General features: G+C 42.5%; 2 protein-coding genes across 3 annotated transcripts; both read right to left on the bottom strand.

Annotated features, from left to right (window-relative positions):
• Positions 1–18347: 18347 nt before the first annotated feature.
• Positions 18348–93041, bottom strand: LOC108935254 (ephrin type-B receptor 1-B-like). Its single transcript, XM_018753720.2, has 16 exons — positions 92910–93041; positions 67963–68027; positions 56969–57650; positions 46025–46180; positions 40746–41081; positions 37286–37410; positions 33222–33384; positions 30824–30932; positions 30349–30413; positions 28067–28189; positions 27730–27977; positions 25901–26116; positions 20436–20585; positions 19963–20156; positions 19651–19806; positions 18348–18965 (listed from the first exon to the last, which is right to left on the bottom strand). The coding sequence occupies exons 1-16, from the start codon at positions 92965–92967 to the stop codon at positions 18872–18874; spliced, it is 2940 nt and encodes a 979-aa protein (XP_018609236.1). The 5' UTR covers positions 92968–93041; the 3' UTR covers positions 18348–18871.
• An 8817-nt stretch (positions 93042–101858) lies between these two features.
• On the bottom strand, positions 101859–134565 carry LOC108934976 (glypican-1-like). Of its 2 annotated transcripts, none has more exons than XM_029250650.1 (9): positions 133904–134565; positions 113396–113554; positions 107685–108076; positions 105971–106136; positions 104981–105111; positions 104359–104484; positions 103849–103976; positions 103365–103540; positions 101859–102174 (listed from the first exon to the last, which is right to left on the bottom strand). In XM_029250650.1, exons 1-9 carry the CDS (start codon positions 134058–134060, stop codon positions 101969–101971), a joined length of 1641 nt encoding a protein of 546 aa, XP_029106483.1. In that variant the 5' UTR covers positions 134061–134565; the 3' UTR covers positions 101859–101968. The 2 variants fall into 2 exon arrangements, with proteins under 2 accessions (XP_029106483.1, XP_029106484.1); XM_029250651.1 differs by lacking the exon at positions 133904–134565 and adding an exon at positions 114133–114192.
• Positions 134566–138583: the final 4018 nt, after the last annotated feature.

Below are 138583 nucleotides of genomic sequence, written 5' to 3'. Positions count from 1 at the left end.
ATCCTACAACAAGTGGCCTTACGGAGAGGTTTGTGCTAAGCCTGAAATGATCCTTGTTAGGATAGGAGGTATGTTGAATGATTACTGTCGTACCAACTGACAGTGTACCCAGTTCCACAGTGGAGCCTCCACCAGAGACCAGTTCTGAGTCCAACTAATCACAAGAAGTACATAAACACCACAATCACAGCCCACCTCTGCAGAATCTCCTGAGAAGTTGCTTGTGTCAACGTTCAAGTTTATGTCTGCATCCACATCGAAGTCCAAGTTCATCATTATCATTGTGTTCACTTTTGGCACCTGCATCCGATCTATGTTTTTCTCACAAAAAGCACTGTACACCTTAACAAACTCTGCACTTGGGCTCCTCACTGCAACACAATTCTACATCCTTATCACATTTACTTTATGACAATTGCCATGTTATAAAGTGTTAAAATAATGATAATAATAAATCTTTCTTTCATATATCACATTTAAAAGCAGCTTCTCAAGGTGTTTTACAATAAAAAAGAAAAGTGTTTGGGTTATGACTCTAAATCACAGAAAGCTGACACTTAAAAACCAGAGGAATCCATTCCAAAGATTGTGTCTTGTGTCAGAGCCATGGCACGTGTCCCCTGTTGAACGATAACAGCTAGTCGATGCAGCAAGGGGGAAGCATCAGTGTTTGGCACATTGCACCTGGCAACTGTGATCCCACTCGTCGAGGCTGGAAAGTATAAATTCTTCAAGTCAGTCCTGTCATCTGCGATCTGAGGAGTTTTGGCAGAAGTATCTGTGCAAGGAGGCTGTCTGCTAGACCCATTCCTCTTAGAATAGGAGCAGTTAATTGATGAGGAAAGGAGTTCATTAAAGATAGAGGTGGTTTTAGCTTGCTTGAATTGCAAGGTGTATTGCGTAAGCCTTGTTCGTGTTTTCCCCTGAGCCATAGACAATGGATTTCTCTGTAGCTTGAATTTGGTCCAGCTCTTATGCAAGGAAAACAACTTCCTGGGAATGTAGCTGAAATGATGGTATTGTAACAATTAAAGTCTCATTAAGAGACATGGGAAAGAGCACCACTTTCTCTTTCTTAGTGTCTCTGTGGCAATGTACAAACACACCATCACATAAATATATGAAGGAATGAAATAGATATTACTTTATGCCATACACCACACAGTTTGGTGTAGCCAAAGCTGATATAGACATATAATTATCGAAGGAGCTTATATACAATAAGCTTATATAGGTGGATGAATGGTAGTGTGGTGTTAGAGCTGCTGCATTTGGATCCCAAGGCTGCAGGTTCAAATCCAAGCTGTAGTACTCTTGAGCAAGGTACTAACTATCAATTGCTCCAGATATACCTGTCTAAATGGGTAAATAATTGTAATGGCTCAGCCTACTATTTTTGAAAAATTAGACCTGGCACCTGCATTAGGTAAAATAGTGGCAAGATTGTTATTACAGGATCATGCCCTTGTGTTAAGTGAGGAACTGCACCAGTTTATATTCAGGATGGATGAAGAAATGGTCTTATAGTAAAAACTGGCAAATCTTCTAAACAAATCACAGGGTTTTAGGGCTGATGCTTGGTTTAAACGGCAGACTGATTTCTCAAACTGATCACAGTTATTCATATATTGTGCTTTGCTGATGGAAGTCCATTTTTAACACTCTGCTTTGTGTGTGTGTGTGTGTGAGGGAGACGGCTTGCAGACAGCTGAATGTGACATGCTTTCAGACTGGCCTAGCATTTGGATTTAAAGGTCTTTAATTGTTCTTGGTACCGAATGCCAGGCCTGCTGAGGTCTCAGTCACATAGACGTGTCTCTGTTTTACTCCTTTGGGTCTGACCTTCCTTTCACCACGTTCTTACTGAGAGGAAACCGCATATTAATAATTCAGGAGATACTTCTCACCCATTCATTTTACATTTATATTTACATTTATTCATTTAGCAGATGCTTTTGTCCAAAGCGACATACATCTAAGCAAAAGTACAATTTATGCATTACATTAAGAGAAAGAGACATAGCTGCAGACATGAGTCTCAAGTAAACCTAGTTTGTTCCCTACCGCTTGCTGCACCGAGGTTCATCGTTCGAGTAGGTGCATAAGACACAGAATAGACAAATCCCTGAACCCTCCCACCATTTTTTTAAAAATATTATAAGATGCACAAATGAGCAAGTACAATGCCAGAGTAGTGGCTGGATAAAGGTTGTATCTGGGCAGTACGTAAGCAGCAATGCAAAGCTATGTCAATTTGAAGTAATGTGATTCATTTAGCTTGCTTTTCCATTCTCGTTTTAAACTTTGGGAATAGCACTGTATCTTTCAGGTATTTGCATTTTGTTTGTCTGGTGTGTGTGTATATTGTAACAACCCGTGTTACTGAGTTTTAGCGGGAAATGTGTTAATTGTTTATTGGTTAGCGTTCGGTGACGCATGGGGAATATAAGGGGGTGTTTGCGTCTGCCTGAGGCGAAAGAGGAAAGAGCCTGGGGGTGCTAAGCAGGCTGGGAAGGCTGGCTGTAGGTGCAGGTCCTGGAGGAAACGTGGTCCTCGGACCGAGAGCGTTATTTCCCTGGTGCCGGTGTTCTAATAAACCGTTTATCATGAACGCTGCCTCTGCGTCCTTCTTCGCCCCATCCAAACCCACGGCACTGCACGCCACAGTGGTGTCAGAAGTGTGATGGGGCAGGACCATGAGAGGCTGCGTCAGAGAGCAACTGAACACCGAGCGCGAAGAAAGAGGAGAAAGCCTGGGGGCGCTAAGCAGGCTGGGAAGGCTGGCTGTAGGTGCAGGTCCTGGAGGAAACGGGGTCCTCGGACCGAGAGCATTATTTCCCTGGTGCCGGTGTTCAAATAAATCATTCATCATGAACGTTGCCTCTGCATCCTTCTTCGCCCCATCCAAATCCACTATGCTGCGCGCCACAATATGAAAATAAGCTAGGACACAGTGTGCATGTGTGTCCTGTCACTCCCTCCATTAATGTGTGTGTGTGTGTTTGCAAATGGGAAGAGGCATCTAGGACACTGTTTTCATATGAGAAGGTGAGACCATTTGTGTGTGTTTGAATATGTAGAGGGGTGATAGGACTGTGTATGTTTGTGACAAAAGGATAGTAAGATACTGGCTGTGCATGATACAGGAGATGTATGTAACTCTGTGTGAGGAGCCTGAGTTGAGGTAGTGGAAACCCTCCCCCACCGATTTATAGTTATGATTCGGTAAATATCTTGGATATAATATCAGAAATGAAAATACTTGGGCTTTTCATTTAAATATTTTTACTGTCTCGGAGCTACATTAAAATGAAAAGTAATTTACGTATAATGACCAAATATAAAAACATATACTCCAACTGAACAGCAGTTGTTGACTTATTAATTTCATAAACACGTGCAATATTTTATTTTCACCCCTGACACTGTGGAACACCAGGCACAAACTGCAAACATTGTAATGATCCCAAATGTGTTTCCATCCTATCTTTGTGTGCTTTGCTGCCAGCCTATGGCACAAAACAGAAATGCAGGTTATGTGCTTTGCAACTTAGAAATTTTAGAAATCAAAACAGTGAAGAATGCACAATATTAATTTATTGATATATTATTAATTTAAAGTAATTAACAGGGAAATTTTTACTTCTTGGTTATTTTGTAACTCAAATGTTCATAATGCAGGACACCTGTTTTTAGTTGTATTTGTAGTTGTATAGTTATAGTTCCAGACATGTCCCCATCGTCTGCCACCCATATTTGCATATAGCCGTATATTGATATATTATTTCCCAGTGCATAGAGGTTAATCTGTATTTATGTACAACAATCTTTTGGGTCTTAAATATTTAACTGCAGTCGGTTTTATTTCTGTCATTGTTACAGTTCATTAATGTTTTCAAGGCCAAGGTAATTCACAAGATCTGCACTGGTCATGTGCATAGTAATATCATTTGTATTTAACTTAAGTCTTTTAAAGTCCAATTAAATTTGAAACTGAATAAGGTATGAGGGCACAATATCCTCACAATCCATCAAGGGGTTGTTAGCTGTGACCTGCCAGCCCCTTGTAGTTGTATGGCATATTATATATTCAATTGTTTTTATTTTTGTTGTTTGAGCTATTGTTTTATTAAATACATATTTGAGTTTTCTTTCATTTCAGCTTAGTATATTTCTGTTCAGACAGCATTCCAACAAGCATTTCAACGCATAAAAAATATGGAACATTTGTTTGCTAATTATACTGATATGGAACAAACAGCGAACAGAAAAATCTTTGGTTTTCAAGTATTCAGTAAATAATGATGGAGCATTATTTTTGGAAAATTATTTTTCACTAATCTGAAAAAAATTCATAAATGAACAATGGCAGATAATGGTTCCTTATGAGAATTTTTGCTAAATTTTGTGTTATTTTTTCAAAACAATAAGGCAGTTAACAGTGTGCCAAGTAAGGGATAATGAACATAATTCCTGGAGCAGGCAAGGACAGCCTCCACATAGGCAAGAGTGTTTGGGCTTTGAAGACCACCTGAGCCATGAAAAGCATTGCCTTTCTCCAGGATTCTCTGCATACACAGCCTGGGGATTTATACTTGGTAAAGGCAGATAATGACAGTCTGGATTTGAAGATGGAGAATTGTTATATCCCAGCTGCTTTACTAGAGTGCACAGCCCACAGTGGAACAGAAACTGGAACTCCACTAGTACAGTAGTACAGAGCTTGTAGCTCCTGATCCCATTCTCCTGGGAACCTCTCAGTCCTGTCTCATGTTAAACACTCATCGGGCCAAAGTACACGACAGTTTGCAGTGTCTCAGTGGATTAGACAAACTTTTGAAAAGCTTTCATGTTAAATGCTAATTCACAGTACGGAGGGATGTGTCACAAGTGTTAGGCCCTTAGCGATAACATAACGGAAAACCTTTTAAATGATTAAAGGGTTTCTCCTCAGAAGACAACCCAACAAGATCACTTCAGAAATTAGTGGATAGCTTTTAAAAGGAAAACCTTTTAATGTTTTTGGTTCTGTGCATGCATCTGTGTTTCATAAAATTTCTCGGTTAGGTGTTCATTTCTAATCTTGTGCTTCAGACATTACAACACAAGTGGCGGATTTGAAACAGTTGCCATGACAACACGTAGTTCGCTTAGTGATGCTGCTTGTGGTGAATTGCGTGATTCGTTTTTGAATGCACAAATGCGCCTTATTTGGCACATGCGTTGCACTAGCTCCACTCCCTCCTGAACATCCACCCTTCAGCTTCAGCACATCCACCTCTTCTTCACTTTACAGTTGCAAGTAAACATGGATGCAGCAACAATGTCATCAACTGCAGTCTGCTGTGTCGAACAGTCTTCACAGTGTTCATCCCCTTTTGAACAGACCCTTGACACAGAGCAGACAAAGTGATTGAGCTTCAGCGATGTTGATGCAAAGAGGCGGCGTTCAGTGCGCACTCAGTCATTCAATGCCCACACTGATTCACAGGCCTGTCTGCCGAGAACCTCTATTCTCAGTAGGAATCAAAACAGCAGAAGCATGGAGTTAGTTCCTGTGTAAGTTAGTACAGAATGACCCATGCTGTAAACATGCACATCAGTCATAGACACTGATTCCACCACATGAAAATTGTATTCGGAAAGCCGTATGATTAATCAACGTACATGTCGAGTGCGGTACAAAACCGGGTAGCAAATGTACACGTTGCAAAACGGTGTGAAATGAACTGTGGGCATAAAAAGGTATAGTCAAAGGCACAAAACACGTGATAGTGTTTCTGTATTTGATGAGATAGTTGTGATTTCGAGATCGCAGTATGCACGTAGCTACACTGCCCTATTAGTAACCTGCTGCCTTGTTTTCCACGTGGAGATTGTTCACTTTTCTACTGCTACTTCCAGCGATTAGCCATAACATTAAAACCACCTGCCTAATATTGTGTAGGTACCCCTCGTGCCACCAAAACAGCTCTGACCCGTCGAGGGATGGACTCCACAATACCGCTGAAGGTATCCAGTGGAATCTGGCACTAAGATGTTAGCAGCAGATCCTTTAAGTCCTGTAAGTTGCGAGGTGGGGTCTCCATGGATCAGACTTGTTTTTCCAGCACAGATGCGCGATCGGATTGAGATCTGGAGAATTTGGAGGCCAAGACAACAGCTTGAACTTTTTAACAATTTTTGTAGTGTGGCAGGCCACACTGTCCTGCTGAAAGAGGCCACTGCCATCAGGGAATACCGTTGCCACGAAGGGGTGTATGTGGTCTGCAGCAATCTTTAGGTAGGTGGTACATATCAAAGTAACATCCACATAAATGCCAGGACGCAAGGTTTCCCAGCAGAACGTTGCCCAGAGCATCACACTGCCTCCACCGGCTTGTCTTCTTCCCATAGTGCATCCTACTGCCATCTCTTCCCCAGGTAAATGACCCAAACACACTCAGCCATCCACATGTTCTAAAAGAAAACGTGATTCGTCAGACCAGGCCACCTTCTTCCATTGCTCCATGGTCCAGTTCTGATGCTCACGTGCCCCTTGTAGGTGCTTTCGATGGTGGACAGGGGTCAGCATGGGCACTCTGACTGGCCTGCGGCTACGCAGCTCCATACGCAGCAAGCTGTGATGCATTGTGTGTTCTGACACCTTTCTATCATGGCCAGCATTAAGGTTTTCAGCAATTTGTACTACAGTAGCTCTTCTGTGGGATCGGACTAGACAGGCTAACCTTTGCTCCCCACACGCATCAGTGAGCCTGTCGCCGGTTCACCGGTTGTCCTTCCTTGGACACTTTTAGTAGGTACTAACTACCGCATACCAGAAACACCCCACAAGACCTGCTGTTTTGGAGATGCTCTGACCTAGTTGTCTTGCCATCACAATTTGGCCTTTGTCAAAGTCACTCAGATCCTTATGCTTGCCTATTTCTCCTGCTTCCAACACATCAAATTCAAGGACTGACTGTTCACTTTCTGCCTAATATATCCCACCCCTTCACAAGTGCCACTGTAACGAGATAATAAATGTTATTCATTTCTCCTGTCAGTGGTTTAAATTTTGTGCTGATCAGTGTATACCAGAACAGCAATGTGCTATGAGTTTTCATAATTATAAGTTAATAGCATCTGACGTGTTTGTTTGTAGGTTCGTGTGGGAAATAGTGTTGTGGATTTGCCAGAATGGGTCCAGATCTGTCACTGATAGCTCTGACAGACAGAAGTGGTATTTCTGGGTTTTCCTTAAGTAGACACATTTTAATTACTGCAGGCTTTTCATGGCATTTGAGCCTCATTGTTGAAGGGAACTGCTGAGAAGTATTAATAATGTAATTACAGTGGTATCCACAGACTTTCCACAGTATATGAGTGAGCTGAAATCACAGTTTGTGTTCTAGGGCCACCTTACCTCATTCATCCTTTTGAAACCTGGTGCTGGAAGGGGAAACTCCAAATGACAAAGTAATATGTTCTTCAGTAATATGCCCTGGCATCTTCTGATCTCAGAAAATCTGAGCCAAATGGCTGTGGAACTTCACACCCTGCACAGGAAAAAAGAGGTGTTCATTCCACATCAGTAATACATATCTCCTCAGGGCAACAGACAAGCATCATTTGTATTTTTTCACTAACAGTCTAGTGCTGTGCTATAAAGTAATACAGAAAGTGTAAGTGTTTTCATGGCCACATAGCTGTGTTGGAAACCACCTATTTTAACAGCATGTTGATTGCAGGGAAATAGAGCAGCAAAATGCAAATTGAGTAATAATTATATGGTGGAAAATCAAAATATTAGATTGCAGGAAACTGACATAGGAAGGTAGACCCCCCATTGCTGGGAAATGATCGGTTTGGTTTGTTGCAGTGGTCCCTGCATGCTGACACAGTCAAACAAAACAATCAAGAACAGAGAAAAGAGTATGTGGATCTCCCTGTCAACCCCAGGGAAAGAGTTGGGGAATGAGCCCTGCTTGGCAGTTTGGGCTTAGAAGTGGTTTTCTTGACACGAAAGCACCCGATATGATATAGACTGGACTGCAGAAAACAAGTGCATCCTTATCTATTATAAAATTATTTCAGTCCTGGCTCAAAAGCCTGCACCCTGAATCTGTATGTACAAATGTAGTGTAGACACTATGAAAATACTGATCAAATACGATCACGATCCAAATATAATGTCATTATTCTTAGCCCGAACAGCTATGGTGGTACTTGTAGTAGACTAAATGAAGAGACTGAGGTTCGTTGGAGGTTAGGTTTTAACAGCTGTTTATCTGATGTGATTATTCTTAACTCTTAATGGTTTTTCTACAAATATTGTTTCTCCCGCAGGGGGTGCAGTGGCGCAGTGGCGCAGTGGGTTGGACCACAGTCCTGCTCTCCAGTGGGTCTGGGGTTCGAGTCCCGCTTGGGGTGCCTTGCGACGGACCGGCGTCCCGTCCTGGGTGTGTCCCCTCCCCCTCCGGCCTTACGCCCTGTGTTACCGGGTTGGCTCCGGTTCCCCGCAACCCCGTATGGGTCAAGCGGTTATGAAAATGTGTGTGTGTGTGTGTGTGTGTGTGTGTGTGTGTGTGTGTGTGTGTGTGTGTATTGTTTCTCCCCATTTTGCCTGGTGCTCCCAGGAGTGTAATGCTGCTGTCAGACTGCTGTGTGTGCTCAAAACTGGTCTCACACTTAATGAATGTGAACTGTCTCCGAACAAGCTGTTACTGGTGTGCTTCACTGTGTTTCATAGCCTTATGTGTTTCAGCCCGGACTGGCCAAGTCTCCGAGCTCAAACAGCATATAAATAATTAATTTGACAGAGGCCATAATCAGACCACTGGTGGCTTGGAAGTGGATTTTTACAGCTTGAATGCAGAAGGTGTGAATCTCTTACTGGCTGATGTATTAAAGCAAATTAAAGAAGAAACCATTCATTAGGTGTCCTCACATTTCTTTTCCACAGCAGAAGTAACACCAATGAAGGGCCTTATGAAAGCAGGTCGCAGTGCAGGCTAGATTGAATCCTGTATACCTCAAGAACCAGGAGTTTCAGAAAATGTCACTAACCAGTTGCAGTACAAATATTTACATCTGTAGATCATTCATTTGTAAATAGAAAACAGCTGTTGTTCATATGGAAATAATACAGTTCTTGGTAATGACTTATTTTATCTCAAATCTCAGACTAAGTTCAAAACTTGTACATGCTGTACAGATTGGACTTTGGAGTGGAGTAGCAAAACAAAGGTACAGTATAAGAGTCAGCTTTACTTTCTGAGGAGGCTCAGGCCCTCTAGAAAATGCAGGTCTCTGTTGTAGATGTTTTACCAATCTAATAGAAGGTGCAGTTTTCTATGCAGCTTTATGTTGAGGCAAGGGCATTGCTACAGGTGATGCCAGCAGACTGAATAAATAAATCAGGAAGGTTACTCAGTCAAGGGAGTTAGGTTGGGCTCTCTGAGAAAACAGTACACAGTGGGACACTCTATCATAAGCAATGGTACTCACCCTTTGTCTGCCACCCTGGCTAAAAAAGAAGAGTACCTTCAGCAAAAGACTGTTCCATTTGCACTTTTCCAAGCGTTGCCTGAGGTCTTTCCTGCAAGTGTCCTTTAGGTTAATGAATTCTCAGTCTGTCAGTGTTGAACTGACCCCTTATTACCCATGTGGTATTGAGTCATCAATACTCCTTATTTAGTTCCATACTGTTGTTCCACTGTTTTTGTTTGTATGCTGTTGTAGCCTTGGGCAATTTTCTTTAAGATCAATAAGGTTTTTCTTTTTTTTTTTTAAATCTATCAATAGCTGATACTTTCAAGAAAATAATGAAGGGTATCAAGTCATACAGAGGAGGATAGAACAACCTAGCAAGAATTAGAAAACTCATAAATGTCAACAGGCAACAGAGACTGACAAGTTTAGGAGACGAGTTTCCTCTCATACAGTTTAGCTGTGTAGGAGGAAATGATAAGTATAAAAAGGAAGTCCTTAATTTTTGATAATTAACTCTATGACATGAACAAATATACATGCAGCCTCCTGGATTCCAGGCAATAATTAAGCTTTTTTTTAGATATTAGATAGATCAAAATAATTTCTTAGATGGTTGAAACTTACATCCATTTGATCCGTTCCTAAATATGATATATCCATCACCTCTGTTGCCAACCATTTCCAGTACCCAAAGTACCTAATAAATCTGGGTTGAGGACAATACGATACCATAATGATAATCCAGTGGAGATCCTTAGGTATTTCCAAACTAGTAATCACTTTATAAACAACAGGTAGAGAACTTAATCTGGGATAACATGAAACTGACTCTGTAACAACCCACATGGAGGCCCTGTCTCTTTCTTTTGGTAATTCCTATAAAGTTTTATTCTGGGACTTTTGGGGTAACAAATGAACCTTGAAAACAAGACAGCTACCTTTAAAATAAATCAGTTGACAAGTGACACAAAAAATTTTGGAATACATATTGCCGATGAGGTAAATATTCACCCTAAGAATATTTTTATTTTTCTGAATATTGAAATAGGTAGAGAGGCCCATGCAGCCAGGTCCTTCTGATGGGTCATTGGCATCTAGCAGGTGATTAAAATCAGGACAAAAATTCCCAGATACCTAAAACCAGAACTGATCAGTTGAACAGAATAGTACCATGTAAAATTTTGAGTATTCATTTGCATTGCTAAGTATTCAGAGATATTAACTATATAAACTGAAGTTTACTGTAAAAGGATATCACATTTACAATTGTTGGAGCTGATATATCTGGGGTTTTCAGACACATACAACATTACAACAGTACAGCATCAGCATACCAGGAAATACAATGCTCTTCTGCTCTTGTAATGGACATGTCCTTATTGCTTCTAATAGCTTCTGCTAAAGGTTCAGCCATAAGTGTGAATAATAATGGGTAAAGGGTCTTGCCAGCAACCTACAATCAATAAGTTCTAAGGATAAAGTATGACTGAGAGAAAGCCATTAGCTTAGCTTGTGGCCAGAGGGTTCGAATATAGAAACTTAATTAGGCACCTTGCTAACCACTTGTCCAGCCAGGATTGCAGTGGTCCAGAGAAATTCCTGGAATCACAGAGGTGCAAGGCTAGTCAGGGTACACTTTGGATGGGATACCAGTTCATTTCAGTGTAGTAATGCACTTGTTTACACACCAAAGGTAAATCTGAGTCATCCATCTGTCTGATACAGACATCTTTGGACTGGGATAGGAAAACGAGCACCAGGAGGAAATCCATGCAAATTCACAGAGAACAGGCAAACACCAAGCAGACTGAGCTGGATTTGAACTTACCTTTGCACTGCCTAGGTGCAGTGGGGTGGCAGCAGTAGTTGCTGAGACAGCAGTGTAAATCAGCCTAAGAAGTTATTACCCCTCTAAAACATTTCCAAAACTGGGAATAAAAAACACTACTCTACATTGTCATTTTGCACAAAGAGAAATAACCAGATCAGGCTCCTGCTTCCCAGTAATGAAGTCTATAATATTTAAAAGCAGAACATATGTCATAAGAGTCTTGCCTAGCTTTAACCAAACCACTATGTTCAGGTTTGTCCCTCAGGGCTAAACCCATTAGAAATCATGCTCTAGTTAACTTGGGGGGAATTTTTCACCCCAAAAAGTTTGAGCTCCAGATAGAAGTTACTTTGCTAAAATTATTTTTTTCTATCCATTCTGTAATTAATTTTTCAGCTTCTGCACCACAAAACCCTCAAAACCACGTTGACCTTTTAAAATCCATTTCTGAAGAACCTAATTTAAGAGATTTAAACTATAAAACTGCACATGCATATTTAGATATAAATGTTTTGGGGAAAAAATATTGTTAAGTTAAATTTAGTTTTTTTTGTCAGCCTTGGAGCAAGCTGATGGGTGACTTGCATTCACAAAGATTTCCTCTGCCTATACTTGGCTGTTGCTGGCTAACAGAGACTCTGCCTCCGCAACACCCACTTTGCTAGATTGGTAGAATTCCATCTTTTTTAACATATCAAGAATGGTAGTTAATAAGCCATATTCTGTTAAGCAACAGAGTAGTTTCCAAACTGCTGTCATTGCGCTTTTGCTGTGTTGTGAATCTACAGTTCCCATAGATGTTGCTTTACTCTTTAACTAGTAACAAAACAAACCTACCTATGGATTGCATAGGTACCAGAGAATACTTATAATCTTAGTTTAGAGGTCTTTATTTCCGTTAAAAAAGAAAGATTATGCGATTGACTCTAATACTTCTGCCTAGTTGTACTTTTGATTTCAGTGGGAAAGATTTAGATTTAGATTTTGCAGAGATGTAGAAGGCAGCATCAGAATAAATGTCTGAGTGGTGGGGTGAGATCAATCAGGGCAGGGCAATCAATTAGGGCCTTCATCCTGGAGCAGCCAAAACTCTTGGGTACCATCCTTTATTTGATTACATCCTCTCTAATCTCCGAATAAGAATTTTCATCTTTCAAAGACACTATGTGGTGACCCCCTGCACTGAACAAGAATAACTATTTCTCTCTGTCTATTATGATTTATAAAAATGCGCCCATTTAGAGGTATGAATTTAATTTCATACCTGATCACTTGCTACCACCCAACTAGACAATTACACTCCTCCATGTCAGCCTGCTTGCTGGTCCCACGCATGAAAGGTCCAAAATCAAAAGCAGAAAGGTTTTCGGTTCTGGCTCTGATTTGGTGGAATGACCTCCACCTTTCACCCAGAACTGCTGAATCTCGCTGTACATTTTTTAAGGGTCTCAAAACTCATCTTTATGGACTCACTTCTTCCCCGATCTCTTAAGTACAATAAACGTATAATGTTTATGTTTAATAATTTTGTGATTAGAAATAGTTGAATAATAGGTAAACGTTTATGCAGCTACTCATGTGTTGTATACTGGTTTATATGGTGGAATGTGATGAATTGACTGTACTCAGGAATCACATCTTAATCCAGATCTCTACTTCTGCTGATGTAATGAACTCATTGTATTTTTCTCTGAGATGTACTTTGCCTTGGAGCAAAGTGTCTGGTAAATGAACAAATCCAAATGTAAAATGTAATTTTTATACAGAATCCAGAAACACGCTTTAAATTTAAATCCAAGACATCTGTCTTTTTAAAGGAGCACAGTTACCACAAACTCTAAGGGGGTATTCCAGAAACAGCTGGAGTTAAACAAGATCTGCTATACTGAAACAGTCTGGATAATGCTAATGCTCTTCTGGATCGTGTTCCCTCTTGCCATTTGAAATTCATCGATCTATTCTGAAGACATCCCATTGAGCTAACCACTGATCTAATACTGCAGTGGACCACATCAGTTCTCACAGAGAAATTGCAGTAGTGTTGCAGAGGCACTTATCTATGTGTGGGTAACTACGTAAGTTTATGTTGACTGCAAATACATTGTTCTTGCGGATGCCAAAGTTCCAACTGAAAACAATAATCTATGCAGTCACAGAAGGTCGCATCAGGTAAATGTAGGACTGTCATCTATCCCTCTCTACAGTGTACCCGCTACTTTAGGTGGCAGAGCTCTTGTTTCAATTGTTTTTTATGTTGTTCAGCTTGCCAGAAGATTTTTTGGGTATTTGAGTAAGATCCCTAATTCACATCTTAAGTTTAGAAGGCCTTTTGGTTAGACTGGGGATCTTAGCGTTACTTCAGGTTATTATCCTCATACAAGTTAGCTTATAGAATAGTTGAACCAGGTGATGTCGCTATTTGAGGAGTTATAACCAGGATTGGAGAAGGGAAAAAACATTCCCTGAACCAAATATGCCAAAAATACTTCTACTTACACAAACTGATCCCTTTTCAGTGCATCCTAGGCTATCAATCTCTTGTCGGTGGTGCATGGTGGGAGCAGTTCATGTGGGGAATTGTCAGGTTCCCCAGAGAGCACACTTACAAGACAGCCAACCCTCCTTGCACACCTCTCTCGAATCACCAGGGTTCTGATAAAGCACAGAGGGACCCTACGGAATATAAGTCACTGCTTGGCTTATCTGAGAGAGTCCTGAATTCTGTTTTCTGTGTCCTTGATCATTTTCCTAGTTCCGTTTGTCCATCACAGAGGTTTCAGTTTATCAGATCTTACCACGTTTGTATACTCTTCATCCTTTTGATTTCACAGTTTCCTGTTACCATGTCTTTGTTTGGAATAAATTCTGCAGCAGAGTTCACCACATTATACATCTCCAAGTCTTTGTTTGTGAAATACACAAGTCATTTCTCTTTCAAAGCACAATGTGAAACAATACCAAATCTTACCAGGTTGTCTGAATACTGGAAGAATTTTTATGTCTACGATACAACATCTTTAACTGCCCTTACAAAAATGTTTGCAGGAAAAACTAACAAGAATGAAAATTCCCAAGATAAGGATGAAGAACACAATCTGAATGTTGCTGAAAACTGAATTTAGAGAAGAGGGTTAAATCAAAATGCAAATTACATACATTTAGCTAATGCTTTTCTCCAAAGCAACTTACAGTGTTAATGTACTTACCAATTTTTACAGCTACATAATTCTACTGGAGCAATTTAGGGTACTACTTGCTCAAGAGTACAACAGCAGTAGGTGGGATTTGAACCACCAATTTTAAGACCCAAAACCAGCAGTGCTAACAGGTGTCCAATTTAACATAGTGAAATACTTCTCTGTCATAGGCTGTCAGTTGTTAAATAACAACAGAACAATTGCTTTGATTAGATTCTTTTCTGGCCAAACACAATATACAATGCTTTTTAGTGCAGTTGCAAAATGGAAAACAAGCCAAACATTGCCAAATGTTTGCCACAAACTTTTAATTGGCATAACTGGAAAAATATAGAAAAAGTGGATTAGTGCAGTTATCAATAGTGCAGGGAAATCAGTGTAGACTCAGAAATAAACAAACTGTACTATGTCAGTGAAAACAAATACACTATGATCAACACAGTATATAACAATCATTAAAGTGAAGAGGTATTATTATTACACCACTAATGTTAATGTAATCCTTTTAATAACAAAATCAAAATATAAAAACAAGCAACGTACCTGGCTAGCACAATGTTATTTACCCTGTGGGCAAAAAAACTGCAAAGACAAAGTCTCCAGTCTTCCAGACCATTTCTGTTTTGGTATTAGTCATAACTCTTCTTGGTCTGTCATAACTGCAGGTCTCTCAATTACATTTTATTTTATTCAGATCATGGAATATATTGACTCTATGAAAGTGCAGACATTATAAATGAGTGCAATGTCCTCAGGTGACAAGTAGTCAAAGAGTTCTTGTTTCAGTAACTTTTTCTAACAGGAAAGAAGAATGTTTTTCACGTAATTGGACCCTGTTACAACCACAGTACTATAGTATTTGGTCACTTTCCCAAAGAAAAGTCAAAAGCATGTGGTTAGGTGATAAAAATCTCTACGTATAGCTTGTAATAACATATTTTGAATTCCATATATGTATTTCTTGATCAGCACCCTGATCAAGACTAAAAGAAATTTTCTGCAGTGGAGACTATAGAATTGAAACTCTAATATTCTACAACATAACAAACATATTTGCACTAGAATTTATACATTTGACAGAAACTCTTTAAAGTACATGATATGAATGTGAACAGCCTTCTCAAATGTATTCTGGATCTCACATGACACCAGTCTGCCCCAACACTGGTGAGGGTATTTTGATGGATGGGTAAGAAGTAACTTCAAGGAGAAAAGACACTGGGTTATGCATCTAAGTACCAGCTATAACATGTTCAAGCTGGATGACTACGAACCTTTTCTACCTTTGCTTAATATTCACACAATAACAAGGCCCCTTTTTATTCGTGCATCTTCCTAACTGTTGGCCCCACTTCACATTGAACTACTATGACACAACATGTAAAGTTTTGTGCTATTCATTAAGTTTATTCATTTGCAATTGTTTTAGTACAATATCTCTCACTGTTACAAACTGGAACAAACTCAACACAATAAATAAACGAATCATTGTACAACTGCACAAAGGAAAATGTCCAGTCCAAGCACCCCTATGTACAATACAATACATTTTCACCCTGCAGTACTGAAGGTTGTGTTTCCCAGAGGAGTGTTGATTTTAATGGGCTGTCCTGAGCTGTATTTGTTCATTGGAGCAGCATCCTGATTTTCATTGGTCATCCTCAGTACACTTTTTCAGAGTAACGCCTGCATCCCCATTGCTTTTTTATTTCCCAGTGTCCACTGTGATTCAGAATCAAAGAAATATATGGAATTTTTTTTGTTGGTTGAAAGTTTTGTCTTGTTCTTCGGAATAATGTTTGGATTTTTATTGACTACTCTGAACTGTGCTTGTTTTTCAGTAACATGAGTGGATTCCCACTGGCTGTCCTGAGCTCTGTTTTTGCATCTTCCACAGTCCTCTGGAAAACAACAAAAACAAACAGCATTATCATGAATTGTGAGCGAACTGTACAGTCATAGCTGAAATAACATTTTTACCAAGCTCTGATGAGTACGGAAGCTTTTTGAATACTTTAGTTTGCATTGCCCAAAACAGACAAACCTGCTTAAAAAAGACAGGCTTCACATCTCTCAGTTCTCTGAGAGTCCTCTGACAGGTAAAGAACAAAGTAGAAACTACACTTTGGTGGAAAGGTGGTGCCTTGCTGCCTCACAATACCTGGGTATTTCAGGCTTAGATTCAAACCCTGTTAATGTCTGGGTGGAGTTCGCATGTTTTCCCTGTGTGTGCCTGGGTATTCTCCAGATACTCTGGTTTCCTCCCACAGTCCAACAACTTCTTTCAGGTTAAATGGTGATGATAACTGAAATATTTACTTGCTTGGTGTGAAGTATTTTGAATGTGTTTTTGGTAAAATGTGTTATTTGGCTAATCCAATTAAGTATTTTGTGGGTGGCATTCGTTATTTTGAAAATGTGAACTTTGTTTAAGGAATTACATTTAAGCAGTTGAGAAAAACCATAATATAGAGCATGCCTCAATATTAAGAACTGAGATAAGCATTACCTGTTTTTAACACCACAACTCTAACAGGGCAGTCAGAATTGGGAATACTTTTTCCTCTTTTTGCTGGTCAATGACGCTTGTAGTGGTGGCATGTAAATTAAGTTCAGATCATTAAATACAACAGCATGTAGTCAGATCTCCATCAGTTATGACTCGCCATGTAAGAGCACCTCTCCTAACATGAGAATTCTGTGCTTATGTGTCTATCATTAGTATGCCCAGTAAATATGAAAAAAATCTTTGGCTGATGAGAAACTGAGCAATTTGTCCAATGACAAGAAATTGAGAGGCATGATTATCAATACTTTCCATGGACACTGTCAACTAAATCGCTACGCATTGGAGGAGATCATTGGAGGTAATTAAAATGGGTTCAGCCACAGTTAATTCAATTACGACTCACAGATGCATAATAGGAATGTTCAATCCCTTCAGAAGTTCTGGAAATTTTTTTGTCCTTCAACTGGCTTCTGCTAAAATATGATCTGCATTTCTCTTCAGTTCTCATTTATTTGCCTTACCAATTACTTTAGTTCTGCTTTATTGGAAAACTGCTGAAGATAAAATTTGAATTATTTATAAAATCACTTGAACTCAGTCTAATAGGCTGTAAGAACAATTTTTGCACAAGATGTATGAGGGCTAACTTTACAGTTTGGCTAATCTCTTTCAGGGTTACACTGTGAATTTTTGCAATACAACACTGCTAATTTCAGCTTTTCACACACCTAGAGTGGAGGAGAAGCAGACTCAGAGCATATTGACAATGATCTCCTACATACATATTCTTTAAAACACATAGGAAGATGTAATGGTACCTAGATACACATTTTTGCCAAGTTCTTATTTCTTTCATTATAGAATGAAGTATCATTCATCCTGTTTTTAACATCAAGTGTAGAAACAATGAAAAAACATGTTTATAACACACACTAGCAGAAGTGAGAGCTATTTACATACCTTGAAGCCATATTGCAGGGAAGATTTCTTAGAATTATGCAGACAGGATTCAACACAGAAAGCAGATGAGGCAATGAGGACTTCTCTACAGACATGATGGTTAAGCATTCACCAAGGAGCTGCAGCATGAAGAAGCCACATGATGCTGCCTGAAGAGCTTTAGTTCGTCTCTCTTCAGTACTGTTACCTGCATTAAAAAATCTTTGCACTGCGCTGTCCATGAAGCTTGTTCTCATTGGTATCTGTGGTTTCCTTGCATTACAGTCCAAAAAACATGTTAGCCATTACTGCCATCTGCAACATCTCCTATACACAGCACATCTAGAAGCTACATAAAAAAAAAAAAAAAAAAATCACATTTCAAACCACACACACTGAATTGCCAAAATGCAAGCAGGGAACACATACATAATTACATAACACCTTCAATGTGAAGATATATAGATATTTATATCTTTGATTCCATTCACTTGGGCTCCATCAGGTTGCACTATCACCAGGAAGAAGCAACTACTGATAAGAATACAGACACACAGAAAAAAGTTTCATCCTGATGGAAGAAGTCCATCAAAAAGAGGACCAAACCCAAAATGATGGGTTACTCTATAGCCTTGGTATCAGTAGTACTTCATACCATCACCAAAATATTTACAAATTCTTGTATCTTTTGCGTCTGTGTTTCTGTTGTTGAACAGAAGAATATTTTATTTCCTTTGTGTGTTTGCCTGCATTGTTCCATTCTGTTGATCAGTCCCCCCTGGGAGAGGAAGGGGTGGAAGCCATCCATATGGGTTAGAGCGGCAGTCAGACCAGGACGATATGCTCAACCCTGCTGTACTGCCTTCTTTTAGAAGTCCTCAGGGGGCTCCTGCAACCCACAGGGCAGAACACCCCCTCTAGTCATGCTGTCGAAGTGGGAAGTCTCAAGGCCTGGATGCTGTGGAGGATCTTTTGCTGGTGCCCTGACAGAGTCACACCTAACCCCCGAAGGTCCCTGTTGGAAAAACACACAGACACACTGATGAAAATATAATATGAGCCAGGCACTGAATACCATCATCTCTTAAACAATAATCAGCACGGTAACCGTGACCTCACATCAGCTACTTTCAGCAAAACCCTATTGGCAGGCAAGTCAACAGTTCTGCCTTGAGCTCAACCTCACTGATCCGCAACATCTACAGCTGCAGCAGCATGGAGAGTAGATGGCAATTAACCAAGGCTAGGAGAATTTACTATTCGCTGCTGCCGTTCATAGACTTGCGCCATTTTGTTTTTCTGAAATTGCTACGCCCAACATGTACTGGAGCATAACATGTTTCAGATATCCTTCTCTTTATTCAGTGATTTTACTGAAGCGCAAAACAGAAACAGCTCTCTCCATCTCTTTCCATACAAGTCCCTCAATGCCGTTGACATCTTCAGGAATTACACTGACACTCATTGGTCAGTGACCATCATATGGTGTCTCTCTCTTTCTCTCTCTCTCTCTCTCTCACACTCTATTCTCTATCACCTTCTCTTCTCTTTCCATGTTACTTCTTCTTCACCCTAGGAGTCACATATCTGTTTTATGTGTTGATCAGAGAATAAAGATGGGATGTCAGAGGACAGGAAGCTGGAGAGTGACAGGAGAGGAAGCTGGGCAGAGACAGAACAATTTATGATGGCACACTCACTCAGAGGTCATCTGAGCCACCAGTTGTAGGGAACTAAAGCTGCTACCCAAGAAGTTTTCTCTGTATTGGTTCATCTTTATGGCACTCAACCAGTCCTCTACTGACATAAAACCATTGACGTCAGGCACAGAGTGGTCCAGCAGGGGCTTTGAAGGCCTGGATGTGGTACAGCAAGGTGGGACAAGTGGAAAATATTACAAGAGGCAGACATATCCAAGAGAAAAGACAATAGCAAAGCTGCTTCTTCAATGTGCTCATATGTGTTGTGTGTATGTATGAGCATGTGTACATGGTATTCTGTAGGACCCTCACACCGGTGGGACGGTGGACAGAGTCTTCAAACTGCTGGGGTTGCGGATGAGTTTGTCCAATATGTTGACAATGTCAGTAAAGCGGGGCCGTGTGCTGCGCTCTTTCTGCCAGCAGTCCAGCATGAGCTGGTGCAAGGTGGTGGGGCATTCCATGGGTGGTGGAAGTCGGTAGTCCTGTTCTATAGCATTGATCACCTAGGAGTAGCAAAGTAAGACAAAAAGACAGAATGAAACCAGGTCAAGACTAGGTAAAACATCTTTGCAGGACACAAGAGGAATTTTCTGGAATTGTCTGGGAAGGACAGCATGGGAGCAATACTTATATGACTCTCAAATGCTACAAGCCCCTGAAGGGTGGACTACTAAAATAGACAGATATACTTTCTTTTGCAGAATTTTCATTTTGCTGAGCCCAAGTATGTGAGGCAAACAGACAAAAACCCCGATTAGAGAAATAAACCCATGGAAACTTACATCCTGGTTGCTCATGTCCCAGTACGGTCGCTCGCCAAATGACATCACCTCCCAGATGACAATGCCATAACTCCATACATCGCTGGCGGATGTGAACTTCCTGTAGGTAATGGCTTCTGGAGCAGTCCACCGCACTGGGATTTTCCCCCCCTTGTGACGTTAAAGACAGACAGATATAGAAAGATAGGAGTGTGTGGCTGGTTAGATGTAGGGTATGCCTACTTCCTCATGAATTTGACTCTCCCAGTCCCAAAGCTATGAGTCACTGGCTTTCAACATTCAGCTGAAATGATGCCTTCATTTTGTACGTATAATAAATTATTATGTATCAGGCTCAATGCACAGGTCTGCAGGGACAAACTCAAAAAAGCTTTGCATGTCTCCCGGTCTGCATACATTTCACACCACTATCCTTGGATAAGAACAGGAGGATCCATTGACAGTTGGACAATAACACCCTGTGTTAATTGGCTAGATCCCTTGAGGTATGAGAATGACCAGATGGGAACTTCTATGTAACACTTCATTGCGGTCAAACCATGCATCACCACTTATCCATACACACCCACAATCCAGCCACCTCAAATACTGACATATTTAGATCCATCACAGAAGGATCCTTCTCCAGAACAGTACCTCTCTTCTTTTGGACTTTGTTGGAAGCAGGGGCAATACAGGATGCTACATCTGAATGTCCCTCTATAGCAGGTGCAAACACTGTAAGATGCCTGGCATATTGGTTTGATTAAAATCCAACTAATTCAGCTAATCTAGTTCAACTTGTATGCTTTTAGAAAAGCCTGGCTTCAGTACAGAGCAAGCATTCAACAGGACTTTCTCTCACAATTAGCTTTTGGCTACATAGCAGAGGGTTACTGTTATAGAGTGAACTTGCCCTTCACACAGCTATAGCATTTCATACATGTTTTTGCCCCCAAGATCTGTGCCATCACCTGGAATTCCAATGACCGGATGAGAGATTAGTCCAGTGGTCTCAAAAATGGAGGTCAAACACTCATTACTGAATATGAAAGCTGATTTCTGTTCTTCAGACTTTCCTCTGACCCTACCCTTGCTGGCAATGATACTTGTTTGTAGAATTAAAAAAACCCAAAAATCACCAAAAAAACTGATCAATGGACATTTCATAATATTACTGATACAAACCAGGTTTCATTTTCCAAGAAAAGTGTTCAGGAGGCTTTGACAGTGACAGTAGAGCTACAATGATGTAGTGCAAGCAGAGTGTCCGGGCTGTTCACACAGGTTTCCCAATGCTTTGTACCTGCTTCCTCTGCCTACCTGCCTGCTGAAGACAGCAGTGGGTGCCGCTCCTCTTCTGGCAGCATCAACACAGTTGAGGTCATAGCAAATGCAGGTGTAATTAATGCTGTGGGGGATGAAGTGCTGCCAAACTTTACTTTAATAAAGTTCATCATTAACACGCCAAGGCAAACACAGACTGGGAAAATACATAAGTGTTTTTTTTTGTGTATTTACTCAGAAAAAATGAGAATACATCAGGGAATAGAGCTTTGAATAGTATTTACAGAATTTAAAACCAGCCCACTCTCAAGAAAGGCTTAAGGCATGTTGCAAAAGCAAGAACCCTGTTGGACTAAAAGAGACATGGCACATAGCACAGCTTGTTTACAGGACCATAACAGGTGACCAGTCTGTTTGCAGGAACCCTGGGAGTGACACTTATGTATCACTTCTGTGCAGGCCAGAGTATGATGCATCTGATCAGGGTAGCAAGACTAGCACATTCTGTAAGCAATATTTTCCTTACAGTGTCCAATATGCTCCTACCCCTTTTATAACTCCAAAACTTGCTTAAAAGATATATACAAAAATGTAAGGAAAAGCACTCAAAAATGAGTGATTAAAAATTCTAGTATTTTAACTTTTTAAAGGATCAACTCCACAAAATTTTCTTGTTGTTGTTGTTGTTGTTCTTCTTCTTCTTCTTATTATTATAATATCTTTATATAATAATAATAATAATAATAATAATAATAATAATAATAGCAAGAAGAAGGAGAAGAAGAAGAAAGCTCATGCTTTACCAACACAGAGCCAAAAAGTAGTCTTCTTAGTTAAAATTAGAATTTAAGTTTTTTTTTAACCTTTCATTAATTTAATATGTGTCAATGCCAACTGCATGATTGCCACAGAGCCACATCTAATCCTCCTTACACAAACAGTCACAGATGGGTATTCAGTAGCAAGAATTAACACATGAGACGCAAGGCATAAACCAAATAATGAAGCAAAGAAAAACAAGGGAGTTTACAGATATACACAGCTTTCCTTCAGGCTCAGCCAGCCACTGGTAACATCTCAGGATCTCTCAAAAAATACCAGATAGATCTCTTCAACTAGAAATGCTTGCTGGAGATTCTCTGACTCTGTGTCATCACTTTACTGCTCTCTGCACAGACTTAACAATTTTGTCTTGTTCTTTAGAGACATAATTGTTTCCATAAGAACAAATTCTTGACAGCCACCCCCCCATAAATGCTAGTCTTGTTCCCTGCATTTCAAACTCTTTCAGAAAGTGAAATCTGACCTTCTGCTCTCATATACAGCCACAGCCTGCTCCCTTGATCCCATCCCTTCACCTTTCTCACAAATCCATTTCCTCACAACTTGTTCATTTTGTTTTGTGAATCTCCAATTCCTCACTTCTCTGGTTGCTTCTGATCTGCTTTTAAAATAGCATCTCAATTTTATATAGAACCCAAACTCAGTCCAGAATTACAGTCCTGTCTGTTTTCTACATTTTCTCTCAAAAAATCTTTGATGTGCAGCTTACAACCAATTTTCTATATTCTTGGCCCAGAATAACCTCCTTGATGGATTCAGTGTGGATTCAACATCATTATGATACTGCCTTCCTTGCAGTGTCAGAAGCTCTCCAGTTGGCTAGAGCTGACTTCTTTTTCTTGGCCCTCATTCAACCACCAGACCCCACTTTCCAAGACTGAGATCCTCCATCTCCTTGCATGTCGATCCACCTGTAAGGAATTTTGTCAAACTAGACAAATCAGTAATTTCATCTTCTTCATTAGTTAAGAACTTCTGGCCCAGGTCATAATGATATAGTTCCTGTAGCTTCCTGTAGCTGCTCAACTCATTTCAAGATTCTGCTTAGAGCTTAAGAGAAAGTCAAAGAATCTACACCATGATAACTACAATATCTCATCACTCCCTATACCCCCCGCATTAGACTTACACTCTTCTGCATTGTGGTCCAAAATCAAAAGTCTGTAGGTTCTTGGTTTTGCCACTGATGTGATGGAATGAACTTCCTCTCTCTATTACAACTGGTGAGTTTCTTTCAGCACTCAAGAAAATTCTCAAAACACTTCTCTCCTGATTGCCAAAAAAGCTCTATACATTTTCAGCATACCATTTGTCATGATCACCATTGCATTTGAGATACATTTGAATTCTATAGGCAGCTACTTATATACTGCATGCTGAAAAAAATGGTTTTACTGGACAAAATAACTGTGATTTAACAATCACATGTGTGCATCTAAAGCTCTTTGCCTGTTCCAAAATGCAGTTATTTGAAGAAAAGTATTAACTGAATAAATGTAAATGTGTGTAGTCAGTTGACCTTGTATTTGTGTTTCTTCTTTTACTGGTTCATATTATGCGTTTGTTAAAAATTGTGTTGTAATGGTTATAGATTTGTTAACTGTGGTATGATTGTGCTATTTGCATTTGCATTGCTGAACATCCTGAGGCAACAAATTGGGAAGGGAGTGATACACACATAAACATTTCCCTATATTTAGGTAGTCAACAAAATAAACTGTATTGTATTTTTCAGCATTAAAATAAACAGAAAATGAATCCTTCTCACTGTACTCTGATGTCTGGCTGTTGTTACACTTCACCATAATTACATCCTACATACAGTGTTCTGTACTTTCAAGCTTGTGTAGTGGTATTTGTCCTGTGCGGTTTCAGAATACTTTCACCAACAAGCTACAACAAAATAGCCATGTCTCAGCTTGCAGCTGACACAGCACCTATGTTCAGCACAATGGCAGCCCTGCTTTGCCGACCCTGTTTAAGTTCTTCCTGTTGTCACCTCAACTTTCTGTCCCCAGCATCCAAACTAAAGATATTTAGCTGTTGGGTCAAATAGGTTTGTGGTGTCCTTGTTATGTCCAGTCAAACACAGCCCCAATGATTCTTTTTGAACTGCTTTTGAAACTACCTACCTTAGTTCTCTGTTCCCATGGGGAATTATCAGCTCAAGAATACAATTACTAGTGTCAAGGATTACTCTTTAGAAACAGGTAAAAAAAAAAAAAAGGATTAACCAAAGAAATCATTTTCAGGCAGCCTCGCTAATTAAGAACGCAGCTGCAATGTCACAACCTGCCCCTACCGTATCAATCCAGAAAAAAAAACATGCTAAAACGTTATAGAGCTCTGTAGAAGTTCATTACAGTCATTCAGAAGAGTGTTTACAAATTGTTTAAATTAAAAGTTCACAGGTTGTTAGATGTGGTTGGGATCACTCTTCCAGCAGCCATAAAAGCTTGGCCTTTGGTTCTTTGGCTTGTTCTATGCTTTTAATGCTACACTCTTCTATCATCGGGCTTGTTACCCTCTTAGACTAGTATCTTCATATTGGAGTTATTCCAGAATTGGACATACTACTCCTACATACTTTTTTATCATGTATCACCAGCAATCAAATGTGAATTATGTTATACAGACACCCTCAACTTATGCAAATAGACCGTTCTTCAACACCTTACGTAAGTCAAAAAGTTATGTATGTCAGATTCCCCCTCCTCCCCCACCATTCAACCTAATAACATTAATAATTTTTCCATCTCAGTTATTGCACCTTGATGTTTCTTCGTTATTAGTGTTGTTTTCATGATAGCTGTTCCTTTCACATGTTCCTTTGTAAGTGCAGCATCCTTCACTATCGTATTCACAGTCGATATGGCTAAACCTAGTTCCCGTGCTATAGACAATAATCTTTGTCCACCTTCATACTTCCTTATTATTTTCAATTTCATCTCCAAATTGATTGCTGTACACTTGCGAGACGGTTCTCGTTTTCCTTCAAGTGCACGTTTTCCACCAGGCAATCTGAATAATGAAATGAGTAAAAAATAGGGGAAAAAAGCACTACACTAATGAGAGGAGACACATTCATGGCTCAAAATATGCAAGAACTGGGAAGATGCAGCTTCCTGTCTTGTCTGGCTACGCAGACTAGAGCTTAACGTATTTCACATGTTTTGCGTAAAATAAAAACGCGATGCGTAAATAATGTGCATGCTGGGTTTTTTTTTTTTTTTTTTACATAAATCCGGATTTACATAAGTGAAATTTCCGTAAGTAGAGGGGTGTCTGTATTACAAAAGAGAAGCGGGAGATATCCCCCCCCGGCTTGTGCAGAAGATCTAGCTAAAAGGACTTACCAAAGAACTGGTGTAGGTTGGGTCAGATGTATCATCCTGCAGGTACCGTGACAAGCCAAAGTCGGACACCTTGCACACCAAATTGCTGTTCACTAAGATGTTTCTGGCGGCAAGGTCACGGTGCACATAATTCATCTCTGACAGGTACTTCATACCTGAGGCAATGCCACGCAGCAAGCCAACCAGCTGGATGACAGTGAACTGTCCATCATTTTGCTGCATGGGGTAGAAAGCAGAAATGGACCCCCATTTAGGCATTATGGAGCTATGCAATGCTATCCGCTTTACCTAATTTTCCTAATGCCATTTCAAAACACACACACACTTTCAGAACTGCTTGTCCTATACAGGGTCACGGGGAACCGGAGCCTACCCGGCAACACAGGGCGTAAGGCCAGAGGGGGAGGGGACACACCCAGGACGGGACGCCAGTCCGTCGCAAGGCACCCCAAGCGGGACTCGAACCCCAGACCTACCAGAGAGCAGGACCTGGTCCAACCTACTGCGCCACCGCGCCCCCCATTTCAAAACATTTTACATAAAAGATCGGACACACACCGTGCAGTACTAATCTAGCAGGAAGGATGTAGCACTCATTGCGTACTTTGCAGCAAGGATTTCATGCTTCATAACACATTAAATAGGGGCCTCACATTCACTATAAACCTGACAGCAGGGACCTCACAGTCACTACAATATTCTGCAAGGTGCATGAAATCTCTCAGTACGCTCTTGCACTCTCGGAAGTCTAATCTGCAATGGAAGGCTAGACAGGTTGTTACAATTTTGACAAGACATTGTAAGCATTACCTGTTATTTTGGCTAAATTGACATGAATCCCACCTTTCTGATGTCCCTGAATGCCATTTTTATGACATCCAGAGATAACAAAGAGCTCCAGGCTCTGGTTCAAGGTTGTCATGACCCCATTTCTGAGTACCATTCTCAGCCTTTTAGTATTTCTTTTTACCAAAACTCCTGAAGCTGTTCCAAAACATCCTTTGTCCTATGGACATACATTGTCCAAAAATAGGTTTGCTGCTGGCTAAGATGTTTGTCTGTAGTTATTGTTGCAGCACAGCCACAACTTCAGATTCTAGCAGGAGTGCCCACAGGCTTTGAGCATGCAGCCCTCAACCACATGCTTTGTCTGCATGAAAGAATCCCCGGAAGCCCACTTTAATTGGAATTCAAGCTAAGAACAGGGCAGAAAGATTGATGGGAGCAGTAGTAGAATTCGGCAATAAGCAAAAGCAGCTTCAAAGTTTTTTCACACTCGCAGTAGATCAAAGCGGAAGGAAAACAAATCCATGCGATTAGAAGAAAGTAGGACAATATTGACAAAAGCACATGTTTCAAGGAAGCAGGAGACTTGAGCATGCTGATGAGATGACTAGTTGTTGAAGAAGCTTTACGCATCACTGTCAAGAAACAAAGCAAACATCAAAACATTAATCAAAAAGAATAAGCCTGGAGTAAACCAAAAGTCAAACTTGAATCAGCACCAAAAAGCCTCAAATCATCAAACATAGCAACAGAAATAAACCCATTTATACGTGTATACATTAATGTACAGTGCTGCGAGAAAGGTATTTGCTCTTTCCAATTTTCCCTTTTTGACATTATAGCTTTTTTGACATTGAGTTTGATCTGATTTTTTGTCAGTTTTAGCAGCATATGAATGAAGCTTGAGACAGAAAAACTGACAAAGCTAATGTTTTATGTCATTTCATTCATGCGAAAGAATGAAATGTCCAGTGAAATTCTTCTGCACATTTCTGTAGCTTTTGTTATCACAGGAAAGCAGAGCATGAACCCACATCACTCACCCTAAGAAAGGAGTCCAGAGCACCGTTCTCCATGAACTCTGTGACAATCATGACAGGACGGCTCTTTGTGACCACGCCCTCTAGGTGAATAATGTTAGGGTGGTCAAACTGGCCCATGATGCTAGCTTCACTGAGAAAGTCCTGTCTCTGCTTGTCAGTGTAGCCTGCCTTCAGAGTCTTGATGGCTACACAGACCTCACGCTTCCCAGGAAGCTTTAGATGGCCCTTGTACACCTCTCCAAACTCTCCTGGAGGAGTAAGGCACATTTTAGATGCTCTGAAAGACAGTGACATGTCAATCAAGATACAGATGTAGTTGATCATACAACAGATATACCTGCCCCAATGACCTCCTCAATCTTTACAGAGGAGACATCAATCTCCTTGGCAAATTCACGGACTGCCTCATTGGGGTCCTCATAGGTGAAGGGGTCAATGTAGATCTTCATCCCAGGAGAGGCTTAAAAATGTGTGGGGCACACAGTGGAGCAATGGAAGTTAGGCATATTTACATATATATTTATTTATCTAGCAGATGCTTTTCTCCAAAGTGACTTCCAATGAACTCTATGTAGTGTTACCAGCCCACACACCTTATTCACCGTGGTTACTTACACTGCTAGATACACTACTTACAATGGGTCACTCATCCATACATCAGTGTAACACACTCTCTCTGTCACTCACACACTATGGGGGAACCTGTACAGCACATCTTTGGACTGCAGGAGGAAACCAGAGCACCTAGAGGAAACCCACACAGACACAGAGAGAACATGCAAACTCCCCACAGACCAATCAGGGATTGAACCCCTGTCCTCTCACACCACCCAGGCACTATCAGACAGCAGCACTATTCACTGTGCCACCATGCCACTCAGACATATGGCCTCAAGAAGAGCTGTAGGACAGTGACAGGTGTGTGACACACAAATACACTTTCAGAAAGCTTGCTCTAGGACAGTATAGCCAGCTATGGTCAACCGTACAACAAGCAGAACTTCACAGCAGAGCAAGATATAAACTTTGGGGGTATCGCTCTACCTAGAGATTATGCAGTATAAAACAATAGTTTAGTTTATAATGTGCAACAACAGGCTCTACCCAGGCAACAAGTGATTAATCAGACCAGACTCCTCTAGACCGGCAGGGTATCTTCCTCTTTTAGAGCTTGGGTCCTCTGTGGCAAAGCTCTCCCCCTGCTTTTTCAGAGCAACCTCACAGCAGGACCATAAATAAAGAAAACCCACGCAGTGTGAAGCACTGCTTCATGCCAGCTAAGGTGAGTCACTGCTTCCAGCAGGTTGAAAAAGACATAACCAAGTGTGTGTCTGTGTGTGTGATGCTTCTGGTGAGGAGGGTAGAATGGGCAGAAGAGAATATTTCTTCATCCCATCTTCTATTTTAATCATGAGGATAATAACTTTCCATTAGCAGAAATGGAAGACCTTTAGTCTAGCAAAAAATCAGAAATGTATATTATAGATGAAAAATTTAAAAATGAAGTACAGACGGTCCCTGAGTTACGATGGTCCAACTTACGATTTTTTCACTTGCGATAGTGTGATCGCGATACGCATCCAGCAGAAACTGTACTTTGAATTTTGATTTTTTTCCCAGGCAAGCGATATGTGGTATGATATTCTCTTATGATGTTGGGCAGCGGCAGCAATTCGCATCTCCCAGTCTGCCACGTGGTCACTAGTGTATACAACCAATGCTCCACAGTGTTCTTTGTTGCCAGTATTTTTTTGGATACCCCCTTGTATCTATATTGTGTTTTGTGCATCTAACATCTCTACAAAATGCCCATTTGTGTCTCCTGTTACTAGTGAGAAGAAGAAGAGGAAGGCAATTTGTAATGTAGCATGCCGAGGTCTGCACATTGAAAGTGATTATCACTTGACTCAAAGAGGTAAATAAGGTCTTACTATATACAAATGAAGATCTGAATGCCTGTCATCACTCTTGAACATTAATGCTGTAGGTGTTTACTGTCATAGTTAGTGAGTCTGTCATTACTGAGCATTTGCGTCTCATCACAGTTACGCGTCGCATAGCAGCATGAATTCAGTAATGAAACAATTAATTATTTGCATTTTACATTGTTTTTTTCTAATTTCCTCCTTTGGTTGTTTCTGTTGTTGTTTTGCCTCTGCTTTATTTTTCATACTTTGATAATTATATTTTGATTCCCTTCTCATACCAGTGGTCAGAACTTGACCTCTCAGGATGTGGGCAGAAAGAATGTTTTTTTTTTTGTCAGAAGACTTTAAGGAAATTTCTGTAAATACACTCTGACACAGCAGAAGCCTGGAGACATGCTGCTCAGAAAGTAGCATAATCCAGACTAATCACAGCCCAGCCAGTGACTGTGATGGGCCTCTTACTTGTCCTGCAGCTTCTACTTTGCTCCAGCACCATGTTTACTCCTCCCTGTCAGCCAGTCTACTGGTTAGGAAAATCCCTTATCATTATCATTATCATTATAACTGACAGATTGAAATGAATCTCACAGACTATAGTAATCGCATGCAATGATCTCAGCCTGGAAAAGACAAACGCAGTGAAATTAATTTGTGTATGTACAGTATATATGAAAGAAAAGAGGTGCCTTACCACGACCAGTGCTGTAGTGCTGCAGCTTGTCAGTGTAAATGGCCTCCTTGGTGTACACTCGCTTCCTAAAAGTCGGTGACAAAGAAGGCTGCCTTAATGAAATGAGGGAACCCAGCTCAAATCAATGACCACTGAATATGAATCATGGTCCGCCTGATGCAAAGAAATTGTGAGAAGCACATAATGAGAATGATACAAATATTAATCTATTAGTCATAACAACAATGTCTGGATGTTTTTATTTCGGAGGAGTATGATACGATCGATTGGCATGAATGTTGTAGTCCATCTGAGACTGCACCTGTTATATAGTAAATAGGAAGTTCTGGTGCAAGAATGCCAGTAGCACTATAATATTTCATTGAGCACAGGGCATGTTATATTCTCTTAATACATTATGTAGAACAGGAGACAGTAGAGACAATAGAATGTAGGAGCATCTACTATGGTGCTCCAACTAAAGAAGGAACAATACCTGCTGCACACAATGCAAATGGCCACCAGGGAGACAATGCAGACTACGCCGGCCACGGCAGAACCAATGACGAGAGGCAGCTTCTCTCTGAATTCAGACTTGTAGTCTTCTACAAACCAGGAAGACAAGGGGGTGGGTGGAGAAAAACAGGGAGCTTTAGGAGCAAAAAACAAAACCAATTATTCAGGGGTTTCTCTTTAATAAGAGACACTAAGTCATGAGTCCATCGTCCACATGTTATCCTGATATAAGAATTGTTCAGATGTTCATTATTCCTCCATTTAAATCCTTTTAAATACACTGAACATGAATGAAATTGTCATTCTTCCCAAAAGTAAAACTAGATTAAACTGATATTTATGTTTTCAGAAATGTCTAGTTGCAAGACATTTTTTTTGTTGATTTTAACTTTATATTTTACATTGTAAACATATATAATAATCCAAATGTCTGGATATCAGTGCAGCTCTGGCAATGACGTGGCAATAAGGCAAAGGCCCTGTAAAATAAAGGACACTGTCAAACCAAAGCATGAACTACAGATTTTCATGAAGTACTTCAAGGGTATGATGATAACTTTTTAAAATTATTTCACAGAAAAAATTATGATCATCATCATTATCACTTTGTTCTTCATCACTTAACCTAGTCTGAACAGTTGAAATAGTCCCCGAGAGGATTAGAAGTCCAAGGACTAACCTCCCAGCTCTCCTTCACCAACAGTGCTACATTCATTAAAACAAACATTATAACAAAATGCAATTTCATCTGATCACTCCATTCACTAATCCTTGCTGTGAAATGCAGCATTTCACATTTTAAGAATTTAATCAATCAAATTTGTTGCTGAAAAAAGCACACACCCTCATGCGTTCAGTATACAGTAATTCAAAGTGGATATGGAGAACAAAAATGAGTTAGGAAATCACTATAGACCCATGCAGTGTACACCATAATAATGGCCAACAGTGTACACATAGCATGAAGTACAGTAGAGGGAGGCTGGGCAGAATTGCTGATTGTATTTTGCAGGGCAGGCTAGATGAGTGCAAGAGACCTGGTAGTAACATCTGTCCAAGCCTGGTCCCATTATCCTGACTGCCATGTTCTGCCATCAGCAGTTCAACTCTTTTTGCTAAGTGTTGTAACAGTTATTAGGGTTATTACAATTTTTGCGGCTATTCTTGTGTTGTTATCAATTTTTCACTGCAGAGAAAAAAGCTAATGATCATTGAAAATTGGATGTGCAGACCAGTCAGTTTGGCTTTCCTGATCAAAATTACCCTGTTGACTTGTTTCTGAAAAATGCAATTTACATAAGGAAGTAACAGAGTACTCTCAGGGAACTCTCAGGGCAAGGAGAAACGTGAAAATCTATCCACCAAGTGATGAGTACAGTATCGTCTCCTTCAGATCCGCTGAGTCCCTTACACATATGAAAATTTTAGAGTAACTCAGTTTTGGAGTGCTGGGACAGAGGTGATGTGTACAGAGCAGGATCTTCCTGGAGGAATGTTTTTTAATATCATAATCTGATCAAGTGCTTGGACACATCATAAATGATGTAAGTCACCGGGTATTTCAGGTCCCAAAATCAAAGACCCTCACCCAGGCAACCTGATGGGATATGAGATGTAAACCTGCATCCAGGTAGGGCTACCTTGAATCCACAATTCATACCTCCTCATCCATAACTCAGCCTCAGTAATAGTGTTGATGACCTTCCTTCTCTCACTGTCTCCGATACCCAGTATACTACGGACCATACAGAGTGACTTTCCCAGCAACTTGCACACCCCTTGCCCACTAGCCTTTTGAGTCCTCCACCAGTTCTTCATATCTCACCCTCTTTCTCTCTCTAGTTACTTCTACCTGTTCCACCCAAACAACTGTAAGTTCGAGCAAGATGCTTGCTGAGAGGTTTCAGATGGCGGTACAATGCGAGGCCTCGGAGATGCTTGTTTAATGATGGCTGGAAACCAAACTCAACCATCAACTGTCAGTTTCGCACAGTCAACATAAACCCTTTCAACCACCTCACTGACCAAGGGCATTAGAATAGCAATGAACTCTAACTCTAACAATAAAAGTCTCTGCTTATTTAACGCATCAACACACCTGCATGATACACCCTTATACCACAACACACTCCACTCAGTTTCTATAGTATCAGACTGACTGTACATGAACTGCATCTGTATCTGTTTGATGGTGAAATACATTTTTGTAAGTTGCACTGGAGAAAAGCATCTGCTAAATGAATAAATGTAAATGTAAGTGTCCATGGTCGGATACATTTTTCCAGTGTTCACTTTCCTTGTGGGAATATTTTAGTGAAAAAATTTAAGTAGACAGTTATTAAAATAAGGTGCTGAACCACACACATACTCCCACTTACCATAGGTGAGGGTCTGGAAGAAGAGCTTGCCACTGTATTTGCCGAAGCCAGCCACGGTGCGGGCTCTCACCTGCACCACATACACAGTACCTGGACGAAGATTCTCAAGGTATGCTGTGTTGGTTTGGGTCTTTACCACCGATGCGTTGGACTCGCTGTGGTCCTGTGATGAGTGGGGAGATGTAAGCCATATAGAACTGAGCTCCCAGCGGGGGAACATAACTAAAACAGGCCAGAGTAGATGACAAAATAGTAACCCTGTTCCAAGCTGCTCTTACATTGTTGCTGAACTGTTATAGAAGGCATACTGAACCAAAACAACAAGGGAGGGCTTTGACCTAAGGTCTGACATTATTTGTTCGCAACATCCGACATTATCTGTTTTTTTTTTTTTCCCCACCCATTCCCACCGCAGATCTATCTGGAAGTGGACACAGTGGAATTGAATGAAATTAAATTAATTAATAAAACTTTATCCAGGTGGAAAAGGCAGTTGGTTACAGTAGCATTCAATATACAACACATGTTCACACAAACATACAGACAGATATACGTCTACCACATTGGGTAAATAAGTACATAAATAAATAGGAAATGGTTGGTGTGCTTGCTCAGAGGTCAGGCAGGTATATATCTACTGTAAAACACATGTACATATGGTATATGTGAACAGTTGTCAAAGGTGTCCACAAATAATGTGTGTGGAGAGGTGACAAATGCTTGTTACAGTGGGTATTACATTCCTTCCAATGTAAATCACTAAAACATAAAATGACTCTAATACCTTGGACCTTAGTGTACCTGGAATGTTAATTACACATAGGCAACAGGCCTAAAGGTTCCATGTAATGTTCACTTAATGTGTTGAGACCCCACCTGATGGATCTTGCCGTACTGGTATCTGGTTGGAACAGCGGGTGCGAAAAGCTTTGCCCCATATGGGCTATAAGAAAGTGTGAACGCCTGATATTAGAAAACTTTGCTCGGACTTTGCTCGTGTATTGCTGGATTTTTGGAACGCAGTATTAAAAAGAGTTCTACTATCAAAAAATTTTAATATTCACATTCTAAATTTTATACATTATAAAAAAATGAGGTTATATACAGTATGCACCATATGGTTCAGATTAAACCATCTAAACAGTATATTTCTCCATATGTCTGTATTGTATATTACCACGGTAATCACAAAAGAAGTGTGAATGCAAAGAATTAACTTGGAAACAGACAGCAGAGCACTCAGCTTCTGTCCTTTACCAGCAGTCAGTGTGTTTGTGTGCTGCCATGAAGCCTTCAAAGAGGGCACTTTGGTTGTGTGTCTATAAGCTGACATTGGTGGCAAAGACTGCCCTGTAGAACTGCTCCCAGTTCCCACTCTCTGCCCCTACGTCGCCCAGAGAGCTTAGTAAGCCAAGCAGGAGGTGGATGCTCCATAGCAACATTTTGCAAAATCTTCATATGCATCCAGATCAAAGTCATGCTTTCGAGAACAGGGCCCTGTAGCACATGAAAGCTACACATGTCCCACTGTTAAATGCTTTCTCTGAACAATACAAGCTTGTTATAAATCAGGCCTGGAGTGGGAACAATATTTTATCCTCTCACTGAAAGGCCTGGACATACCATCTTGTCTTTGAGATGCTGTAATTATGGAGTGTCTCTAAGAGGAAAAATAAATTAATGTCTTAATGTTTTATGCATGTTTTCTCCTTAAAATAAGGAATCACCTATGTATATGGACAGAGGTTAGCAAAGTGAAGACTGCCATCACTACCACTGGGGAAGAGGTAGACAGGGATGGGGGGAGGGGCCTTGGAAACAACTGCCTATGTTGGTTTCCGCTATCACAAAGAGGGACAAAAGAAAGATGGCGTCAAAAGCAATTTGCTTGTGGTCTCCTGTGCTTAGTGCTCTTCCCTAGTGGCCACAGTGGCAAGTGTATGAGCCACAGGTAAAAGGGCAGTAAGTTCATACTATTCTCCTGCTGGATCACAGTTTCTCTACAGGAGGCATGTGCACTATTGCCACAAAAATAGCAAAATTCATTGACAATGTCTGTCTTCATACTCTAAGATATGGCCTGGTTGCAGCAAGCTGGAGCCTAACCCAGCAACACAGGGCACAGTGCTAGAGGGGACACACCCAGGACAGGATGCCACTCCACTGCAAGGCAGTCCCAGCAGGACTCAAACCCCAGACCTGCCACACAGCTGACCCAGTCAAGCCCCACGTGCCACTACACCCCCCTAACGTAATGCAATGCAATGTCTACAACCACTTGTCCCAAGCAGGGTCATGGCAAGCCAGAGCCTTCCTGGCAACACTGGGCACAAGGCCAAGTGGGGAGGGGACACACCCTGGACAGAATGCCAGTTTACCGCAAGGTACCCCAAGGGGGGCTTGAGCCCCAAACCTGCTACACAGGGGGCACGGGTCTAACCCTTTGCACCACCACACTCCCCATGACAAAGACAGACATTAAATATGCTGTACCAGTTAAAAGTCTGAGTACACCAGGGCAAGACTTGCATGATAAACTGGACAGAGTCAAAGAGTTAAAGTGATGCAACACACACATCCTACAACTGTGGACATTGCTATAGAAGAGACCTTGTAAAAGTTAGTTTTGGACATGTGTACTCAAAATTTGACTGGCACTTTTTTCAAAAGCTCTAAGACTTGCTTCAAAAACAACACAACTATAACCCGAACCTATACATCCAATAGAACCTTAAACCAATGTTTTCTCAGCAGATCTAGAAGTATCAGTCCACTGGAGCCAGTATCAGTCCACCAGAGTACACCTCTTTTCCATTAACTTCAGGAAATATATTCAATTTTATGTATAACTAGTTAACTACTTGTTATACTAGTTAGCAAAATGTGAACTAATTTAATTGGATACTTGTATGTATTTCTTGCTCTATACTATTAACTATAGCAATGATCAAGAGCTGTACACAAATATAACAAGTTCTAAAGGGTGCACTTATCTAGTTTACCTGGTAAACATCAGAAGCTTAAGTGACTTGTACACTTTCTCCATATGGCAGCAGCTGCATAACTGAACACAACAGTGGACTCAACAATACACATTCCAGTAACCAAGAGTCCTGTTACTGAATTCTGGAGGCATGAATGTATATTATATACAGCATATTATGTATAGAAATGACATATAACGTACACAATATGTATGTTATTTTTCAAGAACAAATTTCAGCCTTAAAAAACTTTCTTGCTTGCAGTGATTACTATTGTGAATATTGTGAACTTAACAGAATAAAGAAAGCCAAGAAAAGCCAGTATTAAAATGGAAATGTATTCCCATAGGTGTGAAGACTGTTATTTTTAAGTATGTAGAAAATGCTATGAAAAACAAAGACATTTGTCTAGAAATGCAGAGATCAAGTTTTGGAATGCACACAATTTGGCGAACCAAATTAAAAAATTAAACAATGTACTGCAAGCACTCTTTGTGGTTTCAAATAAACAGGCTCAGCAGAATACAACTCAAACCTTGTAGAACACAAGTCCAGCTTGTGACCTCAGCAACAACACAGTAGCTGCCTCCTCAGCTCTCCACTTCACACCACCTCACTAAGCACTGTAACTGAGTTACTTGTTAAATTGTTTTATTTTCTAAGCATTTTAAATGAAAAAAAAATCATTAATAATGAAAATGAGGATGATTATTATTACACAGTGACGTGTATTATTGTTTTCTTTATTTTTTCCATTTGGGGTGAAATATGGGTGATTTGTTGGTGGTCTTGGAATGAATTACAATTTTCCCTGTTAAATGCACATAAATAGAGTCTCTTCAACTGAGGTTCACTGAATGAACAACTTTTACAGCACATCATGAGTTTACTCTTATTTTCTTCAGCTGCCATATATGTCACACAGTCTTTAAAATGCATAGTATAGTATTATGAGGCTTATAGTCTAATATTGCAATATAGAAATTGGTGTTTGGGTTTACAGAGTTTAAATGCGATGGAATTAAGGAGAGATATTGCCCCAAGTATTTAAGTTATGGTGCCATAGACCTCCAACCTTACCTTCTCATGGTAGCGCAGCTCATAGTCCAAGATGATACCGTTAGGTTGCTCAGGCTGTGGCCACGAAAGCGTAATGCTCTTCATGGTGGAAGTAACCTGATGCATGGTGTGAATCATGGAAGGAGCTGAACACCAAGAAGAGAACAGGCAGTGTCAGCTTCTCAAAATGTCCACAAATTATTTAACAGGAACCATAAGAATTTTGCTACTTCACTTGACCTACAGGATGACCTATTGCCATCCAATCATCACACTAAATCTGTATATGGGTAATACTAGCCTATTACCTCAAAGGATCACCATCATTGGACCATTCTACAAAAACTATTATTTTCTCTTTGTATTTTGCACAGCAGGCACCTAACAAATCTTCCCTTGATGGTGATTTTGAATGAGTTTGAACCAGTTTCTTTACATTTGTAACCCACATATCTTCTTTATTGTAAAGCACTTTGAGAAGCTTCTTTCACCTGGGCAACATTAAAAATACAAATTCTTATTATTTTTACAGAAATAATCAGAATACCACCTAATGAGTCAATTCTTGTAATTACCATAATTACTCATGATGCTCACAACCCCTCTGTGTAAGCTATTGGTAAAGTGTCATTTGTATTAGAAGAATCATTAAACAAGTCACACAGTCATTTTGATTACATCTTTCAAGAGAATTCTGTGCATTTAATCACTTCAAGTTTTAATATACTGTAAATAAGGCTTTCATTGAAACTGATGTGTGCAGGAGAAGCCATGCTCTATGTGTGGGATCCTGCTCTTCTTGTTGGGTGCAACATCACCAAGGCACAAAACTGAACCGAAACATTTGCTCTCATAAAGCGTTTCTTGTGAAAACTGATAGCTTGTAATCGGAATTTCACCAAACAAATTTGTTTGTTAAGTATGAATTCTTGTAAAAGGTGACATCTTTATTTCAGGGAATCCCAAGCTGCATCCCAAGTGTTAGTTAAAGACTCATCATAATTTTTTAATTTTGTAAACAAAATGTGTATTTATACCCTGTGATGGATTAATGTTACAACTATCTAAATTAGGCATTGCTTACATTTTAGCAATGGAAATGCCACATGGAGCTGAAGTCGACTCATACCAACTACGTATTAAGCAATGGAGGGAACAGAAGTGATTGGCCATGGCCTTCTTCTGTTGATATTTGCTGTGCTCAGAAACAGGGTGAACACGCAAACTTCACACATTCTCAGCTGGATTCAAATTGCACACCTGCCGATCAGCTCAGAAGCTGACATTTTAGGAATGATCGAATAAAGGAAGCAAATTTTACTGGAACAGTTTTCTTAGATTTACAAAAGTTTGGTTTCACACAGTTGAACATCCTTTGAATCCTGTAGTGCATTCAGTCATCTAAGGCACCAACTCCTTTAGTTAAATAAATCAAGGCAAATTAAGAGCTCAAGTGTACGAAAAAGTATGCATTTTTAGAACAAGGGTTAAAGCTGTTCACATGAAGTTCTTACAGCACTGCTGTGCTCAACAGCTTAATTTAAGCCTTTCCCAACCATTGGGTGTGCGGTCACCCCCTCTGCTGTGGGCTAGGCTCCAAATGCCTCAGGAAGTTTACTGAAGAGTAAAAAGTCTGCTGCTGCCTGTGCTGGGCTGCCAGAAAAGGTCTCCTTTCACCACAGGACAAAGGATCATCATTATATTGTAGTGTTTAAAAAGTCATTTATAGACTCTCTAATTTTTTTCTTCCACATGATTAATCACATTTTCATTAGAAGGCATTTGATAGAGCACTCTGTATCTAATATACTGATCTCCCATTACAAGAGGTATCAGATCCCCATTTTCATAGAGAATGTGCATAGCCAGATTTGCACAAACTGGAACTGGCACTCATAACCCTATAATTTGGGACTCCAGAATCTGAAAAAGTGTAATATTATGAACAAACAATAAATGACAGATGTGGTGATTTCAGTTATTCAGCCTTAAAGATTTAAAAATACATATTATCACTTGCTTTACTGTCGCATTATCATAACGTATTAGATTAAAAATATCTATAAATTAAATGCATAGTTTTTAATGACAACTCAAATTAAAATTGTGTTATTAATGTGAAATAATGCATAAATATTGTTAAAAATCTTAATCCACAATAAGAAATACAAATGTCTTGATAGGTTATTCATATCAATTACCTTTGTTCAAGTGTTTATTGTAGTTACAGACAAGATTTCAAAAATGTTTGATTGTTCCATGATCTCTCATCAAGAAATTAACATTAAAGATCTTTTTTAAACCTTAACACTTGTTTTTTCTGTAACCCTTGTAACACCATGAGTTCTCATTATTGTAATAAGATCTTGCTGAAAATTTTAAAGAAGTACAAATAAAATGATTAATCATTTTGAAAGACACTAAAGGGCCTAAGATTATGTTATCAAAATGTTTGCTGGGTCATTAACGCTCCCATCATTGTGAGCAAAAAATGCTGAGGAGTCATTACCATAACAGACAACTTTCTCATCTGGTTTAGTTTAAAGTTCACGAGACTGACCCAGATACACAAAACTGGTTATTTGGTGAGGATAATGCCACCATGATGCTAGTTCTCCTGCTGTTTAAGCAAGAATCCAGTTTAACACACAGAGAGGAAAGCGCAGGGAGATAATTTCCGTAAGCTTCGCATTCTGCAAAAATAACACATTTGTGTTTTATACATACAACTTCTAGTCATAGAGCTCCGCATCTATACAACTATGAACACATATTAAGATGCCTTATTGATCGCTAGGAGAGATACATCATCTCCAGGCCTGTATTTGTTGCTCATACTGAGGTAATTATTGATGCTCTGTGCTTAGGGTAGTTAGTCAATGCGGTAAAGTTAGAAGGGTGATGAAGAGTACACACAGTGAAAAAATATTCCACTTACTAAGGAAATCATGAACAGTGAGGTAGTTTGACAAGCCATGAAGTCATTTTTCATTATCAGATCACAGACTTATATAAAAAGTGGGGAAAAAATTTTACTGATCTTGAAATGACACCTTTTGTAGGGCAGAAATTGCAAGAAAGCAAACTTTTTTTTTTTATCTTTTAGGGTTATGTCAACTTTTTAATAGCCCGTAATATTAGATAATAAGAACTCGCTGATGAAAACAAAAATGATTAGCGTGGCATGTTATTTAATTTGTTCTATACTTTTCCTGCCCTAAATTATCATTCATCTTACTTTAATTAAAAGAGAAGATATCTTGGGAGATGCATTTCCACAGACAACTCTGGAAGTACGGACACCAAAGCAATAGAAAAACATGAAACACAGATGTCTAACTTCTTTGTGAATTACAGTAAATGCTATAAAACAGAATACCAGTTCAAAGATAAACGCATGGCAACTGTGCAAAAAATACAGTTGATGGCAAATAAAACTCGTTCTATCATTGTAGGAAGGAAGAAGAATCTGTGAACATACCAGCCTGGTTGGTCGTGATGTCAATGGAAACATGTTGAGGAGGGTAGGGGCTCTTGCTGGTGACACCATTAACTGCTTGAATCTCAAAGGTGTAGAGCGTGTGTGCTAATAGGTTGCTGATAAACACATGCGTCTCCGTGAAACCCAGCTGCCGAGGGACGAACTCCACATTGTCATCACAAGGTGAGCACACTCTTTGGGTGGAGTGGCACTTCCTGCACATTATATTATACATCACATCTTCCCGGCCACCTGTTTCCCGCGGTGGTTGCCACTCCAGTGTCACTGACGTCTTATTGACAACGGAGATGACGTTGAGTGGGCTGGACGGGACACCTGCATGCACAACATGAGAGACTGGGGTAAATTTCAAAAGTGTTTACCATGTGTTTAATGTTAGGTGTGCCCCCTGAAGCTATACTAAATTTCTCATAATTTTAAAATCAAGGCCTGGATTTAGTTTGTCCTTACTATGCAATAATATCTTTGAATCAGATCTAAAAATTGATTTGTGAAACTTCAAGATTTGTGAGATTTGCCTCTTCCCAATGACAGTTCAAGAGACCATAATGGCATTTTAAGTAAACGTACTTTTTCAGTCCACTGATGATACTTTATTAGATATGTACTTGATCGTTTCACATTATGCAGTATCCTTCTGCCACAATCTACCAGTTTTGGGTTCTAAACTAGACACACAACTTCTGCTCTAGATAATTTATGCCTCTAAATTAAAGACAGAGAAATAAAGTCACAATTTCCAGTTACCAAGCGGTAAGATCTAAATTCAGCAAGAAAGATAGTTGGAGGGTCACTCCATTTGGTCCTGTACTATAATGGGCCATCCTGCAAAACTACTTCAAGTGGTTGAAAACCAAAACTAAAACTAAACTAAAAAAAAAAAAAAAAAAACTGTAGGAAGGTGATCAGGATTCGTCTATTCTGAGTTTTCTGCAGCTACTTGTGTGATGAAAATCGGTGCATATAGTGAGATATACATTGTTTTGGAGAAAAGCATCTGATAAATGAATAAATGCAAATGGAAGTGCAAAGAAACCATTTTTTTTAATTATAGCCACTACAGAGTTCTGCCAACTACAAATAACTAATGTTATTCAACCCTAGCCTAGTGTAGCCCACTAGTGTAAAACCTTTTGCTTCCTAGATCATAATAGTCTACTGGAGTTCAACATCCTACAGGTCTGTCAATAAACTGCAAAACAGAAATCCCATATGAACTTCAAAAACAAGTAAAAGAGACAGCTAGGAGTCCTGTTTTTATAATAAGTCTTATTTACTTTACACTTTATATGTATGTTACTTTGGTCTAGAAGTGCATTTTATGTGTGTGATCCAGTATATGCAAATCTATAACAGCGTGTGCCTGTAAATATGAAAGTGCACATGAGCAGAGGTGGGTATAAATGAGTTACTTACTTGTACTCAGGTAAAATTTTTGAAGGAATTGTACTTTTCAGAGTACATTTTGACATGGACACTTTTTACTCTTACTGAAGAACTTTTGTAAGAAAAAAAATTTGTTTTACATAGTTACACGTCTGGCACTCTCTTTTTTGTTACTTTTGATTTTGTTCACGTTTAATGTTTTAATTTTTTCTTATTAAAATTATCAAGACAGTATCATGGTGACATTTACAAGTCATATTTATTGTGAGCCTTAATTTTACTTGCACAACAAATTTTATTTACTGAAAAGATTAAAAATGCATATTGTAGAAGTCAACATTACTACTTGTTCATAACATTAAAAAGCTTATTTTGAGTCAAAGTAACTTCTGCACTTGAGTAGTTTTTGAACCTGAGAGTTTCACTTGAGTAATTGTTTTTTCAAAGTTATTGTACTTTTATTTCAATACTGTGTCTGACTACTCTGCAATAAGTTAAAAAAAAAAAAGCAGCATCTGAACACAACCAGCATTTACATTTACATTATTCATTTAGCAGATGCTTTTCTCCAAAGTGAAATACATCTCATAGAAAATACAATGTGTGCATTTTATTAGAAGGAAGAGAGACTTAGATGCAGACGTGTGATTCTAAAGTACAGTTAGTTTGTTTCTTTCCACCATTTGAACCAATGTTCATCACACAAGTAGCTATATAAAAGTTTATCAGAATATCACGATTTCTGATCACCTTCCTAGAATTTTTTTTTTTTTTTTTTTGTCATCTGTCAGCAAACCTCTGCCTCCCATGTAGGAAGCAACGATGCACCAGCAAACAGAGAAGCCAATTAATAAGTGAACTGCTGTCTGCTTCGACTCCTTTTGGCTGCTTTAATCCACTTTGGGATTTACTTAATTATTCCTCCGCATGGCTTAACGCCTTTTAACCAGGCTGTGCTGGCAGAAAGAACAGATCCGGCTGTGTTTACGTATTGCCTGCACCACCTACCTGCCCATCTCATTATCAGCCCTATATATAAAATATTTCTTCACATTTTACATTTATTCATTTAGCCGACACTTTTGTCCAAAGTGACGTACATCTCAGCAAAAGCACAATTTATGCATTACATTAAGAGAAAAATTTTCTTTTATTTGCACCAGCATCTGGTACAGTACAGAAGAGGTGATGGTCTGGCTGCTTTGTCAGCTCAGCCAGTACTGTTACCACCTCTTCTGTCAACAGTCACAGCTGCCTGAACAGCTGTGTCATCTGCTGAGTCAGCGATCTACATGTTCCTGGAATCCAGAATCTCGCAATCACCTTGGCTTGCTACTTTTTGCCTGCACATGCAATGGGATATTCGCCATACATCATTACTCTACGTCTTTCGTATATTACATGTCTTTTTTGTATATTACAGATACCACAGCAGTTTTGCAGACATATACCGAGCCATGTTCTTAGATCTGAAATGTCGCTTCCCAGTGTCACCTGGTGCCACATACTGGAGCAAACTACAGTTGGAAAGTCTAGACTTTATTTTAACTGAACTGGGCTGCTACCAGTTTTCCAAGTGAGCACACAGACGTCTCATAAGCACACAAAATTTTAATGAGTGCCTCCAGGCCTAATGAACGTGCCCACTTTCAGAGAGAGTGTCCAACTCTCCAATTTTCCATCAAATGTAACACAGTACCAATAAAATAACTGGAACACAAGAACTGATGATTCAAAAGCATTTTGGTCAATGTTTGTTAGTTTCCAGGAAAGGGTGGCAGTGGCAGAACAGATGAACTGCAACAATTAAAATGCTCAGAGCAATAGCTGGTGGAAATATTGGCTGGCATGGTGTTTTCAGGAGGTTGACCTGAGCTGTGGGGACACACAGGAGGAGGAGTGGCAGCTGCTCGAAATGGGGAAGGACCCGTGGAAAAGGGCAAGAAAGAGACAAGTTATCATTTAACTTCCTGCTGTCAGCATCTGAAACTCGCCAATCCATCACCCTCTTGATCAGAGGAGTGTTTTAGCCTTAGCAAGCTCATTGTACTCGATTCACAGCACAGCGTAGGGTGAGGCAATGGTGGAATAAAGGATGTAAATAAAGCAAAGAGGGTTTGCCCATTGTGAGAGAAGAATAAGAAAATTGAGCAGAAATGATGACATGCATTAAATGTCCAGCTGACATGTTCTGTAACTGTTGCAGAAAGCCCATTGTGTGAGAAGCAGGAATGTACTGAACCTGCACCCCCAACTCAGACCCTAACCAGACACTGGTACTGAAAAAACAAGAAAATAAATAATGCTGACAGGTTTAGAGATAAATTGAAGGGGTGTTGGGTGCCTGCTTTATGATGCGCATACCTTACTTTAGCCTATAGGAAGCGCAGTAGATACGTAAGTAACAAATTAGGAAACACAAGATGAACACGTGTTGATCATGCAGAATGAAAGTCAATGAGAAATGTTGCCATATATGTATCCTGCGTTTCTAGAGCTATATAATATATGTGTATTGGATGCTCGGGGAGACTACCTAGACTCTGACACAGGGGACAGCGGACTCTCCCTCCCACTGGGGTGAAATAAAGTAAGATACTCTCTCCCATCTTGGGTCCTTTGTTTGAGTTATGTCAAACTTCTTCCACAGCATCATTAATGAAGAACAAGGAAAGACAAACTTTTGCAGTGGACTCCTGATTTCATGAATTTTATTGGGGAAACTAGTAAATATTTACTCTGTGACATGTATCAAAGTAAATTTCTTACAGTACAATATAAAACTAATTGTATCATATTTTATTGCACTGATGTTCTGGTTAAAAACCACGCAGAGCTTGCTACCTGGCTAGTGAAGAGTTACCAAGCTAGTTACACAACAGGAGAGGAGCAACACCTTACTGTAACCTTTCGTGGATGTGACGTTAATGTCTACTGAGGATGACATCCTCTGGCAGAAAAAAAGGATAGCACATGTGTGAAGTGCATGTGGATGTGTAGCTAGTGCTCCTTTCAGGGTGAATAACCACATAACCAGACACTGGTTTCAATGAGAGGTAATGATGTTCAACAAGACTAAAGTGGGGAAAAACTGTCCATCTTAACTATAAAATATGTTCAGAATTCAGAAGTTACACACAAGATTAAACTAACATAAATGTCAAAAAACTCACTGACTTGGTATTCAAAGATATGTTACTTTAACATAATAGTGAACACTAATCACAACGTTACAGTTGCAGCATTTCTAGTAAAGGAAAGTATATGCCACCAAAATGGAATAAACTGTATAATAATTAACATATTAATTAACATACTTCTGGAACTTTCTAGAGCTGAATTCTAAAATTAGTGTTCAATTCCAACCCTCACGTGGCTTATATTTTTTTTTCATTTAGCAATGATTATATATTTTCAAAAACAGATGACTCTCTCCAAAGTGACTTACAATATTAAGCTACCTACAACTATATATATATATATATACCATTTTTTACAGCTGGAATGGGAAATTTTATTGGATTAGAGGATTATAGAAACGTAACAAATTAAAATTTTGTTTTCTTTACATAGGTACTTGAGTAAAAATAAAAAGGTATGTATGCCAAAAATTACTGAAATCGTAGAATTTTTAAAGAACTTTTATTGAGTACTAGAAACTTACATTTACACCATTACTATCCACCTCTGGATATTACACAATTAAACTTAAGAAAGTTTACACATGAAAGAAAGCTTATAAAATACTCGGACTGAGAAAATGATCCACCAATTAATTTGCGATTCAAGTTCTAAGTTGCTTGGACTTGAACGGTAAGAATTGAAATACACTTGTGCGGTACACGGAAGGAAGGGTTGAGCAGCTGACTCACTGGTACAGGGTGCGTCTGGCTGGTCTGAGTCCCCACGGTAGTAGCCATTGCGGCAGGCACAGGTGATGGCGGCCTCCGTGGTGGAGCGGCTGTGGAGTGGGCATCGTACACACAGTCCCCTGCCTTGGCTCGACTTGTATGTCCCAGGTGGACAAGCTACAGAGGATCAAAAAACAAGAGCAGCCGCTTTTCAATATTATTATTTAAACTTGTAAAATTGCTGAGATGACTGCAGACAATAAGCTATGTCATGATATGCTGCACACACACCACCCGGCACTTCACAGAGAAAAGGTACAAGGAGCAATCGGTGAGATGTAGAGGTCCACAGAGTAGCTTCATTGATATATAAGGTATCGTGTCAATCCCAAAATGTCAGATTCATCTCATTCTGTTTGTTGTGATAAAGCAAAGAATGACCCATTAAAAGTTGTCACATTTTTGACAGTAACTAAACTAAACATCTTGTCTGCTCATCATGATGAAATTTACAATCGGCATGAATACGATATACTGTATGCTTCATATTCAGTAAGGTACAATAGAGACAATTTAAAAGCTCTTAGTTCTAGTGCCATAAAGCCCAAACACGATGTCTTCCCAATCAACAAACGAAAGCAGCAAATATCACTGGCCGTTTCATCCTCAGCCAACCAGCAATGGTCATGAAAATGCAACGAATGAGGCAGCGCAACCAGGTGCATTTCTGTGTTCATACATATACTTGTGAGAAATGGACAATCCAGATCTCCGTGTTAGCATCACCATCGAGAACTGGGGGATGCAAATGATAGTTTAAAACCGAATTAATCTGTTTTAATTACATTCTACAGTAGCATGGCCTGTTGCTCTCTGCATGCCTTCACCGGTTCATGGCCAGAGTCATGCTGAACTGCCTTCAGACTGCGGAGAGCCTACAACCAGTGATGAAAAGACCAGGCCTAGAGGAACTAGACACACCTCCTCACCTCACCACAACGATTACAATACATACTTCATGAACTCCTTTCTATATCACAGTGAATATCACTGTACATCTGCATTTAAGGACTTCAGTCCTGTTCCACCCAGTGGGGCTACCTCAGTTTTTGGCATGCAAAGTGTCTAGTGTTGCCAACTGTCCCGTATAATACGGAATCGTTCCGTATTTAAGGGATAAGAGTTGCGTTCCGTAGTAAAACCATATGGAATGCGGTTTGTCTCGTATTTTAACCTTTCACAGCCAGAGACATTTAAAAGTATTTATTATATATATTTATTACATACATAAACTTCACAGTTCGCATAAAAGTGTTTAAAGATTAGGAAAACAAATTGCAAAAACGGATGTGAAACAGCTGTGTTGGGTGTCTTGAGTCCGACTGTCATTGGGCATTGGGCTTACGTTAGTCAATCACTCGCCTCAAGTCCTTTTGATAAGTCTTGTGAGAAGTGAGAAGACGTACTCATGGAAAAAATAAAGAGGAAAGAGAAGGGGCTTTTTTTTGTTTGCACTTTAACCAGTCAGAATATTGCACTTTTCTTTGTGCTGTTCATAAAAATTTGTGAAATGCAGTCTACTTTCAGTCAGTTGCTGTGCTTCAAGATAAGTTAAGCTTCTTTCATTCATGCAAATTTCACTTCTTTTGAATTTGTGTCTGTTCATTAAAATAAAATAATAAAAAAAAAAAATCACTCAAAAGGGCTGTGAGTCTGTTCCTCATCAGTTGTGTAACAAGTGTTATAAATCGCCTAGGCAGACGCTATAGTGATATGCGTGTAATGGTGTGCGAGACTTTAGCACGACATTAAAATTAATTTATTTTTTACAACTGACATGTATGTCAGTGAGCTAAAAGCAAATTAATCGTGTCTCAGATTCATTTTAGCATTTAATTCAGTCAAGCAGAGACTTCTTTTGTACACGTATACGTTGGCTACAACGAAATCCCGAGTGTCCCTTATATTATGCGTCTCTTATTTTCTTCTGCAGGAGTTGGCAACCCTAATAGTGCCATTTCTGTCACTAAATGTATCAAAAGATAAGCTCTGTGTCTGTGAGCACCGGATGCCAACAGCGACATCATTGTGCAGAAGCAACCCCCTGTGGCTTAGCGTGGGCTTGCCGGATAAGGCTGTGGCACCCCATGCATCCGTGCCGAAGGGGCCAGGCTCCTGACATTTTGTGAATGCTGTCTGTCACTTCTGAATTAAAAGAAATACAATGTCCTTGAGAGTTTCCAGCAGACTAGACCTTCCATAGAAATGCGCCTGTGCTGTATTAGTCAGCTGCACCGTTAGCATTGTCGGGCACACGTCCGCACTTAGCAGCTAGCCCAACACTACCGCCTGGCAGACAGCAGCTACAGTAGCAGCAGTGAACACCACACTCCACACACTGCGTGTGGCTGGTCAGCCTGGAATAGACCTTAAAACCTCCTTAGTCCAGCGGAACCCCAGAACCACAAGAGATTCTAATGTATAATGTATATAACCTGTACTTAGCACTTAGCTTTAAATAATGAAGGTAGGATTTCCTTTCAAAACCATCACTGAAGTTCCAAGAGCTCCCCAGAAATCAGTCTCTTCCCTTCCTCCTGCAAGTGACCCAAAATCACCCAGAAATTGCCCCCTGTCTGAAAAACCATCTGGAAATTACAGAGCTGTGATTTCTTTGAAAGGGAACCCCCAGTGAGGAAGTTTAGTACTTTTATGCTTTCTGTTATTCAGAGAGGGCAGAAAGCCTACCTATACCCCTGTCAATGTGTGAGTTACAGATACTCATTTAGCTGACACTTTTCTCCAAAGCAGCTTACAATTATTATAGGCTTATAGTTATTTACCCATTTAGACAGATGAGTAATTTTAGGGTAAATACCTTGCTCAAAGGTAGAGATGGGACTTGAACCTGCGGAGCCAAAGGAAGTAGCTCTAACCACTCCACAAATGGCTGTATATTGCCATTTCCAAACTGTTTAACTAAAAGAGTACCATTCATAGGACCTCGCAGTACAGGGCATGTCCAGCAACTGCATAGTTAGTGGACAAGAGCTGTTACATTCTGGACTTCATTAAAAATCTGTGAGTCAAAATTAGTTAACTGCCAGTGTGTGTCTCTAAGTCTGAGGACAAAAAAATGCTTTGTTTCTTTGATTTAGCCAGAAATGCCTGACCTTATTGCACAACTAGTAAATTAATTATTCTTCATATGGCCAAATTGTTATGGGTAGTATCATACAGTGACAAATCGAGACGGCTGCAGCTAAAAGAAGCTTATGGTGAGAACATCCAATCACTGCAGGCCAGATGGCAACCACCTGCCCGTACAACACACAGCACTCCACCTCCCCACACATTAATAAGAGGGACTTCTCAGGTTCTAAATTCCTGAGGGCTTTCATTTAATGATGTTAACAAAGGGTGTTCCTGTTCGTCCGACAGGGAAGCGCTCCAGCTCTATTCCCAACAGTCATGTGAGCCTTGGCAGGCAGATGTGCTGGAAACCGCTGGAATATCAGCAAGATCATCATCGCAATACGAGCACTGTGCAAGTGCAAAGCCAGGCAATGCCAAGACCACTATGCTGCAGCTGCATAGAGTTCATTTATTTGCTGCTCAGCTTACACACACTGCATATTAATGTGAGATGCATGTGAGAGAGAAGCAAGAGGAGGAGGACAGAAGAGAAAGGAAGAGAGAAACCAGAAAAAGGGGAGTTTGTAAACAATTATTTTTCACTAATCTCTTTTTCAGTGCTGCTCCTCCTGGTGTGTAACAGGGAATACAAGTAAATGCAAAATGCTGCTAAAGTAAAATTTATCATATGTGACTGTTTTACTCGTACTTAAAGAAGAAAGACATTGGTGCATGATGCATTGCATGTATACATGAGATGAAGTAATATTTACCAGTAATGTTTGTTGGGTAATTGTTTCCCTCCAAGGGACATTAGTAGTTCATAAGTGGAAAGATCACAGCACAACCAACATGCCCACCCTGATCCTAACTATAGTTGTGAGCACTGCATTTGTAACTGGGCAGGTTCCATATCAGATGTCGTTCTATTTTTTTTTTTTATTTATAGCCTCGCCTAAACAAGTCATTTTCTAACAACATAAAAGGAACTTCATCTAATTTTTTTGTTTCAGTTATGAAAGCAATAGATGTTAGCTGATTCTGCCTTGAGTAAGGTCAAACATAGTCCTTGCCAGGTTATATATTGAGTCATAAAGCCATTGCTTTCACATTTTATTAAAGGTGTTATTGGACACTGTGTACCATTTACAGGGTTTCTTCACTGTAGCTCATGGAAAAATCATTTCTGATCACGTTAAGGTCACTGGTGCTGAGACAGAAGTGAGGGGACAATCTTACTGACCAGCTAACTGCACTTTGGATATGTGTTGTTTGTATAAGAATGAGAAAGTAAGTAACAAAGATAGATAGACAGACAGAACTTGCTGAATTTCTCTTCAGTTGTATCTTTCCACACTTTTTGTTCACTACAGGGAACATGTACCTCATCGATATTGTTTCCAGGTATATCTGAGTTTGTTTCCTGGGTGCTTTTCTTTTCTTTTTTCTTTGGATGCAGATATCTTGCAAACCACTTGGGAAGAAACCACTTGCTAAATAAATGGAAATATTATGCTTACAGGCTTCTCTCCTACATTAATGGTTCCTTTTATGAGAATTTTGACTTCTGGGCAAATGTAATTTGTACTTAATGAGCTACATAATCAACTTACCAGCATATCACAAAAAAAGCATACACTTTAAAATTAAAACAATAAAAGAACAACTGAATCTATCCACTATTTATGACAAAACAGGACACTAGCCCATTACAATCACACACAAACAAAGGGTAAATGAGAGTCACAAATTCTTCTTAAACACAATTCTGGCCTCTTGGATATTTACTATGTTCACCGTTCCTGCCCGTATCAAGACTAAAACATTGTTTTCGGTCTACAAGACCGGCAACATATATGCTCTCTGATACCTAAAGGACCTCCAGTGCAGTGGAAAGATTCTCCTCTTTCCCTCAGAGCTGCTGAATCCCTCTCAATGTTCAAAAAGGGTCTCAGAAAATGTCTCTTTCAGGCTCACTTCTCTCTGGATCTCCTATTTTCTCCACAAATTTACATTATACTGTATAATTTGTCACAGATTCCTTTGTATGTCTGTCATGCCCTCCACATCATCGCAACTAGAAACACCTGTGGTGGCTCACGAGGCGGGTGCATAAAACAAGAGCTCAGAGCACAGACAGATGCGGAACCTTGTTCAGCCTTAGTATTTGCTCGCATTTATTACCTCTGCTCTCCTGCCTTTCCTGATCACCCTGTCCTAGTCCTCGTTTTCCTGCTCCCTCTCTCGTACCTCTACGTCTTCCTGGTTTCCGTCTACTTCTTGCTTGTGTTTTGGGTTAGGACTCTCGGATTCTCCCTTCGGACTATGTTTGCTCATCGGTGACCATTTGCTTGTTTCTTGACCACGTCTTTCGGATTCCCCTTAAGGAAACCAACCTGTGTACCGCACTTGGGTCCGGCGCCTCCGCCCCGGGTGGAAACTATGACGAAGTCATCATTTCTGTATACTGTTACTCATTTAATGCTATTGTCAGTGTTATCTGTCTTAAAATTTTGTGCTCTCTACCAGTTCTATGTACAGTTACCCATTTAATGTGAGCTGGTTTAAACAGCAACATCAAACAAACTGACGGTTCTTTGAGAGTCACATTTCTCCATCTATGTCTCCATCTGTTGATATGTTTTCAGTGAGTTGTACTTTGGAGAAAAGCATCTGCTAAATGAATCAATGTAAATGTATTATAATGAGCAGATTTACTCTTATTTATAGACATTGGGAAGCAGGGGACACTGGACCCTCAAACATGAGACCTGAAGAAAAGAAAAAACATCTGTGGAATACCCCTTACGCTACATCTACTCACAACTAAAGTGAGCATAGGGTCTTAAAATTAACATTTTGTTTGGAATCTTTACATAATCACTTAATTTCTGCTTCATTAACATTTCCCCCATATTCTGCATTCTTCAAATGTTTTGCCAATTCATGTTCTAGCGAGATGTGCTACGCAAGACTTGTCTAAATGAGAAAAGATACGAGAAAAAGAGATGGATGGAGAAGAGTAAGGAAAGTATTCTATTATATGCCCTGCTGTCCATTGTGGCCATGCTGAGATGAGGAGAAGTGTTGTGCTCCTCATTAGAGACTACTGCTGCCTCATTAGAGCATGAAACACCTATGTGCTCAGGTCACATGGAGAGGGGAATAATGTTGCTACTGAGTCTCTCTGCTTTCTTCACTCAGCCTATTCACACTCTTGGAAATACATCCAACCAAGTCGGTGTCAGAACTTTCACAACAAGTGTTTTGTTGTTTCAGTCAGGAGAGAGGATCCAGCATAAAAGGACAGACCCTTTTAACTGGGTTCAAAAGCAAACAGTTTAAAAGCCTGACAGTCACCTGTGTTTTAGTGAATGTGTGTTTGTGTGTGCATAATAAAAAAGGATATGCGGTTCTGCATATCAGAGAAATGCTGAAAAATAAACGCTTTGAATGGGTCCAACAATAGCTTTGTCATAGATGCCACAAATATTATTTTCCTTTCAGGGCCTCAGAAAAGTCATGCTTTGGTCTGCAGGAGCCGTCATTCTCTGGACACAGAAACTGAAATGTCACACAGGTTCAGAGCCCAGCATGATCACCCCCTGGTCTTCAGCCTGCCTTGTGACCCTAGTAGGAGTCAAACTCAAGGGTTCTCATCTGTTTATGGAGATTACCATTAGTATATTCAAATAACAAATGTGTGTGCCTGATTGTGTGTGTCCACAGGGGTATGCAAAGCTCTCAGAGATGAAAAACAGGAAAGCAAGGTCAGAGCCTGCTTTTTACTACATGTACAAATAGCACCACATGGAAGGTAAGGGGAATGGTACTGCTACAATATTAGGCACTTGCATCTATAAAGGCCATGCATGAAAACTCCTCTGACACTTTAAAATCCGGATTTGTGGTATCAAGCCATAAAAGTAGCAATGTGCTGAGTAACAAATAAATCAGAACATAACAGCAACACGAGCCTTTTTGCCACAGCACCTTTGTTGCATTGCATTAATTTATCTAAATATCTACACAACAGTTCCTTCTGTTATGAATGTTTGAGTTATGAATTTTCAAAGACAGGAACATTTTTCAGTTACAGTACTTTATATAAAGTTGTTTTTTTGTTGTCCGTTTTCAAAAATTTGTTTGTGGCAGAGCGCAACCTCTGCAGCCGGAAATTTGCTGACAGCACAACACAGTCAGTTTTGGCCCACTTGTTACAACATTGCTTCAGTTAATTGATTTTTGAGAGTATTTGTTCATGCACAGCTCTCGTAAGATTCTGTCACAACATCTCAATTGGGAATTAAGGTCTGGACCTTGACTCTCTGACTTGGCCATTCCAGCACCTTGCTTGTTTTCTTTTTCAGCCTTTCACTTACAGATTTGATGGTGTGTCTGGGATCATTGTTCTGTTGCACAATCCAGTGTTGGCCAAATTTTAGCTGTTGGACAGATGGCCTCACATTTGTCTGTAGAATATTTTGGTATAAAGAGGAGTTCATGGTCGACTCAACAACTGGAAGGTGCCCAAGTCCTGTGGCTTTAAAACACGCAGAAATCGTGAATCTTGTATCACTACGGATTACGGTTGGCATGGGGTAATTGTGGTGAGTTAAATTTTCCCCAAAAATTGCACTGTGCATAATGACCAAACATCTCCATTTTATTCTTGTTTGTCTAAAGTACAGTATTTCAGATATCCTGTGGTTCGTTCTGATGCAACTTTTCCAACCTAAGCCATGTTGCCATATTCTTTTTGGAGAGAAGGGGCTTTCTCCTGGGTACCCTTCTATGAAAGCTATACTTGTTCAGTCTTTTTCTGACCTTTTTCTACAGTTATGGAATTGAACATGTTAATTAAGACCTGGAGATTCCTAGCTGTAGCTCTTGGGTTTTTTGTGATCTCTCTAAGCATCATATGGCCTGATCTTGGGGTGGATTTACTGGGATACCCATTCCTAGTAAATTCCCTTTCTGTGTTCACTGCTGGTATCTTTTCTCCTTGTCATGGTGTTAACACACACCTGGATGCTCCAGACCACAAAACTACGTAGAGTTCCAATTTTCACACTTTCTGATGGTCATTGCTGATTTCTTTAGGAGCATGGCTGCTAATCACCTTTTTAATTCCTATGGAAAAAGTAAGGGTATACTTAATTTTTCCCACAAGGTTTCTCATTTTGGCTTACTTTTGTGGAATAAATAATGACACGGTGAAATATTTCAGGTGTCTGTAATCTGAGGCTTGACTAGTCTAATTTGATGAGGACAAAATGATTATTTATGCCCTGATATGTAAAACGAATGAATTGAGAGAAGGTGTACTTTTTTTCCACATGACTACCTTTATTTTAGGTTTTTTTTGGAACCTAACCTGTGAATAAATGGTGGGACATCTCTATTATTAATCAATGAGAAGAAATCGAGACAAAGGAAAAAGGGGAGGAAAAGACACAAATAACATTTCATGGTGATAAAGGAACACTTTATGCTGACATTCACTGCCAAGTCCAATGATTAATTCTTCCAAAAGCCTGTCTGATCTGTGAAATTCCTACTGCATATGTGACAGACACTAGTGGGGTGTATGGTCCATGTCAGATGTGAGACTTTGTGAAATCCCAGGCTCTCTCTCGCAATACTGTCAGGGGGTGTTTTATCGCCTCTTCAGCCGTGGTGTCTGTCATTCTTGACAGGTGACTGACAGAACAGAGTATTGGAAGCAGTGCTGGAGTGCATGTGTGGGTCGCTGTGATTTATTTTAGCTGGGAAGCCTGCACTTCTGGTGTTGGAGAGAATGCAAAGAGTGTCACCACAGCTGACAAAGAACCACTGTCACTTATTTAGTGTATATATCGCTTGGTCAACAAATGCAACCTGGCTTCTGGTGCTAATTCTTGCATTTTAAGATTTATTTTTATATACACTGGCTCCTAATGTTACAAATATTCAAGCTACAAATTTTCAAAGAAAAAAAATCCAGTTTTTGTATATTTTAAATTGTATCTAACATCTAAGGTCCTACATGGTGTCAGACATGAAAAAAATATGAGGACAGGTCAGTGGACTCAGATGCAAAGTTTAACGAAAACACTTGAATTTCAAAACTAGGCAAGGTGCTGAACAAGGCATGGATGAAACTAAGATCATCTAAGAAAACATTCTGACAGTGGAGGGGGGGAGAGGTCAGTGATACATGGCTTGGCTCCTTACTACTTCCACTCTGTTATTTCTTCATAACTGTGCTTTGTGGAATCTCAGTTGCATGGACCTGCCTTCTTTCATTAACTCATTCCATGCGCACAGGGAATAATCACTCATTCCCTCCTCTTTCTCCCAAAGTGAGCTGCCACTTGACATCAGGTATGCTACCGGTCTTTTGACCTTAGATCTATGTAGCTTGAATACACGAGTATGCATGCTTCTACTGTAGAATGCATAGATTTAACTTAAGTTCACGTACGACACCACTGTAGACAAGCTCTGTGCCGTTTGTCCTCCTGTCCTGTCATTATACAATTAAACGAATAATTTTTCAGCTTAGAAATTTAAGTGTCACTATGTCATTTACTGTGATTCTTAACGCATATGGCCCTCGACCCACTCCACTGTAAGGATTTTAAGGATTTTGACCAAAAAGGCAGACACCCCTAGTGAATAATATGCAGAGTGGGGCCAGCAAGACATTGAGCAGCCAAAAAGTATCCAGAAGAACAATATTTGTATTGCATAATAGAACTGGGAAGAAAAGTTATGGATTTCTAGCTGAAACATTTTATCCAAATGCCTGGTGAAAAATCCCAATTTCTACAAGTGTACTCAAAGGTACTGTATTGCACCAGGGACTAAAAATAAGTACACAATAGGAAAAACTAGAAGACTGACCACTGCTGGCTAGCAGTGACCAGATACCATTTACTTTATTGCCCATTTATTAGACAGAGTCCCCAAACAGGCTTATTCAGCCTTGAGTCCTACTACTGAGATATAGAACTCAGTTGAAATATTTAATGGGATAAATAATTGGGCAGATAGCAGAGAAACAAGCCCCAGTCTGGCAGCCAGTAACACGCTCTAGCTTGTAAATAATAGCCTCCAACATGAAAGAAGCTGCAGCGGTGTGGTAGCTGTCTCACTTCAGAACTGAGAGCTAAAAGTAGCTCTGACAGAAAAAAGGCTCTTGACAAAGCAGCGGAACTGAAAACAACTTTGGATTGTTTCTGTTGAGAAAATACTGTAAATGTGGTTATCTTCCTTTAATTTAATTACAACTGATAAAAGACAACAGATGATCATCCCTCGTTCCCTGCAGATATCAGCAAGGAGCACTCAAATACCCACTGCATCTTATGGCCCTGCCAACAGAACCCAGTCACAAAGTACTGGTGCACTCTTCTGCAATGATCCCTCCCCTGAGTCCTTTCCTCTACCACATTACTTCTTTCCCACTACTGTACACCCTCCTCATTTTCTTTATAAGCACTCACTAGCAAGGTCTGAACATGTGTACCTCAGCCTCTCTATAACATTCGTTGTTAGAAGATATTATGTTGCTCTCACTGTTACAAGACTGCTATAAAATCTAGGTTCAGTGAGCCCTAAAAAGTCTATTTTTGTGCAATCTTACCTTTCACAAACACAGAAAATGACAAGTCGACCACATCAGGAACATGCTACAGACACATACAGTCCATATTTTATGTCACTGTCTCACTTTGAAAATGTGAAATGACACACACAAGTAGATGAGCAGGTGAGACACACACAAAGGGGTTGTCAACTGGACAACATCTCCTCCTTGGAGAAGGTGGAGGAGCCCATCCTCACCTTGACACATGTTCCCGTTGTCTGCTTCATATCCAGCCTTGCAAGAGCAGCTGCCAATGGGCACCATCCACTCGCCATCACCATTGCAGTACAACTTGATGGGCACGTCTACCTCCTCTGAATTGGGAATGCAGATGCCACGGGCAATGACCAACGACGTGCTCTCAGCACCTGTCATAGTCTCGGAGAAGATGGCAAAGTTTTGCACCACACTGGGGCAGCGTTTGTAGAAGACACGGACAGAGAGTAATGACATGCAGGCACCATAGTCCTGAAAGGCCAGGTAGAACCCAGAGCGGGAGAGTGGCCCAAAGCTGCGCACCTCTGTGTTCACCTTCATTAGGCGCCCACCAAAGTCCACCTGTGAAAAGCTCTCATCGGCAGCGATGGTGTCCACCTTCAGGAAAGGGGCTTCCATCCAGAAGGCTGAGCCCTTGATGGTGATGGCTGAGTCTGTCTCATAGTAGTAAAGGTTGAAGGTCTCCTTGCAGGAGCCTGGCACACTGGGGATGCTGCTGCAGTCACGTACAGTGAAGCGTATCTCTATGTAGATACGCTGGGCACCACGGCGCTCAATAAAGGTGGTCAGCAGCCAGTTGTTCTGACTGGGTTCGAAGACATTGCACACCTGGTAGGTACGGATGGTGTTCAGGTTCTCATCATACCCACTAACTTCCTCCCACTGAAAAGGAAAAAAAAACAGACTGGTTAAGAGAGGAACTAGATACTCATGTGACACTACCTAGCTAGCTTTAATATGGCCTAGTAGTGCAAGGAAATAGACCTATATTTAAAGCCAGTATGAAAAGCTTCCAGTGGCTGCCCATCTTAAGTTCAAGATGCTGTTACAACCTAGAAAATGGTAAAAGGATATGCAGCCCACTACCTACAAGACCTGATTGCACCCTAAACCCTAGCAAGAGTGTTATGTTCCTCCACCTCTGACCGCATGAAGGCCCCACTCAGTTCCAAAATGTGAGAACATACTTTGAGTTTAAAGTTCTTTGCCTGTTGTGAAATGCACTTTTATTTACTTTGACTTGTAAGTCTCTAAAGAGAAACGTTTCTGCTAAATGAATTTATGTAAATGTCCTGCAGCCCAAACAATAAAAGCCTGAGGGTGCCATACCCATTACACACTAATTAACAATGTAGTAGATATTCTTCGGAAAAATTAATAAATTCCATGAAAATCCTTGAAATTTACAGGGCTTTGTTTCCATCAGAATCCCTCTTGGCTAAGCGTTGCTGCTCACTGTCTCAGTGTATAATAAAAAGTGGTGTATTTAAATTCAGGATTATGTGCTATTGAATTAGAAATACAAAAGCTGCAAGAGCTGCTCTCATAACATGGCCAATTGCCAACAACTAGGCATTCATTTCCAGTCTGTACCAACAAAGAAACGCAAAAAAGATTCTACCTAGATTATTCCTTACACTGTATTGCTTTTTCTGCAAGGGACAACTATTGCAGTCAGACATTTGCTTGTGAGTTCCTACCTTACATACAGGGTTATAGCCAGTAGCCCTTGACACCAGTGAAAACCATGTGTCTAATGGATACAAGCTGGGGCACTGACCAGTCACACCCTATGCAGAGACCTTAGATATGATGACGCACAACAAAAATCTCACTTGTCTATGGAGTACTGACATATAAATGTTGATTGTATATTTATCTGACACTTTTGCCCAAAGTGACTTACAATAATTTACTAAGCTAGGAGTAATTAACTAACTGGAGTAATTTAAGGGTAAGTATCTTGCTCAAGGGTATCACACCTGGAGGTGGGAATTGAACCAGCACCCTTTGGGTCCAAAGGCAGCAACACTGACTACCATACTGTTTGCTGTGCTCAGGTTTAGATGCATGACTCCAAAAAAAAAAAAAAAAAAAAAGATGAGAACAGGTCCTCAAAGTTATATATTCAAAACAGGATCTGTTGGTATCCACTACACCCCCCCCCCCCAAAATGTAAGGGCATGTAATATATACAGTGTCCTTTTACCAAAATGTCTATATATTATACCCTGAGAGGACAGGACACAATTTCACTGAAGGCTGCCAGGACACTTGGATAACACCTGAGGACATCACTACACAACAAAAGCACAACCAAGAGGTTTAAAAGGGAAAGTACTGGGAAAAGAGAATGTGAGAAGACTGCTAACATGGTTAATGAGTTTACAGAAATACAAGGGACAAATTAAACCTTTTCTTTCCCTTAATTCCTTCCTGATTTTTGCCACTGCTTGGTAATGACCATTTATCAGCATTACAGGAACCTGTCCTTTTTACTGCCAGGCAACGATTAATACATTCCCCTAGAGGCTCGAACCACTACTATACATCTATTAATAAAGAGAGGATATGCACAGCTAAATATCAGTTAGAAATCTTCCTGCGAGCCCCACCCAACATCAAATATCAAATACAGCCCCACAGAATCACTGTGCATTGTTTGATATTAACACCATGCCCAATAAGTCCCTGCCCACCAAGACTTTTTTTAGTGAATCCAATGACACTCTTGTATCTTCCTGCTCAAAAGACTCTTGAGTCAATCTTCCTGGAACATAATCAATAAGCCTCAAGTTAATTTTGGGACAAGCTTGCAAACAGGAACTGAAAATACACACAAATTCCTTGCTAGCGTCACATTGGAGTAATAACATCATCATCGTCATCTGTAGTCCAACCCATAGGCTTAAAGAGGTCTCTGTGACAAAGGAGGCTCTATATACATTTATTCATTTATCAGATGCTTTTTTCAAAGTGATGTACATCTCACAGAAATTACAATGTGTGTATTACATTGGCAGGAAGAAAAACTTAGATGCAGATGTGTGATTCTTAAGTGCAGTTAGTTTGTTTCTTTCCACTATTTCAACCCATGTTCATCACACAAGTAGCTGCATAAAACTTTATCAGAATATCGATGATTTCTGATCACCTTCCTAGTAATTTTTTAAATGTGGACAGAGAATCAACAGTTCTGAATGAGAGGGGGAGGTTGGTCCACCACAATGGAGCCAGAACCGAGAACCTTCGTGCTTTACCTGTCGTGTGTGGGACCACCAAGTGAGCAGATGTGGAAGAGTATTTCTGTGCTGCAGGTATGTTACCAAGGTCGTGGTATCATTTAAGCAGCATCACAGCCCATTTATTGTAATGTGTGCACTATCCAGTCTTTTTTCAAGTAAAGGTGGCTTATTTGGACCAGCAGTAAAGATGATCCCATGCGCTAAGTCAAGCTCAATGCTAAAAAGTGAAAGAAAATGTCTCCTTTACCAGATATTTTAATCACTGTTATTTTAACATATTTCATTGGAAACACAAATGATGAGACTGAAGTCACTATGCTTTGAAGAAGTCACTGAAGGTGAGATTCTCCTCAGAGCATAAATTCTTTACAAAGCTGGGGGGAAAAAAAAACAGAAGAGGAGAACAACCAAAAACCACAGGGATGTATTCATTAGCAGTGACAATGGATGCCCACCTTTCAAGCCTAAGGACAGAAGGGAGGCTCTCCTTATATGGGGTCACTAAGAGTTGATATCAGCTTTACAGCACTTAATTTTGATATGAGGAATTGCTCAAGAGGTTTAAAAAAAAAAAAAAAAAAAAAAAAAAAACATTTCAACCTACGAGACTTTTCAGCTGACAAAGTTCGAATTTATCTTGCTATTCAGAAATCAACCAGAGGTGAAGGTCAATCCTCGATCATCAATGTCTGTTAAATGTGATCTGATATTAATGATAATAAATAGCATCTTATTTAATAAACACACAGCATTTACATTTCCATATTTTATTGAACAAATGATTTGAACAATCAAGGCCATTAACAGGAAAAATTATGTGTATATACTATATGTAAAAGCATACGTATATACGTTTGAGTAATAGTATACAGTATGTATATACTGCTATACATGTACTTAGTAAATATTGGAACCTCCACTCTTGGCCCAAGTTCACTCAAATGACCCAAAATGTTCACAACAATAAAAACAACATTCTAATCTTTATAAAGAATCTTTTCCTTACAAACTGCTATATTTTGTTAGCAAATTGCAATTATTCTATGATAATTTTCAGTTATACAGTAACAGCAGTAAGACTATTTTTTAGCCCTTTGTTTGCTGTTTAAGCAAAGTGTGCAACAGAAATAATTTAATTACAATTTCAAAGTGAAAACAAAGAGAGAAAAAAAACCCCACTGTGAGCGCAGTCCATCAATGGAAGAAGTAAGGACTTTAGTTATGAGCCAACATGTTACATGTCCTATTTGCTTGCAGTGTCGAGATTGTCTGTGGTTTTCCAGGTAGAATTTTTTTGCACATAAGGTGTTTCTTGTAACTATGGGCAGCTGCTCCTAAACCGAGAGTTTGTTGCGAAGGTAAATTCTCTGGGTCTTTTAAACAAGGGTATACATGTACAGCTCGGCATTAGGAAATAACTGAATAATTTAACTGTCTGGTGCTCTGAATTGTTATTAACAGATTTAGCCTAAATTAATTTCTGAGAACTACTTTAAGCAAAAAATGTTAACAATAATGGTCCTGAGGTCCAGGGAATTCTGCAGCTGTTTTTGAGGCCACTTGATCAGCAATTTGCATTGAAAGCTATAACTCATGACAGCACACTGCAGCACCTGGGCTGTTTGGGTGTAGGTTCAAACCTAGCTTAGTATGTGTAGAGTTTGCATGTTCTCCCCGTGTCGGTGTGGATTTCCTCCGGGTACTCCTTTTTCCACCCATACTTCAAAGACATGTAGATCAGGTATGTGCCAAGTGATTCAGAAAGGGGGGAAGAAGAGAGAAGAGGAGAGGGAAACAAAAAAAAATAAAGAAAAATTTGGCACATTGCTCAGGAATACCGCAAACAGGGTCATCCCTAGAACATAAAGAATATATTTCTCTTCGATCACCCTTTCCTTACCATAAAACGCACATTTGTGCTGCACTGGACTAAACTGGAAGGTCAGAGGGAGTGCCTAAAAGGTAGGAAAGGATACCCATTTGTATACAACATAAATTCAAATTCTTCAGACTGGATTGCAGATTATGCTGGAGTTTACTTAAATTTAACATACATTCTTCCGAAGCACGTTCGGAAGGCTTCATAGGATAAGTCCTAAAGTGTGCCGTTCCTTCCAGATGGAAGGAATTTTTAAAGTTTAAACTGTGCCCTCTCAACCAGATGGGGAAGGATCACAGAACTTTAAACTGTGCCCTTGTCCAGATGGAGAGAATCAGAGAAGTTTAAACTGTCCTCTCAACCAGATGGTGAAATATCTGTGATATTTACGTCCTGCCCTTGCATAAATCTCAGAAAACTACGGCTCTACTACGGTTTGCTTTTCCAGATCTGATCCACTCAAGAGCTGCATGAGAACAAAATGCTTTTCACAAAAGGCCAGTGAAACCAAGAGCAAGTTTAAGAGGCCATGTTTAACAAGTAAATGTTCCTTACAAATTTCCGTCAAACACGGAAATAAAACTGATTTTTTTTTTTTTTTTGATGTGACAAATTCATCCACTACCCTTTCTCTTATATAATACAAGACATCGGTGTACAGAGATTTACAACAGATTTAAGGAAGGTTCTCTTCCTTGCTCAATGCTGATTGCTATCTATTGTATATCCATATGGAAAACCCACTATGGAAGCTGTTCCAGGTGACCAGGACAGAAAGAAAAGGTAGAGGAAGCAGTTGAGCAAAGTGCTTTCAGAAGCAATTCCAGTACTGAAACAGAAAATGAACATGCTATTAATGCCTACCAGACTCCATCCATCCATCCATCCATCTTCCTCCGCTTTTATCCGGGGCCGGGTCGCGGGGGCAGCAGTCCGAGCAGAGTACTCCAGACCTCCCTCTCCCCGCACACCTCCTCCAGTTCCTCTGGGGGAACCCCAAGGCGTTCCCAGGCCAGCCGGGAGACATAGTCTCTCCAACGTGTCCTGGGTCTGCCCCGAGGCCTCCTCCCAGTGGGACAAGCCCGGAGCACCTCCCCAGGGAGGCGTCCAGGAGGCATCCGAAACAGATGCCCGAGCCACCTCAACTGGCTCCTCTCGATGCGGAGGAGCAGCGGCTCTACTCCGAGCTCCTCCCGGGTGACTGAGCTCCTCACCCTATCCCTAAGGGTGCGCCCAGCCACTCTGCGGAGGAAACTCATTTCTGCCGCTTGTATCCGCGATCTCATTCTTTCGGTCATGATCCAGAGTTCATGACCATAGGTGAGGGTAGGAACGTAGATCGACCGGTAAATTGAGAGCTTCGCCTTACGACTCAGCTCCCTCTTCACCACAACAGACCGGTACAATGACCGCATTACTGCAGACGCCGCACCGATCCGTCTGTCGACCTGCCGCTCCATTTTTCCCTCACTCGTGAACAAGACCCCAAGATACTTAAACTCCTCCACTTGAGGGAGCAACTCCCCCCTAACCCGGAGGGAGCAATCCACCTTTTTCCGACTGAGAACCATGGCCTCGGATTTGGAGGTGCTGATTCTCATCCCCGCCGCTTCGCACTCGGCTGCAAACCTCCCCAGTGCACGCTGCAACTCTTGACTTGATGAAGCCAACAGGACCACATCGTCCGCAAAAAGCAGAGACGAGATCTCGCGGCCACCAAAACAGACACCCTCCGTTCCCTGACTGCGCCTAGAAATTCTGTCCATAAAAATAATGAACAGAATCGGTGACAAAGGGCAGCCCTGGCGGAGTCCAACATGCACCGGGAACAGGTCTGACTTACTGCCGGCAATGCGAACCAAGCTCCTGCTCCGGTCATACAGGGAACGAACAGCCCGTAGCAACGAGCCCCGAACCCCATAATCCCGAAGCACCCCCCACAGGATGCCACGAGGGACACGGTCGAATGCCTTCTCCAGGTCCACAAAACACATATGGACTGGTTGGGCAAACTCCCACGAACCCTCCAACACCCTAGTGAGGGTATAGAGCTGGTCCAGTGTTCCACGGCCAGGGCGAAAACCGCATTGCTCCTCCTGAATCCGAGGTTCGACTATCGGTCGGATTCTCCTTTCCAGTACCCTGGCATAGACTTTCCCAGGGAGGCTAAGGAGTGTGATCCCCCTGTAGTTGGAACACAATCTCCGGTCCCCCTTCTTAAAAAGAGGGACCACCACCCCGGTCTGCCAGTCCAGAGGCACCGTTCCCGAACTCCACGCGATGCTGCAGAGGCGTGTCAGCCAAGACAGCCCCACAACATCCAGAGACTTGAGAAACTCGGGGCGGATCTCATCCACCCCCGGAGCCTTGCCACCGAGGAGTTTTTTGACTACCTCAGCAACTTCAGCCAGGGTAATGGACGAGTCCCCCTCCGAGTCCCCAGCCTCAGCTTCCTCTACGGAAGGCGTGTCGGAGGGATTGAGGAGATCCTCAAAGTACTCCTTCCACCGCCCGAGAACATCCTCAGCTGAGGTCAGCAGCGCACCACTTCCACTGTAAACAGTGTTCGTGGAACACCGCTTCCCCCCTCTGAGTCGCCGGACGGTTTGCCAGAATCTCTTTGAGGCCGACCGAAAGTCTTCCTCCATGGCCTCACCGAACTCCTCCCAAGCCCGAGTTTTTGCCGCGGCGACTGCCAGAGCCGCGCTCCGTTTGGCCCGTCGGTACCCGTCAGCTGCTTCAGGAGTCCCATGAGCCAGCCAGGCCCGATAGAACTCCTTCTTCAGCTTGACGGCATCCCTTACTTCCGGTGTCCACCACCGTGTTCGGGGATTGCCGCCGCGACAGGCACCGGAGACCTTATGGCCGCAGCTCCGAACAGCCGCACCGACAATGGAGGAGCGGAACATAGTCCATTCAGACTCAATGTCCCCCACCTCCCTCGGGACCTGGTTGAAGCTCTGTCGGAGGTGGGAGTTGAAGACCTCTCTGACAGGGGCCTCCGCCAAACGTTCCCAACAGACCCTCACTATGCGTTTGGGCCTGCCAGGTCTGTCCAGCTTTTTCCCCCGCCATCGAATCCAACTCACCACCAGGTGGTGATCAGTTGACAGCTCAGCCCCTCTCTTCACCCGAGTGTCCAAGACATATGGCCGAAGGTCAGAAGAAACGACTACAAAGTCGATCATCGACCTCCGACCTAGGGTGTCCTGGTGCCAAGTGCACTGGTGGACACCCTTATGCATGAACATGGTGTTCGTTATGGATAAACCGCGACTAGCACAGAAATCCAATAACAACTCACCGCTCGGGTTCAGATCAGGGAGGCCGTTCCTCCCAATCACGCCCCTCCAGGTATCACTGTCGCTGCCCACGTGGGCGTTAAAGTCCCCCAGTAGAACGACAGAGTCCCCAGTGGGAGCGCTTTCCAGCACGCCCCCCAGGGACTCTAAAAAGGCCGGGTACTCTACACTGCCGCTAGGCGCATAAGCACAAACGACAGTGAGAGACCGTTCCCTGACCCGAAGGCGTAGGGAGATGACCCTCTCATTCACCGGGGTAGACTCCAACACATGGCGGCTGAACTGGGGGGCTATTAATAAGCCCACACCAGCCCGCCGCCTCTCACCTTGGGCAACGCCAGAATAGTGGAGAGTCCACCCTCGGTCGAGTAGAGTGGTTCCAGAACCCAAGCTGTGAGTGGAAGTGAGCCCGACTATATCTAGACGGTATCTCTCAACTTCCCGCACCAGCTCAGGCTCCTTCCCCGCCAGTGAGGTGACATTCCAAGTCCCAAAAACCAGAGTTGGCGCCCGAGGTTTGGGTCGGCCGGGCACTCGGCCCCGACCACCGCCCAAATCACAACGCACCGGCCCCTTATGGTTTCTCCGGCAGGTGGTGAGCCCACCGAAGAGCGGCTCCACGTTGTGGCTTCGGGCTGAGCCCGGCCAGGCCCCGTGGGCATAGACCTGGCCACCAGGCGCTCGCATGCGAGCCCCCCCCCCCAGGCCTGGCTCCAGGGTGGGGCCCCGGTGACCCCATACCGGGCGGGGTAAACGGACGCCTTGATTTTTTTGTCATAAGGGGTTTTTGAACCGCGCTTTGTCTCGTCTGTCATCCAGGACCTGTCTGCCATGGGAGACCCTACCAGGGGCATGTAGCCCCAGACAACATAGCTCCTGGACTCATTCAGGCACTCAAACCCCTCCACCACGATAAGGTGGCGGTTCACGGAGGAGGCCTACCAGACTCACCATGGTGAAAGCCAGTCAAACCCTGTATTGTGCACTCTACGGTATTATCCAACAAGTAAAATGACTGCTAAGGTGAGAAGAACAGAAGACAGAACCTGAGACAGATCCTAGAAAAACCACATGTCAAAATGTTGACATGTACGCTGCGCTGGGGAAAAGCATGTGATAAATTAATAAAATGTAATGTAAATGTGTAAAGACCTTTGTTCTCCCGCAACCTCATTCCTTTACCTGAAGTTTTCTGTAACCACAAAACAAAGGCAAACCCAAGGCAGCAAGAACTTGTAGAGGTACAAATTCTAAAACCACAACCACCACAAAAAAAAAAAAAAAAAAAAAAAAAAAAAAAACACGTAATATTCATGGAGCAAAAAGATGGCGCTAAATGCAGGAGACTGCCAGTCTTACCTGCAGTTTCAATATGTTTATTCACATTGACTTTACTGCATCCTTTTTATCTTTTCTGATGTGCTCGGCCCTTGCAACAATACATGGGCTTTGGACTGACTCCATCCACTGCTTCCTCACCACTGGTCACTGTTAAAGCCACCGAACCCTGAATCCAACAATTTATAACTCTTTAAAATTAATCACTGTCTGGTGAGCAGATAATCATTTTAGTTTTTTCCCCAAAATGCAGGTGATGTTTGCTTCACAAAAAAAAAAAAAAAGAGATAATTTTTCAATTTTTTTTTTCCAGCTACTGAGAACATTGGTAGTAATGAGGCCATGTAGATAAAGCTCCAAAACAACAGAATTATTACAAATGTTAAATGCCTGAAAAAGAAATATGAAATGTGAATAGATCTACACTTTACGACAAAAAAACGGTAAAAAAAACCAATAAAATGACTGCTAATTTCATAAACATAAAGATGCAGAAACCATGTAAGATTCTAAGCAATTCCCACTCTCTGGTCTAATTTTAACCAGAAAGTGCTGGTTTAAGTTCCTTTATACACATCATGTTGGGTATGTTCTTGATGGACTGGGTCTGATTACTCTACTGATAAAACTGACACTGATACCAGGGTGGCAATGATGGTGCAACAGGTAGTTCGGGTGCCTCACAGCGCACAGGCTGTGTGACTGGATGCAGGTTTGATTCCTGTTAAGTCTGTGTGGAGTTTGCATGATCTCCCAATGTTCGCTTGGGTTTCCTCTAGGTGCCCTGTCTCCTCCCACGGTCCAAAAGCACTGTGTTTCACGTGAAACGGGGACGTTAAAATTGCCCAGATTTGTGTGTCGCAATGCTGTTGTGCGGATGGACAGAGACAGGGTAGGTTAGTGCACCATTTCTAGCTGTACAAGATGCCTTGGACATAATTGTCAGCTAAATGCAAATTAAGAATAATAAAAGTGTCAGCCAGCAGCATGCTTCATAGCTGCGATTCTCAGTGCAGCCTACAGCCATTGCATGAATCCTCTTTCTGTCCGAAGCAAGGAGATAATTCGAGTGCACAGTGTTTCATATAAATACATCCAACCGCACCACTTAATGTTTATTTTATGCAGTATGAAGCACTTGAATATCTGAAGCATTTAGTATAGTGCAACTGGAGGCAGCATGAGCTCCCTGGATAGAAACACGGTGCAGCACTCTTCATACGAGCGTTTACTGAACCCGACAGCAGAAAACATTAGCGGTGTGCCGCACAAATAGATAATGTTATTTTATGTTCTGTAAATGCCATTCATCGCGAGGCCAACATCGCAAACACATTTACATCAAAAAGAAGCATATCATTTGTTATCTAATGCTTAGTGTGTTGGGAGGGCGTGGAGGAGAGCTTGTGCTTGTGCAGCACCGTACTTACCCCTGAAGATGGGTAGGCTGTCCAGCCCAGCTCTGCCGTGGCTGTGCGGGTGTCCATTAATGTCTCTGCAGGAGACAGAGACAGAAATTAGACACAAAGAGCACCTTTTACCCTGGCAAATCTTTACATGAACACAGGCGCTACAGAAAAATTCACTGAAATGGTCAGTGTTCGAGCGAAGGCAACGTTGTACCGACCCGTCAGTAACGTATATATTTCTAAGGCCAAAATCATTCCCACGGTTCCTGGAAAGGTCCGGTAACACTCATCGCACACAAGAATTCTACAAAAACCGTGATAATAAGGATTCTTTTCTTTTCTCCTCGTCATGCAGTCGAATAAGTATACAGTTCATTAGGTAAGCTGTACCTGAAGTGCAATACAAACAGCACACCCTCCAGTGCTGAGTGCTTATGCATGTACTTTCTGCCTCACTTCAGCCACTAAAAGTGCAGGGAAAAAACAAAGAAAAAAAAAGCTGTCAGTGAAGTACTGTTTTAACTTGCACTCTTGTGCAGGCAATGAAAGAATGGAAAGCTCAGGAACAAACTAACTAACTAACACAAAGACTTGGGTTTAGAGAGAGATGAGGAAATAAAATGGGATGCTGCTTGAAGAAGCTGCTCGCTGTCAAACAAGTTAACAACATATAGGACTAAGATATACCTAGGGCTGTGCGTTTTACAGGTACTCCACCGTTTCTTCCACAGGGCACGACTGCCCCGTAACAATAAGCTCTCCAGGGAGTCATCAAGCAATTATCCCTCTCTTGGTACTCATCTGACTGATTCTAGCTAATTATATACCCTAAATTATTCCGTATGCATAACATGTGGCAGCAATGACCACAGTATTTCTGAAGATATACAGCAATTGTGCCTTTCTTTGAGTTTACAAGCATCGGTGGCCTACAGTTCCCTTCCATTCCTTTTACGCCATCTGTGTTGGCCTTTCATGCAATACAGGTGATCGGAATTGCAGGAGACGTACCATGCTGAGCTGGGGATTCAAGATACCATATAGCAACAATATCATTATTACTTGTTAACTGGCTTAGAATTGTTACTAATCTAAAATGCCCAGGAGGGGTGGGCAGCCACTGGTCCTTGGACCTCCCTCGATTTTCAGTTGGGAGTTTTTGTTCCTTTCCTCCGTGGCCAGTAGGCATACTTATAGTGCTATAAAAGTACTATATTATGATAGTCTGTAGTCAATTGTCTTCTTTGTTTCTCTATCTGATGTATTTGTTTTTTTTTGCCTTATGCCTGTGTTAAAGCGCTCTGTGTCACTGCGTGAGAAAAGCACTCTATAAAAATAAACTGAATTGAACTGAATGTGAAGTACCTCGGTGAAGAAGATGGCATGGCGACATGGTGGCACAGTGAGTAGCGCTGCTGTCTCACAATGCCAGGGTGGTGCGAGAGATCATGGGTTTGAGCCCCACTCAGTCTGTGTGGAGTTTTGCATGTTCTCCCCATGTTTGCGTGGGTTTCCTCCCACCGTCCAAAGACATGCTGTTCAGGTTCCCCATAGTGTGTGAGTTACAGAGCGAGTGTGTTCCACTGATGTATGGATCAGGGACCCATTGTAAGTAGTGTCTCTAGCAGTGTAAATCACCGTGGTGAATAAGGTGTGTGGGCTAGTAACACTACGTAGTATCCCACTGGAAGTCGCTTTGGAAAAAAGCATCTGCCAAATAAATAAATGTATAGTACTGATATTGTAGCTATGACAGTGTACATAATCAACCACCCTAAAAAGAGGCTGACTTACCAATAATGCATAAGCCCTCATTATTAAACTAACTATTACAGCACTTATAGTTGACAGATGGTACAACTGAACTTGCTGCACCACTGTGGCACCCAGGTAAATATTAAGAAAAGCACATTTTCATTATCACAGTCCTTTGCTAAATTTCACTAGACTGTGCCACAAGTGAAAGGAGGCAGATTTGAACATGTGAGATGCTTCTATCATCTCCACAACCTCTTCCCAGGTTCAAACGTGTCAGGAGTATCCATCTAGGTTGAGGCAAACAAGCATGGGACAGGATGACAATACATTTAAATGTACTTACAGTGTATTTGGAAAAATTAAAGAGAGCAATCAAAAGAGTTCTGGAATTGTCTGGATACCCTTATGGAACCTGTTAGTACTAAATGATTATACCAGTGAATATTTTAAGCATTTCCTCATCAGCCCTTGCTCTCTATGTATGAATGTATTTGCAATTTCAGATAGTGTACTGTCTGGGTGCATGTTGCAGTGACCTTGCCCTGTTCATGCATTTAAAAACCAGTCCAAGTCTATAAATCTCAGCTCTCATCATCTCCGACGTGTTTAAAAATCATTTCTAAAGTGTGTTAAGTGCCCATCAACTCATAATTTCTGAAGGAATCCATAAGTCCACTTTGGGGAAAAAAAGTAGCAATAACTACATAACATACATCAAACATCTTCGAGTGGAAGGAAAGGCAATGAAAAGCCCTCCTCAATCTGAGACAGAAAGCTCCTAAAAAGCACTGCCACACAAAAGTCCATTCAGTCTACTCAAACCCACTTTCCGAAAACCACAACGTTCGAGACAGCCGAGGTCTCTGCGTGACGATGTTGGACTTGGTGCGATGCTCGGTCATTCCTATGAGAGGCTGGGTTTTGGAACACCAGCACTGCTTTGAGTGAAGTTATTCTCAGCTTGGCAAAATTAATTGTGATCCTTCTTCCATGTTCTTCATGGGTGGAGGGTGGCAGGCCCAGATCACAGGAACAAAAAGACAGCAGCCCCAAACAAGTCTCCTTCTGACTAGACGTTATCTTCTTAGCCAGTATCCCATATGCAACAGACACACCCAGGAACACATATATCCTTCAACAACCCAGTTCCCATCACTTAACCTCACATAAACAGTGCAAATACCAGTTCAGACACATTTCGGTAACAGCTTTTACTGTCTTGTACATTTCCTAAACCTGTTTCAGGTTCTGAATACACAATCAGCAGAAAGTTTTTTCCCCACATATTTAGAAATAAATGCATCTCAGGATATAGGACACATCTGAATGCATTTCAAAATGATCTCACAAACCGTGTTTACTGTTACATAAAAATAAACACTGCATTTTCTGAAATCTTAAAGTGTATTTGTATGATCCCAAAGGAGACACTAAAAAGAAGCCATCAAGAGTAAATAGCACTCCTGAAGGGTAGCATATTCACCATTCCTCAGAGTTTGGAGTAGGTGCTACAAGAGTAATGAGATCCTGTCTATTAAGAAACCCTTGTTGAGAGAAGCTGAAGAACACCCCCTAGGGGCATCTGTACCCAAGAGTACTACTGCAGCCTCCGGCGTCCATTCCACAATCAAGGAACCGCACCTGAGGAGAGCTCTGCACCCTCAGCCTAGCCATAACCTTTCACTAACACCAAGAGGCCACTTCAGCCGAGGGAATATGATAGACACGTGAAAAGCTGTCTTGAAAGACTTACAGATCAGTCCCATTACGTAACCCCATAATCTGCGCTCATTGCTGAAAACATTAAAGGAGCAGCAGGGAACACTCCAGAGTGTCAGCATCAACCAAGATGGGCAATGACAAAGCCCTGAGAAGAAATGTAATAGGCTTGGCCTACAGAATAAGCTTACCTCTAGGCCTTGCATTGAGCTGACAGTCCTCAAAGTTTATGGAACACCGGATGAACACTAAGCAAACACTAAAGGCAAGTTGACAGAACAGCTGCTGCTGCTTTGTAGGAGTGGGTTTGAGGTCCATGACAGACAACACCGAAGACATGCCAAGGCAGTCCATCTGGACCGGCTGCTTGTGTGGTGGTTAGGAGAATCGGTGCAATCTGTCACCCCTGCCGAAACCCACAGCAGCCTCATCTCAAAAGGTACATTCTTTTGCTGCCAGTCTGCGCTATGAGGCTGTGAAAGGTGAGGACGGATATATAAATGGATACTGAAGCTCAATGCATCGTCACTGCATTAACATATGTTTGATGGAAAAAAAAGTAGCCTTCAAATCTCCCCACACAACACAGCTGGATTGAAAAGATGCTGTGGCACACATTTCTTCGAACATAATTGCTCAACTCATGATGCACGTCAAGAGGAAGTATTCTTTTTGCTGGTAAATAACTACATTTGTTCCCAAAACACTAGATGGGGCTGCAAAGATACTTAAAATGTGTATGAACAACTATTACCCTACTTCTGTCACATACTGGTGTTAAAATGTTCATGTATACATTTATTATGGCAATTGTATTCAAAGTGTTTTATACAATTATTTACAAGGGCTTTACATTGTGTTAACATAAAATGCAAGAGTGATATGTTTGAAGTTCTCTTCACAAGAGCATTAAACTATCACTTGCACTGTATTTTCATGTGGGGGGTTTGGCCTGTGCCTGCTCTCTGGTGGGTCTGGGGTTCGAGTCCTGCCTGGGGTGCCTTGCGACAGACTGGCATCCCATCCTGGGAGTCTCCCCTTGCGCCCTGTGTTGCTGGGTTAGGCGCCGGCTCGCCGCAACCCAGCTTGGGACAAGCGGTTCCAGCGTGTGTGTTTCCATGTCTGCAACCTTGCAATCCAATAAATTTGTGGCCCCTTTCCAAGGCAACCCCCAGGAATGTTAGAGTGACAATTAAAATCATATTTCATCTGTGGATGAATGACTTAGTCATATTATATATTACACTTGAGGATTTCAAAATGGCTATTCTGATTTGTTTTAGAGGAAGCGAAATGTCATTTTGCACGAAAAGGTACAATCTGACATTTGTGTAAGGTCTGCAAACTAACATAGAATGAATTCTGGCATAAATTACCATGTATGGTTTTAGGTAAAAAAAAAAAAAAAAAAAATTCATTTTACAGATGATAAACTGTCATAGCCCATCTTCTGCCCAGTACTTTGGAATCGTTTGGATCATTTTGTTTGAAGAGAAAGCTACAGAGCTGTACGTTGCGCTTAATCCCTCATTACTGCGGCGGCAGAAGGCACTTGACATACACTTTTTTACCATGTCTAATTGGTCAGGAATTACAAGCCTAAGATCTACCAGACAAAGTACTGTGGTTATTTATGCAAGCAGGAAAGCTTGCTCAGAAGCATTATATATATATATATTTATTTATTTATTTATTTAATGCATGTTTTTCTATAATTCTGAATATTAAAGGGCCCTGTGAGCATAATGATTTTGGACAAATTCCACATCAGACAGCAACAGTCATTAAACCTCTAGGTAAGGTTTACCACTTCAGTAAAAATATTCCCTCCTCATTAATCCATGAAATCATTCTATTCACATACTGACTTCGTTTAAAGCACAGCCATTAATTCCACACAGCTCAAATGCATGGCTGAAGTGCATTATATTCACACGTTTCTCCAGTGTGTCTGGCTTATAATAGCAAATTTATGCCACTTTGCAAAACCTTTAACTTTAAAAGAAGTGTGTACTAAGTTATCAATTAATTGGAGGCATATGTCATACTTGCGAATCGTCATGCCGGAACAAAGGTGAGTGGGACCCAAACGCGGGTTCTGTTTAATGAGCAACAAATCCAAAGCACGAGACAAAATCAGTAGTCTGGGACAGGCGGGGGACAGGCGACGTGCGTTTGAGGTTTTGAGGACAGACGAGGAACGTAGTCGACGAAACAAAACGAGGTCAGAAGCCAGGAGAGCAGAACGTAGAACGGGTGGGAATCGCTGGAGAGACCGAGGACGCGGTTGCTCGCGAGAGGTTCCGCAATCGGGCGTGGATTCTCGGTCCTTTTAACCCCTGGCACCTTGATGAGGGGCAGGTGCGGGCTGGGTGCGTGTGACACAAATGACTACACCCAACCTACTCTCATCCTGCATTAAACCTGCTGTCATGTCTGCAGACCTCCTCACAGCTTTGTGGGTATGCACAAAAGAAGAATGCAAAGTCTCAGAAACAGTATCTGGAGTGAGAAATAGAATGGCCCTGGGACTACATTTCAGGAGTTTGCTCTCTGCGCACAGTTTTGATCCTCTTCTCAAGAATTCACACACACACACGTTGACTGAAGCCGCTTGATCCCAAATGGGCTCGCAGGAAACCGGAGTCTAACCTGGCAGCACAGGGCTGGAGGGGGAGGGGACACACCCAGGGCGGGACGCCAGTCCATCGCAAGGCACCCCAAGCATGACTCGAACCCCAGACCCGCCAGCGAACGGGACCCAGCCAAAGCCACTGCGAAAATATAGCGAAGCAGGAACACCTGAGTCCGTGTCCTCTTGTCCCACAAACCGGTACAGCTGTCATACACTTAAAAATAAATACATTCAGTATATTACAAAGCATTCCATTATTACTTTTACCATGTATTGCTTTTTAATGAGTTAAAAGTTTCACATTGTCGCTGCCTGTGTTCAGAAACATTTTTTATGTGTGAAAACAGCTTCGTCCATTAGCACCTGGTACAAACAGAATAAGGTCATAAACAGCTGATGACAGGAATATGTTTAGAGTCCTCTGCTCATCTTTCCATTAAATTCAACAAAGACTCCCATCCCATCGTGGAACTATAACCGTCTCTATTGCTTTTAGTTAAATGAAGGCTTTTCTCCCTCAGGTGTCAAAATTTGTTCAAAGACCACACTGAAAAATGTGAAGAGCGTATGGACAATGGAAAGAAAAGGCATTGCTGCTTTGTATGTGTAGCATAAAAAAAAGAGAATTAAGCAAGTTCAAAGTTATACCTGCCTCCCTCAGACCACAATGGTAATTCTTTCCTAAAGATTTGCTCAAGTCAATTCTCATTATAAGAAAAAAAAACTTAATGCCATTCATTTAACTGGGAAAAATAAATCATTGAGACATAAAAATGATTCTTGACTTATTTTTTTTTTTTTTTTTAAAAGATTGACTAAATTGACCAAACCCAGTGGCACTCCCCCCATTTTTATAATGTTCTATAATATTTTCTTTTAATTTTCTCTTTTTTTTTTTAAAATTTTTTTTTATTGTGTTGCCCTAGAGAAACACAGGAGCACAGCAGGTGCTTTGCAGTCCTGGGACTGATTGTTCAAATGGAGCTCAGTCTTTGCAGAGTGTGCATGTTCTTCCTGTGTTTTCGCCCTGTGCTCTGGTTTCTTCCCACAGTCAACACCTTCAAATACATGCATATGATACTCAACATCAAGATTTGTGTATTAATTCAACCTTTAATGCAAAAAAGAGAAATTAAAAGACACAAATGAAAACAATGCAAATGAATCTACTCTCACCAGTGAAGTGAACATGGTGTCTCACAGTGGCTGGGGTGTGTGATTCAACGTGGGTTCAAATCCAGCTCAATGGGGAATTTGTATGTTCTCCCTTTATTCGACCGAGTTTCCTCCCACAGTCCAAAAACATACTGTTGTCAGCCATCAAACTGGGGGTATTAAGTGAAACTCTTTGTAAAGTCTGTACGTTTGTCAAGGTTGTAAAGTTTGTAAAAAGTGGGTGCGGTGGCACAGCGGGTTTGACCGGGTCCTATTCTCCAGTGGGTCTGGGGTTTGAGTCCTGCTTGGGGTGCCTTGTGATGGACTGGAGTCCCCTCCTGGGTGTGTCCCCGCCCTCTCCAGCCTTGTGCCCCGAGTTTCCAGGTTAGGCTCCGGCTCACCCCGACCCCGTATAGGACAAGCGGTTCAACTGATGTGTGTGTGTGTAAAGTCAAACTCCCGTCACTGAATAGAGTGTATCGCAGGGTATGACTATTTTTGTTTGTTATCCCATGTCTCCCTAGGCATGTGACAGGTAGAGATCCCTGATTGCCTTACCAAACACCCCCCCCCCATATCACATTTACTGGTAGCAGAGATGGGACAAACAGGCGATGGAGTACAGATTTTGATGGCATCACGCTTAAGCCACCACCAGACGCAAACTAAATCTTAAACTAAAACCAAATCTTATTCCCAAAGCAGCAGGTATCTGGGTCTCCACAGCAAATTGACATGAGACAGCACACTCGACATGGGCAGAGTCAGACATTCAGGAGACGTAGAGCCTAGTAGGGTTGAACTACCTTCTCACTGGCCCCACAGGCACCGACTTCAATAGGGTGGGATCCTGTCCAGTAGACGTGTCATACATTATGTCCCTTTACATGCAGCGGAGCCTCATCTGTACTCTGCAGCCGCCGTGGGCGACGCAAGCAGTATTTGCAATCAGTGGAATCGCTTCCAGGTTACTCCATGCAGGAAATGAGCTGCTGCTTTAGCAAATTACTCTGGATAATGGAGCAATTTATTAGGATGAAGAACACTGAATGTGACCTGATTTGCTCCCTCTGCCTGTGTCAGGAGGCGTGTGGATGAACAGGTTGAGCCATTTCACCTGGTTTTTTTTTTTTTTTTTTAATGCCCTCCTTCCAGCACTTGATGAAGCCTTGCAGTCCACAGCAAATCAGAAGCCAACAAAAAAAATCTTAGAGGAATGTACAGCAACTTTAATTCAATCAGTTAAGATTGGTCTAGGAAAAACCAGATGCACCCAAACTAAGGCTGCCAATGGAGATCATTTCACCAACAACAGATTTCACACACCTGTTCCAGAAAACAGGACATCAGTCATTGTTTTCATAAGCTAAACAGTAACTTTAAAATTGAAAAAAAGAGGGCGATAAATACTGGCAAAAATGTTTCTTGAGCTCTAGCCCATGGTTTGTACAAGTAGGACACGCTTCTTTGCAGATGCAACAAATAGTCTCAGACTAAGTGCTGAGGGTTTGCATGGAGGAAGGAAATAGGACACAAAACTGTAACAGGAGGCTGGCCAATGCTGCCCCTCCACCATCAATCACCCCACTCTGCAAAGGCTGAAAACAATTTTAATCGCTTTCCAATGGAGGTGGCACCTTTCCTCTTGCCCTCCATTTCTCACGGCCACTCCGGTCCTGAACACAACAGAACTTGTTCTTCGGGTAAGAGCTCCGTCCGCATTCGTCCACTGCTTCCGTACGCTCACCACAGGCTGCAAGCTGCACATGGGGGCCACCCTGTTTTAGATGCAGAGCAGCAGCTGCCTTGGGCTGTGGATGTAATTGCCCCATTCTGCAGTAATCTTCAGGAGCCTGGTGCTGAAGGAAGCAATCTACTTGTGATGGAAAGAAGACAGAGCAGAGAGTAAGAGGATCCATCTGCATATAAACCCTGCAGGGTAAACCGCCTTTTCAGACCCTGTCTTTGATGGATAGCGCTGCTTTGATGCAAAACAAATTTCAGAGAAATCTGACTAATAAAGTCAAATTGTATTGCATTGTGTTGTAGTCCCAGACGCCGCTTGAAACCCCGATGCACCTGCAGGACCAATGAGCTGTCATGAATTTCAGAGAACCTCTTTCACTTATGCAGAGGAGTGTTTGCGCTAATCGTGTTCTTCCACAGCTTCATCTGAGGTATCTGTCCACTCACCGGGGATGACCACCGACGCTCCCTCAGTTTTCTCCAGGATTTTTACTCTACTCCCTCGTTGGGATTTGAGCGGTCCCAGTGGGAGGACTGGTAGCAACTTTGGAGTTTTTCCTGCACACTGAAGACATACTATAAGGTTCTGGCTGAAAGATTTCCCCACAAAATACAGCCAAAGAGTAAGAACACTGACATGCACCCTACAAAGTGTAACGGTCATCAGTGGCATTTGTAAACCACAAACAATGCCTTTTCCTCACCATTTATTACCGGTATTAGTTCCTCACTAGACGGTCCATCTTATCAGAAAGACTATTCAGGCATTCTGCAAGGCATCTGATACATACCGATTTTAGACCTTAGTGTTTAAACTCATTGTTGTCCAGGCATCCCTACGACTCCTGCCGCTTCTAAGCTATGGGAATGTCATTATGCAGCTGCTTGACCATATTTGTCTGCTGTGGATGAAACTTCTCAATCAGTACAGACAGCTCAATTCCACTGTTTTTTTAATACAGGAGACCAGAAATATCCACTTATATTAATCTATGCAGAACACACACAGTCTAAAACCACTAGTCCCAATCAAGGTCGTGGCAAACTGGAGCCTAACCTGGCAACACAGAGCACAAGATTGGAGGAGGAGGGGACACACCCAAGACAGGACACCAGTCCACCACAAGGCACCCCAAGCAGGACTTGAACCTCAGACTCACCACAGAGGAGGACCCAGCCAAACCCGCTGCACCACTCTGCCACTGCAACTCCCTATACAAAACAGTAGTTGAAAAAGCATTTCTAATGAGTTTCACAGTGAGAACAATGTCTGTATACGTTGCCAGCTGCATCGGATCCAAGTGTCTGTATGAGGGGTAAATCCTGCCTCATAGGCTCAGACTCTCAGACAGAAGCGGAAGCTTAGACATTGAGCTAAAAGGAACCTGGGTCACTAAATGTCTCAAAATCAATAATCACTACACAAACACTTAAAAAAAAAATACTGTGCATTTGCTAGAACTATTCAAAAATCAAGACAAAAAAGTCTCACTAACAGAAAGGGTATTCACAGTGAATAGAATGGAGCATGCGCAAATGTATTAATTGTGAAAGGAGATTTGTACACAGATACATTCTACCTGAAAGCCTCCTTCAGCATGAATGGAACATTCAGAGAGCAAGAAAACATACAAATAATGTCACTTCACTCTTATGGCATCATATCATGGGGAAGAAGTAGACAGAAGACACCATGAATCAAGAAAAAGGATTACACAAGGGGCATCATACATACAGAAGCAGGATTATACACAGAAACTGTTCAAAATTTCATTAAAAGGATCTGCATCATGATACCCAAAGTGAACTACCTCTCTCCCTCACAACAGCTATATCCCTTTCGACATTTCAGAAGGGTCTCAAAACGCATCTCTCCCGATCTCCTAACCACTCTATAATCTTGCATCTCATCATCTTTCGTGATCACCTTTGTATTTCCTATCAATTGCTCTTCGTGTAAAGTGCAACTCTTGCATGGGTGGTATTGGACAACCGGACAGTGCTCTGGCAGTCATGGCTACGTCTAAAACTCTTCATTTGTTGTAAAATGTTCTGCCGTTTACTCTGAGTTGTACGGCATTTTGAGCGAAAACCACAAATAAGTAAATGAAAATGTACAACTATGTCCGTTATCCTGCTTTTACTGTGTTCTCTATTAAAATTCACTAATCTGCCCTTAGACAAATATTTTTGGAGTGTCTGTAAATATCAGCAAATGAAAGAGCACACCACATGACTGATGAGCACAAGGTCCCCACCTACACATATGGGGTGTTTACTGCAATTTGCTTTAGTAGGAGTGAAAAAGGTGGCTGAAGCCATTTTGTAAGCCAGCTATAGAGATGATGAAGAGACAGAAGGAATTTATTAGCTTCTGCATCCACCAACAAAGCTGGGGAGAATCCTTTCATCCAGTTTAAACTCCTGTGCTTTTGGGGGGGGGGGACAAAAAAACAGTAATGTGGTGAAACCTCAGTCTCAATGAAAACCTTTTTTTGGTGGTCTTTAGTTATGACTGAAATCAATCATTTACTTTGCTGTTTCTATGTGTTTATGATGGTTGTGTAATAGATACATAGACATAAATGTCACATTGTAACCCAAGAGCAAGAGGATAATTGGGGAGTCTAACAACCAGTGGAAAAAATAATCTCTGGTAGCACTGCTTGGAAGAGTGCAACTGGACCAGTCTACTGCTGAAGGCATTCCTCTGTTTAGTCAGGGTGGCATACAAAGGGTCCAGGTCATTCTCCAGTGATGAATAGAAGTGTCTTCTACCACTATAGTGCCAACTACCCCTACAAAAAAATCTCTTTAGTTAGATGAGCAAATACACAAACACATAGCCAACAATGTCTTTAGAACATGGAAGCACACACGCATACTCAAACGTGCATCACCAAGCTGTCCAGCAGCAATCATTATGCCACCTGCCGCACTACTTACACAGAATAATATCATTATTATACATATTTGGAATAAGATAGACTGATCAGTTTATAAAAATTGATTTTTTGTCTTATACTTCCATTTACAGGTATATACAGTATACAAATTATTTGATTAAATTGCTACAATAATATGAATTGGGACCATTTCTCAAGTAATCTAGCAACCTGAAACGCCAACTGATGTCAACCATAACTGCAGCAAAGAGACATCTATCTTTTCTATCTCAACAACCATCTATTTCTTGCTATGACAATGTTAGCCATTCCTTGCCTCTGTTGAAAATGCAAAATAACAATGGAAACCATTCAATGCATTTACAAATTTAGCATTCCTATGAGAGTAACTCTGGTATAACTAATGTATAATAAAAATATACTGAAATTGTTTGTTTAGTGGGGGGCTGTGGTGGTGCACTGGTGCAACGGGTATGCCCGGGGTCTGCTCTGTGGTGGGTCTGGGGTTCGAGTCCTGCTTGGGGTGCCTTGTAATGGACTAGCATCCTGTCCTGGGTGTGTCCCCTCCAGCCTTGTGCCCTGTGTTGCTGGGTTTGGCTCTGGTTTGTTGCAATGCCACTTGGAACAAGTGGGTGTGTATAAAACAAGCAATAAGGCAAATAAAAGACCCAGATACTAACAACAAAACTGAAGAGCCTTCCTTGAATTCTAAGCATAATCATAGGTTTGTATACCTAAGGGCAAATACTGACTATTAAATTGTTATTTCCACCCAAAAATATGCAGATTTAGCTGATTCCTCAAGCCAATGGAATGGCAATCATTTGAACACAGAACAGTTGTTTTTGTTCAACTTGTCAGCCCCTAATTGAAATGGAAATAAATTTTTGCAGCTTGTAGTTATGGGCTGCATGACCCCAACATACCTTCACTGGTACTGCATAACTGCTTACTTCAACTGTTCAAGAGCACAAAGCCTCATTGGTCAAAGTCACTGATTATTCAACACCGCAGATGTAAGAAAACCTCATCACTTTTCTGCTGCAATGGTCACATTCTAACATATCCATTTAATTAGCAAATGCTTTTCTTCAAAGCAGCTCATAATGATCAACCCATTCAAAGAGTTGGATAATTTTCGGTGGAGCAATTAAGGGTGGGTCTGGGGTTCAAGTCCCGCTTGGGGTGCCTTGCGACGGACTGGCGTTCCGTCCTGGGTGTGTCCCTTCCCCCTCCAGCCTTACGCCGAGTTGCCAGGTTAGGCTCCGGTTCCCCGCGACCCCGTATGGAACAAGCGGTTCAGAAAATGTGTGTGTGAGAACTAAGGGTAAGTACCTTCCTTAAAAGTAACACAGATACAGGTGAGATATGAACCAAAACCCTTCAAGTGCAAGCAGACACCTGCAACCACTACACCGCTTGCTGCTTCCACAGAACAAAGCTCTTTATTTAAATGTTCAAATGCATGAGCACATAGCAAAAATTACTTAGGACATGGAAGCACACACACATGCACACACAAATATATACACCACCAAGCTGTCAAGCAGGAGACTTGGATTGCCAAGAGAGTGACAGATTACATAACTCAGCTGGACACACTGGTGTAAGATGAAATATGGCTTTGTATTTTCAATTTGTGGCTACACCAAGTAAGATCACAGGCATGACAATACATTGAATTTCGATGCATGACTAAACAGATGCTCCGTTTAGCTGAGCTTCTATAATGCTGATCTGCCCTGACCTTGGTTGAATCACTGTAATCCATGTAAAAATACACAGAAATTCTAAGCAATGTAAGCAACATACTCCTTAAAAAGCTGAGAGGTCCTTAAAGACAATGAAGAAGCCTGATGGTAGAGTACTGGGTCCATGCAGTAAAATATCTGTGGCCATTGCCTGCAGACTGATGGATGAACGATAGATGCTTTGAAAGGTGGACAGGAGACAGGAGATTACTTAGGCCTAAGAAATGGACTCCCAGTATGCCTCATTCTTGACTGGTGCAGGGTGAAGGTGGAGATATTCGTCATTACGTCTTCCATTTGTCACACATGTCATTTTAGACGTGGCAGCGGCTGAAATAGTAGTTAGTGTTACACTGAGCAATGATGTTGGGATGTCAGACCCCCTTCCTCCCAAGTACCTTGAAAGATCCATAGTGCTACCAGCATGATCAGTAACAAACACAAACTTTCAAAACATTAGCACCTGGAAGCCATCCGCCAATCTAGTAGAAAAATAAAATCAACACACCTTAGGTGTAATTCATCTTAACTGAAGGAAATGTGTTACAGATAGAAAATGGGTTTGAAATTATCCAACATTATCCTTTTGGTGTGATGGGCTGAATTCAGGGCGATATACAGTCTCTGTCACTCTCTCTCTCTGAGAGAGCACTCGGCTATAAAAGACACTTCTCAACCTCTTCCCAGTTGTGGAATCTCACTCAATAAAACCGTCCCCGCTGAGATGTCAAACCTACCTCGCTTTGCTCTTCCAAGTCCGTCCCCTCATCATTCCCCAGTCCCGTTCCACATCTCTTTGATAACGAGCGTCCACCTTGTCCCTCGACCACGATTTCGGATCCTCACCTGTGTTTGGTTTGCCAATCGACCGACTGACCATTTGCCCGTCCCCAACCACGAGAACATGTCCAGTGCATTGATTCTGAACAAACGATCCTGCACTTGGGTCCAGCCTCCTGTGTTCTCTGTTCATCATGACAGTAGTAACATTTATCATCGCTTTCTATGTCTCTCTCTATTATAAATACTGTAGCTACATTTATTATTATTCTTATCATTACATCACTACATTGTATTATAATTATTATTATAACTGTACTGTCATATTAAAGATGTTTTAGCGTATCCAGAAATGTTTCTTTATTTTTATGTCTCAACAGCGCATTGGTGACATGATCTCTAATATGTCATAGACCCATACACCTGTCCCTCACCTAACAGGGTCCCATACAAGGAAAAATTGATAGAAGGGCTTGGAAAAATGTATGTCCTTCTTTACATGCAACAAGCTTATAAATTAGATTTTCATTTTTTTCTGTTATGCAGTCATTCTGTTTTCAGCTATGTACAGTACATACAGTATATAGATACGGGCAGTCCCTGGATTACGAACGAGTTCCTATCCTCAGTCTGTCTTTAAGTCGGATTTTGACGTAAGTTGGAGCAGTTCAGTATGGTGGGTATCTCACATCAGTTTTTGAAATGTTTGTCTTAGTGTATCGTATATTGTATACCTTTCTATATAGCATTGAGACAAAGCACACTTGGTACAAATACGGCAACGTGACCATCCGGATAGTCAAGACGCCAGAGGGACAATAATGTGATCTTAAGCTGGGGGGGAGGAGAGAGGTTCACACGGGGAATGCGCTGCATTATGGGAATCCAATTCTGTCCTTAGAGATGGCTGGGTTTCTACAGAGCTGGCACTGAAAAGCACACCCACGGAGCCTGTCACAATCTGGTCTCGTCTTGTAAGATGTCATCTAGATCCACACAGCACAATGGCAGCCCGATTCCCCGTTTTTTAAATGACAGCTTCGCTGATCGGCTCTTCGCTAAATATCTCCCAGTTATCATTTTGAAATCTGAAATGATAATCCCTAAATAAACGGAGCTGGGACACATTTTCTTAGAGGTACGCAGCGAAACCGCAACATCAGAACTTCTGATGTGATCACGGGAGGCCTGAGGCTAATCGTATCTCTGAGCGTTACATCCATACCTTTGGAGATGAGTCACCATTACCATTTCTGTTAGCAGCATAATGAAGGACCTGGAACACTAGCACGGTTAAACCGGAAAAGCAGGCTGCTTTTACTGTAGAGGAAACTCAACCCTTTCTCTAAGGGTAGGTGCTGTGGAGTCCAGCTTGACTCATGGTGATGTCTCTGCTGGTTTTCATGGTAAAGAAGGGTACAGAAGCAGTTTACCATTCCCTTCTTTTTCATAAGTGTTTGGAAAGGGAATATGGGGAGAACATGCACACTGTGCCTCCCTGAGCCAGATTCCAAACTATGCCCAGATGCACAACTCCGGGACAGCGAAACAGCAGTGTTACCTGCTCTGCCACCAAGACTTTTTACCTGACATCCAGAACCCTACAGACAAACAGTCTACATTTTCAACTGTTGACAACACTACCAAGGAGTGATTCTACCTCTGGTAAATACTAAGGCAGCTGTAGGAATTACAAATAGAGTACACACACACACACACACACACACACACACACACACACACACACACACACACACACAGTCTGAAACTGCTTGTTTCAAGCAGGGTTGGGGCAAACCAGAGCCTAACCTGGCAACACGGGGCATACGGCTGGAGAGGGAAGGGACACACCCAGGAGGGGATGCCAGTCCATCACAAGGCACCCCAAGCAGGACTCAAACCCCAGATCCCCCAGCGAGCAGGTACAGGCTAAACCCGCTGCGCCACCACACCCCCGCACCCCCACAAATAGAGCACAAGATTTTTAAACAGATGCTGACAAACTGAAATACAAGAGAAACTTTGCCAGACATCTAAACATGTAGTTTTAAGTCTCCCAGTCTTAATAAGTACAATCACACAATTTCTCGGGACAAGGGAAATTACTAGGCAAGAAAAAAAGACTCACTTCTGCAGTCAGGAACTGATTATAGTTTTACATGAGTGGTGGCGAGAGACCAGCGGAAAGCTTTAACAGCTTCACCGCATCAGCGCCTTGTGCTGAATATGAAACGCGGATCGATCCCATGAACATCGGTACCGGAATTGGAAACGGTCTGGAGAAATCCACCAACACCATATAGCGGCGGCATCCACCGAAGAGCCCCCGCCGAGCAACGGTACTCAACATCAACCTCCGGGGCCAGCTGAGACCTGCTGTCTCATGGCTACCAGCAGGGAAGTTCCCCACCCAGACTTAGAGTAATGAGTCCACCGAAAATGAGACAGCAGACACTCCTACCTTCCCCCCCCCATGAGAAGTGCTGCATCAAGACATTCTTGGCGGAAGAAAGAGGAGGAAAGGGAGCGGACACACACACACACACACACACACACACACACACACACGTTCATTTGAATTCAGACATGTAGGTGTGAAGCTGTCACACATTAGCACTGGCGGCACATGAAACATACATCAAAAGCCTCGTTCTGCTAGCAGACGAAACACACCAGGAAGCAGCAAGGACCATCCTACCTCCCAGTAAAGGACAGGGGGTGAAATTTTGAAGGGGGCCATCTGGTGTGCCAAATTTCCTAACTTATTAACACTAGGATTGTCCAGGGGGCCACCAGCATCCCTAGTGAACATTAAGGGCCCTGCTTCTAATGAGCTTCACCTCAGCCGTACCACCAGATGGAAGAAAATGGTGGCAACGAACAAAGCCAAAACGCTGAGCTTTTCGCATCTGTGGGACGAAGGTGAAAGACAGCTTTCTTAATAAAACTCTCAGCTAAAAATGATACAGACTAATCACAGCCAAACCAACAAGGATTAAAAATCCTGCATTAATGTAAACTTTTACTAATTAACAGTTAATCCTTGCCTGCAAGCCAAGAGAACTACACCATGCTGTAGTGCAAGTCTTTCACTGGTGCCACAGCGGACACACACACACACACACACACACACACAGTCTGAAACCGCTTGTCCCAAGCAGGGTCTCAGCAAGCCAGAGCCTAACCGGGCAACACAGGGCAAAAGGCCAAAGGGGGAGGGGACACACCTAGGACGGGACACCAGTCCATCACAAGGTACCCCAAGCGGGACTTGAACCCCAGACCCAACAGAGAGCAGGACCTGGCCAAGCCCACTATACCATCGCACCACCCCCACAGTAGAGGCCATGCTGGTGTATAAAGAGCATACCCTTAAATCAAACCAAAACATTCCCACATCTCCATACCCCAATACCCATGCACCTCTCAAGCCTTCCTGATCCTCTAAACTTAAGGCTGCTGTTTTACATTGTACATTACACACACATTTTCTGAACCACTTGTCCCATACGGGGTCGCAGGGAGCCAGAGCCAAACCCGGCAACTCAGGGCGTAAGGCTGGAGGGGGAGGGAACACCCAGGATAGGACACCAGTTCATCACAAGGCACCCCAAGCGGGACTTGAACCCCAGACCCACCGGAGAGCAGGACCCGGTCCAACCCACTGCGCCCCCCCCTTGTACATTACAATTAAAATGATTTTCCATCTGAAGCAGAAGCATCTAGAGAAAGACTGCAGGCTATGCATGTTTTTTGGGAGAAAATGAGGGTGGAGGTTAGAACCCTTCCATCAGCCCAGGTTGCCTAGTCAGCAGGTTCCTTGAAGCCCCCTGGACAGGGAATGGTGGCCTTTACTACTTCGTATTTAGCAAACACCTTTAGACAAGGTGACTAACCTTGTTAGACACACTACAAAAAGTAACTTACAAGTATCTACCAACAGACCCAACAGAGCAATGTAACGAACACACTGGTGGTCACACACCAACGGCAATTTTGAGTCACCACTGAAACTGATATTTGGACCCCAGGCTAAAAGAGGACGAGCATTCAAATTCCAGCCATGTTCGAACCCACAGCCCATGACCTGTGAAAGCTCATGCTATACGGAGAGCTGAGATTCCAGCTGGTGCTTTTATTCCTCTTGCACCAGCGACACTTTTTTTGTATGCATGTGAGGGACATTTTGGACTATTCTTTGTCCAGCCTTTGCCCTCAGACCTGTTCATCAAGGGAGACCCTAAAAGGAGCAAAGCCCCAGACAACAAAGCTCCAAGGTTCACTGAAACCTCTCCACTCTTACTAATGGAAATCAGAAAGCACAGCTGCAAGTAGAACAGATGGTAAAATGCCATCTAGAGAACCATTTTGACTAATTAAAGCAAATAAAAACTTGTGGCTGCGCTTTCATACGCGCCACCGACCCTGCCTATCGTCGGTGTTATCATTTTGAGCTTAAGCCTCAACCCTAACCGGTGCCTCTGCAGATGGATACATTCGAGGCTCAGTGGTGATGCCTGCCAGGCTGCTGCATGAGCAGCTTGTAGATCTGTGCTGCAAGTTGGCTGCTGAAGGGCAGAATCAGCTCTCCTCCTGCACACCGATGAGCAGACCGAGCACCACGCCGTTCCTTGCTTCTGAAAAAAAGTCACGGGGCAAAAATGAGCGCAGAGCCAGAAAAGTCAATGGCCTTTCACAGGGAACCATTTCAACTTTGCCCCCTTCTTCGCTGAACTTCTGCAGGACCCTAGGATGGGCTATGGCATTTCATTGACCAACCAGTGGCTCCTTGTACACCTAACATCTACTCTTTTTAAAATGAACATCGCGACGGCAAAGGACTCAGCACTCGTATACAGTGCTGCTTGACAGTACGCGAAGCCCTTTTGTCCCTTAGTTTTACCACAAAATGGTTATTTAATGAGAAGCAGTCTTTGTCATTGGACATAAAAGGTGTGTAATGACCAATTCCATATGTTGCTTTAGAGGAAATTGTGTGTGGTAGAAACACGGAAAAAGTGCAGGTGCAAAAATAAGGGAACCCCAAGATGTACTTGCTTAAACCAAGTATGTAAACAGAATCAAGTGAGTAAATCATAATCATTTATTCATTTTATAAGTTTAAAATTTAAGAATGAGATTTTGTGAGTTTATTGTAATATTTTGTACAAGAACACCCATCCCTATAGGGTTCCCAGACCTTCAAGCTGCACTGCAAATCGTACACAGAAAAAAATCTCATGAAAATATATTCCCTTTTTAATACCAACAAGTTTATTATTCACTACACTGAAATTTTTGTCCATTGCACAATCATTTTATTCCCACAATCAACATTTTATTCTGTACAAAAACTTGTATCAAATTTTTGTAACAGATGCTTTGAAATAAGAATGCACTTGATGTTTTGAAGCAAAAATGTAATTATCTATTTACTTAACAACAACAACAATAATAATAATAATAATAATAATAATAATAATAATAATAATAATAATAATAATAATAATAATAATAATAATTCCCACAAATTTCCAAGCAGGTCACCCCACAGCTGCTAGTCAGGAACAGAAATCCTCATAATAAATGCATCACAGTTCTTTCAGCGCTACCCTGTGTAAAACTCAATGTAAGCCCTGGCAGTGCTGGGGATAATGATGACATCTGGCACAATTCTTATTTGTAACTCCATCAGGAACACCTAAAGAGAGCCTCTAGGAAAGCATAAGCGGTGACAATTTCAGCTCCAGCACAAGCCTAGCTGCTACGTGTCCAGTTAAGACATGGATTTTCGTGATCCACAGCACTCCGTGCAGCCAGCTCAGCGCGGAAAGGACAACGCTGACTGGTAACCGGCTCAAGCGGAGAACCAGGTGCCCAAACGCACGACACACGCTGCTTCATCAAGCACTGCAACCGACTTAGTGACTCGGGTACGTGCTTCTCCTCACCTGCAGTTACTAGAGGTAAGATGAAATTATGCGAGCGTTGCTCTCAGGTTCCTTTTTTAAGAGCTGGCTGCTTTGACATCATCATTGCTTATGAGTTATTTGGTCTGCGTTGACCATCACTTCAGCGTTGTCACTGGACGGCTTCACTCACAACGCTTTATTGCCAGCATATAGCATACTGGTACCGGCTGTGGTTTGGCGCCAAGCGTGAAGCACACGCGCACTGTCTGAAACCGCTTGTCCCAAGTGGGGTCGCGGTGAGCCGGAGCCTAACCCGGCAACACAGGGAATAAGGCCGGAGGGGGAGGGGACACACCCAGGATGGGACGCCAGTCCGTCGCAAGGCACCCCAAGCGGGACTCGAACCCCAGACCCATCAGAGAGCGAGACACGACTAAACCCACTGTGCCCCCCAGCGTGAAATACAGTATAACAAAATGTAGACGGTGAAGGACAAGACAGTAACAATATACAGCAGACAACAGGAACGAGAACATAACAATACACCACACACGGGACGTGAGCAGAAGTGGCTGGGTGTGTCTTTTCACACTAAACTCTGCCAACACCGAGATTCGAGACACCCCTTTGTAAGGGGAAAAATGGAAAAGGAGCAGAGACAGGAGTGTGTTTTTCTTTTGAGAGCCCCGGGGAAATAATTCCAGTGAATTCATGACTCAAACGCAGGGGTGAATATAATCAGTTAAATCACGCAGTTCATTACGCAGCGGTTTCCTCTGCAGACGCCGCTAGCCTGGGGTCCCTCCGAGCGGAACGGACGTGTGCCGTCTTTGCACCGTACGGAGGCGAGCCATGCCTTCGTGTCAGTGTGCGGCAAGCCGACTGGGGGCTGGGATTCAGCATTCCCTTCCGGATGCAAAAAACACCAGTCTGAATCCCACCCACTGCTTTTACACACTTGCGCAAGGTACTTACCCTAAATTACTTCAATAAAATTACCCAGGTGTACAAATGGGTGAATCACAGTAAGTTGCTCTGAGGGAAAGTTTCAGCTTAAAGAATAAATGTCATTGTACAAATATCAGGATGGGGGAAACTTCACGCTATCAGTGGGTAGATGCACTACTGCTCGTTCTTCCACCCGACCCCAGGGGCAGGAAAGGTGCCGAGTACTGCTATGGAAGACGGCACAACCCCATACAATCGAAGCAAACACTTCTGGAAAGAAAGGATGAGACTCCATCAGCATCACTGTCTCCTAGTCCTAGAGCAAGTCAGCAGCGGCTCCTTCCTCGTTGGTACGAGACTCTTCTGTCCATCTTCTACAGCCTTAGCCACACTCTATCATTATAAGTCTGGAGATCCAATAACAGTGTGGTTCTAAGTAACTGCGAGAGCAATGGTGACACAAATGACCAACAAAAAGACTGCAGCAGAGCTCCCACATCCGCTGTGATGGAGTGTATTCACTTTTTATCAGTTTATCGTTTTTTTTTTTTTTTTTTTTTAACAATCACAATTATATAATTATGATTTATTATTTAGCATTTATTCCTAATTTTTCTATATATTATCCACTATACGTTTTGTTGTTTCATCCTATCGTATTTGTCTCGCACGCATAGGCAGGAAACAGGAGGCAGCACCCGAGTGCAGGATCTTTTCATCAGTCCAAAGGGCAAGGCAAGAATCGTGGTCGAGGACAGGCGTGGGTCGAAGAATCGAGGAGAGATCGTCATTCTGAGGGATGATCCGATGTCGAAGAACAAAGAAGGTTGTGCACGAGGGCGGCAGGACTTGGGGGATGAGGAATCAGGGCGGGGGAGAAGAGGCAGGAACACGGGGAAAGGGATGAGCAAGGAGAAGCGGCAGGTTGCAAACGCAGAGGGGTCGGTTGTGTCGATGGAGATTCCGTAACTTAGGAACGGTGGTGTGGTGGTGTGTTGGGCTGGGGTGAGGTCGGGGCCGTGACAGTATTCATTTATGTCTTTTGTGTTCTTTTCATTGTTGAGCATATTATTGCGAACTGCATGATGTAGAAAGTTCTAGAATACAAACCGTGGCTGGTTCTTGTTTGAGGCTGGGGTTAGACAAGTAGGTTTCAGGCAAAGTACATACATGCCCAAGACACACAGCAGCATGAACACCAGCGCTTGTCTATGTCAGTGATGGATAACATCTGGTGAATTTCTGCAAAACAGTAGCAAACCATTTTAATTTTAGTGGGACCATTTTAGTGCCTCATCACAGAATCTCCAAAGAACCAAGAATTGTCTTTTAAAAAAAAAAATATCAACAAATCGTTAGAGAACAAGGTTATTCAGGCCTGTTGTGACCGCAATGTCCATATGAGTACAGGAACCACTGAGAAGCAGAAATTCCAGACACACATTCTTGGAGAAACGGGTACATGCAAATATGCTAGAGAGCGTAAAAAATAATCACCATTATGCTTCACATGTTCAGTGAATGTAAGGGGGAAGTCCTTACAGTCTGTAATACATTTAGTACAATCACATTGCAAAATATTGAATATTTATCCTCAGGATTATGACCCAGCTAAGGTTTTGCTTTCCATAAGACCCAGGAACACAAAGATTAGCGTGGCACATTAGGGACATGCAGAATGGAAGCTCACTGTTAATTCTGTCAGTAGATGAATCCCAACCAGTGAAGATGGCAGAAAAAAAAAAAAAAACCTTTCATTACATTCTGAATTTGTGCCGAGGTGACACAGTCCTAAATTTGGCTGGACTCTTCATAAGGACACGTGCTTTTGGGAGGGAAAAAAAATGTTGAGTCACTGGGCCAGACCTCAGGGACCACTTTTCAGGGACAGATTATATAGCTCCAGCCATGGGGCTTCACAAATACACACGCACCTAAACCAAGATACCAACCAACCAACATCTGCAACCACTTGTCCCAAGCGGGGTCACTTAATGCCATTCATTTAACTGGGAAAAATAAATCAGTCTGAGACATAAAAGTGATGCTTGACTTTTTTTTTTTTAATTGACAAAATCCAAATCAAAACTGTCCAGAATATCATAACTACACATTGGTGTTTTTTTTTTCTGTCCTCTTTCCAGGTCTTCATTACTCTTATTTTCACACACACACACACACACACACACACACACACACACACACACACACAATGTCCACAACCGCTTATCCCAAGCGGGGTCACGGCAAACCGGAGCCTACTGGGCTACACAGGGCGCCAAGGCCGAAGGGGGAGGGGACACACCCTGAACAGGATTCCAGTCCATCACAAGACACCACAATGAGGGCTCAAACCCCAGACCTGCCACACGGCAGGCACCAAGGAAACCTACTGCACTAAAGCCTAAACCAAGATTTCACTGTCATTTAGCCTTGGTGTACCGATACAGATTTATAACTGTCCAACACCAAAAAGCACCCTTTGGAAATTGGCAAATCAGAGGATGTGTCTAGCACATATTACACACATCTTGCGATCCACTTGGACACATCATCAGTGATGTAACCTGTAGTCACTGGGTGTTTTGCATCTTTCAGCATCAAACACCCCCTTTCGCTCAAAGCTTGAGCCAGACAAACACAGCAAAAGAATACAAAGAGCATCAGTGGAGCAGCCATGGGAGGGATGGGTCCCGTGTGGTAGGCTGTGGTACCTTATCGACCATCCCAGTCGGGGCTCTCGAGACGCCTGCAGAGCGGACAAGTGAATTCCCCGCAAGTAAAACAGACATCAATTTTTTCAGTGCGTGCAGGCACTTCTAAAGTCAGTCTCCCTTCAACTGGATATTTTAACATGGAACATGTAGTTCTGTTATTTATCTATAGAGATCAAAATAATACTCTCATACTTCACCTACATCTCAAACTTTATGAAATATGTAATGCTGAGAACGATCACCAAAGATCATTTCTCTGATGACAGAAAATCTGAGACACTGAGAACAGAGAATCAGAAAATGAATTGAAAAATCAGACACACAGCCCGAAGGATACATCAGCTGTCACGTTTCACAAATTAATGATCAAGACCATCGACAACTGTCAAGCCATCAAATAACAGAAGCCCACATAACACAACACTGGGGCAGGGCACTTTACTGTATCTGTTCAGGTGAAGTACCATGTTCTGTGGTACTACAGCAGGAGTGGGGTTTGAAGAGGGAAACCTCCGGTTACAGCCTTAACAACTAGGCCCCCTGCAGTACAAAGATAAAACTCGCAAAAGAAAGGACAAAAAGATACAAGATATCCCATCCAGTCTCTCGCCAAACACGTGGCCTTGGTCACCGTATACTACCCAGCACATGTGAAAACTGATCTCAACCTCTAACCCAACAACCTCAAGTCAGAGCCAGGGTAGGAAGGAGCTCATGTGCTCCTGGACACCCCTCCTGAAACCCCTGTAAGTCTGACCGAGAGCCCAAGGAAACAATGGCTACATGATAAGACCAGTCACCGTATGAAGTGACACCTGTCCCACATCCACTCCATCCAGGACAGAAGGTTGTCACGGCAACGTGAGATGCTGTAGCGCATCTTCATTGTCTGCACACACGTGAGCAGGTAGAGGTAAGGAGACGCGGACCGACCGCCTTACCTTCCACTGCCCGACCCGTGGCGAGGACACACAGAAACGCCAGCAGACCCACAGGCATGGCAGTGCTCTCTGTCCTCCGTCCTTCCGTCCGCCCGCCCGTAGTGTCCAGTCCCTCGTCCACGGCCTCTTCCACTCACATCGCCGCTCCCCTCCGCTGGAGTGTCTGCGAGCGGACGGGAGGACGGGAGGGCGATCGCGAGGGAGGGAGGGGAGGGGTCTCAGGGACTCCCCTCATACCCCTTTAACACTTCGCAACCAATCAGAGACAGAAAAACCCATCTGGGCAGCCAATCATGATCGAGCTCCGGCTCGCCCAGTATTGTCAGTCGGAACAAAACTTTTCCACTGGCGATGAAAGCGGCGCAGGAGACGGGAAACAGCGCCCTCGAGTGGCCGTGTGGTGACATCGCCTGACAGAGTTCGGCTGTTCTTACATTTGCTTTATCCTTGTTCAAGTTCGAGTGGGGTTTTATTGCTCTTCCTCTATATAGCATGTATACAGAGGAACAAGATGTCGTTTCTCCGGAACCATCATGGTGCAACACACAACAGTACGCATATTTTTTTTCTCAGAATGACGCTTTCCTCCCGAACAACTCCCAGTGAACGCTATGTATTATCAGCCCAGACCTTATTCATCCAAGGTGATTCACAGTGTAGTTAGACAAACTGGTTACAATGAATGAACCACTCCATTTTTAGCATTTCACACCAGCATTTATTTATTTAGCTCACTCTTTTCTCCAAAGGAACTTACAATATTGACATACTGACACCGATTTTCCCATTCACACACACACACACACACACACACACACACACACACACACACACACAGTGGCTGAAACCACTTATCCCTGGCAGGGTCACAGCAAACTGGAGCCTAACCCAGCAACACATAAGGTATAGGGCTGGAGGGGGAATGGACAGACCCAGGACGGGACGCCAGTCCATTGCAAGGCACCCCAAGCAGGACTCGAACCCTAGACCCACCAGACAGCAGGCCTCAGCCAAGCCTGCTGCACCACCGCACCTTCCCCACCATCCCCATTAATACAGCTGGATTTTTTTTTTTTAAACTGGAGCAATTCAGAATAAGGACATCTTATAGCTAATGTGAATAGTGCATTTCGCTGAAAAATCCACTGCGATTGAGCCATGCATGGCAAGGTTGACAGTTGGACACATTGCGAGCTGAGGGCCAGCCTTACAGCAGTCGAATGTGTTTGACCAAATGGACATTGTAGCCGATCTTGTCTGTTCTTTAAGTAGTGGACCTCAGAAGGCCGCAATAGTTCTGTCCTCATAAACACAGATGTGTTTAAAATCAGCCCTTAGTTTACATCTTAGTGATGATCTCTTAAGATAGTGTAATAGAGCACGCCTGGCCTTATTTAGGTTGTAAATACAAAGCAGGTGAATCCTCAGTTAACTGAGCCATTTTCAAGTTTTTGTTCTTAATATTATTCTGGAAAAGATATTTTAAAAGTTATATTTATTGATATATTAATAAAAATGAATCTCATTGACATATGTTTAGATATGATCTTGCAATCCAGCAAAACCAGAATTACATTTACATTTATTCATTTAGCAGATGCTTTTGTCCAAAGCAATGCACATCTCAGCAAAAGTACAATTTATGCAGTACATTAAGAGAAGGAGACATAGCTGCAGACATGAAAGTCTCAAGCAAACCTGGTTTGTTCCCTACCACTTGCTGCACCAAGGTTCATCGTTCGAGTAGGTGCAGAAAACACAGGATAGACAAATCCTCATACCCTCCTACCATTTTTTAAACAAAATAATATTAAGATATACAAGCAAGCAAATACAATGCCGGAGTAGTGGCTGATTAAAGGCTTTATCTGGTGATGCTCATGAAGTTAGGGTGCGTGAACATTTACACCGTTCATGAACTGGAGTCCGGAAGTGAGTCCGGAAAAGGTGAGTTTTCAGACCCTTCTTGAAAACAGACAGAGTTTCCGGAGTTCTGAGTGAGAGGGGAAGGTCATTCCACCACAAAGGACCCAGAACTGAGAACCTCCGAGCTTTACCTTCGTGCGCGGAAACCACCAAGCGAGCAGAAGTAGATGAACGAAGGGGCCTGGCTGGGGTGTAGCGGTTGATCAAGTCTTGTAAATAGCTGAGAGCAGTTCTATTGATGCATTTGTACACAGTAACCAGGGTTTTGAATTTGATACAGGCAGCTATAGGAAGCCAGTGCAGAGAAATGAGTAGAGAAGATACATGGGAGCGTTTTGGCAAATCAAACAACTCGTGCAGCAGCATTTTGTAGAAGCTGCAGAGGTTTGATGGCAGTAGCAGGAAGGCCACAGGCCAGCTCGAATTAATCAATGATGGTGTGTCAAGTCACTGCATGGACATTGTTTAGGTGTCTGTAGCTGCTGGATCACTGAGTACTCAAAAGGAAAAGGAAGAAATTGTGCTGATTATACCACAAATTAAGAATAAAATACTGAGTAGACTTAGGAAACACACAGTGAAATTTAAAATGCAAAAAACCAATAAAACAATACAAAATGAAAGCTCGCCTCCGTGAACCGCCACCTTACCGTGGTGGAGGGGTTTGAGTGCCTGAATGACTCCAGGAGCTATGTTGCCTGGGGCTATATGCCCCTGGCAGGGGTTCCCATGGCAAACAGGTCCTGGATGACAGATGAGACAAAGTGCGGTTAAAAAGCCCCTTATGAAGACAATAAAACCAAGGCTTTCGTTTACCCCGCCCGGTATGGGGTCACCGGGGCCCCACCCTGGAGCCAGACCTGGGGGGGGGGCTCGCATGCGAGCGCCTGGTGGCCAGGTTTATGCCCACGGGGCCTGGCCAGGCTCAGCCCGAAGCCATGACGTAGAGCTGCTCTTTGGTGGGCTCACCACCTGCCGGAGAGACCGTAAGGGGCCGGTGCATTGTGATTTGGGCGGTGGTTGGGGCTGAGTGCCTGGCCGACCCAAACCTGGGGCGCCAACTCTGGTTTTTGGGACTTGGAATGTCACCTCACTGAGGGGGAAGGAGCCTGAGCTGGTGCGGGAGGTTGAGAGATACCATCTAGATATAGTCAGGCTCACTTCCACTCACAGCTTGGGTTCTGGAACCATTCTTCTCGACCAAGGGTGGACTCTCCACTATTCTGGCGTTGCCCAGGGTGAGAGGCGGCGGGCAGGTGTGGGCTTATTAATAGCCCCCCAGTTTAGCCGCCATGTGTTGGAGTCTACCCCGGTGAATGAGAGGGTCATCTCCCTGCGCCTTCGAGTCAGGGAACGGTCTCTCACTGTCGTTTGTGCTTATGCGCCTAGCGGCAGTGTAGAGTACCCGGACTTTTTGGAGTCCCTGGAGGGCGTGCTGGAAAGCGCTCCCACTGGGGACTCTGTCGTTCTACTGGGGGACTTTAATGGCCACGTGGGCAACGACAGTGACACCTGGAGGGGCGTGATTGGGAGGAACGGCCTCCCTGATCTGAACCCGAGCGGTGAGTTGTTATTGGATTTCTGTGCTAGTCACGGTTTGTCCATAACGAACACCATGTTCATGCATAAGGGTGTCCACCAGTGCACTTGGCACCAGGACACCCTAGGTCGGAGGTCGATGATCGACTTTGTAGTCGTTTCGTCTGATCTTCGGCCATATGTCTTGGACACTTGGGTAAAGAGAGGGGCTGAGCTGTCAACTGATCACCACCTGGTGGTGAGTTGGATTCGATGGCGGGGAAAAAGCTGGACAGACCTGGCAGGCCCAAACGCATAGTGAGGGTCTGTTGGGAACGTTTGGCGGAGGCCCCTGTCAGAGAGGTCTTCAACTCCCACCTCCGACAGAGCTTCAACCAGGTCCCGAGGGAGGTGGGGGACATTGAGTCTGAATGGACTATGTTCCGCGCCTCCATTGTCGGGGCGGCGGTTCGGAGCTGTGGCCATAAGGTCTCCGGCGCATGTCGCGGCGGCAATCCCCGAACACGGTGGTGGACACCGGAAGTAAGGGATGCCGCCAAGCTGAAGAAGGAGTTCTATCGGGCCTGGCTGGCTCATGGGACTCCTGAAGCAGCTGACAGGTACCGACGGGCCAAACGGAGCGCGGCTCTGGCAGTCGCCGCGGCAAAAACTCGGGCTTGGGAGGAGTTCGGTGAGGCCATGGAGGAAGACTTTCGGTCGGCCTCAAAGAGATTCTGGCAAACCGTCCGGCGACTCAGAGGGGGGAAGCGGTGTTCCACGAACACTGTTTACAGTGGAAGTGGTGCGCTGCTGACCTCAGCTGAGGATGTCCTCGGGCGGTGGAAGGAGTACTTTGAGGATCTCCTCAATCCCTCCGACACACCTTCCGTAGAGGAAGCTGAGGCTGGGGACTTGGAGGGGGACTCGTCCATTACCCTGGCTGAAGTTGCTGAGGTAGTCAAAAAACTCCTCGGTGGCAAGGCTCCGGGGGTGGATGAGATCCGCCCCGAGTTTCTCAAGCCTCTGGATGTTGTGGGGCTGTCTTGGCTGACACGCCTATGCAGCATTGCTTGGAGTTTTGGGACGGTGTCTCTGGACTGGCAGACCGGGGTGGTGCTCCCTCTTTTTAAGAAGGGGGACCGGAGATTGTGTTCCAACTATAGGGGGATCACACTCCTTAGCCTCCCTGGGAAAGTCTATGCCAGGGTACTGGAAAGGAGAATCCGACTGATAGTCGAACCTCGGATTCAGGAGGAGCAATGTGGTTTTCGCCCTGGCCGTGGAATACTGGACCAGCTCTATACCCTCACTAGGGTGTTGGAGGGTTTGTGGGAGTTTGCCCAACCAGTCCATATGTGTTTTGTGGACCTGGAGAAGGCATTCGACCGTGTCCCTCGTGGCATCCTGTGGGAGGTACTTCGGGATTATGGGGTTCGGGGCTCGCTGCTACGGGCTGTTCGTTCCCTGTATGACCAGAGCAGGAGCTTGGTTCTCATTGCCGGCAGTAAGTCAGACCTGTTCCCGGTGCATGTTGGACTCCGCCAGGGCTGCTCTTTGTCACCGATTCTGTTCATTATCTTCATGGACAGAATTTCTAGGCGCAGCCAGGGAACGGAGGGTGTCTGTTTTGGTGGCCGCAGGATCTCGTGTCTGCTTTTTGCGGACGATGTGGTCCTGTTGGCTTCATCGAATCAAGACTTGCAGCGTGCACTGGGGAGGCTTGCAGCCGAGTGCGAAGCGGCGGGGATGAGAATCAGCACCTCCAAATCCGAGGCCATGGTTCTCAGTCGGAAAAAGGTGGATTGCCCCCTCCGGGTTAGGGGGGAGTTGCTCCCTCAAGTGGAGGAGTTTAAGTATCTCGGGGTCTTGTTCACGAGTGAGGGAAAAATGGAGCGGCAGGTTGACGGACGGATCGGTGCGGCATCCGCAGTAATGCGGTCATTGTACCGCTCTGTTGTGGTGAAGAAGGAGCTGAATCGTAAGGCGAAGCTCTCAATTTATCGGTCAATCTACGTTCCTACCCTCACCTATGGTCATGAACTCTGGATCATGACCGAAAGAATGAGATCGCGGATACAAGCGGCAGAAGTGAGTTTCCTCCGCAGGATGGCTAGGCTCACCCTTAGGGATAGGGTGAGGAGCTCAGTTACCCGGGAGGAGCTCGGAGTAGAGCCGCTGCTCCTCCGCATTGAGAGGATCTAGTTGAGGTGGCTCGGGCATCTGTTCCGGATGCCTCCTGGACGCCTCCCTGGTGAGGTGGGCCTCGGGGCAGACCCAGGACACGTTGGAGAGACTATGTCTCCCGGCTGGCCTGGGAACGCCTTGGGGTTTCCCCAGGGGAACTGGAGGAGGTGTGCAGGGAGAGGGAAGTCTGGAAGACTCTGCTTGGACTGCTGCCCCCACGACCCAGCCCCGGATAGTGGAGAAAGATGGAATGGAATGGAAAATGAAAGCTTGAAAGTGAAAGAAGGTTTTTAAAAAGGTAAATACAGTTTTGCCATGCAGTGATCCCCGTATCTCATGAAACAGACAATGCAAAAGGAATTGCAACTGGCTGCATGGCACTTATACGGTTGTGGTCAAATTTATTAGCACCAAACCATATCTCTTACGAAGGATAAGAAAGAATAGTACCGCTCATTTCATTTGTTTTAATGACAACGTAAAATCGAAACACACACACAGTGTCTAAAACCGCTTGTCCCAAGTGGGGTCACGGGGAGCCGGAGCCTAACCCAACAACACAGGGCGCAGGGCTGGAGGGGGAGGGGACACACTCAGGACGGGATGCCAGTCCATCGCAAGGCACCCCAAGTGGGGCGCAAACCCCAGACCCACTGAAAAAAAGGACCCAGACCAACCCACTGCACCGCCTTGCCCCTGGGCCACTGAGCTCCTCCCTTAAAGTTGAAACAGTATAATAAAAAAAAAAAAAATTGAAGCATTTTTTAATAGAAATACTGTAATTAATACTTCTTGTGAGTATAAGTTGAATTGCTGCATTTTCCCATTTAAATTTTTCCTCATTGTTCAGCTGGAAAGTTTTCTAATTTTTCAGTGCTGCAATAGAAGTATGTCCGTTTCCAAACACTGGGCTGGACATGCCTGAAACTACAAAAGCATCACAATGAACCTTTCCCAGGTTTCCCAACAAAGAGAGATGGCTGTGGCTTTTTTTTTACCAGTTATGAGATTTTGTTATTGGGCTGCTCTAAGCTGAGAAAATTTTTACTTGTTTAAATGTTAACCTGGATTGTTTGTAGTTATTTCCATGTTAGCCAAGGTTGTTAAGATCTTTACTTTTTATTCAGAAATTCCATTATATAGCTGAAGATGTTGTAATATTGAAACACTCTCCCCAGACAGACTTTATGAGGTACCTGAGAAACCCAACCAGCCTCTTCTTACATGGGCTTCTCTAAAGCAACTTACAGTCTTAAGATAATTATTTACCCCTTTAAACAACTTTGCTAGGGCAGTTTAGGGAAAGTACCTTGCTCAAAGGTACCACAGCAGTAGGTGAGATTTGACCTAGCCACCTTCTGATCTAAAGGCAGCAGCTTTAACCAATGCACTACCAGCTGCTTACTGTACTCTTTCTCCATTGCCATTAACCCAGATCTCCTCTTTAAGAAACTAGGCTCAGAGAAAAGAACGGGTGTCCAATGGGGTGTTGGAGATATCACATTTAGCTGCAATTCAAATGGTGACATGTTTCAACTATACAAGAAATACCTTTGGTATGTATAATACAGGTGGTCCTTGACTTAGGACTGTATTCCATTGCGATGGACCTGCTGTATGTCAGCTCTGTCATTCAGCTGTAAGCCATTTTAAATAAAAAGAAGAGAATCACAAACAAATTTTTTTTTTATTGAATTATGGAACTTAGGTTGATTAGTCTTATATACTTTGCAAGGATAAGTATTTTATTGCTTTGGTCCACACCAGAAGCTACTTCAACAAAAATATGTGCTTGACTCACGTGTTTCTTAAACTATAAAAGTTACTTCTAGATCTGCACAATAATTCTGGAGTATTTGGTCACCCTTTTGGAATGTCTTAGTGCTACATGACCACTTCTCCATAACCTTTTCCCTGGTATTGTATTATGTAGCTATGTATTTTCAATTTCTCTGTGTACTGTCCCATGTTTCTGTGACCGTTTTGCTGTTTTCTGCTGCTATGTAGCTGTTGTGCTAATCAGTAATATGTGCAAACACACATGCACATACAAAACTTAAACTAGAGTACATATCGATAATCATGAGAGTTACACTGTCATTTTAGTGTATTGCAATGTTTTTGGAAAGGTGACATTCTTACACAACACCAATTTGTAATTCATCTGAGGAGCATATTTCCATACTGAAAATGTCATCCTTCAGTGTTTTTACATATTTTATTCTGTGCAAATGAATGTCAAATGGCAGTGAAACAAGTTATTCAGTACATTAATTCAGCCTCCTCTTTCCTGTGGAATGTCCCCACTGCCCCACAAGGGGGCACTCTTTTCTTTCCTTACCCTTCAACTGTGTCCAGTTTGTGGTGAACTGTTGGACTGACCAGTCTACTGTAACAATCACATCTGGTCTTCCCATCAAGGCCTGCGGCCAGAAGTACACAAGTTCCTCTTGTGTGGCTTACATGCTTGGTGTGGCAGTGCAGTGGCGTGAAGGTGGATGCACCCCCAGGGGCCCCCAGGTGGAAAACCACATTCTCACTCCATTTCTGGGGCGTTGTGACACAGTGCGGCAAAACCAGCTGTGACAATGATGCCTATCTATTGGCAGTAGTGCACACAAGACAAGGGCTGGGCTGAGGGGTACACTGGCAGTAAGACCACAACCCCAGAACGCAGCATGACAAGGAGAAGTGATCAGCTTACACGATACTTTATCAATAGTCGTTATGGACTGCGCTGCTTCCTTGGCTGTAAGGCTAAAGCAAGATATTAAGAGAGCCCCATTCTCCACCTGTACAGTAATAAAAGAGCTTATAACCTTCAATTCATATCTGAAGTTGTTTGCTGGGATCCCGTGTTTCAGCATCTCAACAATAACAACACATTTTTAATTAAGACTCTAGGAAATGTTTTCTTAAAGAACAGGTAACTTACTAAGCTGTCTTTTGAGTTCCGAGCTGAGCTGTACCTTCTGGTAAATAAATGCTTTTCATTATTTTTAAAGCAGCTGAGAAGGAGACAGGGATTCTGCTCTGTGCTACTGTAACGCCAGCACTTATTATACCAACACTAAAAGCAGACTTAAATAGCTCTATATGTAGATTCTCATTTAAAGCTCTTTCATTTATCTCTGTATGTAGATTTTCAACATTTAAGTACAGAATCGTCAGAATACCTAGACACCACGAAAGAAATGCAAAAAAAAAAAAAAAAAAAAAAAAAAAACAGCTACAGCCATTCCAAATATTAGAAAAGAAATTTTAAAAAATGTTACAAAATATTCATACAGCTTTTTTTCTTCTCCAAAATACAAGGAAGTTCATTCATTTTTTGTTCATTTTTGGCAAAGTGAAAAGCCCATCCTTTTCGCATTTTCCTCCCCAAAGCCCCCTTCCCAGTCCCAGGCCCCATTTGTGGAATTGCCTGTCAATTATCGCTGAAGCAGAACTGTGATCAGGGACAGTACAAGAAGGACAGAGCAGAGGATGGTCTTGTTGCCTGAGCCCCGGACACCTTTTTTCTCAGCAGGATAGGCGAAGATGTTGGGCTGGTCTGTTCTAGGAATGCTGAGTCTTGGGTCGTGGTGGCAAAGGTCACCGTGGCACATTCCACTCCCAGATCCACTGATATCATCACCTGTGAACCAAGCATAGAAGCAAGGATTACACACTTCAGATTGGGGGCTCTTCTGCCAGGGCACTGTACAACTAATTGTTTCATACTGAGCATACCACAGATCCATAGGTTACCAACCAAACACTAATTTAAGGAATTATTTCAAAGCTGCATGAAGAAGCATTTTACATTTACATTTATTTAGCAGACGCTTTTCTCCAAAGCGACTTCTAACAAACTCTATGTAGTGTTATCAGCCCACACACCTTATTCACCATGGTGACTTACACTGACTCACACGTTTTAGAGCTTGGGATATGTCTTCATGGCTTGATTTTTTAAATGACTTTAGGTCTTATCATTGTGGTTCATACGATTAAATAGTCCTCAACTATTCTTTGATGGATGTGAATGACTCTTTCATTTGAACATTTCTTCAGACAGATGGAACTGCCTGTTGGACACATGTCATTTCTTTCTGGAATTTTCCTTTAACAATAATAAACCCCATAGACTCATGGCCTAACTGAAGAGAGTAGCTCATAAGCATTCATGAAAGGGCCTCAAGGATCTGGAAAGGTTCCACATGAAGGACTGATCAAAGATCCCCCAATGTATTCTCCAGCCATATTAAAAAATTGTATGAAAAGGCTTTATGCTTTTATCTGTGCCAGAGGAGGTTGCACTAAGTAGTAAAAGTAGGAGATCAATATTTGAAACCAGTATGTCTATAGAAAACAGTACTAATCATGAATCATTGTATGAATCTTTTGAAAGATGTGTTTGAATAAAAGCCTGGGGGTTATCTGATTTTTTGTGATGTCATATAGCTGTTTATCGGCATTATTTTATGCCATTTTTTGTTCATCTTTATTCAAGGGTGCCATTCATTTTGGAGGTCACTGAAGTTTTTAATAAAGATAGCATCCTTTCATGAAAGTACTATTTCATTCGAGCAGTTGCTGTCGATCTTACATTGGTGTTTATTGCTTATGTTACAGTGAATTATGTGTTGGTCCTTAATATGTATTAAGCTGTGTCTATAAACGAGACAACCAATTTTACAGTAAGCACTGACCAGTTTTATTTAAGATCAAAACGGAGTGTGGGGAAGTCAACTGATCCTCTCTAATTCTTGCAACGAGCTGTTAGTCATACATTTGATAGCGATCACTGCATGCTGGCAATCTTCAAGAGCAGTTGCCACTCACTGGTGTCCAGGAAATCCACATCGTTACCATCGAAGGCATTCTTGAGGCGGTTGGTAGTGATTTTCAGCTGCATGATTTGTTGGCGGACAGTCATGTCTGGCTTGGTGATGTCTATCTCCACCTCAGGGTTGTTGATCTGGTTAGCCAGTCCATCACCCATCACTTGGGGGAGGTACCTTCACATGGAAAAGAGGCATAGAGAAACTTCAGCTCACCTGCACATATGTTTTGAGTGGTTCAACAAATAGTAGTAGGTCACTTGCCCTCTTGATTGGCCACATTTTAACTGAACATAAATTTTTAATCAAACAAAATGTTACTGCAGTTAAAATCCAAGTCCAAGCTTTGCAAAACCTTTCCACTGCATTAGACTTGGCTTCTCACCCAAGTTACCTCTACATTTAAATAACAGCCCTCTTAATGCCTAAAGACCGATCACTGCTGCATATAATTGCACTTGACATATAGAATTTGCTCTACATACCTAGCCTGGGCCACTCCATTCCAGCAGTTTTCCTCATTGGCTGCTCCGGCTGTCACTTTGCAAAGTGCATTGGGCAGTTGGGTCCAGTATTGCTGCATATCCTTCAGCTTCCTGCATGTATCCATCACCTACATGGAATGAGCAGCATACCACAAAACAGTGGGTTTGGAAAATATGTTCAGCCCTTTTGCAGTAAACTCTCAGCGTCACAACCTGAACTATTTCAGGGTTTCTCTGCATTCCACAAACACACTTTAATGGTCATTGTGCCTATAACATTTACATTTTCTGAAAATTATGCTTTTATGTATGAATATTAATAGCACACACTTGAAATAGGTTCCTAAAAATAAATTTTAAAAAAAATTAAAATCGCTTGTCAAACCACTTTTATGTCTTTATAGTGAACTCTCCATTTCTGAAAGAAGGACTATATGTGAATGACAAAACATGGATTGATAATTTGCTGGACTGGAAATTAGGAGAGACAATAAGAGAAAGCATGCTGACCAGCTTTTCAAGCCGACCCCCAGCAGTCGCTTGGTCTTCCACGTGCACCTTTCCTTGTGCTCTTATCTCCTCAGACAATGAGCTGCCGACGTTGGTCTCCCCTGGGCTTCCGCATGCCTGGAGGACCTAGAATTACACTACATGCCATCGTCCTCGGTGGAGCTTTTCTTCTGGAACACCTCCACAGCCCTACATATCCCAGCTGTACATCCCAACATTCCTGTTTTACCGCCCCTCCATATGACCTTGTCATATACTTCCCACATCCATATGTGACCCCGCAGCACCTCCTCACCCACAGCCCTGTGTGACTCCATGATAAAAGAAACTGCACGGCTCTCTGGGGCTTTAAATCGCATAACTGCAAATGCTTCCCTTTTTGATGCTCATCTGGAAAAGCATACAGATGTCATTTCCTTTTTCTTGCATTTCCATCACATTGGTCATTCTGCCTTTTAATATTATGCCTTTTCTCTCTCACAGACATTAAGATGTTACAAAGCGGCATTCACCAAAAATAAAATTCCAAATAAAAATGTGTGAACAGTCACTGCACCTGAAACCAGTCCATATCCCACAACAATGCCAGTAGGATTTCCTTAGGCAGATGGCAGATGCTCACCTTGCTGCTGAAAACCTCAGCATTCTCCTGCATGCTTAAAACAGCGTCTGAAAGATGTGCAGAGAGGGCGAGGACAAACATCTCCACACCAGATGCTCCCTTGAAGCGTTCGGCTACTTGCAGCATAGCATCTGTGTGAAAATCAGGCTGTGGGTTACATACTGCCAGTTGGTTATTTCTTCATTGAGGCTTAAAATAAAACATGTAGCAATCTGCCCCCTGGGCCCTACTTTTCCTCAGAGAGCTGAGGAAAAAAGCAATTAAAAACAAATTCAGTAATGGTGGAAAACAAATGTTGCACTGTTTGTGTAAAAGTATTCAGCTCCACAGCACAGCTAATGGAGAAAGTATCAGTGATTTGATGGTTTTTGTATACAAGCCTTTTAAATGTGGAAACAGCTTTCAGTGGAGCTACTGTCATTTCAGTGAAGATGGTAGAATAGAAAAGTTGAAATAGAAGAGAAATCTGACTGTCACAAACCCCAGAAGGTGCACTCTGGGAGAATGTGGTTCGTGCTCTTCAGATTCATGTCTGTCTCCCCACACTGGTTACGCATCATGCCATCAAGGAAGACTTTAAAAGCGGATAGAGGGCAGGTAGCCTTTGCAGCATTTCAATTTGCTCAAAGTCATCCTATTCCAGGACATTTCTCATCTAGCCTGTGTGTCATCTAATAACTTTTTTTGTTTTGTCCATGTTTTTCACAGATCGTCACTGTGAATTAAACTCAGCTCTTGAGTTCATCACCATTCAGTGCATCTGTGTTTATCATGTTGACTACTCACAATCTAGTAAATCAAAACCAAAACTTATAACACAGCTCATAGAGAATGCAGAACAATTTTTCTGTGATTTATTCACAAATAAAAAATGGCTCAATCAAGACATAAGCTTTTAAAATATGACAGTTCCTTCCCAATTAATCAAGCCAGATGCCCCACTCAGAAACCAAGATATCCCATTTCACCCATCCTCTTGGTCCCACTTACCAACCAAATTTCCCCACTCGGTGTCCAGGTCAGCCTGGTTGGCAAGACAGCCCTTCATCACATTGCGACAGTAGCTGGTGCAAGGCTTGATGTCAACCAGACCACGGCATTGTGGACAGTAGGTGAGCCTCATAATGGCATTGTTGCACTCTGGACTGAGTGGCACCTGTGTGGTAATGTGGAAGCAGGGCGTTCATTAGAATAGTACAATGAATTCCATGTCTGTGCCATATGTCCTTTATGTATTCTGTTATGAAATTCATAACAAGTGTATTATGAATAAATGTACATCTGCTCTGAGATGTACGTCGCTTTGGAGAAAAGCTGCTGCTAAATGAATAAATGTAAATGTATCCCTCAGACTGTTATTTTCACAGCTTGGGGGGCTCTCAGGACTATTTATACCTTTATAGGACCAACTATAATCTTTTAGAATGTCAGCACCAAGGACAGTGGCAGCAATAACTACCACCAGCTGGAGAACTCTGTACTCCAGATATCTGGAGACGTAATCAGTCCTCAGCACCATGGACAGTGGAACAACTACATTCACATTTACATTCATTTAGCAGATGCTTTCCTCCAAAGTGACATATAATGATTATTAACTAGTATTTAACTTACACCTTGATCTAAGGTGACTTACAACGGTAAATACACTACTACAATTCTACATACACTACACAGCTAAACTACCTACAATCATTCACCCATCTATACAGCATAGTAATGTAATGCATTTACACATAAATACACCTGGGACAATTTGGAGTCACAGATTCACCTGAAACGCATGTCCCTGGACTGGGGCAGGAAACCAGAGCACTTAAAAGAAACCCATGCAAACACAGACAGAGCAAAAACATTCCATAAAGAGCTTGTGTAACGCTCCGGTGCCACCCAATGAGTCACCATGCTGAACTAATCATCAGCTCTTAGACATACCCACAGCTACTGAATTTCATTTTTTGCTGATGGCCTTGCATTCTATAAGAATTATATTTCATAGATAATATTTGTTAGTCGTCCACCGGTGGAAACACCATTGCACAAGAACAGAACATGGACTAACAGGTACTATATGAAGAATAATCAGTATTGCGTTACGCAAGGAGTAATACATTAAGGAATACATCAACAAACCGAAATTACACAAACACTAACCATACTTACTTAATCCAAGAATGGATTAAAATTTGTATGATTTTCAACAATGAGTTAGGTTTGGGTATCAGGGAAAGGGTGAGTTTACATAAATGATAGCGACAATGAATGTGACAACTTTGCATACTAGATGGCTTGCTGAGTTCTTGGCTCCTTTCTCTGTAACGGCTCCTGACAGTCTTTTAAAGAGTTCAGACCCAAAATACTCAACCTGCTCATAATATCTTGTTAATTTTTTCTGGATTTGTGCCATTAATCTGCTTAGCAGGCAAGTTCACTAAAGGTCAGCATTAAAGGTCGCAACTAATATACCAATATCATTGCTGATATTCACCAGGACCTTCTGCAATGTGATGATATTTTGATAAAATAAATGGCCAGCGGCGAGTGATCCCTTCTCTCTGTCTACTTCTCTATACAGAGAGAAAAACAATCATTCAGCAAGATCCAAAACTGCAAATACTGATTCTGTCCAGGATTTATGATAACCGTACATTTCAATCTTTGTATGCATGTGCACAGAGAGAGACAAATAGGGGCCAGAGCATACCTGGGATACCTTACGCACTACCTCTGCACTCACAAGCAGCCCTTGGCGAAAGGAGCGGGCAACCACAAAGGTGCGAATGGCTTTCAGTTTCAGATCACGGGGTGCGTCACCGAATGGCCGCAACAGGTCTGCCTGCTTGCTGGCACACTCCAGGAAGTCATCTCCCATGTCACGCTGCGGATCTGAGGCCCGGAGAAACTGCTCCAGCAGTCGCGCCCACAAGTCGTTGAGGGCCTCCTCCAGGTTGACACCATTGCCACGATAGTGGTCTCGCAGATCACTGTACAAGTCCCGGAAGACGTGTGCATTCTGTGCATAATGCTGTCCTTCGGTAGACCGAAGAGAGTGAAGCAGAGAATATTCAGAGCGGTTCAGCAGCTCCAGGAAGTAGCCTGAAATGACAAGGAGCAGTATTCAGCCTTGGTCAAGCAGTCGGGAGGCCCTGCGGGGTTTCTGTGTCAACTGTCAGTCACCATACAAATGATAAACATTTAATATGAGTGAAGAAGTTGGACCTCAAGATTTGAAAACAAATCACCTTTCCTTAACACTGCCTACACAAACACCTTCATCTGCAGTGTGTGAGTCAGAGACATCTGAAGAGTGTGAGCATTAAAGGAAGAGAAACCATTGATGTGTAAGATACAGCGAGAGCCTCTAGAGGAGAAAAACACTGAGAAAAAGAAGTATAAACCTGGAATGCATAAGAGACCAGTGTGGCAGGAATGCTCTTAAAATGGAAATACCTACCATGGGGATAAATATCAAAAACTGTAGACAAAGACTGTGAGGTATGCACTGAAAAGCCTACAGTTTAAAGACCAATGGATGTTCCGTATGGGATACTCTACTAGTTTTCCTTCAGCCCATCTCCATTTCTGCAAATGTGTACAGTCAGAAACCACACACACATACACACACACACACACACACACACACACACACACACATTGTCTGAACCGCTTGTCCCATACAGGGTCACAGGGAGCTAGAGCCTAACCTGGCAACAGAGGGCGTAAGGCTGGAGGGAGAGAAGACACTCCCAGGACAGGACACCAGTCTGCCGCAAGGCACCCCAAGCGGGACTCAAACCCCAGACCCACGGGAGAGCAGAACCCAGTTCAACCTTCTGTACCCCCCTAGTCAGAAACCAGACTAAGAAAAATAAAGGACCACAGAGATGACTTACTATATACCCCTTAGAGAGAACAGGTTTGACAACAGAGCAAAAGAATTAACATGAGATAAGCCGAGCGCGAAACACAAAAATCACAAACAAAACCAAAAAGTCATCATTCTATAAACACTAGGGTTGGTCTAATGTAATAGATACTTTTCCATATCTCAGCGTAACATGGTGTATTTAGCGTAGATGGCGACAAAGCAGTGAAACACTATCTTATACGTATGTTTAAAACAATCATCAAAATATCACTGATTCCATTGCTTTTTCTGTGGATTTCCACAGCGTTGCCATCATTTCACGAGTACAGAAAGGTACAAACCAGTCTTCTCTCCAATAGTTAGCGGAAGGGGATCTCATTCTGCTAAATGAATGTGTGCATCTTCAAATGTGCTGCTGACCAAATTAAAAAACACACACAGGTCTCTGGAAGGGGTGTGTAATTGCTTTCCCAACCACATGCCAGACCATGCACTCCCCACCTGACACACACACACAGACACACACACACACACACACACACACACACACACACACACAGAGAGAGAGAGAGAGATACACAACCTGGTAACAGCTACATACAAAGACGATGATCCATCACATTTAGGAAATCAAATTAAGACAAGTATAGACAACAGTCTACACTGATGGACAGAGACTTAGGTGTCCTGCCTTGTACCTCGATTTGCGAACACAACTGGGGTGGTTTGTAACTGACATTATTTGTAAATCTAAGCACTACGTAACAATGTATAAAAGTTCAACAACACAGCTGAAACCCTTGAATTATTCGCCACTTAAGTTCTGTTAAAGACATCTGATAAAGCTGAAATTAACCAGCTGTTTGCTGTTAGACTTTAATTTATTTAATCTATTTTCACTAACAGCTCATCCACTGCAGGATGCCAGTGTTCCTCCATACTGGAAACACTGTGTGTGAAAAAAGGGGATATGTGGATGAGATGCCAGTTTATTATTTTTTATGAACATGAAGCGACATTAAAGCTAATTCGGCTTTAAAAAGTGATGCTCACCATGTATTCATTGTACCACTGATAGAGGTAATATGATGTAATTGCTCCAGTAATACTGGAACTGCATGCGTGGGCTCTATGATAATAAAGTGCTCAATGTGTGCATTTTAAGAGGCTCCTGAGTTTTAAGAGCTTATGATTCACCTCTAAGAAAATCAATGACCTCTCTACTTTAACATGCAAATGAGGCTTTTTGTTTAAGGAAACGCAAGACCCTGGGGATATGATCTCTGCATTGTATACTGTTTTAACAAGTATTGGTGCTGGTTCTTATGATGCACGGAGGGAGGCATGGGAAGATGACCTTGACTTGTCTTTAAGTGATTATGCATGGTCATCATCATTATGCAAAGTGTATATGCACCTCTCTAGGCATCCAGGGAAAAAACACTTCAAGCTCATACACAGAATCTACCTCCAGTGTGTCTCTGTAGGATGTTCCTTGGAACATTTCAGCTTTTTTAATTTCTTCTGGGAATGTGAAAAGATACAATGTTATTAGAATGGTGTTCATTCAACCATTAAAAAAAAACCTTTAAACAAAAAAGTTACGATTTTTCCCCTCTATATTCTTGTTGAACCACTATCAAAATTCCTTTTCTGATGACAGTATGGAATGTAGGTTCATACATATTTAGCAAGAAATGTTGTATTGTTACAGTATACACCCAAAGTTCCTGCTGTAAATATTAATATTTCATCTGTTTGACAATTTAGAGGAATTCTGTAATGCCTGGACATACTTGTAGAACTTACCAGATAGTGCTACGTGATCATACCTGTGAAATATCATAACCTTTTGACCTTCAGCCTTCGTATTATGTATGCGGACATACTGTATTTGCAGTCTCTTGGTGTTCTGTCTCTGTCTCTATGTTGCCAGCAGCTGTGAAGACAACAGGGAACAGAACCCACTCTAACTAACAGTAATGATAGAGTACAAGAGGAGGAATAGGCCTGGAGGTCAACCTAGCCTACGACCTTAAAAAGACGGTGTATGTTCTGCTGGTCTGCATACACATCCATGGTGAGCAGAGGCAGCTCTGCTGGAACCATCGAGTTGTATGAGGTACAAAGTGGGCACTCACTACAGCTGAGGACAGTAGTCAGTTTGGACCCAGTCCTCCCAAGGGATCAGGAGTCAGTGAGTTGTGACCGATCACAGTTTTGAAACCAAGAAATGTCATGCTGTATCTTCAATCATCTCCCTCATCGGCTACTATCTCGTTCTCTCAGCGTCATTATGCAAAGTGTAGACAATGACACATTGCACATTCCTCAAATTGCATGTGGTGTTTATTTGGCAAGACTCAGTGAGGCAAATGTCCCTGGCACTAATGACACTGTTAGCCACGAGCTGTACTAATGACTAAAGACTGTACCAACATTCTGATCTTTATTTTCATTTGATTTGGTTACTCTGTGCGCCAATCGCACACAATTTTGCTAGAAATTTTCCTGGGAGGAGTACTGTCTGAAATTTAAATATATTTTGAAATATAAAGACACTTTTAAAACAGTATTAAAAACAATAGCCCCAATATTGATATTATAAATTATTTCACTGCGTCTACGATCATTACATTTGAGGCCAGTAGCCATATCCTTACTATTTGCATAATTAAATCCACCACGTATGTTAATAATGAGTCCAGACTACATTAGCAAAGTTATACAAAAAAAACATAAGGACGAAACAGCTGTACTCCATATAAAACCCAATCTGAACATCAAGTGTTTTGCCAGTTACGAGCTGCGGCAAAGTGCAATTTTTTTTTTTAAAAAAAAAGAAACAGAATCGCTTTGCTTCAAAAAACACACTGATGTAAAGCTCGCATTTTCGTATGGCTGCCCAAGAGATTATGTCATATTGCATATGAGACGTCTACTTCAAAAACTCTGAACACTACAATGCACTCACAGCCACGCAGTGTGTTTGCACACACACCCCCACACACCACCCCCAACTCAAACACAGACACCTGTGACGGACTCCCATCCTTTCCGCTCCGCAGCAGCACAGGCTGAAAGACTAGTTCACTCTTCATACTTGTGGTTCCCCTGGAAGGGTGGAAGACGGACCACTTGCACAAGTGAAACAATGCAGTTAGCCATGCTACTCGTACCCAAGATGAAGAGCAGCATGCACTGAGGAACAGAGACTGAGCCTTTACTCCTGTCCCAGATCAAATTCTTGCTTGAGCTCCTAATTCTGCCCTTATAGCTCCTCTTGTCCCAACTCTCATTTGTGCTCTTTTATTCCTGTTCCTGCTAACTGCGGCTTTACCCCTTTTCCTCTTTCCGTCATCATTCCTGGTTGTAATTCTGGGCTCAAGCATTTTTAAATGAGTCTTATTATTAACATCCCTGCACTCAGCAACAGCGAGACAACAAGGTGCAGACGAAATGTAAATTTTTCCTCCTCTTGTTTCCACTCTTGTTCCTGCTCCTAATTCGCTTATTCCAGCAACTAATTTGAAACTCATTCCTGCTCTCATTTCTGTTCTTGGTTTTGCTCCAGTTCTTGCTTCAGCTAATGCCCCTGAGCCCACAGCCCAAGCTCTCTGTTTGTTTACTCGGGACACAAGTTTAGAACCTGCATTTCAGTTAAAAAAAATCTGTTGTAACCTTACACATAATGGGGAAAAGGTGCCCCCACCAGTGTTCAAGCAAGCGTAATTTTTCCTTCCAATATTTATGTGCCACTCCACTGAATCTTGTTACTAATGTTCTTGGTCCTCCTAAAACCTGGCAAGTAGTTATGTCACTGGTCATTATAAATGCTGGATGTTTCGCGCTCATCATGTTTGTTCCTGGAGGACTGGAGAACTGGCACTGGATGGTGGTTAATTAGGAAAAAGCACCAGTCAGGAAGATCACAATTAAGTCTTACGCATGTCTCGTGCAACCCTGCGGCTTAAGTCCTTCGTACCCAAATTAATGGTCTAATTAGTGCAGCAACTAATGGTATAGTGTAGACACTCCCTCTCCAGTGTGGTCACTGTGTGCATCCTTGTCGGGTTTCTCCTGTACTGCTCTATGTTTCACGCAGTAGAATTATGCTAATGATCTGGCCCATAAGGTTGCAACTCCAGTATAAATAAGGTAGTCCTCACAACCAGGGAGATATTCATGTAGCAGTCTACATGCTGATTTACCTCAGTGACACTGTAGTCAGGGATACTGCCTGTAAATTGAGAGACCCAGGTTGGATTCCCACATCTTGCTGTAGCGTCCTTCAGCAAGGTACTTAACCCGAATTGCTCAGGTAAAAACAGTGATATTGAAGAGTAAAAACCCTGCACTGTGATATGTGAATTAACTAGTTTAGGGTCTACAATGACAAAGCAAAGTGAATGGTTTAAAGGATCAAGATAAAAGAAATATACCTGCATGTGTAATGTAAAGAAAGAAGAAATGAAGAAAGAAGCAAAAGGAAAGTAGCGGAAAGAGAGCGTTAGAGAATGAAAAATGGAGGGATGGGTGTGACTCACCATCAAAGCTTCTGTACTGGTTTTGCAGCGACGTCTGCAAGGAGCGGCCCGCTTCCCTCACCAGCTTCTCCACCTCCTGCCGGCTCATGTTGGAGAGCTGCTCCTCCATCTCACTGGTGCAGCAGGTATAGCCCTGTGGGCATACGCGCAGGTGCTCACCTGGGGAGACAGGTAAGGAGAGGTGACCCCAGTTTGCCTGTGAAATTCCCTGTGGGGATTAGTGAAGTATTATATCCTAAACCATCCTAAGGGAAGCCAAAGCCAAGATAGAGAATCTGCTAAGGTGACTCATTGCATTATAATCCATAGAAAACCTTTTACCACAGTCCCACAAAAGTATCAAGGAAAAAAAATATATAACTATAACAAAATTTAGTACAGCTTTTAGCACTGCTATCAGTTATAGAATTTATCGCAGCAGGTTGTTGTTAGTCAATATATCAATCGGTTCTTGAGGAAATCAGATCTGAACAAGAGAGCAAAGAAATGCATCCATGTACTTTGTGAAGAATATGTGGTGTTGAACTTAAGATGCATTATTATTGTTATTATTATTATGCTCTATTTAACCAATGCCTTTGACCAAGGTGACTTACAGCATTAGATTAAAACAAGGCAAGGCAAAGAGCATCTGAGTACCACTCAGTCATGAAGGGGTCACCAGCCTCACTGCGGGGCCGGATGGCCGTAGGCAGGAACGACCTCCAGTAACGCTGCCTGGAGGAACACAGCCGTACCAGCCTGTTGCTGAAAGTGCTCCGGCACCATTGAGACACCGACACTGCCAGGTCCCTTTGAGTGAGAGGCCTTGAGAACAGCAGACAGCAGCAGACAGCAGCAGACAGCAGCACCCAGCAAAGGCTCTGCTGCATCCGAGGCGCTTCCTCCTTTTGTAATTAGATGCGAGAGCGCCGATGTCCTTCCCTAACATGCGCTGGCAGCTCTAAAGCACTGGAGAGCAAACTTGGCGACTGATGTAATAGTTTCACAAGGTTGTGTAACAGACTAAACAAAAAATTTCATGTTTTGCATGTTGACAACAGAAATTATGGGCCAAGTGTCATAAAACCGTATCGTTAAGAAACCTGAGAACTACTGTCAATGCCTAGAATGCTGGCACCGAGCATCATTTCCCAAAACTGAGGCATCTACCATGCATAAACATGACCGTGACATGTTTTCTGGTGAAGTAGTAATTAGTGGTCCCAACCACAAACCAGAAAGACAAAGCAAGCTGCCAGATAGTTTGGGGGGATCTGAAGTAGAGACAATACTGTGAGGTGAGAAGGAAAATACATTACGGTAATGCGCGACGCTCTACGGCGCTGTTCTTACTCCAGCTCAGTGCTTCTGTGCTGTCTCTCCCCAGTATTCCAGTCCTTTTCGGACCGTTCCCCTAAAGCAGGAAAGTAATGAAAGTCCTCCGCTTTCTGAGATCAACGACACGCCCGAACTGTTCCACAGAAGTGGTTTCACAGTGACCCCACAATCTTGGTTACAGGGATCTTACCAGGGCAGTGCAGTCCTGACAATAACAACGCGATGCTCGCCAACTTGCCTCCCCTGACTCATAAAATCCTTTTCACCGAGGTGTGTCAAAACAATATCTGCATTCTCAGCTATGCTAGGCGAAGAACACACTAGAAGAATGAACTCCATTTCTTATTATTCTACGGGCACACATTATCCAGAGCCAAAAGTGAGCTAAATTCCTCAGCTGCTTGGACGGCTACTTAAAATTTGATCCGGATGTTAGCATTAAATCTACCTGTAGTCCACACACATACACGCACCGCATCACTGCCACTCCAAAGGACCTCGGCTTCTTAGCAGCTTCTTACCACGCTGTGTCCGTGTACAATTATTAATACGTTCTCATGGTTTCCACTTTGTAACAAAGAGTTTGTCTGGTTCTTCTGATCACTCTACACACCCTCCCAGTCCACCCCCTCTGCATGACACTTCTGTTGACCTGCGTGCGTACAACCTCCCCGTACACTCATTCCTTCCTCCACCACCACATGACTGCTCTGCACAACCATTCCTGTCCACCCACATTGCTTTTCTGCTCTGCATGACCGCTCTGTCCACCCACCCAGTCTACGTGAGCAGTTCATCCACCAAATCTGTATCACTGTGGTTATCCATCGCAGGCACTCTCTCTTTCCACCCAGTCTGTGCGACCACTCCACTTGCTCTCTTTCCGTTTGGTCGGCATGACCGCTCCATCCATTGTCCCTTTCAACTTGGTCGGCAAGTGCGCACTCTGTTTCTTCCACCATTTTCAAGCCCCGCTGCATTACACCACTGTGTGACCATTCCATGGATACCCTCTTTCCACCCACTCGACCACGACCACTCTGTGCACGTGACCTACTCCTCTTGCACTGCATGACCACACTCTTCTCCCAGTCTGAATTATAACTTGTTCTGTTTGTCTCTTTAAACTGCAAGACCATTCCATCCACCTGCTCTTCCTACCCGGTCTGCATGCCAGTTCTGTCCAACTACTCTTTCCATATAAAGCGTCCTTCATCTTCAAATCACGCCAACTGGCAGTGTTGTGGTTAGCGCTCTACTCGGAGAAATGAATAAAATGCACACTGTTTAACCTCACAAACCGCAGACTTTTAAAGCCATGGAAACCGAAAAACAGTGAGAAACAAAGTCTGGAACCGAGACTCAAGCTGGCAAATGTGAAAAGCTAATGACTAAAAGACCATTTAATGACCAGAGTCAATGCTACTTTGGTGTCTGCTGTTAAAATTAATACCTAAACATCTTAAACCCTTTCTAAGGATTCCACGGGTGCTTCTGAACATCACATACTTTACCTGGCCTCAGCAAAAATGTCTCTTCACATATATCTCCGGTGTAAACCCAATTCGACATTCTCAAATTCTTCGTCTTACACAGCACAGCACACACACTAATTCTTCCTGTTAATGCATTTGATCATCTCATGGTATGGGCAGGAGGTGCCCTTGTGTAAGCTCTCGTTGGTACCGAATACATTTCAGAACACACGTTTGTATTTGTACTTTAGGTGGAATCCGACAACTGGCGTTGTTTTTAAATTATTCGTGCATTACTGAATTCGTGATTCATCTCGGAGAGAGAATCATTGTTCTGTCATTCTCTAAGCCATGCTTGGGATTTTTATTTATTCCTATCAGTGTCCATATATGTGACACAAGGCTGTGTCATGCGAGACACCATCGTTTTCCTTTTCCTCCCATCATCACCCTGCTTAAGCCAGTTGACAAGGAGTATTATGGTAAGTTCACTTTATTACCCATTTTATTACTTCATTGAAATAATATTAGTGTTATTGTGCATGAAAATGGTTTCCTTATGGTGTTAGGCATTGTGATTTATAAGAGAACTATAACTTTGGAAAAAGTTAAAATTTTTTTCCATTTAAATTAATGTAATAGTTCTTCCTATTTTCTAGCTTTTCGATGAAAAAAAGGTTGTTTTCAGGAACACATTAGAAACAGATGATAGGGAATATGTACGGACACTTTCCACAGCAGTTCCGCCACTAATGTTGCCAACTCTTAAACACTTTATCAGACATAGCTGGGAGAAGTCTGCCTATAGGTCCATGTTGGCATCCAGACCTCTGGAGCCCTGAGCACCCAATGAGCATGCTGCTCCAGGCTATCCTGTAGGATGAAAAACCAGCATGTTTGTTGTGGGGGGTCAAAATGTATTGCCTTTCAGGAATATTCAAGAAAGGGTACTGAGTCTCACCACCAGCTCACACCTCACTTTCATGTCTTCCCGAACCATCTGGCTGTCAATCACTGCCTCTCTGTGAGTCACAGTGAACAGATCTGTTTCCTCACATCTTTCCTGCCCCAAAGACAGAACACACAAGTCACAACCTCCCCAACCCACTAACCCTCCTTTACACCTCGAGGTCAGGATCCTTCCTACACAGTTCAACAAACAGCCATTTCTCACAAAGCTCAGCCTGTGCTGTCTGATCACAACAAGTTTAACCCCACTGTGACATGACATGATCCACAAAGCATCCAAAGACTTGAACTTACTGCCTCTAACAAGTGCCAGAGATTTTGGTTTTGGCTATGGCCTGCTTTCCCAGGGGAAATTTTGCCATGTGTGCTTCAGTGGGAACTTGTCTGTCTGCCCAAAGGGAGGTATCCTTCCTGTTAGAGCAGATCCTCCTGAGAAAAGCCATACACTATTGCATATTCACATAAAAAATAAAACCGCTCATATATCAGGTTGCACACTAATTATCAAACTGCCATAAATCTTAAAAAAACAATAGTACCAAATCTCTTTAGTCAGGAAAGGCTGCCATGATAATGTTTTAATTTTCACATTCTGCTAGTGAACCTGGCCATGTGTAAACCACAAATGCCAGGAAAAAAAAAAAAAAAAAAAAAAAAACACTGAGAATTAAAGCTAGGGACCACTACCTTCCCACTTCTACATTTACACTTACTCCTACCTTCCTTCACACTCCATACTCTTATTGCAGTGCTTCAAAAACTCTTCTCAAAGATGGCCAGCAGCAAACTCTATGACATCATCTTCAATGCAGTAGCCACAGCTTTTTTCACATCTTCACCTTGACCACCTGAATATGGTTATCCTGCTCATTGTCTCTGTTCAACGTGCTTGATTCAATATTCCAGAACTCTCCAGAACTTCCTGAGCTTCATACAAAATTCAGGTTCACTTTGAAGAAACGTCACTCGTGGTGCAATGGCAAAACAGGTTAAACTCTGCACGACAACTCAAGGACTAAGCAAAATTGGGTCCTACTACTGTACTTGATGTACGATTGAGTGACCCATTGTAAGTAGTGTATCTAACAGTGTAAGTCAACTTGGTGAATAAGGTGTGTGGCCTTATAACACTACATAAGAGTTCACACACACACACACACACACATTTTCAGAACCGCTTGTCCCTTACAGGGTCACGGGGAACCGGAGCCTACCCGGCAACACAGGGCGTAAGGCCAGAGAGGGAAGGGGACACACCCAGGACGGGACGCCAGTCCGTCACAAGGCACCCCAAGCGGGACTTGAACCCTAGACCCACCGGAGAGTAGGACTGCGGTCCAACCCACTGCGCCACCGCACCCCCACATAAGAGTTCATTGGAAGTCAATTTGGAGAAAAGTGTCTGCTAAATAAATAAATGTAAATGATTTGTAACTCCACCCCCAAAAAGCCTAAAAACATACACCACTCAGTCAAAACATTGAAACCACCTGCCTAATATTGTGTAAATCCCCCTCGTACTGCCAAAACAGCTCTGACCCGTAGAAACATGAACTCCACAAGACCTCTGAAGGTGTCCTGTGGTATCTGGCACCAAGACGTTAGCAGCAGATCCTTTAACTCCTGTAAGTTACGAGGTGGGGCTTCCATGGATCAAACTTGTTTTTCCAGCACATCCTACAGATGCTCGATTGGATTGAGATCTGGGAAATTTGGAGGTCAAGTCAACATCTTGAACTCTTTGTCATATTCCTCAAACCGTTTCTGAACAATTTTTTGCAGTGTGGCAGGGCACATTGTCCTACTGAAAGAGGCCACTGTCATCGAGGAATACTGTCGCCATGAAGGGGTGTACGTGGTCTACAACAATCTTTAGGTAGGTGGTACATATCAAAGTAACATCCACATAAATGCCAGGACCCAAGGTTTCCCAGCTGAATGTTGGCCAGAGCATCACACTGCCTCCACCGGCTTGTCTTCTTCCCATAGTGCATCCTGCTGCCATCTCTCTCCAGGTAAACGACACACACGCACCTGGCTGTCCACATGATCTAAAAGAAAATGTGATTCATCAGACCAGGCCACCTTCTGCCATTGCTCCATGGTCCAGTTCTGATGCTCAGCTGCCCATTGTAGGCACTTTTGGCAGTGGACAGGAGTCAGCATGGGCACTCTGACCGGTCTGCGGCTACGCAGCAAGCTGTGATGCATTGTGTGTTCTGACACCTTTCTACCATGGCCAGCATTAAGATTTTAAGCAATTTGTGTTACAGCAGGGAGGGGGGTGCGGTGGCGCAGTGGGTTGGACCACAGTCCTGCTCTCCGGTGGGTCTGGGGTTCGAGTCCCGCTTGGGGTGCCTTGCGACGGACTGGCGTCCCGTCCTGGGTGTATCCCCTCCCCCTCCAGCCTTACGCCCTGTGTTGCCGGGTTGGGCTCCGGTTCCCCGTGACCCCGTATGGGACAAGCGGTTCTGAAAATGTGTGTGTGTGTGTGTGTGTGTGTGTGTGTGTGTGTGTGTGTGTGTGTGTGTGTGTGTGTGTGTGTGTGTTACAGCAGCTCTTCTGTGGGATCAGACCAGATGGGCTACCCTTCATTCCCCACATGATCAATGAGCCTTGGGCACCCGTTACCCCGTTGCCGGTTCACTGGTTGTCCTTCCTTGGACCGCTTTTAGTAGGTACTAACTACTGCATATCAGAAACACCCCACAAGACCTGCCATTTTGGAGATGCTCTGACCCAATCATGTAGCCATCACAATTTGGCCCTTGTCAAAGTCACTCAGATCCTTATGCTTGCCAGTTTTCCTGCTTCCAACACATCAAATTCAAGAACTGACTGTTCACTTGCTGCCTAATATATGCCACCCCTTCACAATGCCATTGTAACGAGATAATCAATGTTATTCACTTCTTCCGTCAGCGGTTTTAAAGTTGTGGCTGATCAGTGTATAGGCAATAACAAAAATGTTTTAACACAACTTTTTTGCCTAGTTAAACTTCACACAGGTATTTTTACCATTTGGCAGGGTTTACCACCCCCCGCCCCGCACACACACACACACACACACACACACACACACACACACACACACACACACATTTATTATATACTTAATGGGAATAAACAAAGGAGCTACAGATGACACATTAATTTGTACACTAGACGAACTAAACCCTAACCTTTAATGCATTTATCTGAGTAGGAAAGACACAGAGTACCTCAGCACTTTTTATTTTCCCATAGCCATAAGGAGGAGTGTTCCAACAAAAGACCATTGTGATGCGTGTATGAGTTTTGTGAGTTTCAAAGTTCAAACTTACATCTACATGAAACAGACCTTGTTCAAACAGCGACAGGGAGACCCATGAATGTGTGGCACTCCCCACCTTGGCTAATCCCTCAGCAGTGTGGCGATGAAAGAAACTGCCTTTTCAACCATACTTCTTTGAAAGCATGAACACTCAATAACTCTGAACTTGCCCTGACCCTACGAACCAAGGTAAGCAAGACAAGCTATCCAGGCTTCACAGTTTCCCCTCCAGCTCAGCTCTTCTCTCGATTTCTCCTTTTCTAGGCCACCCTCTGTTTTTTGTACTTCTCTGCTTTTTCTGTGCCTCTATACATTTGTACATGTATGTCCTTCAAACCTCCACCTTATGTCTGTCCATCATCAGGATGTCCCTGCAGAGAGTGGACAAGAGTGGGGTTCAGCACTCTGGTTAAGAACTGCTCACTGAGTTGCCCTCATGCCTGACACCCCTGACATCTAACAAAGTTCTCAACACCGCTACTAGGAGAGAGGAATGTTAGTCCAGGAGGTACGCTGTTTTACGGTATGAGTACACCAAAAGGTTCATAGTGGACTTCATTAACAACAATATTCCTGCTCGTTCCCCTATGATGAAGCTATATTCACTACCATATGAGAGCTGTTCTGAGCTGTACACTACCAACAAAAACAGCACCATCACACTGCCATTATGCCAAAACCATATAACATCCTCATTATGTATAAAATGAAAATGAATTGTATTTCCTGTATAAAAATACAAGTAGAGAAAAACACATTTTGTAAATTGTATTTATTGAGAGCATTTTCAGTTCATTCATGCCCAAAAATGTCATGCTAATCTATTACACAATTAGTACCATAATGTATCACATTTACCCACGCAGACAGGGTATACATACAGATATACTCGTGCGTGTGTGTGTGTGTGTGTGTATTTGTACATGTAGAAAATCTATGGCCTTGCTGTACTCCTGTGCTTCCTGTTTTCCAAGCTTACCGATGTGACAAACCCTCAATGAGATCAAACCCCATCTCTCACAATTGTAGAAACAGATCCTTTTCTGGCCTAGCTGCCAGTGTATAATTCCCCAGTTACTGCATGCTTTCAAAGAGAGGTGAGAACAGTCACCTGCAGGTGTGCTATCAGAGCAGCACGCTGCAACCTGCAAAACACACGGCAACAATATACGTACAGGAGCTCACAAAGCAACAGGACATGCACCGACAGCATGGTGCTGGCATCACCATGCTCTCAGTCAACTCCAGCACAAACACGCTACCCTTCTCCATCGAGATGAACGAATGGACAAAAGACTTATGTCACCTTGTAATCCGTCAGCGATGCGCTCCGACGTGCAGCGTTTCATTTCTGGGGGACTTTGGTCATTCTCTAAGTTGTCATGAAAGCAAACCAAAAATATTGTTTAAAATGAGCAGGAGTAACCCTTGTGAGAGACATTCCCTGTGCAGTCCCAGCATGCCTGAGTCTTGCGTGCTGGGACTGGATGGACAGAGCAGAGGGTATGAGTGGGTTGTCTGGGGCACTGGGGATTCCGCTTCCTCCGGGTTGGCAGGCCTGGTCGCCCATGTAGTAGGAGCTCACGCTACCAATCTGTGCCCAGATATTCTTTGTGAAAGAGAGTATCAGTTGGTCACACACCGACACCTGAACACTTTCCACAGAGCTCTTTACACCTGCACTGGGCCACCACAGCAAGTCAGATTTCCAAAGCACTTAAGTGCTTATTCACACAGGCAGAAGGGACAAGAGACAGCTGAAAACAAACTGCTGTGGACTCCACGTCCAAAGTGTTAGGCGCTGAGCGTAATCACACGTAAATGGGGAGAACATTATCAAGAGTTGGGCAAGTGCTACAGGGAGAATCTAACACACAATCCAGTGGATCCCTGAGCACAGCCTTCGGTGAAGGAAATATGGGCAAAACGACCATGTCCTGGATTAGACCTGGAGGGCTGCTCGGTACATTATGTGTCAATGCAAGGAGAGTTTTTGTTTTTTAAGTCCATGAGGATGATGTAAACTGAAGGTAATGTTTCCAGCAGAAACTAATGCTGTATTTACATTGGATCCAGAAATAAATTGCTCCCACGTTTCAGAAACACTACTTGGATGCTGCTGAGCTCAAGCTGAGGTTCCACTAAAGACTGCTCAGTTCACAACAAAAGCATTCTTCCCAATAATACCATGAGAGAGCGGAGGAGGTGAACAATACAAAGCTTTTCTATGCAATAAATATAAATATAGATTTTAAGCAAACTTGATTTAGCAAGTAGCTATCTGTTCATGTGTTTTACAGAAGAACAAATCATTTAGCTCAATTCTACATGCAAACACAGATAGGAAACAAGCGATAATGGTCTTTCATCAGTCTGAATTCCCACTCTTTTGACAGCTGTATGTATGATCCTTTTTAAAGTAGTTCCTTTCTCTCTGTAAACAGATAAGAAATGGAATAGCATCCACTACTGTGAAAGCCTTAACTATTATCTTTTTTATAACGATCCTATATGCCTCAGTAAGAGGCCTTGGCCTAATGGTCCGGGATTGTCAATTGTGCATGCAGCATCACCGGTTAGCTCCCTAAGGGGCATATTGTGACACGCCTGTCAAAGTTGGTGAAAAATTATCTTCTGATAGCATAGCATAAGGGTTTTACTATCCTTTCTTTAATGTGTTTAGACAACTTTTTTCAGCATGAGTTTTACGTACACTTTCTTTATTCTTTATATGTTCCGTTATTTTATTACGTATATTATGTTTATTACACACATTAATATGGAAATTCAATTAAATTATTTTTATAGAACGCTCTTCTCACACAGTGACTTAGAGTGCTGAACCAAAGGATAAGACAAATGAACAAATAAGATAAGAAAGAAAAAAGAAACTTACACGTATGTCCTTCTCCTTCTGAGATCTTACTTAAGGGCCAGCCTGGCCCAGGCAATGAATATTCTTCAAAAAAGAAGGCATACAAGGGGAAATGTTCTGCACACGAAAGCGCTACAACCACCATTTTTGTAAATCAGATCCTTAAGAGAGAATTCAAATGATCATAATAAAAATACAGCAATTCAAATCCTCTAGCATTCTTCTTGGGATATTTATATTTGTTCATTTAGCTGACACTTTCTCCAAAGCAACTTACATTGTTTAGCTACTTACAACTATTTATCCAGCTGCGTAATACTACTGGGGCAATTTAGCAATTTAGGGTAAGTACCTTACTCAAGTGCACTACAGCTGGAGGTGGGAATCAAAGTTGTGACCTATGGGTCCAAAGGCACCACCTCTAACCACTACACTACCAGCTGTCCCACAATACTTTAGCATATTTAAATGTTGAAAGTGGACAGCTGGCAGCATAGTGGTTAAAGCTTTGAGCAAGGCACTTACCCTAAATTGCTCTAGTAAAAATTACCCTGTTGTATAAATGGATAAATAACTGTAAATCCCTTAAAACTGTAAGTCGCTTTGGAGAAAAGCATCAGCTAATGAATAAATGTAAACACATGTCAGTACTGAACTCCTCCTTGAGGTCCTCTATGAAAACCGCAAGACAGCTCCTTGATGGGCACAAGATCCTATCCGAGTCAAAACAGACCTATCACATTCAGTCACGTGGCCAGTCTGTCAAAACAAGGAGCTGTAGAGCTAAATGTTGTAACTGCTTAAGAGAAGAAACTGACAGAAATAAGTATGTGATTTCCTGTAATAGTTTACAGCCACTAACCTCTTTAAAAATGTTTCAGTAGCTGAGGTTACCTCCAACTTCTGTGTAGATAAAGCTGAAGGTTCAAGACTGAACCATGCCCATGCTCTTGAGCCGTGCCCCGGTAAATAGTCCCTGCAAGTAACCTTTGAAAATGGCATCAGTTCGAACCATCAGTCAGTCAATATATGTTCAGCAAGTTACTTATTAAAAGTAGCTCGTATAAACTAAATGACATTTTGATTTTGAAATAAGAGAACTCATGACTTCTCATCACAACTGCAGGAAGTAAAGGAAAGTGAGGTGCTGAGATACACCACCGATGCTGTAAAAAAGGAGTCGGTAAGATCAAGAAGAACTCTGCAGGGGTGAAAGACAGGCGTCCTAACAGACAGAAAGGCAGAAGCACAGAAGTGGTGACGAACAAGGCAGGAGTGGGAGACAGAGTTAAATCACAAAAGCTGTCGCCTGATTGCTTACAGCACAGCGACATCCCTTCCCCCAGGATGAAGGCTTCAGATGGCATGAATCTTTCACAGGGAGGGTTTTTAACAGGCCAGCTGTCAGAGGTGGCGCTGCCAGCCCAATCCTGGAACACACACACACACACACACACACACACACACAAATGGCTAGGTTAGGAACGCAGCGTAAATGCTAAAGCAGAGGACAAGACAGCAGGAAAAAAATAGTTAATGAGTATAGGTGAAAGGGAAGAACAACGAATGGCCTGCTCTTCTTGGGAATGCTGCACACAACTTGTATCGATCCTCCACTTCTTAACTCATTCTCTCTCCAAGGGTCACACTTCACACACTGGTATAAAACACTGTATGTTGTGCCACAGGGAGTGTCCAGCATGTAGGATGTAACGTAGGTGGTGAAAGTACCTTCAGAGATACAGCCCTGTATTTAATGCATGTGTCGTCTTATTCCTTTGTTTATTTATCTATTTATTGTAATTGAACAGCACCGGGTGGCAACAACACAGAGACAGAAACAGCACACCAAGTAACTGCACATACGCGCACATGCATAAAACAAGGGGCAGCTGTATCTACTAAGTTCCAGAAGGGTGTCCAGGCATTGCAGACTTCCTATGAAATGTCATGACATGTGCAAATTTACAGAGGGAACTTCAGGTGCTACACTATATTAAAAAATATATATTTTCTTCCCAGGGACTTTAGAGTAATCAGCCTGCGTTCCACAACTTCATCAAAAACGAGTTTAGGTTGTAGTTTAACAAGGAAAAAGACGGGAGATAAATCAAACTTTTTGCTAAAGGTCCTTTTTTTAGAGTGAACGCAATTCCAGTAAGCTGGTGTCTTATGACATTTGCAGAATAAATGTGTCAAAGTGTCAAGATGCCTTACATCTGAAACACAGCTGAGGTGTCCCCAGGTAGCTTTGCTCCTCGTTCGGAGCTATTTAATCACGATGCTTTTTTCCGGCCCCAGGCAGCCCAGTAACAACGTCACAATCTGGCTTACTTTTCTGCCTTTCGCCAAACTGTCTAGACGATCCTGGAACACGTGGGAGCAGTTTCACTGAAGCAGACCAAACAAAGGTTTGCTTAACGTTATGCTTCTGGTAGGAGAAAAGATCCAGTCACAGATTACACACCTAAAGAAATGTCCCACCCAGACAGCAGAGAAAATGATTACCCTCACAGTGCTACGATCCAACACACTGCACATGGGAACTGAAACTCTCAACCCTCACTGCAGGTGAAGTGCTAAAGCCTATGCATTGGCCCCACAAAATGGTACAACTTACCCTCTGCATGTATGGATAAAGTGGCATGGCTCTCATATTGCCCTTATGAACTCGTACAGCCCACCTGCAGCAATGAAACAATACGACGCACCTACTCAGTCTCTGTGAAACGATGAGGCTCGGGCACACAAACTGCGCTATGGCTCACCCTGTACCACTATGAACTGGTACAACTACACTCTGCACGCTTGTATTTAGTGAAATGGTTCACTTTCGACACCTTCCGCCGTGGTACAAACCATCTAAATGCACCAGTGAGTTACACTGGCCCCACATACACAAACACTGTCTTCTCACCCTTACCATCAGGCAGATGCTACAGGAGTGTTAAAGCCAGAACTTCAAGGCTAAAAAACAGTTTTTACCCACAGGCCATCAGGCTTGTGAACGACACCCATCACGGCAGACACAGATTACCCTCTGAGCCAGAGAGGTGTCAACTACCCTCATCCCTCGTACACACACATACACATCCACAATGCCAATAACATCAGAGACCACAGACTACCTCCGCATACCTTGCGCACACAAATACACACCCCCTTTCAACTGCGAATAGACCCAGTCTACCTCTGCAGGACTTTGCACAGATATGACTTCCATGTTTACATTGCGCACTGCACACTTTATATACGTATATAACTTAGTTTCTTGGATTTTTGCACTAATAGTAATTTTTGTAAATTTGTGATTTACGCCTTGTGTTTTTCTTTCCTTATGTCCTTACAATTTATGTCATGGGCTGCTGAGAGGATTCACAGAGTAAGAATTTCATTGTATGGTGTAACGAACTGTTTACTGTACACGTGACAATATACTCTTGAATCTTGAAGTTTGTCAATGAGAGCAATTTGTCTTTTGGGACAGACTGACAATTATGATGCTTATTTTTAGTTTTACATTAAATACAAGTCCATGGGTATAAGCACCAGAACTTGAAGAAGAGAAGAAGGATAAAAATGAGGCTGGATCTTGGCTGTAACAGAAATCCATGGCAACAGTGAGAGCTCCAGAGCATGGAGACACTTCTGTCCAGCCAGTTTAACAGCTATAAATTAGAGATCTTCTGGCAATCAAAAGCAGAGGGACAAAAAAACTCCTCCAGAAGAAAAGAGAGAGACAAAGAAGGAGAGAAGGAGATTTGTCTGCATCTCTTCAACATCTTGATCTGAAAATCTGCCATAAGACTATGACACAGACCCTCATCCTGTCCCCAACCACCAAAGACGTATCGGCAATTCTGCGACAGATCAAATAGCACCATAATTCCAATTAATTCTACATAAAGGTCTTTCAAATCTGGGGTCAGCAGTTGCCACCCTGCACCGAGCTCTATCAGTCAGCATGGTTCTGCATTTCTGGTGATTTTGGATGGGCCGAGGGACAGGGGGGTTCTCAGGGCTCAACTGTTTAGAACAGGTAGTTTGCTGAATTTCATATTTACATGACAGAATGATTATGACACATGCTGAACCAACTGAACAACAAATTATAGTAAAATATTAAGAACTTCAAAACAAAACAACAGCCTTCAGCCATCATAATAAAGAAACCGGGTCATGTCACTAATTACAACATAAAAAATTTCCTTTCTCGTGAATCTGGTTGCACTGCTTTGATTAGAATTAAAAGTTTTTCAGCAGAGTGTTTCTATGGAGTTCCTGCAAGGCAGACAAAGGATATTTTAAAGCTATTTATTTTCTTATTTTTTTCCTTTCCAATATTTTACAAAATCACAGATGCAAAATACGTTAGGACATGTAAAATTTAGCTGTCCTGTGGACACCCAAGCAAGAAATGAATGTCAAACCCTGGGTCCAACCACAAACATAATGGAACTGATGAGAAAGAACTTTGTCAAGGATGGAGCACCTCCAGAAATGTAAGATTTCCCTCAATGCAATTAATTTTTCTAATTAGCATAAAAAAGAAATGTTGATGTGCTTCTGGGGTTGCAAAATATATTTAAATTTTTTTAACTCTTGGCACAGTACAGATAATATGTTTTTTGGGGGGTAGCCTAGAATGCACAAAGTGGGTCAAAAATTATGGCTTGTTTCATTGTTTAACGGACCACAGACAACTGATGTCATGCTGCAACACCAGAAATACACAGACAATTCTTTTCTTGGCTAATTAGAAAAATTACAGAACTGAATAATTAATTAATTTGCTCTGTACCCATGACAACAAATATCAGTGTCTACATCAACATATCAGGCTGTTCTGCACAGGAACAAACATGAACTTAACTATAGTGCCAAGGATACTACACATGTAAGTGGGTTACTAACTGCATCAGTACGGATGTCGGGAAGACTGAAGAGTAGGTGAGGACCCAATCGTGGGTTCTTTTATGTTTGGAGGATTGGACAAGGGAACAGCAAGAATCGTAGTTGCAGACAGGCGAAGGTCGTTCGAGGCACAGACGTTGTTCTTTGGACGAGAGGGGAACCGAAGTTGATCAGACGAAGCAGGAGATCAGGAACCGAGAAGACAGGGACCAGGGGACGAAGGGTAAAGGAAAGGGAGGGACTATAAGGACAAGGAGGCAAGTGGGTTTCGCTGATTGTCGCACGAGAGGCGGCAGGCTCAATGAGATTCCGCAACTTTGTGCATAGGCACGGCTTCCTTTATCCCTGGTCGCTCTGATGCGCAGCAGGTGTTGTCGTTTGGCTTGATGGTGTGGGCGCGACAATGGATCATCTGAGTATGACATCGACTGATAGCCGGTGTTCATCACATTCCATAAACACTCCAAAGCTTTTGACTAGGAGACAATTCATGTAACCCGAAAACCTGTTGCTGTATTTTAAAAAAAAGAAGAGAAGACCCAGAAAGAAGCCATTTTTTATCAAGAGAGCTGCCAAAAACTACTGTCAATAAAAAAACCAATGGGGCAAATCATTGGCACGTTGGGTACAAAAACAAAAAGGCAATTTCAACACTATATTAAATACAAGGCGCATAAAAAGTTGTGAAATGTCTAATCAGAGTCCTGAATAGAAAAAACAAGACATTTTTGGCCTCCAACTCTGTCACTGAGTGCGACAGTGTATTAACATCAGCTGCTGGTTGCTGCTCGCAGAAACAGTTCTGTGGGTTTGTGTCACATTTGTCCTTTTGGCTTGAAAACAGCAAATCTGGTGCTGGCCATCATTAGCCCTGCCAGAAACTAAAAGAGATGCTGCCGATGTGAAGTCATCCTGTTCATCAATTTTGACATTAATTTGGCATTTAATTTTTTTCTTTAATTTGATTTTAATTTGACATGCTTGTTTGACTATGAAGATTCAAGCAAATTACCTGTCCTGGACAGTGAGACAACAGCTCATGTTAAGCCCTGCACAGGTTCCTGATAACGTGCCTTATGGAGAGTGCAGTCCGCACCCTGTCCCTGATACAATTCTATGGCAATCCGGCCTCAGATATGGTCCGGCATCAGCAGGGCAACATCACCAGAGCATATGTGTCCCTACTGTATCCTTGAGACTAAACAATCTCCCAAAACTGGCACCAGGGCGGGATGCAATGCACAATATCCTTGGCAGTATAATCGAGTGATTTCTAGTGTGGAATAACCTCTGCTGACAATGTCTTTGGGAGAGGACAGTTCCTTGTCCTGCTTTGACACTGAAGGGGATATAACGGTGCAGCCATCCGCCGAGACACGAGCATTCAGTTCACGAGAACTCGAGGTTGCAAATGGTTTCATTTAATGAAAGCCACGGGGTCTTTTTCACAGTTACTGTTTATCTTGTGCTATATTATTTTCTCAACTTCCTTTATGTCTCTGGGTATTCTCAGCCCCTGTTTGTGCTATCAAAATGATTGTATGGCGGCAACTTGTTTGGTGCGTGTGAATTCATTTGCACTGTTTCTGTTTTTCCCCCGCATTAAGGAACAAGTGAATATGCATGTGTTGTTAGTTACTTTTGGTTAAGTGTGCAGTACATAATAGCTACAAAAGAACAAGCACCGGTCGACTGCAATACAGTATTATATAGTAAAAAATGAAGGGAAACTGGATTGTGAGGTCATAACTAATTTTAACTACTGAAGCAATTGTGTCCGTTTTAATTTGACTGGTAATATTTTTGCATAAATGGGTTTCAAATGTGGAGCTCAGGAATGCATAAAAAATTTTTACTTTTAATCTAATGGTAACTAAGCACTGGATTTATGACAAATCAGCTTACAACGTGTTTTCCTGTAAGGAATTAGCTTCGTAAGGTGGGGGGAAGACTGTACCTGGAGGAACACCAAGCCTACGGCATGCATACCATGGAAGTGACTGAGGGTTCAGAGTATAAAACCAATAAGCTCTAAAAACATGAAAGGCTAGGACACATTCTGAAATAGGATCATTTGTGATTTCCCATTAATAGCTACTCAATTATGTAATTCAGACTCAGTCAACTTTAATAACTGAAAAGATTATCAATGACAGTCCACATAAAACTCTGAAATATCTATATGCATAAAGTCTAAATATGTCAAAGTCAATATACTAAGCATGAGAGCACTAAAAATTTCCATCGCATTATTCTACATCCAAATGATCAAATTCTCTGAGATGTACGTCGCTTTGGAAAAAAGCAGCTGCTAAATGAATACGTGTAAATGTAAATATAAATGATAGATGGACCAGCACATACCAAAACACACACAGTACAAAGCAACAGGGACTTTGCCAGCTACTGCAACACTGGAAAAATGTTTTGTACACCTGGCTGATTCTGGCATTTAGAAAAAAAAAAAAAAAAAGGACCGTCTTGCAGCTTGCTTTGGTATTAATTCTGCCTCCTGATAAATTTTGTACTGTTAACCCATTAGAATACATGTGTGGCATTAGAGATGTTTCTTATAAACTCATAATGAATGTGACGTTCAAAAAGCGCACTAAAGCATCCCTCTGTTTTCCTTGCAACTGCATACAAAACCACAGAGTGGCATTTGTACATTTAAGAGAACAGCGTTTGGGTTAGACTTGTCTGTGCAGAGGACAAATAATCTGAATGCCCCTGGCAGCAGTCCTGGTGCAGAATAGTCAGAAACTGCAATCAGTGCTGTGGGATGCTTCAATGGGAGCAAGAACCTGTTGTCTACCTGCACCCTACATTTTTCTCAGGCAAGATGGTAATTAAAGTCAAAGAGAGCTATTAGGATAACCAACTATCTTCATATGCTGTAATATTAAGCATTGAGTAATGCTTCTGTCATAAGTCAGTTTGCCTGAAAAGCATCACATGATTCTTGCAGGCAAAACATCATTACTAGGATGGAAAGATTCTACCCCTGCTTCACCACAAACATACAGAGAAACCCCACCGCTCCATCTGAGATGCTCAATAGTCACCCTGCAACCTAAAGATGAAACGTGTCAGGATATCAAATACGAGAAAGGATTTGTCACAAGCAGATGTTCCCACACACAGATGCTGTTACTGGTATGTGCTCTGCCCATCCCTCACCCCAATAGATGCAAGAGGATCCAATTCTAGTGTTGACCATACAGTGCATCTGGCCCTGGAATGAGACACAGGAAGCGATCTGCACATGTGCCACTCTCAGTGAAGAAGGCAAACTGTGACTCCAGCAGAGGAAAGAAGTTTCCAGTGTGTACATGACAAGAGAGGACCTCATAACAAATGAGTCATGCCTTCTGCATGACAGCACTGAAGACATAACATCAGATGACACAGAAATCCTCTTTTCTCAGACTAATAGTACCTTCACCTCCACCATCACCATAACTGTGTTTCTGTGCTTGTCTAAATTATGGGGAAAACTTCTACTTTTTAAAGGGTTACCCACCTTCCATTAAGTGCTCCCACTATTTTATAGAAGGCACTCACATTGATTCATTGGTCATTATGATAATCTATATTTTATTATTATATATCTATATTTGAGAAGTTTATGCTGTTTGGGTGATATGTTGTGCACTGGGTTCTCTTGTTTTCAACATCAGAGTTACAAATTTTCGAAGAAACAAACACATTTTTAAAAATTTGTTGTAGAGCAAACGTCACCTGCGACTCCATGTCTCTCCATTAGTTGGCAGCAAGGAGCTTCCACATAGAATTGAGAGCTAGTTATCAATAACAAGATGATAAGCATTGCACACTTTTGTGGAATACACAAAAAGTCAACACACACACACATTTTCAGAACCGCTTGTCCCATACGGGGTCACGGGGAACCGGAGCCTACCCGGTAACACAGGGCATAAGGCCAGAGGGGGAGGGGACACACCCAGGACGGGACGCCAGTCCGTCGCAAGGCACCCCAAGCGGGACTCGAACCCCAGACCCACGGGAGAGCAGGACTGCGGTCCAACCCTAAAAAGTCAACATTCACCAATAAATTCATATTTATGCAGACAAGCTATTTTTATTTCCAGTGAGCTCAAGTTAGTTTTAATATAGCTCTAAGTTAATATCCATCATCAACAACCACTTCTCCTGAGCAGGGTCATGGTGAGCTGAAACCTTACCCAACAACACAGGATGCAAGGCTGAAGGGGGAGGGGACACACCCAGGATGGGACGCCAGTCCACCACAAGGCACCCCCAGCAGGCCTCAAACTCCAGACCCACCACACAGCAGGCACTGGCTGAACCTGCCATGCTATGCCATGCCACAGCACTGTGCCCCCCTCTAAGTTAATATGAATGTGAAAATAAGTATATCATGTTATTTTTACTGATGAAAATTACCCAAGACTTTTACAGATCCAAACCAGGGAATAAATTGAAGCAAGCCTCCATTATTGTGTTCTTTATAATCTGTATAGTTAATAAAAAAAATTTCAAAGTGGCCATATGCTTACAAATGTTGCACATGCTGTTCAAAGTTAAAAATAAATTAAGCCAAAGTCCTGTGAACAACTGGACATACAAAGGTACCCTGCATCATGTACATTTACATTTATTCATTTCACTGATGTTTTTCTCCAAAGTGACTTACTGTGTTAAGATGCTTACAGTTAGTTATTTACCATTTGCAGAGCTGGGTAATTTTACTAAAGCAACTTAGGGTAAGTACCTTGCGCAATGGTACTACAGCTAGAGGTGGGATTTGAACCTGTGACCTTCAGGTCCCAAGTTACCAGGACCAAAGGTCCAAACCATTTCTTTAATGCACTATACGTATATCGCGTTTTTATATACCCCAGCCTAAGAGAGCTATGTATTATTAGGCTTATGATCATGTCAGCAGGGGGTGTGGTGGTGCAGTGGGTTGGACCAGGTCCTGCTCTCCGGTGGGTATGGGGTTCGAGTCCCGCTTGTGGTGCCTTGCGACGGAGTGGCGTCCCGTCGTGGGTGTGTCCCCTCCCCCTCCAGCCTTATGCCCTGTGTTGCCGGGTAGGCTCCGGTTCCCCGTGACCCCGTATGGGACAAGCGGCTCTGACAATGTGTGTGTGTGTGTGAGTTACGAACACGCTTGCCGTTCCAATTGGCAAAAGTGTTCGCAAGTCGAGGAGCCACTGCACTCGTCACCTTCGCCGCTGTCCGTTTTTTTTGCGCGATTTGTGAGAGCGGTATGTGAAGCAGTCACGCACTTCTTAAGAGTCTAAGTCTTCAAGTAAAAGCACTGTACTGGGCTGTGGATACGAACAGTAAGACGCCACAGTGAGAGACACTGTGTGTGTTTACCTATGTGACACTCAGCGAGAAAACCACATGTCCTGCATGAGTTATTAAAAAGAACACACAGTATCCCACTGACTGACTCGATCATGACTGCCACCTCCTCAGGAAGGAAGTTAATTTCTAAAAGATACACCACAATCACCGAACACTTTTGAGAAATATATACTGGAACGCGCAGTGCACTGTCACATACATAGACACAGACACAGACACACACAGACTGAGAGAAGGTGGCTAGTTAGTTTTTCGCAGCGCGCTCCGCTGCGCCGCCGCCTTACCGGACAGCTCGCTGTGCGGGACCGCGCTCGTGCCGAAGCCCTTACTGCCGTAGAACTGGCGCACGTCCGCGCAGCTGCGCGCTCTGCTGCCGCCCGTGTTCTCGCCCAGAGCCCGCGGCGCCAGGGCGCACAGCAGCAGCGCCAGACACAGAGCCATGTGGTCGAGGAGAGCTCCGAAGCGAAGGCGAAGCCGAGGAGGAACCTGCTGAGGAGCAGCTGAGCTCAGCTGCGTGTGTGTGTGTGTGTGTGTGTGTGTGTGTGGTGGGAGGTCCTCGGGCTGCAGTCCCGCGGCGATGAAGGGCTCACTTCACACCACCGACCTCCGCAGATCGCAGCCAGGGGCAACGATGAGGTCTTTTTCCCCAGGACGAGCCGACTTTTAGTCCGCCCGGTCCGAGCCCCTCACAACATCTCACTTCGCAACCGCTGCCGCTGAAGCTGACGCGACGCCAGCCGCGCGCGCGCGCCGCTTCTGACGGCTAAAAGCAGACAGGAAGCGCGTCAGTTTTAGAACCGGTTTAGAAATGAAATGAACAGTGAAACTCCGTTCGTAGGGTTACTACATCTTCGTTCGTGCTCAAAGCAGCAGCGGCGGCAGCGCGCACGTGCCTTCCGGGGTGCGGTGAGGATGTGAGTGAGCGCGCCGGGCTCCTGACCCTCGCGCGCCGGCTTTATGGGGCGCTCTGGAGGAAGGGTCCGTCCGGGGCAGCGGGGCGGCACCGGGTCCAGGGCTCCTTCGAACCGGGAGCAGTCTGTTAGTCATCTTTCTGGAGAGGGTCGCGCCCACCGCAGCCATGTATTAGTTCATTTATCTCTGTCACTCTTCTCCAAAGCGGCTTCCAGTGGTTTCCCTGTTTATACACCCTGGCTCATTTTTCTGGAGCAATTGAATTGGGCGAGTATTTTACTCGGGGCTACCAGTAGGCTGGAGGTTTGATTCAAAGCCGTGACCTCCAAACACTACGTTCTCTGTTGACCCATAGGGAACTCCTCCGTTGTTTTCAATAACTTCTAGGCCTGAGCAGGGTCCCGACACTCTGGGGCCTATCCCAGAATCACTGGGCAGGGCGCCAGTCCATCACAGGGCAGCAACACACACTACATTCAATTTAGCGTCACCAATTCACCTGAGCCGCGTGTCTTCGGACTGTGGGAGGAAACCAGACATGGGGAGAACACGCAAACTCCGCACAGACTGAGCCTGATTCAAACCTGCACCCGAACAGCCCAGGCGCTGGGAGGTGGAGGCGCGACTTGCTTTCCCACTACGCTGCCCTATTGTAGAGTACTCGGAAGAAACCTAACCTTTGCCCTGTTGCTGCTCCTCTACGTCTAAATGGATGACGGTACACTGTAGGACCGATATAACGCAATTCGATACAACATGAGGTCACATATAACGTGATCAGAGCTTAGACTTCACATTTCTTTCCATCAGTTCCTTTCCACGTGTTTCAAATCTGGATGCTTCCCAAACACATTTCCGAAAGTCGACAGGTAAAGTTATACAATATAGCGACTAGTGCAACACAGACCTCAAGTCCCAACTGAAGTTGATGATAGCTGTGATGGAGATGACGCTCTAAAGTCCATCATTGAAATCACCAAAACAAACATGAGACAACAAAACAGTCCAGCTCAGACTCTTTTTTTTTTACCAAAACTACAACGTAAGTTTAGTCTGTGTACTCGTCTAAAACACACACACACTTTCAGAACTGCTTGTCCCATATGGGGTCACGGGAGCCTACCCGGTAACACAGGGCATAAGGCCGGAGGGGACACACCCAGGACAGGATGCCAGTCCATCGCAAGGCACCCCAAGCAGGACTTGAACCCCAGACCCACCAGAGAGCAAGACTGTGACCCAACCCACTGTGCCACCGCACCCCCTCGTCTAAAACAATTTTGTAAAATCCTGTTTAGTTATTTCCATGATATCAACATCAGTCTGTTTTTGTTGTAAATTTCTGTAATTAATTAATTTGTGAAGAAGTCCATTTAATGTTTCAGAACTCATCACATGTAGATACAAGACTCTGGTTCATTGCATTGTGGTTCATCAATAAAAACAAGAACTGTTGAATTGCACTTTATTCTGTGTTATCGGTAATGAGGAAGTATGTACGCTGCGACTTATCACTGATTTTCACTCACACAAGTGTGTGGACGGTTGCTTTTACTAACGTTAATCTTCTCTCAGCAGCAAACTGGAGTTAAACAGGAAACTCGCTACAACGGGGCTCACTTACAACGTGGCATGAAAGTTTGGTCCCCGCCGTCCGCCTTATATCAGCTCTAAAGTGTGCCTGTTGAATTGTTTTGCTCTGTGGATTCAGTAGTAGATGATAAAATGCATTTGACAAATCACAGATCTACTTTTTTGCATTTTCTCTGTGAACTGTTAAAATCACATTGCATATTTCAGCAGAACAATACAAACAACCAATCTCAGTAATGACTAATAATAATAATAATAACAATAATAATAACTCGTCGTTAACCCGTAGACCGCCTTCTCCCAGCATATCAAGTGGTTTGCCTCTGCTTTAGACCTTTATACAGACAGAAACTGTGCATGCGTTACATTCCACTTTTTAATTCAATGTCCTGAGTGGGACATCTTGACCTGCGGTGCATGTGGAATTGCACGGCCGAATGGAACGGCACAACGAGGGGCAGCGTGAAACAACTGTGCGATTTGGCCATGTGCTTGATTGCAAGACCGTGTGATCACATCCCGCTAGAGAGGGTGCGACAGTAATGTTTCCCAGCCCCATGATCAGGCACTGTGAGAGGGTGTCTCTCAGGCCTGTGACCAGGCACCATGTCTATTCCTGACCGCAACTGATTTGTATGTTTCACCAGAGAGGTTCTTGGAAAACTAGACGCTTTCTTAGTGGACAAACTTTTCTAGCTACTTCCCTGTTCTTTAGAACTGAGCAGTGCAGGGCCTCTTTCTCCGTACACCAATGTAAACTAATACTTTCTCTTTGTATTCATCAGAAATTACTGTCAAGATACAGTATATATTAGTATTATTGTTTTGTTCTGAGAGCAGCATTCTTTCTTCTCACATTTAGTCAGGTATTGCCAAGTCCTGATTAACATTAAGTTCATTTTACTGATTTAACAATAATACACTTAATTTAAAAAAAAAAAAAAAAAATTGCAGCTCTTTAAAACTTTATGCTTCATAGAAATTTTCAGTTATAAAAGCAAAAATGCACATAAATTTTTCCAAGTTAGTTCTGAACAGCATAAAAACTTTGCATGCATAATTTCTTATTAGCACATTCTCAATACCCAGAAGAGACTGAAGAGGTATGAATAGCAGGTTTGTGTATGAACAGTAAATAACCCTCAACTGCACATGACTGCTTATCTGAAAAAATACATTGTGCATTTTCCAAGAAATTATCACAGTTTAATATGTCAATGGCAAGATTCCAGAATAAAAATATTTACTTTCATCCAGTTTGTCTGATTTCTGCTGAGATGTACCTAGGACTGGTTACACTAGTGGTTAGACTACTTGTTACTGTAGGAGATCACAGACTCACTGACAACTGTGAGGTTTGAGTGGTTACTTCGTGAAGCATTGATCATGACCCTGTAATACACCTTTACCTTGTAATTATTTCCAAATTCCTCACATCTCTTTCTCTCTTACCAAATAAGTTCACATAGTTACTATTCAAAAATTTTAAGTAACTATAGTTGAGTATAGAATATATATTTGTCTATACATGTTTTTAATAAACAATATACGGTATTAACGTCAATGGCCTAATGAAGAGTAAGGGTACCTTTTGCCCTCAGAACAGCTTCGGTCCTTCTTGGAATGTCCTGAACTGTCTGTAGTGGGATATTGCACCATTGTTGAAGGAGAAAAGCCTCCAGTTCTTTGAGGCTTGAAGGTGGAAGAAATCACACTCCAGATTCCTTGACCGCCAGAAACTTCATCAATGTTCAGATCTGGTGACCAAGGAGTCCATGGATAGCATGTGATTTCATTATGATGATCATGGAGACATTGTCATCCAAGTATATGGGAACATCATGAACACTGTTTGGCCTTAGGGTGCACCTGGTCCTGTAAAATGGCCTTATATTAATTGGTCTTTATATACATATGCAGAGATATCATTGGACCTAAAGACCCTCATGATCTCATGGTTGTGCATGACCATTACCGGTTCCTCATCCTGTTTTACAGTTTGCAAGAAGAAATGGGTTGAAGGCATGCTTTGGCTTTCTACAAATGTAAACCTATGGAGATGTTCAAAATAGGGTGCAAGATGATTCTTCAAATCCTATTACTTATTTCTGTTGCTCTGGGGTCCAGCTTTTACACTCCTTACATCGGGTTTGTGTCTTTGTACGCTGGCCTTGGATACAAGTGGTTTCCAAATGTCAGCCCTGTGGTAAATTCCAGTTTTGTGAAGGCCACTGTTTTTGTTGTAATTTTTCAGGCTATAGTTTTGCTGCATTTAGCAGCTCCCATCAATGAACTTTGACTTCTGACCACTGTTCCTCTTTGCTGATTAATTTTTCCATGTTTGGCATATGCTATGATTAGATTCGAGACTCTTCCCCTTGACACATTAATAGTTTGTGTATGATGCACCTGCAGTTCAAGAAACAACAATTTGGTCTCTTCAAAATTTACTTTGGTCA

The sequence above is a fragment of the Scleropages formosus genome, chromosome 3 (genome assembly GCF_900964775.1).
Source record: "Scleropages formosus chromosome 3, fSclFor1.1, whole genome shotgun sequence".
NCBI classification, from domain to species: Eukaryota; Metazoa; Chordata; class Actinopteri; order Osteoglossiformes; family Osteoglossidae; genus Scleropages; species Scleropages formosus.
This window is presented reverse-complemented; position numbering and strand designations above follow the sequence as displayed.

What these genes read in the sequence shown, in the direction of transcription:
- LOC108935254 (XM_018753720.2), bottom strand. Translation starts at nt 92,967, where the DNA reads ATGCCTGTGGGTCTGCTGGCGTTTCTGTGTGTCCTCGCCACGGGTCGG. An exon ending in CACGGGTCGGGCAGTGGAAG is followed by an intron (nt 68,028 to 92,909) that starts GTAAGGCGGTCG and finishes TGTCTCCTGCAG; the next exon opens with AGACATTAATGGACACCCGC. An exon ending in CATCACGACCAACCAGGCTG is followed by an intron (nt 37,411 to 40,745) that starts GTATGTTCACAG and finishes CTTGGTGTTCAG; the next exon opens with CTCCTTCCATGATTCACACC.
- LOC108934976 (XM_029250650.1), bottom strand. Translation starts at nt 134,060, where the DNA reads ATGGCTCTGTGTCTGGCGCTGCTGCTGTGCGCCCTGGCGCCGCGGGCT. An exon ending in CGAGTGGGGAAATTTGGTTG is followed by an intron (nt 105,112 to 105,970) that starts GTAAGTGGGACC and finishes ATTTTCACACAG; the next exon opens with ATGCTATGCTGCAAGTAGCC. An exon ending in GGGGTCGGCTTGAAAAGCTG is followed by an intron (nt 103,977 to 104,358) that starts GTCAGCATGCTT and finishes CATTCCATGTAG; the next exon opens with GTGATGGATACATGCAGGAA.